This window comes from Xyrauchen texanus, chromosome 29 (genome assembly GCF_025860055.1).
Source record: "Xyrauchen texanus isolate HMW12.3.18 chromosome 29, RBS_HiC_50CHRs, whole genome shotgun sequence".
Lineage (NCBI taxonomy): Eukaryota > Metazoa > Chordata > Actinopteri > Cypriniformes > Catostomidae > Xyrauchen > Xyrauchen texanus.
The window spans coordinates 7,974,712-8,118,890 of NC_068304.1; the positions used below are offsets into that span (position 1 = coordinate 7,974,712).

At 40.4% G+C, this 144,179-nt stretch overlaps 2 protein-coding genes across 3 annotated transcripts; both read right to left on the minus strand.

Annotated features, from left to right (window-relative positions):
• Window positions 1–3,697: 3,697 nt before the first annotated feature.
• Window positions 3,698–73,025, minus strand: LOC127622854 (vasodilator-stimulated phosphoprotein-like). 2 transcript variants are annotated; one of them, XM_052096964.1, is made up of 14 exons: window positions 72,540–73,024; window positions 25,728–25,899; window positions 19,877–20,057; window positions 19,710–19,770; window positions 17,238–17,335; window positions 14,822–15,102; window positions 12,236–12,384; window positions 11,033–11,090; window positions 10,716–10,737; window positions 10,579–10,618; window positions 10,342–10,398; window positions 6,357–6,429; window positions 6,187–6,244; window positions 3,698–4,611 (listed from the first exon to the last, which is right to left on the minus strand). In XM_052096964.1, exons 1-14 carry the CDS (start codon window positions 72,542–72,544, stop codon window positions 4,574–4,576), a joined length of 1,293 nt encoding a protein of 430 aa, XP_051952924.1. In that variant the 5' UTR covers window positions 72,545–73,024; the 3' UTR covers window positions 3,698–4,573. The 2 variants fall into 2 exon arrangements, with proteins under 2 accessions (XP_051952924.1, XP_051952925.1); XM_052096965.1 differs by lacking the exon at window positions 10,342–10,398 and having other exon boundaries at window positions 72,540–73,025.
• A 57,789-nt stretch (window positions 73,026–130,814) lies between these two features.
• LOC127622865 (small nuclear ribonucleoprotein Sm D2-like) lies at window positions 130,815–140,255 on the minus strand. The gene is made up of 3 exons (XM_052096982.1): window positions 140,129–140,255; window positions 139,468–139,647; window positions 130,815–131,371 (listed from the first exon to the last, which is right to left on the minus strand). Coding segments are annotated over exons 1-3 (357 nt in total). The 5' UTR covers window positions 140,131–140,255; the 3' UTR covers window positions 130,815–131,196.
• Between the last annotated feature and the right edge of the window lie 3,924 nt (window positions 140,256–144,179).

Genomic DNA, 144,179 nt, shown 5'->3' on the forward strand with positions numbered 1-144,179 from the left:
ACCAGAAATTTGAAGCTCTAAAAAGCACATAATGGCAGCATTAAAATACTCCATATGACTCCAGTGGTTTAATCCATGTCTACAGAAGTTATATGATAGGTGAGGGCGAGAAACAGCTCAATAGGTAAGCGTTATTTTACTATAAATTCTTCTCCCTGCCCAGTGGATGGCAATATGCACGATGAATGCTAATAGCCAAAAACACAAGAAGAACGTGAAAGTGGGGGTTTATAGTACCTAAGCACTTAAATATTGATCTGTTTCTCACCTACTGCTATCATATCACTTCTGAAGACATGAACTAAACTTAAATTGTATGGATTCATTTTATGCTGACTTTGTGTATTTCTGGCCACCATTCACTTATATTGAAATGAACTACAGAGATGAAATATTCTTAATTAACATAATATAATGTAATTTGTGTTCTGCTGATGAAGGTAAGATAAGAGAATTTTCATTTTTGGGTGAACTTTCCCTTTAACAAATGTTAACAAATTCAATCTTATTATAATGCGTTACTATACTAATTTATGAAAACACAATTATTCACTGTTAGTTCATGCATTAAAGTACGCCAATTTTAATTTTAACAATTTATTAGTATATGTTGAAATTAAATGAACCAAGATTAATAAGTGCTGTAAAAGTACTGTTCATGTTAACGAAGACATACTTACTGTAAATGGTTTCTGAATAGTTATGGTTTGGATGTAAAATGGGTCTTGAGACAATAAAGTACAAAATTTGTGCATCCTCAAATGAGATTTGATCCAAAACGGCCTCTGTAATGATAATACTAGCTACATTACTGCTGTGCATTTATCACATTGTTATTGTGTTCTTGTTATTTGGCAAACTTCTCTATTACTATTGCATATTAGACATGTTAGTGTTATTTGTTTTTTAAACTACTTATTTCAGTATGAACAATTTATACAGAATAGTATTAAATGAATATCATATTCATGTACCATGCTTTTTCCTGTGCTCACAACCAGGGCCAGTGGAACTTGTTAAGAGGAACACAAGCATGACAAAAACAATCCTTCTAAAGAACAGATATCATCTACAGAATTTTAATTTATGTACTGTTATTGCGCTCAATTTGGCCTGTTGTTGAGGCTATTCAGATCCTCTATGATATAACCCAAATGTGTTTATCAGAAGAAGGGTTATAAAAGCAGAGTGAGTTAGCAGTTGTTGACAGCTCTGCTTGGGTCCATTCATAACAGGAAACAACAGCTCATTATCTTTCAGCCGTTTCTCTCTCAGCCGCGGCACAAAACATTTATATAGTCAAAGAAATTGTTTCCTGGATTTCAGAACAAGATTGTTTTATATTATGCCCAGTATATGTGGAGGACAAGAAATGTGCAGAAAACATGTTTTTCCTTAACTCAAGGGGCAGTTTTACTCATTGTGTCACTGTATATATATTGCATTGAAACTTAGGTGCTGATTTCAGGTTGCCTTTAGGGTAACCGTTCAGTGGGCATTACATAGCGAAATTATTTGTAAAACAGCAATCACAATATTTCTTACTGAATGAGCCCATGCTAAGTTTACCTGCATTGTAATATCTAATTTTGTTGCTCATATACCACAAAAAATAACTACCAAAAACCTCAAAATCAAGAAAGACTTATAAGCCAAAATGGCTATAAAATTGGTTATAATTGCTTTTTCTCATGGTGTGTGATTGTATGCTGGGAGCAGGGACAGATTACCGACCGTGCCAATGGGGCCAGTGCCCAGGGGCCCTTGACTGCCCGGGGGGTGCCCTGGGCTTTAAGGCTGCGCGATCTAGTTTGGTGATATTCCCCGCTTGAAACCAACCCCCCACTTTTGGGTGAAGAGGGGGGCCCTTGGAGATAATTGGCCCCAGGGCCTTTGCAAGTCATAATCCGTCCCTGGCTGGGAAAAATACAAGGCAGACACAAGTGCAGTAGATGAAGCAGCTGTATTTGACTATAAAGGCATGTAATCCAGTGTCTCTACGCATTTTCTTTATATTTCAGTGTAAAAAGCCTATATTCTATAGAAAAAAATAACAGAAAACCCAAAATAACAATCTCTGAAAAGAAAACATAATCACAAGTCCCCATTCACCAATCATTTCAATTAAAATGGAAACATTATCTCAAGTCTTCTATCATTTTCCCTCAAAACACATATACACACATATATATATATATATATACACACAGGAGAAACTCGAAAAATTAGAATATCGTACAAAAGTTCATTAATTTCAGTAATTCAACTTAAAAGGTGAAACTAATATATTATATAGACTCATTACAAGCAAAGTAAGATATTTCAAGCCTTTATTTGATATAATTTTGATGATTATGGCTTACAGCTTATGAAAACCCCAAATTCAGAATCTCAGAAAATTAGAATATTGTGAAAAGGTTCAGTATTGTAGGCTCAAAGTGTCACACTCTAATCAGCTAAACACCTGCAATGGGTTCCTGAGCCTTTAAATGGTCTCTCAGTCTGGTTCAATTGAATTCACAATCATGGGGAAGACTGCTGACCTGACAGTTGTGCAGAAAACCATCATTGACACCCTCCACAAGGAGGGAAAGCCTCAAAAGGTATTGCAAAAGAAGTTGGATGTTCTCAAAGTGCTGTATCAAAGCACATTAATAGAAAGTTAAGTGGAAGGGAAAAGTGTGGAAGAAAAAGGTGCACAAGCAGCAGGGATGACCGTAGCCTGGAGAGGATTGTCAGGAAAAGGCCATTCAAATGTGTGGGGGAGCTTCACAAGGAGTGGACTGAGGCTGGAGTTACTGCATCAAGAGCCACCACACACAGACGGGTCCTGGACATGGGCTCTTTTCTGATGAGAGCAAATTTTGCATCTCATTTGGAAACCAAGGTCCCAGAGTCTGGAGGAAGAATGGAGAGGCACACAATCCAAAATGCTTGAAGTCCAGTGTGAAGTTTCCACAGTCTGTGTTGGTTTGGGGAGCCATGTCATCGGCTGGTGTTGGTCCACTGTGCTTTATTAAGTCCAGAGTCAACGCAGCCGTCTACCGGGACATTTTAGAGCACTTCATGCTTCCTTCAGCAGACAAGCTTTATGGAGATGCTGACTTCATTTTCCAGCAGGACTTGGCACCTGCCCACACTGCCAAAAGTACCAAAACCTGGTTCAATGACCATGGTATTACTGTGCTTGATTGGCCAGCAAACTCGCCTGACCTGAACCCCATAGAGAATCTATGGGGCATTGCTAAGAGAAATATGAGAGACATGAGACCAAACAATGCAGAAGAGCTGAAGGCCGCTATTGAAGCATCTTGGTCTTCCATAACACCTCAGCAGTGCCACAGGCTGATAGCATCCATGCCACGCCGCATTGAGGCAGTAATTAATGCAAAAGGGGCCCAAACCAAGTACTGAGTACATATGCATGATTATACTTTTCAGAGGGCTGACATTTCTGTATTTAAAATCCTTTTTTTATTGATTTCATGTAATATTCTAATTTTCTGAGATTCTGAATTTGGGGTTTTCATAAGCTATAAGCCATAATCATCAAAATGATATCAAATAAAGGCTTGAAATATCTTACTTTGCTTGTAATGAGTCTATATAATATATTAGTTTCACCTTTTAAGTTGAATTACTGAAATTAATGAACTTTTGCACGATATTCTAATTTTTCGAGTTTCACCTGTATATATATATATATATATATATATATATATATATATATATATATATGTATATATACACATACACACACGCACACATACACACACACCTAATATATAATTATATTTATATGTATTTTCCAAGGCAGTTTGGCATGGCCAAAAGACAAAAATGATCATGGCCATTGTAGTATTTTATATCTCAACACAGTTTGCAAACATCTCTCAAACAATGGCTGAAGCTGTAAGAATGGCTGCTTTGAACCACCGGATAGCGGTGGGCATAAGCATACAAGATGGCACAGATAAAAGGAGGCAATTGCATTCACACAAACCCACAACCACACACACAAACAACTGGCTACAGAAGTTATCTATCTGAAGCATATGTCCCCCGCCCCCCCTGAACAGAGACAGTCGCTAAATCAGGCCTTGGTGTGAATATTTCCCAAATAAAAGATGTGTGTGTGGTGGACAGTGTGTGTACTGCAGGTCTTGTTTTTGCCTCCATCATAGCTTGTGGCCCTGTTGCTCATAAGGGGCTGTTTATGCCCATTACAGTCACTGGGATAACTGATATGCTCAAGTCCCTGAATAGAAATAACATTAGGCAAGTACTGAGTTTATGGAGAGGATGTCTGGCTTTATGTACTGTGGATTACAAGAATCAAGTGTGTACAAGATGAGAAAAGGGGGTTGGTATGGCATGTAAAATATTATGTGAACGTAAATGAGAAAGAAGAAAAGGGCTGAATATCAAAGACAAATGGGCAGAGATAAAGCTAGCTACAAGAAAACTCATGTTGGTTTGAATGGTAATGATTAGGGGTGAAGTCCCTGGATGCTTGTGTACATGTGTATATCCCTGGGCTACTCAGGAGGTGGTCCCATCGATTTCTGCAGGACTATGTAGATCCTCTTTTTTGTAACTCCTGAATGAAGGCTGTAAAAGAAAACAGAGGTATATTTTGAGGCCAGAAACCAATGCTACGCAAGATAACCGTCACGAATGCTTGGAAAACGCACCAAACGTGTGCTGTACAGTTGTATGCGGATGAAATCAAAATGGTACATTAGTGAGTTTTATTCCAGTTCTAAATAAGATTACGTTTCATCCCATTTATGAGGGTTATTAAGTCACAGATACTATGAAAAGTGAATTATTTTGCATTTACATAAAAGCATGTTAGATCAACAACATTCCCCCAAATGTTGTCCCAACTAGCGTAACAGAGTTGTCTGAACAAATTATTTCATATTGAACAGTGTTGCTGAATTGCGAGTTCCCAGCATGCATTGCAACATTAATAAATTATGTGATTAGTGTTATAGGCTTATTTCTTGCTGACTTTATGCTGTTATTGTGGGTTTTTTGTTGTTGCTACTGTTAGTAAATTGTCGACCGCTTGGATGCGGGGAACGGCCGCCGTCCGCGGGGCAAGTGGGGACTGGATACCCCGACCACCTGGAGCGAGGGAGCCGCTGCCGTGGGCGGAGGAGTGCCCTGCCATCCCCAGAGACACGGAGGGGTCGAGGGAGTCCGCCGTCCGCGAGGAGAGTATGGAAGAAACTCTCCGACCGCCCGGAGATGTAGAGCCGCTGCCAGGGGCGGAGGAGTGTCCCCATTTGCTGCCAGAAAAGCGGAGGTGCGTTCTGCCCGCTGGGGGTCGAAGGTTTGACTCCGGTTCGCCCGGGGTTGGAGCGGCTGTCGTCCGCCTGAGTGTGGAGGAGTGTTCGAGGACCACACGACGGTACATCAGATAACCGGTGAGTGAGCTTTTTCTCTCTCTCCTCTGTTAAAGGATGTCTAAAGGGCATCCTTTAACAGTGTTACAGTCACTATCGTTTAGGCTTAGGTCTAAGGTTCACGGTAGGGGAGTAGGTTTCGTTGATTTAAAACTTGAGCATAAACTTGGGCAACCCAGCATCCACATGCATGGATGTTGCATTATGGCTTCGCTATACACAACACATCATTTAAACCGACTGAATACTGTTCTGGTCGGATTGTTCTACAGTACTGTTCTACTGAAGACTCTACACTGTCATTTAAGGGTAACACTTCTGGCGCACTGAGTCACGAGACACAAAATCATGGCATCAATTTCCGTAAAGTACTTCTATGGGCACAGCGCCAACAAAAGTGCCTCTGGTAGGGATCACATGCAGCTACCTGTCCCTTGACTATATGTTCCATCGACTTTCACCTAAGCTCATGTTAGATCTTTCTGGCCATATAGATAGTCTAGTCTAGTGCATAACACTATAATTTTTAGCAGGGCAACCACTCAAAATTGGTATTTGTATTTGTGTTACCATATGTATAAAACAATGTGTACAAGTGTATACACTTTTTATGTGTGTGTGTGTGTGTGTGTGTGTACACACACTACCATTCAAAAGTTTGGGATCATTTGCCTGAAATGTTTCTCATGATCTTAAAAATCTTGCCCTCATTTTAGAGAAAGGAAGGCAAGGCATAAAAATAAGCCATACATTTTTTAATGTAAATTCTCACCTCCGATGATTTCATTCTTAACCTTCTGAAGCTCTTTTCTCACCTCCTCTAGCAGTTCCTATAGAGTCATATCAGATGCATAACAATACATTCAAAACCATATAATATATCAGAGTAATGATTAAAGTTATATCAAGATTCGATTTTTGATTGTCCACTTAATTTCTGACCTGTTTAATTCGTTCCATCTCGGACTCTCCTTCTCCACTATCAGCCTCTGTTGATTGGTTAACAGATTTCATCCTGAGAAGACAGGAAGACAAGAAATGAATGAATAAAAAGAGGGAAAAGGAGAATGAAAAAGAAAGTAGAGAAAGCAATGGCCTTCGCACCATCACAAATGGCAACAAAACTTCCCACGGCAATCTTTACCAAAGAGACCGAGACGGTCAGCAGAATCACACCACAAAAGTCCAAACGGTTACCTTTAAAATGATTCTGCGGAGGAACCAGCATCAAAGTCTATTTCACTACCATGGCTTCTTATGGAATCACATAACTGTCAAAAACACTCTGCACATACATGTGTGCAGTACATTTGTATGCACCTTCTGAAAGACAAAGCAGAGTCGCAATATGTGTACTTACACAATGCACAAAGGTGCACTCACTTTTGAATGTGTAGCAAGGCAGTTTGCCAGAATTAAGTTACAAAATACCTAAGACTAAGTGTTAGCATCGAGCTAACTTCATTATTATTTCACTTTTAGGTTCACAATAATAATAATAATAATAATAATAATAATAATTATTATTATTATTATTATTATTATTAAAGTCTTCGAAAATTTGCCAAATAACCATGCAAGGAAGCACATATCAAAAATTAACTGGAGAATATTACATTTGGGAACCTTTGACTTAATGTTAACATCATATGATTTGGGGTGCACTAGATGGTATACATATTGGGATGCATCAAAAGTGATGTTTGTGGTTTTAAAATAAAAGCCATGGCTGTTGAAAGATCTTTGATATGGAGTCCTCCACAGACATGGAAAGGATAGCAAAAGTCAGTAAAAGCAGCCCTCCTGTGGACAATAAGAGAACTGCAGTAATAAGCAGCAAGCAGACTTTAGGAAAGATGTCACACAAAGCTTCACAGATGACCAAACACTTTGTAAAGCAAACAAGTTTTTGACCGCTTCACCCAAGAGCATATACAAGATTAAAAAAAAACAGAACAGATGAAGCCAAACAATATAAGAAAGTCCAAATGTTAGTGTTGTGGGTGGTTGCAAGGGTGTTACTAGAGCGTTGTTAGGGTGTTCTCGGTGGTTGATTACTGGCCCGTCAGAAAAGCCCACCCCCAAGTCTCTGGTCTCCAGATATGGCTCAGGTTCCTCATTCAATGCAAGTCTATAGGATTTTTTTCAATCATCTTTATAGCATACATTTCCTCACAAAAACCTCCATGTGATTTTGGGTTTAATTCATGTGTGTAACACTAACAGGATGGGATACACACATAAGTTTAATATGTACAAGTTATCGTAATAGTGATGCTTGCCTTTGGTGTTGTCAAAATTACTGGTACTTCTGTACCAAGTCGATACTACAATAAAAAAAGATGTAATGATACCAGTGTTTCTACAGTACCGGTAGTACCCGGTAGTACTGACTTGATTCGGTCCCAGCGTGCCGTTTGAGCATGTGCTCCGTTACTCCTTTTACAATTAAATTAACAATTAATGAAATAAAAAAAACCATGAAATGTCCTAGTGTGATTACTAAACCACAAAAGTCTGCAATCTTAGTCTGCATGAGCTGAGTGCTTTAAATGAATGTGTGAAGCCGACCACTCATACACATTTGTGTTGTATGAGACGACAGAGCAGAGCACTAATCCACTGGGAAGCATCCTGGATATAGTCTACACATTAATATAATTAAATCACAATATTTGCACTTTAACGATCACACTAGCCATGTAGCGAATGGTTTATCAGAACTCAAAGTCAGAAGTGAAACTTCTGTCAAAACATCATGTGAAAATAAATGCTCATGTCAAAATAAAAGCATGATTCAAAATAAAAGCTAGATGTCTGAAATTGAAGAAACTGCAACAGAAATATATTACATCTGTATAGTAAAATGTAATATTCACTGTTGTAATATGAAAAATTATAATAAATAATGATTAATAAATAATAATAATAATTAAGGAATATATCACAAGCAAGAATGCAGTTTGTTAAACAGAAGTTTGTTAAACAAAATGCAATGGTCTGTTAAAAATGAATTGTTCTATTTTTAACTTGTTAAAAGTTTTGATAACTAATTTGATTAGACACCATTTTGTTGGCTAAAGCAATGTGTTCAATATATCCATATTGGGATATTTTTGCTGTGGTATCGAAATTAAATTAGAAAACGAAATTTCACTGGTATCAGTACCGAATACTGACATTTTGGTATCGTGACAACACTAAAAGCATTAAACACTACGTATGTTTTTTTTTTTTATTGTAATTCTAAAAATGCTAATTAGAAGTGTGTGGCAGGGTGGAGGGCGGGGCCAGGTCGTGATTCCCCTGCCCTCCGCCCACTCACAATTTTCAACCTCTTGACCTCTGAATAAAGAAAAAATTAAGTTTTTCTTTTGCGATGAACGTATGTACTGAGTAATGTACTTTTGCATTGTTTGCATTTTACTTTTTGGGCCTGCACATAGTGCGTTCACATACAATGCGAAGCGAGCATTTCGTGTGGCGCCATTACATACAAAGTTAATGCAAATATGTGAATGGGTGCAAATGAAGGGACTGGCAAGACTCGAACAAGCAAACTGTCGCAAAAGCCTATCAGCACTGAGATTGTCCAGATGTCTCTGACGTACTGACTTAGTAGCAGAAGAAATCTGGAAAGATTAATGAAAAGATTGTTGTAGCGGTGTGTGGGCACCCGTAATTGTATGACGACACATACATTTACAGAGACCGGACGAAAAAGACGTCACTTGGAGTAAAGTGAGCGAGGAAGTTGGACTACCTGGTAAGTTCTGAAAATATGCGCGACTACTTAATTCCAGCTATTGGTTGTACTTTACACTATGAACCAAGTCGTAGAAGCACCTCCTCCTGTCCTCTTCCGGAAGAGAAGGGGGAATACTCGCGGGTTTGCATTATTTGCGCGAACGCAAGTTTAAACACACATTTACAATCCAGCAATCAAACTGCCCGAGCAACATGAGGCGAAAATTTTCTTCACATTGTATGTGAATGCCCAATAAGAAATGTGTATATATTAGGCCTATAAATCGATTTTTATAAAAAAGATGAATTACATGATATGCAGATTAATCATATTAATCACAATTAATCACATATATAAATATTTGCAAACTTCCTTTTTTTTAAATAATTAAAAATATAATAATTCACACAATTAAAATGCATTACATTATTGTGGGAGACAAGTAAAACATTGATTAAATAATACAAAATGTCTGCAATCTATTATTTACTGTCATATTATTGAACTACAGTCCACAGTAATCCATTTTGTATTGAATTCGTCAATCTGTCAAAACAGAATTATTATAAGGGCTTTTCAAATGACATGCCAACGTACACGTGTCAGACGGACGGTTTTGAAATGTCTCACTTTGGTTGCGTCACTTCATAAACACGTTTTTATTTTTTAGGTCGCTGTGTCAATTTAATCATAGTTTGATACTTAGAAAAACACTACCGCTACTCGAGACCCCTGCATTCAGAATTGCGCTATGTCCAGCTCCGTTTAAACACGAGAAAACGTGTCAGTACAGCTGCACATTGCCTAAAGAGCTTAAGTTTAGCTTACTGCCCCCTGCTGAAAATAGGTAGTACTTCAAGCTTTAGTTGCTCTGACTGCATTGAACTGCACTGAATGAATGTGTTAAATGGTCAGTCCTAGTATTTAAATGTATTTCAGTGGATTTTTCAGCTGTTTTTAATTAAAAAAAATGCAAAAGGTTGTCTTGTAGGGTTAATGTTTGGGTTAGGGTTAGTAAGTGGGAATTACAATTAGCTTTATTTATAAAAACTAAATAATTGTATAGTATGCCCCTATTTTATAACAAGATGAACGTGTATGTGTGTTTGTGCTTGTGTAAAAAAAAAAGCAGGGGAATTTGAGGAGCTGAACCTCGAGAGGATGCTGGAGTAAAGATACCTGGTAATTGTGCCAGAGGGAGAAGGTGAGTCCAGACCTCTGAGCGCTGAATTAGTCCTGTTTGAGACATGTACTGTATATATACACACACTTCACTTTAAACTATAGAGCCCTACTCTCTAAAGCTGGGGTTCTTCAAATACCAGACTTAAAGGATATTCTGAAAAGGACAATTGTAGAAGTTTTACATGCAATGTCTCACACATAGGCACTTAGTACCAGTATGTAAGTGTTTACCTGGGCATAGTAGCTGATTTTTCCCATGGTCTCCTAAAGTCTGTTAATGAAAACATCACAGATAATGAAAAAAAAAATGGCAATACTCTTCTAGAAATCACAAATATCAATCAAGCAGAAATATATTGTGTTCTTACCACCGGGGGTTTCAGAATCATCCTGAAGATCGACAGACAAAGGAGAGAAAGATAAACAGGGAGAATGGTAAAGATCCTTTCTTCTGCATTCAGTAATAGGTGCTGGCATTTCAAGCCTAACTGCATTTTTGTACTTGCACTTACAGTAATGGCAACCATTTCTTGAGATAAGCTCTCGATAAATCTCTTAAGTCAGTTCACTTGTGCATGCATATCGAAAAGAGTCGATGGCATGACATGGAAAAGCTTTTTCCAAGTACTTCGTTTAACTGATGCAATCTTGAGTTATGCAATTTTACATCATGAGCTGGTCTTACATTATTGGGCTCTTCTACTTTGGGGGGTGGCTTCTCTCCTTTATCTGTAACTTTTCTCCTATACAAACAAGTAAAATGAAATAAGTCATTTTAAACTATCAGTGATTATAACACATTGTTACACTCAAGCCAATGAAATATTCTGGATTATTTACAAATTCTATGCACAGCATTTGTGTCAGTAAATTATTTCGAAATGCATTGGCAGTCATACACTTTTCGATAAAGGCCTGGTGGGCAAGCGAATAAACGTTTAAAATATAATTGCACGGTTTAACTGCTCATGTAAGTGCTTTAACCAAAATACAACTTTACATTTCTGCTTTTAAACCCAGTGCTTTCCCGTTTACTTCAATTGTAAGTCCTTTAGTGTAAACTGCTTTATTTAAAGTTAAAAAAGAAGTCCAGCGGTGATCAAAGATTGCTACAAATGCTGTCAAAAAAGCTTAAAGGGATAGTTCACCCAAAAATGTACATTCTCACATTTACTCACACTCATCCCTCCCAGATGTGTATGACTTTCTTTCTTCAGCACAACACAAATGAAGATTTTTGGAAAAATATGGCAGCTCTGTAGGTCCATACAATGCAAGTGAATGGTGACCAGAACTTTGAAGCACTAAAAAGCACATAATGGCATAATAAAAGTAATCCATAAAACTCCAGTGCTTTAATCCATATTTTCTGAATCAATATGACAGGTGTGGGTGAGAAACAGTTATGCTACCTTTATGTGCTTTTTGGAGCTTCGAAGTTCTGGTTACCATTAACTTGCATTGTATGGACCTTTATTCTATTAAAAATCATGCACATATTTTCATAATGATCTCTTGACCTTCAAGGGAGAATTAAATCACGCCGACTCTCTCCCAGCTTCAGGTTTTGGCTCGTTCATGTGCATGTCCTTAAGAGTTAATCATGAACTCAGGATCAAACTCTGAGTTTAGGGAGAACGTTTATAGCGTGTGGCTTGAGATCGCTCAACCCAATTTAAACCGGTATGTTTCTGGTATTGTCAACCTGAAACTTACTCTGAGTTTGTTCAACTAGGTTCTTGGAACAGGCCTCTGGAATATTCCTTCAAGCACATGTGAAATGTTCACATATATTTTAAAGGGGAATGGGCACTTTATGTCTATTTAAAGTTACTGTAACCATGATTTTGTATTTTTTTTTTTTTTTTAAGTTGTTTCTTTTACTCACCGTCGTGCCAGTATCGCGCTCATCTCACCCATCAGGCCTCCTCCTCCACTGGGCATAGACACACTGCTGCGACTGCTGTCTGCTTTAGGAGCTGCTGAAACACTGGCTGCAACGCTGCTGACAACAACAGCTCCACTACCAGAATCATCCTGTAGGGGGCAGCAACAACAGTAGAGTCAGTAACCGTAGAAGCAGGAAAATGTCATGGGTGTAAATTTATTTGCATTTGTGTCTAAATGTGTCTAATGTTTCTTGACTGAATAGTAAAAATTGACAATTTTGTAAATGCATAAACAGCAGAAGTGTGATTTACCAGCCTAACACATGGAACAAACACTAGGGGAAATATTGTTTATATTAGCCATTTTACCAAGTAGGGATGAAATGATTAGTCTACATTATTGATGATACAAATTTTCGACTAATATTTAAATTGCTAAATAGTCATTTGATCTCACTGGATGTAACCAGCAGACCACAAACAGAGAGGAAGACCCAGCTCAAAGTGTAGATGCACTTCACAGAGCCCCCAAAGGGAGAAGATAGCAAAGTATGGGGGAATATACTAAATACAAAAATATTTTTTGCATCTAAAAATCATGTAAAACAAGGAACGTTTACTTGTGGAGCTACACTGCATTAAATATTAATAAGACATGGGATTTTTTTTCAGAGAATGTGTTAGTGTAAAACGAGTGTTAATTAAAGGGCACCTATTATGGAATTTTGAAAATGACCTTTCATGTATTGTGTAACATAGATTTAAGTGAACAAAAACATCCTGCAAAGTTTTATATATGAAAGTTCACCGTAAAAAAAGTTATTGTCTCTCAAAAGTAGGAGTCGACTCTGAGTCAATGTAATGAATCGTTTTTCCAACGAGTCATTTTCCTTTTCGTTGTGACGTCAAGACGAAAAATTATCAAATTGTCCACGCCCAGTCATTGCGCACGCAGACACCAGGGAAAACTTGAAAACATCTTGTCGACAACAAGACGCTGTGTTCTGAAGTGCATATCAAAAGCGACCTTTTTTTCACTGCCCAGGGACGAGCATGTGAAGAATCAGTGGCTAGAGTTTATATTTACAACTATACCACACAAGTATAGCCCGACCCTTGTGCTGTGTTCGCGTCATTTTAATGACGATTGCTTTACGAACATGAATGCTTTCAAGTGTGGATTCGCGAGCCGGTTGATACTGAAGGAAGGTTCAGTACCAAGTTTATTTGGATCAGCTTCCTCCTCCGAATCACAACCTGTAAGTATTATTAATAATTGTTGCTTTTATGTGTTTTTTAGCATGCTTAATAAGTATTTGTGTGTGTTGTGTAAGTTACGCTCAGCGCAGCTTCTAGGTCTCCAATGTCAATTTTTTTGAAATATGTGAAATGTTTGTCGATGTTATTGGAGTTGTCATAAAGAATAGAGCAATAACTTGTAGTAATGCAGTGCTTTATCAATATGTTTATGCGTTGGGTTAACACAAACAATAACTGATTGGGTGTTTACCACCGAACTTTGGACTATGATCGCTAACATAAATCAACTCAAATTCCTTTTTTTAACTACAAAGCGGTGATGGGCGTTCCGTTTCCGACAATCTCTGCACAGAGTATACCAGTCACATCTGACCAATCACCGCAGAGTAGCGTCACGCAAAGGAGGGGTTTGGAAAAATGAGTCGTTGAACGAATCATTTGGGAGTCGGTGAGCAAATCAGGTAAACATAAATGCATATTATAAGACAACAAAAGTGTTTTTTGTCATTGCATGCATGTAAAACTGTTGTTGGGGACTCCCAAAACAATATTAGGAACATTTTAAATGCCATAATAGGTGCCCTTTAAAGACATATTATCTGAAAACAGGCCTAAATACATTTTTTTTTCCTGAAATATTTTTACTGGAAGACAAAAATAAAGACATATTTTTTTGTTGTTTTTGTTTTTCAGTGTATTTTTTTAATAAATTACATTTCATTAAAAAATAATAATAATAATAATATTTTGTTTTACATTTACATTTATGCATTTGGCAGACGCTTTTATCCAAAGCGACTTACAGTGCACTTATTACAGGGACAATCCCCCCGGAGCAACCTGGAGTTAAGTGCCTTGCTCAAGGACACAATGGTGGTGGCTGTGGGGTTAGAACCTGTGACCTTCTGATTAACAGCCCTGTGCTTTAGCCACTACGCCACCACCACTTTTTAACCTGTAATTCAAAGTAATACAACCCAAATAGTCGATTCATTGTTCTAATAATTGTTAAGATTAGTAGAATATTAAAATAATCGTCAGTTGCAGCCTAATAACCAAGTGACGTATGAATTTATGCCAAAAATCTGCAGTTTCGATAAAATAAACAAAAGCTGAGATGGAAATGTTGCTTTCACAATATGTTTTTTTGCAAGCTACTTCAGTGTGCGGGACTTGTCCTTTAAAAAGTAAATAAACTAAAACATCTAAATCATCCAAGCAAACAAAAGCATCAAAAATGCAAGATGCAAACCTAGGAAAAAAGACATCATATTTTGACTCGTGGACACCCTGTTATTCTGATTCTCCATCACTCATTTTCTCACCTTGGGCACTTTGCGGAGTTTGGCTCCTGCCAGGGCAGCGGCGAGACCTCCGCCCCCCAGTCCTCCACCTCCATCTCCTCCAGAAGAGGGCAGAGGGGGTGGTGGTGGAGCTCCGCCGCCTCCTGAGGGGGGAGGTCCAGGTGGTGGTGGAGCTCCTCCTCCTAGAGAGGGGGGAGGTCCAGGTGGTGGGGGCGGACCAGAGGGAGGAGGCCCCGGGGGAGGTGGTGGTCCAGGATGAGCCGGAGGGCCTCCAACGGCTAATGGAGGTGCTGGAGGAATGACTACAGTGGAAAACAGATGGTTAATTAAACAGAGAAAGGACTTTTTTCAATCTTTTTTAACAGTTCTCTCAACAAAGGATGACAACCTCACAATCCAAATAGAGTGTGGACCATTGAGGAGACAGGCAAGTCATTCCTAATATGCAGTACATATTCATCATATATGTCTTAAAGGAAGTCAAGTCATTGTGATTCTGCTTTAAAGCTTCAAAAAGCACGAAAAATGATGCAAACATAAACATGCAAGCAAGTGTGAGTGAGCTTCTCTCATGAATGTGCACCGGAAGTAAAGATTTTCAATGAAAAATTATTTAAATGTTGTGCAATTTATTTTCACCAAAACTAAAAAAAAAACAACAACTTATGCCTTCAAAACACTTGGAATATGACACACAAGTCTCATGGACTGCTTGGATGATAAATTTGCATCCATCTAGCTTGAAAGCGGAATCAGTATCCAACTGGGGATAGAGCAAAATCAAAATATCACGAACCAAAATACATGACTGTAACAGTTAATGATGGGCAAGGAGGTGGAGGGAACCGGCTGAACAGTAAACATAAACTTTAATGGGAAACTTAATGGCAACACAACAACCATGTAGCGTGGCCACGTGCATCTCTCTCGAACCGGCGTCTCCGGCCGCCCCTTTATCTCACTCTTCCAGTGATCAGCTGATTCAGTGCTCCATCACGGCCCGGCCAAGTCCTCCTCCTCATCACAATGACAAACCACATTGAAATGTTGTTTTCTGTCCATGTGATCATAAATAAAAAATTTAGTTTTTTGTTTTTTTTACAAAGCGCTTAAAATTCAAACAGAACATTTCTTCTGTGTAATGTGTGTCCATCAAAGTTGAGATCCATGCACTCCACTTCCACTGAATATTGTGTCTTTTAATATTGCTTCTGTTCTTTACAGTCAGTTGTTGATCAAAAAGCAAAAAGAAAACTTTATTTAAAAAAAAAAAAACACTCCTCTCATCAATGTTCGCTGAAATGGAACACTGAGATGCTCAATGAACTCTTAAAGAAACAGTACCATTTTAGCGCTTTTCTACAAACGAATGTAAACTCAATGTAAATACTTGTACATTGTACACATTATTTCAAACAGTGACAGATCATATATACAGTTTCATGATATGATAAAAAAATTTTGATAGTATGTCGAAGTAATTTACATTGGCTTAGAGTGACACCTAGTGGCCTGGATCCTGCATCATTCAAACATGTAGTTTTCAGTAACAGATGCCATTGTAGAAATTCGCTATGCACATTAAACCAGGACTCATTTAATCCATGAAAGAAAATGTCCAATAGCAGAGCAGTTACTGAGATAAGTGAGTAGTATTCAGCTGGTCATGTGAAGATAACATGGCTGCCCCCATGAGGGCGCCCCTGCCCCATGTAGAATAAAAGAGCATTTATAAGGTTACTGATATGACTGAACTCTTTCTCTCATGTGAGTGCTCATGATTTCATACATATGTTTCAATATTACCATTCATTTCTTTTGAATTCAAACTTTTTAAACGAGGAAGTAGATTATGAGTGCACCTTTAATGTTGGAAATCCCATAAGATGGTTGTTTTATCAAAATATCTTAATCAAGTTAACATAGGGGAGAGTTGTAATTCATTTTTCTACTTTTGTTGGAGTCTTTTGCTATTTTGCCATGTCCCAGGCTGCTGTGCACTTCTGAAGTAAAGCACCACTGCAAAAAAATTAACGTTAATTAAGAAGAAACAGTCCAGGACCAGTTGCGTATCGGCAAACATCGCACAAACTGACAGTCTGGAACGCCACAAAACACAGACAAATGGAATGACATAAACCGTGAAACATCCCAGAGCTGTTATACCAAATACTGTATCTCTTCTGTATATGTAGTCGCACTCTTGGAATGCCGCTTGTCGAATCACATTAGGATGTCAGAACTGACTGTTGTAATGATCTAAAGACATTCAAAATACCTTAAATAAAAACTCTTAGTCATTCACTAAGGAATGCTTTAGATCTTTCTTCATCCTGTCAGCCAAGTTGAATCGTTTTACAGTTACAGAATTAAAGTATTGCATAACAGGAATGATCCAGGTGATGTCATTGTTTAAGGGTGCAGACTTTCTACTGACCTGGAGCTGCTTGTCGTTCTCGCTCTAGTCTCTCTCGCTCTAGTCTCTCTCTTTCCTGTCGTTCTCTCTCTTGCTGCTCCAACCTCTGTTGTTCCAATCTAGACATGAAGATGACACAATTTACGATTACTTTGACAAATATTGCGATATATAAACATGTAACACCTGTAAAGCTGTTGTTAAGGCATACATATGGCTAAAACCAGCTTAAACTGGTCAGGCTGCTCTTAGAGGGGTTTTGGGCACTTTTATCGGATCAGGCTGGGAGACCATCGTAAATTATCTGAGACCAGCGAAAACCAGCTTAGGCTTTTTTCCAGCAGGGAAGTTAAAATGAATAAAAATCTGATTTAAAAAAGCAATTTCCATGTTAAGTACGACATCTAAACAAATTGCAATAAAATTGCAATGCCTTTTGCTTTTGCTTTAATGCCCCACAGTCAAGCTCCTGACGTTTGCAGACGACACCACTGTCATCGGCCCCATCCACAATGGTGACGAGTCTGCATACAGACGGGAGGTTGATCAGCTGGCTGTCTGGTGCGGTCACAACAACCTTGACCATATGTGTATGACTTTCTCTCTTCTGCTGATAACAAGCAAATATTTTTAAAAGAATATTTCAGCTCTGTATGTCTATAAAATGCAAGTGAATGGTGGCCAGAATTTAGAAGCTCTAAAAAGCACATAAACTCCAGTGGTTTAATGAAGACATTAATTAAAACACTGGAGTCATATGGATTACTTGTATGCTGCCTTTATATGCTTTTTGAAGATTCAAAGGTCTGGTCATCATTCACTTTCATTGTATGGACCTACAGATCTGAACTATTCTTGTAAAAATCTTTATTTGTGCTCAGCAGAAAAAAAGAAATTAATACACATCTGGGATGGCCTGAGTGTGAGTAAATAATGAGAGAATTTTCATTTTTTTTGGGTGAACGGTTCCTTTAAGCTTTTTATTTTTGCTTTTTTAATTTTTTTGCAATTTTATAAATCGAACAAGGCCATATCGTATTGTATGCACACATAAAAACGCATCCTCTCTCAAGTGGCACTTACAAGACTACCGTGTCAAGTTTCAAGTTAAGTCAAGCCTGTCGGAGTGCCATTCAAAACATTTCAGTCAAGTCAAGACATGAGTCAACAGGCTCCACTTGAAGACTTTTATCAAGGTTACCATAACAACAGACATAAACAGAGAGAGAGAGAGAGAGAGAGAGAGAGAGAGAGAGAGAGAGAGAGAGAGAGAGAGAGAGAGAGAGAGAGAGAGAGAGAACGAACATGCATTATATTCTTATAACAAAGATTTGGAAAATAATTCCAGTTTTTCCAGTGCTGGCAGGGATAATGTGTCTTAAAAGTACTAGTTCATTCATACACTATTATTATGTTTGCAAAAATAGCCTTATGACAACATACATCATGCAAATCACCAAGCAGTTCTGATGAGGCAACTATAAGTTCACAATGGAAGTGACTCTTCAAGAACCAATTGTCCAATTTTAAAGGAACAGTTCACCCTGAAATAAACAATATCATCATTTACTCATTTTGTTTCAACCCATAACTTTACTACATGGAACATGAAAGTAGATGATAGGTAAAATGTTGCATCAGTCACCATTCACATGCATTGCAGCTCTTTTACAATGAATGTGAATGGTGACTGAAACCAACATTCTGCCTAATATCTCCTTTTGTGTTCTGCAGAAGAAGAACAAATTGGGCATATGGGTTTGGAACAACATGAGGGCAAGTAAATGACAGGATTTCATTTTTGGGGTGAACTTTTCCTTTATGTATTCCTTTAGATGTGTGTTATTTCTGTGCCACCAAATCTTAAAAATACTGTTTCCAAACAGGTTCCCCAAAAAGTCTCTGCATATTAAACTGGGATTAGAGGGCGTATTTAACATTCAACAAGATATTATTGTAACTAGATACAATTATGTTATTATTAAAGACATACAAATATATTACACAAATAATATTGGAAATTTATGGAGGCCAAGTTAGATATATTAGCAATCTTTAATCATCTGTAAGGGAGGACTTTTGTCCGGGAGTAAAACTGTTGGAACTATAATTAATATAACGTTTCACTTTCTTTTTTCAAACAGGCAGATCTATTCAGTAATGCGAGTCTGTGATTTGGCAACAACAACAAAAACACTGCCAAGTGATTCATTTATTCTTCTGGAGCCCTGCTGAGAGAGAAGAGGAGTCTGAGGAAGAGAAAGGAGATTTAGGTGTCAGTAGTCCTGACCGTGACTTTCGCCCCAGCACTTGAGGGACTCTAAAGACTAAAGTGTTAATACCAGTAAATCCCATGAGTGTGTGACTATAAATGAGGGGAAAGTGTGACACAAGGAGACCATGTATTCAAGCAGTTCACACAATGCCAGAAGAAGTGAACAGAAAATTATAATTTATTTTTTTATAAAAAAAAATTATAATCTATGCTTATACCTTCTCTGCTGCTCAAGCTCTTCTGGAGACGGTCCATTTGACACAGGCCGCGTGGAGTACCCTACAGAAAATAACAGCTTTATAAAGGCAGTGTTGATTTTATTTATTTTAAAGTAACAGTTAGACTATAGGTTTGAGAATATGGCAGTGTGTGTGTTGTGTGTCACCTCCATCAGGCAAGGAGTTCAGGACCTCAAGTGCGTGCATCATGCCGTTGGCAAACAGTGCCGCGTCCTCCTTACTGCCAAAATTCAGACCCCATACCTGCCGGGCGTCCCGCCACTGGTGGAAGTTGGGAGTGGCCTGATTATATTTTAAAGTCTTTACAATTGGACAGTTTATCACGACCTGTAGAGGAAAAAAACACAAAAAAAAACCACAAGCATCCAAATTAATTGTGGAGGCTTCACGCTATTCCCACAGCATCCACGCACAACTCACCACACTTTCCACAGAGAGCAAGAACCACATTATAGTGACCACAAGGAGGCTCACCATGTGACTCTACCCACCCTAGCAACCGGGCCAATTTGGTTGCTTGGGAGACCTGACTGGAGTCACTCAGCACACCCTGGATTCAAACTCGCGACTCCAGGGATGGTTGTCAGCGTCTTTACTTGCTGAGCTAGCCAGGCTCCCCTATTTTTCTATCGTTAAGCAATTCAAGTTGTGTTTTTATGATCTGAATCAGCAGGGGGCAGTAAGCCTCAACCTGTAAGCAGCGATTCACAGATTGAGAGCCGGTCAAGCAGGACGTGTTCTTGAAAGCTTGACGGAGCACAACAGAATGCAAGGATTTTGAGACGTGATTTTCAAAGTTTCAACTACTTTTAGCTTGATGCAGAATCCTAAAAATGCAGCTGTCGCAAATGATGCCGGAAACCAGTGAGATGCTCCAAAACAGTCCGTCTGACAATTAAAAATAGCTCAGGCAGGATCGCAAGAAAGGCTTCTTTTCAAAGATCTTGGCACATGCCTTTTAGACTACATTTTGAAAAATTTTCACATTGAAAATCCTCATTTGTCACTGACTCACATACATTTGAATGCATCAAAAGATTTGCTCATACTCTCCCTCAGAGTAATTCAACCCTAAAGAGCCATGCTGATTTGGAACATTTAAATTGCCGCTGGCATGATTGTTTGTTTTACAGATTGTCCAGCAGGAGGCTCCACCTCTGTTGAGCATGTCAAAGTGTGTGTGACAGAGAGTGTTGAAGCTTTTGCCTTCAATGAATATGCTGACTGCTCCATTCTCTGTTTGTATTACAATCGAGCCATGAACAAGAGAGGGGGGAAGAGAGAGCAGATGTCCAAAGTTGAATGTGGCAGCCACACAGAAGTACACGCAGCCAAACAAGGTTGGCACAGATTTTTAAGAGGGAAATTCAACCACTTTTCCAGCACTGTTAAGGTATCAAGGCGGGCGTGTACCATGCAAAATTGTAGTTTTACATATTAATATATACATCCTTTGAATGTACCGCCCAAGTAAACACAGAATATGCAATTGCATCATTAAAAGTGTTGCCGGTAAAATCAGAATTCCAATGCGTTTTTGTTTTTCCGTGACACAATTAACACCTTTATATGTTTGTGAAGTAATTCTAAAGTAACTTTGAACACACGTGTTCTCAATGTAGCCATATTTAAAGGTGCAGTAAGTAATTTTTTTCCTCAAAAAAATATGTACTCCTTAAGAAATTAACTGTAATTTTTAAACTCATGTAGGAAATAATGAGCACTCACATTACAGTGAAGACACCAGTCATATCAGTAACCTAATAAAAGCTGTTTTATTCTACATGGAGTGGGTCCGCACATGGGGGCGGCCATGTTAGGTTCATATGACCAGCCAAATACTACTCGCTTCATCTCAGTAACCGTCCTGTTATTTGACACTTTCACTCATTGATTAATCATGGCGGACTGTGAATTGTGAATTTTTACATTAGTATCAGTAACTGTGCGTATTAATGCGTTTGAATGATGCTGCTTCCACACCACTAGGTGTCAGTGTAAGTCTAAGATGACAAGAACATGAAATAAAAACCACTTTACTGATGCCTTGTGGTGTTTGTTTTGACGTGAGACCACACTCTGAATGGAGCAGAACACTTCAGATGCAGATTTAAAACATCAACAACGAAAAGGTGTACACTACAGTACACGTTGTCATATCATTATAAAGTAATTAATTTGTTGGCTAGATGCTGCATTAGTAGAGGACAGCAGTATGTTTGCCGACTGAGAGGATGCTAACATTAAAGCTAACCTCAAGCGGTTAGAACAATGTGACAAAAAAAATACACTCAAGTCCTATCCATGATTTCTACAATCTATTTGCATTAGTTTATATCCAGCTGGTCCCATTTATGCATTCGTTAGCCAGCTAAATAGCATATTTAAAGCTAGTGATGCGAGAAAGCAAAGTAATATCTTTATCCAGCCGAGAGATACAAATCAGAAACGCATCCGATTTCAATGCAATTTGTTTATCCTGGCTGTAATACGATGGCTTCAGATCACATTCACATTCTTGCACTAAAAAGGGCTAGACACAGCACAACAAATACAGTTTAACAGAAAGCAGGTGTATCAATATTCTTTTAAAGTTCCTTTTAATTAGACAGATCTAAAAAGTAGCGCTCCTGCACGAGACGCCGAATAAACAAATGGAAACAAAGACGTTCGTCTAGGCCACATTTGCATAGAAAAACAAATGGATGTTTACAAAAGCGTTCGGTGTGAACAGCTCCTTACAGTTGGTGGAGGTCTTTGGCCATTGCATCTTGCTCTCTAATAAGCATTTCTCAGATTAAGCAGTGAGTTTTTTTAAACGCTTTGTCAGGAAAGATGTTCAACTTGGAAATGTGTGTCTCGAGATCCTTGAGTTCAGTTACATTCTGTAGTGTTCTGTCTGATTGAACAGCCCCTGGCCTGGGCTCATATTCTGAGCCGCTTCACCACAGAGTTCAACCGAATACCACTGCTATCTGTGAATATTTCTACTCTACAAACAACTGTACTGAATAAAAAACCATGTGGTATTTCGCTGTTATTATGAAGCTTGAGTCTGGAGTAGTAGGAATTATTGCAAGTGTAACACCATGTGAACTGTCTATTGAAGCGTTTCCCCCCCATCATTTTACTTTTAAATTAACATTTGAAAATATGAACCGACTAAAAATAAATTAATTATTTATTTCACGCACATTAGTTGAAAATTAAATGTCAATTTAAAAATCAGCAGACTTTAAAATGTGAATATTAGTTCACACACACACACACACACACACACATTAATATTTATATATTTATTTCATTTAAAAAGTTCAATACATTTTCACGGTTCAGTCAGTTCTGTTTATTTTGTAATAAAGTTCAGCACTATTTTACTTTTAATTTTAAAAACTATTGGTTGATTAATCAGTTATCAGCAGGTACTGCCCAACTTGGTTATCAGTATCGGTAAAATCCACTATCGGTCGACCTCACTGCATTTATGTGCTTTTGGAGCTTCAATGTTCTGGTCATCATTCACTTAAATAACATGGACCTACAGAACTGAAATATTCTTGGGGTTGAGCAGGACTGGTTACATATATAATAATTCTATAAAAATTATAGATATCTCTAATTATGTTTTGAATAGAAGTGAATGACAGAATAATCATTATGAAATTCTTCAAGTGTTAATGTAGTTACAGATATTCAGATTTGAATTTTTTTTACTATCTTTGATATCAAGAATATGTATTTCTGGAAGTAATGAAGCCATTTTGATATTATAAGAGACATTATGGACATTGTAATAGAAGTAAAAAGCATTTTCAAAATGTAAATTCAAGCACATTTTTAACCTTAAAATCATAAAAGTTAAAATCCTTTGTCCAAACTCTGTAGTGAGAAAGAGTGTTATTGAAGGAGACAAAAGTCAGTGAGTGATTCAAAGGAAGACAAATGTGTTTGTGGCAGCAGACAGATGGGCTGTGGAGAGGTGGAGTCATGGGAACGGGGGGAGGGCAGGGAGTCTAACTGGCACAGGAAATGATTTGGCTTTGCTACTATCTTACAGGAAACATCATCCAATTAAGATGTCATCTCTAGGGAGCATTTACATCCGTACATATAGAGGACGACAGCAGTGGTAAAGAGATAATCAGAACTTGAGATGGAGGGGTACATGTGATGGATTATAGAGAAACTATTCTATAATTCCCCCCAAAATTAACATTCTGTCAAAATATAGTCTCCTTTAAGTATGACTTTATTTCTTCTGTGGAACACAAATTATGATTTTTTATTTTTTTTAAATTTACTATTTATTCACTGAAAATATGATCCACACTTGCATGCTTCAAAACACATCGCTGCATGTTAGACGCCAATAATTCATCTTATGTCACATTAGTTATTGTGGTAACACTTTATAATAAGGTCTATTTGTTTACATTAGTTAACAACATTATATAAAACAAAACTAACAATGAACAATACTTTTACAGCATTTGTTAATCTTAGGGCCTATTTACACTTGGACACGTCATGCGTTTTTACTGATCGGATTGCTATCCGATTGAAAACACACATTTCATTTACACTTGTCCACATCAATGTGTCTCCGCCAAACAGATATGTATCCAATCTTCAATTCCTGCACTATATGCAATGCGTTTACACATGACCATTTTTGTCTGGAATGCGTCTCAAACCACCACCTCAAGTGGTTTGAGCGCTTGGATTGCAATTCCGTCCCGAAAGAGTTTCGGAGGGCATTTACACCTGCTTTTTTCACGATCGGATAGCTCTGTGAAAACGCATTAAGTTTAAATACCAAGTATTTAATAATTTAAATGTAATAAGTGTAAATACCCCCTTAGTTTATGTTTCATTTCAACATATAATAATAATACATTAGTTAATGCACTATGAACTAACATGAACAAACAATGAACAATTGTATTTTTATTAACTAACATGAAGAAAGATGAATAAAGGCTATAAAATATATATTGTTAATTGTTTATTGATGATACTTAATGCATTAAGTAAGGGATAATGCACAGTCAGCCAGTTGTTGTCGCAAAATAAACCCATCTGGGCAATCAGGACCCCGACTTGTATCACCCTAAAGGGGTTCATTTTGCAAAAACAACCAGCTGACTGTACATTATCCCCCTTATTACACTGCTAATAAGAACATATATAAATGCATGGACATAAAATACTGATTTGCATTGAAATTATGCAATTACGTGAAAATAAATAAATCACTGAACAGCTGAAATCCACGTCTGGTATGATTTGGAGTTCTGTTGGTGTTTATTTTGTAATTAATGAACGTTTGACTGCTCATTGTGCATCTTATTACAAGACTACTTGCCAAATAAATGGACATGAAACAATGATTTGAGTTGAAATGATTTTATTAGCTTACTTGTAGAGATGGCACAGTGAACCGAGAAGCAGGAGAGACGGCTCGCAGTACCCCATTTGTGGATGTGCAGTTGTTACTGAGCAATATCTGACAACTAGATGGCGCCACTGACCAATCAGAATAGAGTATTTCAGAGAGCCATGTAACAACTAATGTTAACGAATGGAACCTTGTTAAGTGGAACTGTTATTGTGCATTTTGTGACCGTTCACCCTGCACCGGATTTGAAAGTGCCAATGAGATTTTAGAACTATGGTGGAAAGTGAGATTTTCACTTAAATTGTTACTTTAAACAACTCAGTGTTTTGTCTGTTCCTCACACAAAGCTACTGTACGACTTCCAAAGACTTGCACAAGTCATGAAGACAAACTTTACAGTAATATTTGGGTGTGTTTTTGTCCCATGTTATTTTTAGCTTTACAGTCCCAGTAAAGCCAAGAGTACGAGAACATGGTTGGAATGATTTTATTTCGAGCTTATTTCCCCTGAATATGTCCCCTTCAGTATTACCTTTAATGAAAAACTGTTCGGTTGTCTGCAACCAGACTCTACATCTGTCTGATGTTGGCTAGGTTACCTGCTGGTCAGCCTGCATCTTGCGTCCCACCACTCTGAATGCATTATTGCTGGGATTGTGGTAGATCTGGACCCTGCTGAAAGCCTGGGTGCCCGTGCCTGCCGGGATCCACTTCTTATTGCCATCATCATAGATCATCACAGTGGCTCGCGCCTGACAGATACTCGACTCGCTGTGCAAATGAAGAAAAGGAAAACTCATTAGATTAGCAAACTACTGTCTTCTTTCACTTGAGAGGTAACGATCACTCTACTGTCTACAATGAACAAAACAACAGCTGGTATGCACTGAACTTATTCACTGATTCCTGTGGTTATGATTCCTGTATAAATGCACTGTAAAACACCCATTTTCACAATATACAGATTTGGTTTTTCATTCTGGGAAAAATGTTAAGGTTATAATAAATATAAACATTATTATATTTGATAATGATTTACGGACTGGGTTGGACCAGAAGTTATATTACAAATACTCAAAGAGTTGTTAAGTTTCCATCATGGTCTAGCCTATATTTATCAGATAAACATATAGTATAGATGTATGCCATGAGTAATTAAAAATGACAATTCAAAGCCAAGGACCATTTAACCTGGGAGGAGTAATGCAGCTAACACGTATGGTATTGACATTACTGGGCTGATTACTTGTGAGATGTAATCAGGTACTGATTACAAATTACATGACAAAAAAAATGCAATCAGTAACGAAATCTCATAATTACATTTTTGGGGTAAACTAACCTGATTACTTTTGGATTACTTTCTAACTAATTCTATTTCATTTTATGTCACATGCATTTGAGTAGGATAATCATTTTTACATAAAAGTACAAAGAAAATGTATTTATTTATTACTAAAAGAGCTTCTTATGACATTCATAAAAAGTGCATTATACATTAAATGAATCAAATCTAAACAGCAATGATGGTGCATGGACAAAGTTTATCATTTTAAAGTGCATAAAACACTAGCGACATTACAAACATTAATGACCATAAAATCCACATAAAACCACCATAAAATAAACAAAAAAAAGAGAATTATTAGGATGATCAATAAATTAACAATTTACTGCTGATGCCTTGTTAATATGTAATATGTATCTATAAAAAGTAACAGTAGTCCAATTACAAGTACATTAAAATGTAATTTAATCTAATTACATGTTTCATTTTGTAATCAGATTACATAATCCAGATTACATGTAATCCATTGCTAATCAGCACTGGTTATTGGTATAAACTTCATGGTCTAACAGCTTTATATATATAATTTTTAAAGTAGCAGTCTACGTTTAGGACTACAACAACCAAGTTAAAAGGAACTTCATGCCGTCTTGAACTGATAAAAATTTCTTTCTTCGGCGAAACACAAAGACATTATGAGGGAGATATTTTGCGAATATATATATATACAAGTGAATGGGGTACAAAATCTTTAAGCTCCAAAAAGGGCACAAAAGGGAGCATACACGGTAATTCATAAGACTTGAGTGGTTTAATCACTGTTTTCTGAAGCGAAACGATCAGTTTTGGGTGAGAAACAGACCAAAATGTAACTTTGACTACACTTCCTTGTGCATGACGCATGTGCACAGTGCTTACTTTTATGCTGCTTTTATGTCCGTTTTGAAGATTGAAAGTTTTAGACCCCATTGACTTTTACTGTATGGAAATAAACACATTACAAAATCATAAAAAAAAAATATGTGTCATATGTGCGCCGCAGAAGAAAGTCTTATGAGTATTGATGGCATAAACGGGCGGTCAAATTAGGTAAATAATACATCACAAATTAAAAACAATGTTATATTCAAAATATAGAAATGTACTTAATATATTATATCTTAAATCTATATTTATCTTATATCTTATATCTATAAAGAATATTCTGTTAGCCTATACTTGTCTTATTAAAAAAAGCTTTTTTAAAAGCCTTTTCAACTTTTTTTCTTTTTGTCAGCAAAAACTAGGTATAGTGATATTGCTGGGAAGAGGAAAATTCAGAAAAATGACAGAGAGAATGAATCAAGAGGACAGCGTGTGACATTTCCATCTTCTATAGGTCACGCATCTTCTCGTCATCTCGTTTTTGCATGTTAGAATTCGCCAAACAAACTTTCGGCCGCAGCTGATTTTTATTCACATGAGCTTGCATTTTAAGTATTACCTTACTGATAACAGTTACTTCTTATGTTACAGCATTTTTGTTTAACGCAACCTCAAAACCGCAAGAAACAATCTTGGGTCTGGACTGTGTTCCCCTTATTTTGTGACCTCTGAATTACAGTCTCATCTTTCCATGTCAATAATAGCAAAACTGTGGGATAAAGAACCAAGTGAGTTGGAGAGTAGGGAAAAGATGACAAACAGAGGGGGGAAGAAAGACTGAGGCATAATGAACAAAGAGAGAAGTGTGGTTAGAAATTTGTGAGGTAGGAGAAGTCTGTCTGATCCAAACAAGCCCGACAAGTCGCAACAATGGAGGTGGACAAAGACAGGAAGTGCTCAGCATTCCAGTGCTCATGAGATAAAGCAGGGTCTAGAAACTTCAAACTGCCCGCCAATGACATTCCAACATACGATACACAGGCACAAACAGAGCCTTCAAGAAATGAGTTCTTTCAAATAATGAAAATTCTGCCATTTTCTCAGCAGTGTGTCATTTTTTTTAAACCTGGATGACCTCCGTGGAACACTAAAGATATTTTGAAGCATCTCCAAGCTGCTGTGTTCTGTAGAATGAAAGCATGTTGTGACCAGGGGCTGATAACAGCAAAAAAACAGCACCAAGAAAGTAGTGCAAGTGACTTGTGTGCTTTATTCCAAGTCTTCTGAAGTTTATGCAAGGACTGGAATTTTAGTTGTTATTCACTTAAAATAAGGGCTGCAACTAATGATTATTTTGATTATAGATTTTTCTTTAATTATTTATTTGATTCATTGGATTAAAAAGGCAAATTTTCCTGCATTTTGTTAACATTTATTTATTAAAAATAAAACTGATAGTGAGCCTGGGTAGCTCAGTGAGTATTGACGCGGACTACCACCCCTGGAGTCGTGAGTTTGAATACAGGGTGTTTTCTAATCTATCAAATTGGCACAGTTGCTAGGGAGGGTAGAGTCACACGGGGTAACCTCCTAGTGGTCGCGATGAGTGGTTCTCGCTCTCAATGGGGTGTGTGGTAAGTTGTACGTGGATCGCGGAGAGTAGTATGAGCCTCTACATGCTGTGAGTGTCCGCGGTGTCATGCACAGCAAGCCACATGATAAGATGCGCGGATTGACGGTCTCAGAAGTGGCGGCCACTGAGACTTGTCCTCCACCACCCCGATTGAGGTGAGTAACATAAAGTAGTGGGAATTGGGCATTCCAAATTGGGGAGAAATAAAATTAAAAAAATAAAACTGATAATAAATAATAATTGTAATCATTATTAGCGATTTTAGCTTAAAGGCTTGTTGTTGCAGCACTACTTCAAATTTAGCCCTTCACTGTAGCCCTCAAATGTAATTTGAACTTCCGCATATTTCTACTTTTATGGATGTTTTTTTAGAACTTGACAGCCCTTTATAGACAGTCACTTTATGCTTAATTCAATTTGATGGAATTTTGTTTCGACACAAAAAGAAACTCATACAGGTTTGGAACCACATGGGGGGGAGAGTAAATGATGACAGAATTTGTATTGTTGCAGATGCACACTATATCCAAACAATCAGATTTTACCATCTTAAATAATAAGGACACAAATAATATCATAATACTGTGTTATTATGTCACACTGTTATGATCAGGCCATTGTTTTATTCTCTCAGTGTGATCATGTGGCTGAATGAACATTTGGGTACGGACTGTTTACAGTGTCTCTGGAGACATGGATCATGGATCGAACTCAAATCCTGTTGCTCTGGTGTCATGCTTACAGTCTTCCAAGCTTGTTAAATTAAATATATTTACCTACACAACCAAATACTCAGTGGCTGATTTGTAAAAAAAATTAAATAATAATAATTATTAAACTTTAAAAATGTCATGTGGTCTAACCATAAATTAAAATACTTTACAAGGAGTACAAACAACCTAATTATTAATATATATATATATAAACTTCATGTTTTCTTGAGGGTCTCAAGGTGACTGCTCTGTTTTATGGCTTTCATGGTCAACATAAACAACAAACATGTTGGTTACACCACACGACTTTGATTTTGAGAACAAAAGTGTTTTTAAATACGAATCATATGAATCATATAAACAATTGTTTCACTTTTTTAAAAAATAACAATAAAAGATTATTCTGCAGTAGTCATGCCGACATTTATTATTTCAAGAATTTCAGCTTTTAATTAGACTTGTATTTATTTATTAATTTACTGTTTCTGGCCAGCACATGAAGCCCCAGAAAGAATATCAATATGACTTGAAAATGAATTGAAACTATGCTCTTCATAGAAGAGGTGTATTCAACTAAATGTTTCGTGAGAATTGCATTTTTATATACTTTGTTTAATAAATCATATAAACCAAAAAAAAAAAGTGTGTCACATCATTGACCCTTACACATAATATGCACCCATTACCCTCAGTTATTGTACATTATGATTCATTTTGTGAACAGAATCCAAGTTATGAACATGAAAGAAACAGACCCACACACATTATATGAAGGATGCTTAAACAGTGGTTCAAAAAGGTATGTAAGGGGGGATAGTGTTTGGTATTTCTTGCAACAAGGGGGATGGCATCCCTCCTCAACTGGAGTCCTGCAAATACTCAACACTACACTACACAAACAGTGTATTCTGTACAGAGGAAAAAAAAGAGCATGAATAATAGATGTACTCTAGGGCTGGGAAAACATGTAGATTTCCTGATTAATCGTGTAAAATCAATTATTAATGTCAATAAATACTAAATAAATGATTCATACTTTAAAGTTCACTTCAGTTTTGCCTGTGTTGATTATTATACACTGAAAAAAATATATATTTTGGGGGGTGTAAATTACTATTTCCGCAATTTGGTTAAAAGGAAAGGAAAAAGGAAATATGATCTCCAGTTTACCTATTCATTTTTAGGTAGATTTACTTAATAATTAAGATAAATATACACACTACCACAAAAAATACTTTTAAATGCTTGACTGAAATGATCATAATCCTAAAAATGTTTGAAACTGGTTTTGTAGACAAAAATATAATTGTGACAGCATATTTATTTATTTTGTTATAAAACTAAAACTGTATTTAAAAAAAAAGTTTTTGAAATTGATGACTTGGACAAAATAATAAAGGAAAGCAGCCGATACGTGCCCAACATAGATGGGAACTCTTCAATACTGTTTATAAAGCATCCCAGCGTGACTCCTCAAGAAGTTGGTTGAGAAAATGTCAAGAGTACATGTCTGCAAATTCTAGGCAAAGGGTGAATACTTTAAGTTGATGACTTAACTATTATTCTAAAATGTGAAGAAAAAAATATAATAAAGAATGAGTGTTTCAAAACCTTTGACCAGAATATATCATTTTGTGTGTGTATGTTTGATATTATAATTGACATTTTATGCAAGTTTTATATCAGTTTTATCCAAATGCCAAGGCTTTACAAGGTCATACAAGGTCCAGCTGCCAGCTCATGAACATTTAACAAAGGGCTGAATGAAATCCTTTATCATGGGTTAAGATAATGTGGAAAAGTAACATTAAATTTGTTATACTGTAATTAAAGTGTGACCAAGCTTTACGTTGTCGTGCTGTGCACATTTGGAATCTGAGTATATCTGACGCTGCAGGTTTTGCTGCCTTTTGGAATTTAAATCAAGTGAAGCCAGAAATATTGACCGACAAGATGCTTTTGTGTAGCGGGTGAGTAGAAAAGAACATTTCTGTTTAGATGACATGAAAAAAAAAAATCACGGAAGGTTGCCAGCAGACGTCTATGGAGATGGAATTGTTTCAGATTAACAATTAAAAAATAAAAAACAGTTAGTTCAAAAATACATTTAATCAGATCCACAAATAAATGTAAGGAGTTTCATAAAAATTAAATTAAAAATCTTTACTATAAAAAAATCTTTACAAATATATTTTTTATCTTGCATACACAACTCTGTCCAGCAATCATTTGTGAATCATGCATATTTATTTGTTGATTTTTACTATCAGGACTTGACCAGAGTCACAGTGCTCTCATGAGCATGGAATCAAGCTCATACAGATAAGCTCCAAGGCAAACTTTTTAAGAAACGGACGTCAGCAGAGGAATACTGTGACTTAAGGTTTGTATCATTTTCTCTCGGTTATAAACATGTAGTGTCTTGTTAAATGTTGACAGCTGAAAATGTACCTGATCATTAGTTTTATAGCAAACCTGGCTAACTGTATGAGTCTGCCATTTTAATTTTAACCAAGTTTCTTGACTGAAATGTGTCATCAAAACCTTTACCCTTAATGTTATATGGCAGATCCAAACAGACACACTACTAGACACAACAACATATCAGGAGTACAGATTGTGTCTTTATAAAACATGAATCATATTACACAAACCATAAATTAATACCCAATATTACACAGTGTACAAAATATATATATATTTGCAGAAAAATTCCAGCAACATGATTTTCAACATCAAAAATTACCATCCGTCAGCCGGAACCCCTACACAGAGTTAAACCAATCTGTTCTGTGTAAGGTTACAAGGACCATCAGATTTGCACAACTCTAAGACATTTCATCTTAATCTAGCCTTGCTAGATGATGCTGAAAATCGCTTTGAACTGTGGTAACGTTTGTACCTGACAAATTAATGATTACAGACTGATGGACCTCTTTAAAATGTGTGTGCACATCGCTAATCACCTATAATTGATAAATGTCATCTTTAATTGTGTATGAATCATATCATTCTACTAAGAACAGTAACTATAAGGCAAAACTTGATAAAATCCATGTTTTATAACCCATGAATTAACCAGTATTAGTTTGTAACCAGGGATTTTCAAGTTTTGATACCTACACGTATAACATCCATGAAATAAAATGTCATGTTTAGTATGCAAGCGTTCGCTGGCATATGCAGAGAAAGCAGATGACAACGAATATCATGTCTCTTGTACCATTCTCAAGATATAAAAGTTCATGATTAAATATGCGCCATTTTTGAGCGGGACATTTTTAAGACTCTGGAACAAAGGACCATAAATTAACGGAAAAGACAGCCCAGTTGACCATGTGACTCTGAAAATTCACTTCTGATTGGCGCAGGACACCTTTGGGGATGTGGCCAATTTCAGTTCAAATATTTCCAAACAGGAAGAACACCCTCTCTTCATCATCTCTACACGCTCTCTTGTCTCTAGTCTCCTCTCTCTTCTGTCTGCTTTGACTAGTCGCTCTGCTGACTGCCAGGTCCATGCCATGAGAGGCCCAAGGAAGCTCATCACTCATCACTCTCTATGGTTCACACACCCATGAGAAGGCCTCGCTTCAAAGCTAAACTCATCATTCATACAGACAATAAATGTGATCATTCAGAGGTCAAAAACATTGACAGAACGAACTTTCGACCAGGTGAATTGAACCAAGCAACAAAGAACGTAAGGAAACACCACAAAGAATATATCTCCAACATTGTGCTCTAAGTATTAATTAAATAATTTGGGTAATCCGATAACAAATCGATGTAGACTTGAAGGATAAATGGTTCTTAAGGTTTGGTCAACAGACTCCATAAAGTTCATTTTCACTGTACTGATCATTTATTCCACATTGTCACTCTTTTCACCAACCTGTCTCATGTATATATGTGTTAGATTAGATTTATGTTAGAATAGTAATAAAGTTTGTCTGTGTTCGAAGACGACGTGACTGTGGTATATTTTGATAAATAATCTCATCCCTGTTTCTAAAAGATTTCGCTTAAAGCTGTACCTAAATACATGTGATATTATTTTCAATAAGCCATGAGAATAATATCACTCCAATATGTGAATTAATCATAATTCACTTATTAAAGCTAATTCCTCATTTATACTCATATTCATGTTGTTCCAAACCCAAACAACTGACTTTCTTCTGTGGGAAGAACTCAAAAGGAGAAGTTAGGAATTATGATAGGGACTGAAGGCCTCATTTCAGCCTCTACATTCTCAAAATGTTATGGATTGGTCTTAATGGCATTCCTGCACAGATCCGCAAACACAACTGCGTCATGATACTTCCAGGAGTGCCAACGCAAATATCTCGTATCATGGAGAACATATATATATATATAAAATTTCTGTGCACAAAGATGTTTAAAATTCAAAAGAAATACACAATACAAGAAGAAAAGCTTCAGTGTGCATTTTTGGAACACAAAAATATTGCCCAATTCTATAAAATTATTGTTTAGATTACTTTTGAAAAAATGTCGGCACAATTCCCTGTATTAAATTAAATAACATACCAAACAAATAAAACCTTAAATTAAAAATATTAATTAACAAACAAAAAATAATATTGTTAGGCATATATGTATGCCTTTTCTTTAAACAAACTTAAATTAGCCTAATCCTGTTCTGTAGACAAAAAAATATTTGGCTGAATGACAATGTTCTACACTTTTTTTCTAGACTATAAACTGTAAGAACTATATGTAAAATTCTGAGTTCACTTTCAGAAAACGAGCTTTTGAACATTTAAAAACTTTTAAATCTAACCCTCTTTACCTCGGATCACATTTGCGGAGCTTCTTCAGAAAATTTCTTAAATTGATTTTAGATTACAATCAATTTCAGTTGGTAATTAAAAGTTGCTGGAGAAATATGCGTGACAATGCAGTTGTGATGGCGATGCTTTAGACTAGATGATTGTTCAAAAAAGCCTATTGAATATCAGGAATGTATCATATGTAAACCCTGATATAACACCGCATCAGTTCATCTTTAAAAGCTGTGCACACCGCATATACACATTGATGCGTGGTCCTTAAACTGAGACAGAAAATTTCCACCACTACTTGGTGCAGGTTGTCAAGCTTGTACAGGGCCATGGCGATCTGCTTTCTGGTCGGAATAGGTGGCAAACTGCGATCGGCGCAACATCAGGACTGATATAACAGTCCTATCAGAAGGGCAACAGCTCCCTTTTGATTGGAATCTCTCCTCTTCTGATTGTTTTTGTTAATTAAAATTACAGTAAGCTGGCTAATTTCAAATGAATTGTCTCAATACTCCCCATTTTACCAAAACATTGGGGGATTAGGGACATCTGGGAGGCGAAAGGAACACAATTAGTGATATGCACACATTTCTGTATGGAAACGGCAGATTTCTTTAGCGTTAAACCAAAATTTATGACAAATACAAAAAAATTTAAGCATGAAGTCATAACGCACTCCATTTTTAGCGATAAAAGGCCATTCGAATGGGAAAAAGTCAGAAGACGGCAAATTTCACAAAAAACTTTTTTACGCATTTTCACTTTGTCGATAACAAAACAGCACGAAATGTGGATGGAAACTAGGTGAATGTTACGGTTTATTTAAATTTTGAATTGCACTTCTGATATCTGATATAACAAAAATAAACAATCTCATATTACACATTTTAAAACGTGTCCTGTGTTGGAGCTGGAACCACTGAGTTTTGGGGCAGTTGAGTGAAGTGCTCAAAGATGATGGGCAGTTCACAGGGGAAACATCGGAAAAAGATGGCAATAACTAATGAGTCAATTATCACTGCAGAACATGATTCTGTATTTTAGAAAGGGACCCCATAATAGTAACTCCTAAAATATTAACAAAAGTGCTAAAATGCTAAATTCTAATAAATATTACCTTACAAATGTTTTTATTAAATACATTAACATGTGAAATCAAATTACTGGCATAGCAGATCTTGTACACTGTGTAATATTGGGTATTAATTTATGGTTTGTGTAATATGATTCATGTTTTATAAAGACACAATCTGTACTACTGATATGTTGTTGTGTCTAGTAGTGTGTCTGTTTGGATCTGCCATATAACATTAAGGGTAAAGGTTTTGATGACACATTTCAGTCAAGAAACTTGGTTAAAATTAAAATGGCAGACTCATACAGTTAGCCAGGTTTGCTATAAAGCTAATGATCAGGTACATTTTCAGCTGTCAACATTTAACAAGACACTACACGTTTATAACCGAGAGAAAATGATACAAGCCTTAAGTCACAGTATTCCTCTGCTGACGTCCGTTTCTTAAAAAGTTTGCCTTGGAGCTTATCTGTATGAGCTTGATTCCATGCTCATGAGAGCACTGTGACTCTGGTCAAGTCCTGATAGTATAATGAAGCGTGATTCGTTGAAGATAGAATGTGCTACTATTAGTTGAGTAATGTGGTCGTTATCTGATTGGCTTGAGTAGACAATGGGTGGAGTCCAACTATTTTTAGATTTGTCTTGACGCTAGATTTGTTTCAAAATGGACTAATGCATGTAGAGATAAACAAATGCACAGGAAGCGGATCCATAAATAAATGTGCGCGTTTCACAAATGAATGCTGGATAGAGTTGTGTGTGTTAAAAAATATATTTGTAAATACATTTTATTTTTAAACCTCATTCTTTTTATTTGTGAATTAATTTAATTTTTATGAAACATTTATTTTAGGATCTGATTCAATTTATTTGTGAACCAACTTTTTATTTGTAAATCTCTTTCCATTTGTATGTTAATATAAAACTAAATATACTCGCTCAGCGAGTATTTACGCTGACTATCACCCCTGGAGTTGCGAGTTCGAATACAGGGTGTGCTGAGTGACTCCAGCCAGGTCTCCTAAGCAACCAAATTGGCTCGGTTGCTAGGGAGAGTAGAATCAAATGAAGTAAACTCCTCACGATCGCGATTAGGGGTTCTCTCTCAATGGGGTGCGTGGAACATCGTGCGTGGATAGTGGAGAGTAGCATGAGCCTCCACATACTGAGTTACTGTGGCGTCATGCACAGCGAGCCACGTGATAAGATGCGCGAATTGATGGTCTCAGAAGCAGAGGCAACTGAGACCTGGATTGAGATGAGTAACCGTGCCACCATGAGGACCTACTAAGTAGTGAGAATTGGGCATTCCAAATTGGGAAGAAAAGGGGATAAAAAAACGAACCCCATAGATATCTCACTGAGGCTTGGGTATGTGTTTCATATCAACAATGAAGGAATCATTGTTCTGCCACTTTGGACTGGGATACAAGTATGCATTAGCCATTGGGATTAAACAGTGCAGCGCATCCGCTGGCCACAGAGTAAGAGCAGAACGGAACAACCAAAGGTCTCTCAGCCAAGCAGCACAGTGCTGACGAACCTGCATACAGAGCATGAGTTGCGTAGCCCATTTATTTACACACCAGTGTGATATGGAAATTTTCTGAATTTCTTTTATCATTTTGAGGACAATGAAGTACTGACTAAATGCAGCAACAAGGCTTGAGGTGACATTTATATTTTAACAACGCTATCAAAGTGAGTATCAGGCACAACAGTGCCACTAACACAGGCCGCCATCTTGAATGTTTTGGTTGGATAGATCACATGACAAAAAACGAGTCATAGTTTTCCAAATCATCCGTTTTCACAGTCGACACTACAACACGAAAACGGCATTTTCAAATGTATCCACTCTGGAGTGCGTTTTCAAAAAGCTTGTTTTCGCGGACAAAAACAGCATCTCAGTGTGGACGGAAGGCCAAAACGGAGAGAAAAAGATGACGTATTAGTGTGGACTAGGCCTCAGTCGACCCATTTGTACACATGTTGGTCAATAAACATTATTAACAATGACTTTTGTGTTTCTTGTGAGTAATTTAAATAGATTTAGTTAAGAATAATCTACAAATCTACAATAATTATAATGGAGAGAAAAAAATATGAATTAAAAAAAAATACTTGTATTCAGGTTAATTTTATCCCAAATTTAAAAAGTGAATTTTGCCTGTTTTACAAAGGTAAATTGCACTATGTAAGTTATATTAGCAAACATTTAACTGATATTCTTAACATATATATTGCATGCTAAAATTGAGAACATTTACTCAAAGCTGATGCAAATTTCTGCATCATTTTTGGGGGGTAAATCTATAGGTTTTTTCAGTGTATCTGTTTAATAAATGGCAATTGAACAACATATTTTGGACCCTGTTGTTAACTTTTAAAATGAATATTTTCATATTGTACCAAGTTAGAAGCTTTGTTTAATTTGCATCCTAAGATGCTTTTTTTTTTTAAACTGAGTTGACACTTGTTGACTGCTTTTCCTGTATGGTGCAACTTCTACAAAACAAACAGTAAACAAAAAAGGCAAATTATTTTTTCTACAAAACATGTTAGATCAAAAAGTCTTTAAGATCACAAAAACTTAAATTCAGTAAAGTGTTCAATCTTTTGACTGCTAGTTTATTTGTCTCTTCCCTACTGATTATTTCCTGATTCTCTCCCTAATTTTCTTCCTCCAAATGCTGATACAATCTCCTTCCTGTGACATCACTGAGGCCACAACCCACTTCCTGTTTCAAGAAATGCCAAATAAGGACTGACTGTATACAGTCTGCCGAGCGCAAGTATGCGCACGCACACACAAGGTTGACCACACACATTGACACAATTTTCGAGCCCAGATGTTGGTTACTGTTGGATGGGGGAGCTCAAGTAAACCAGATGGAAGAAAGAAGGGATGAAAGAAATCAGAGAAAGAGATGACGAATAGAGGATCAGAGAAGGAGGGAGATCAGGATGAGCTCAGCTCATACTGTTCTAAGAAATGAATACATTGTTAATATGGGAATCTGGGTGAAACGAAAAAACTAAACCAAAAAATGCCAACAAATTGCAACAAATGCTCAAAGTGTTCACCAGTGTAACAAATGCATAAAAGGCTCTTTGTATTATAAATAAACCAAAATAAATGAAAAACAAAGTTGACAATTTCTCTCCCACTGTAGTTGTACACTATTCTGGTAGACTATTGAAATTCATTTTATATTGTGTTGTGGCACTCCAAATATCATTGGCTCCATTACAATAAATTCCCTGTTTCTTTCCTCACTTGGAAGTCGCTTTGGATAAAAGTGTCTCTAAATCAATAAATGTAAATGTAATGCAAATGAAGTAATGCAGATACACCTCAACTTTAGGTCTACAAGAAGAGATGTGCATTTTGTCATTTTGACTACTTCAGTATTCAACAGATCAACCTTGAAGTAATCTGGTGCGATGGAGCAAGTTCCGGCTGTGTTATTTTATTGTTTATCTGCATTGGATAGACATATTTGTCCTTTCAAAATAGATTAATGAGGCCCCATTCTGCCATGTTTGCAATCAATGTGAAAATCCCAGGAGATCAGCAGTTATAGAAATACTTATACCAGCCCATCTGGCACCAACAATCATCCATGCCATTATCTAATCAGCCAATCATGTGGCAGCAGTGCAGTGCAAAAAAATCATCAATCAGAATAAGAAAAGATGTGATCTGAATGAATTGGACCGTGGGATGATTGTTGGTGCCAGATGGGCTGGTTTGAGTATTTCTGTAACTGCTGATCTCCTGGGATTTTCACACACAACTGTCTCTAGAATTTACCCCGAATGGTGCCAAAAACAAAAAAAACATTCAGTGAGCAGCAGTTCTGCAGATGGAAATGCCTTGTTGATGAGAGAAGTCAACAGAGAATGGCCAGACTGGTTCGAACAGAAAAAGTCTACGGTAACTCAGATAACCACTCTGTACAATTGTGGTGAGAAAAATATAAATCTCTGAAAAATTTGGAAAGTACCCCATAAATATTTAATTAAAAAAAAAATCTACGAAATTATTATCCCCCTAATAATTTTCTTGTAGAGAGATTTAATTGTGATGTCGATATATTCTGTACATTTTGTGGTCTGCATTTTGGATTTGTCACTACTCGACTTGTTTTTGGTCTGATTTCTGCAAGATTGTTAGACATCATATTATTCCCAGCTTTCAACTTTGTTTTGAAAATGTTTTATTCGTTTTTTAGCTATGACATGTCTCTTCATAAGGAATATTTTTTTATTAATGTTCTGCTTTTGTTGGCAAAGTTTAGTATTCATAAATGTAAGTATGGTGGTTATAAACCATTAGTTTATATTTTTAATTCAGAGGTTCAGCAATACCCAAGAACAATTTCCAATTTGAGTAACAAGAAAGCTGTAAAGTGTATTGAAATATGTAAACAATTTGATATTTTTATTTAAACTGTTTATATTTATTTTCCTGATGTGGATGTGGAGGTGAGTGTGAGTGTATGTCTGTCTATGTGTGGCCCTGCGATGGACTGGCGACCCGTCCAGGGTGTCCCCTGCCTTTCGCCCAATGTTAGCTGGGATAGGCTCCAGCCCCCCGCGACCCTGTACACAGGATAAGCGGTTGACGATGGATGGATGGATATTTATTTTCCTTTTTTTGTTGTTGTTGTTTGTTTTAATATACCTCTTGGCTCTAGATGTAAAAGTTTTGTAAGCATTAATAAAAATAAAAAAAATGTCTGATGCAAGTGTAAATTGACCGGTCCTTAAACAAGCCCTCATAATAAATCTCCAACTGATTGACAAATTCACTTGTGAAATGGATTGCTGTGAACTGTGTGTCAATGATTGACTTATGATCAATAATATGGTAGTAAACAATACATTGTGTTCTAAAGCTGCTTTTTATATACATATTTATATACACACACACAAACACAAGTTTGGAATAATGTACAGATTTTGCTGTTTTGGAAGGAAATTGGTACTTTTATTCACTAAAGTGACATTCAGCTGATCAGAAAGTACAGTCAGGACATCACTATTTGAAAAAAGTCATTATCAAATCTACACAGGCCCCATTTCCAGCAGCCATCTCTGCAACACCTTATCTTTGAGTAATCATGCTAAATAGATAATTTGGTTCTATAAAATTACTTTCCATTTTATCAAACACAGTTTAAAGCTATTTGGTTCATTAAATGAAGTTTAACATTGTCTTTGTGTTTGTTTTTGAGTTGCCACAGTATGCAATAGACTGGCATCTCTTAAGGTCAATATTAGTTAAAAACAGCCAAAAAAAGAAACTGTTTTCTCTAGAATCTCATCAGTCAATCATTTTTTTGAGGAATGAAGGCTATGCAATGCATACAAAAGGTGTACACTAAAGTCTTCAAAGACAAAGGACAACTGTCTCTAACAAGAACAGAAAGAGATGTGGAAGGTCAGATGTACAACTAAACAAGAGGATAAGTACATCAGAGTCTCTAGTTTGAGAAATAGACACCTCACATGTTCTCCGCTGACAGCTTCATTGAATTCTACCCGCTCAACACCAGTTTCATGTTCAACAGTAAAGAGAAGACTCAGGAGGCATTATGGGAAGAATTGCAAAGAAAAAGCCACTTTTGAAACAGAAAACAAAAATAAAATGTTCGAGTGGGCGAAGAAAAACAGACATTGGAAAGCAGATAATTGGAAAAGAGTGTTATGGATCTTAACCCCATTGAGTTTTTGTAGGATCAGTTAGACTGTAAGGTGAGTGAGAAGTGCCCGACAAGACAGACACATCTATGGCAAGTGCTACAGGAAGTGTGGGGTGAAATATGAGTATCTGGACAAACTGACAACTAGAATGCCAAGAATCTGCAAAGCTGACATTGCTGCACGTGGAGGATTTTATAACTCTTTAAGTACTTAAGAAGTTCTGAACATTTTTTATTTTGTTTTCAAATTGTAATAGTAATTATTCACGTTATTAATGTCCTGACTAACATTGTGATCAGTTAAATGCCACTTTGGTGAATAAAAGTACCAATTTCTTTCCATAAGAGCAAAATCTGAACATTATTCAAAATGTTTGGCTGCCAGTGTATATTTATATACACATACACTCATATATGTATGTCCGCCAAACTTTCCTACATCTGTTCTGCGCAAACATTAAGATAGAAATGATCGCACAAAGTAAATTATCTCAGAAATTATTAAGTAAAACTTCTGTCAATTGTGCATTTATATCTAGAACATAGTAGTCAAAACAAAGGTGTGATGGAGGTGTTTGTTTCAGAATAAAACCAAATGTGTAGATATGTTAAACTAAAGAGATAAGCTACGCTTTTTGTTTGGAGTAGATGAAACAGATATAGTTTCATAGTTATTTATTGATAAAGTTATTTCAATGGACATGACAATTCTGCCACTTTGGACATTTAGTGTCCTTATGTTTTCATAAGCTTTTGATCTGCTGCAAATTTTTCCTTATATCACCAACCCCTAATGACATTATATTGGCAACAGTGCTTTTTTTAATATCGACCCAAATTGTTTGACCATTAATTCAAACACTCCACCAAAAATAACCAGTTTTGTGGTAATGGAGTTAACAGGAAACTGCAAGCCTGAATGAATGCTTTAAGAAATGTCTGTATATGGTGGTGCAGACAGCAGCACTTGTAAACTAACAAGTAAAGTCAAGCCCACTAATCCATCTCAAACTCTTTCTCCCTCCCTCATCGACAAAATCAAAAATCACAAATGGGTCTTTCAAATGGACAATGACCCCAAGCATACCTCCAAAGTTGTGACAAAATGGCTTAAGGACAACAATGTCAAGGTATTGGAGTGGCCATCACAAAGCCCTGACCTCAATCTGATAAATAAATCACTCAACTATTATTCTGACATTTCACATTCTTATAATAAAGTAGTGATCCTAACTGACCTCAGACAGGGAATGTTTTCTAAGATTAAATGTCAGGAATTGTGAAAAACTGAGTTTAAATGTATTTGTCTAAGGTGTATGTAAACTTCTGAATTTTATTCCTTTGTTTTTCATTCATCTGTATTGCACAGCGGCTCTTTTGTGGGCAGGTTATGTAGTAATGTTGGCATTTAACTCATCGTCCGGTTTTCAAATATTTGGAAAAGCTGGCCGATATTGAGAATACCTCTCAAGTTCCCCTGTAAGATTACTCTAGCTTGATTAGCATTATGGAAGGGGGTGTGTGTGTCAGTGTGTGGCTACAAATCAAAACCTATTGGCTAGTTTTAAAAAATGGGGTGTTTGAAATGTCCTGCCTCCACTTCCTGTTTCAGTAGGAAATATGTAAAAACAGTAACACCAACCACGCTCATCAAGGCATTTCAGGGCGACTTTAAAGGAATATTCTGGATTCAAGTTAAGCTCATTGACAACATTTGCGGAATAATATTGATTACCACAAAAATGTATGTTGAATTGCCCCTCTTAAAAAAAAAATAGAAAATAAGCAGTATTCAGGATTACAGTAAGGCACTTACAATGGAAGTGAATGGGGGCCAATATCTGAACTTTAAAATACTCACTTCTTCAGAAGTATATCCACAAGATATGTAAAACAATAGTAAAACCAGTTGAATATTATTTTAAATAAAAAAAAAAAAACTTCTCTAATTACTAAATCAACATTTTAACTTAACACCGGCACTATGCTGCTACATGCATTGACATAAAATGCTTTTCAAACTCTACTGAACATTTCTTAAATTTTCGGAAGCCGTAAATCACTATAGAACGTGCTTTTCTATTAAAATGGATCAGGGGATGTTGTGACGCAGCTCGAGTGTTTTAATCATATGCGGAAATCACACATCTACGTCAGCGGAGTAGGGAAACAAATCATTGGCACGGAGCACTCCAATCGCGTTAGTTATTGTTTTATATCTGTCCGAATCAGCACTGAGTGCCTGCTTATAAACAAAAGAAAGTGTGTGCAGTTTCCGCTCATCTGCGACTCAAACGGTGCCCGTTTTATAAAAGTTGACCATCGCTGTTGTAATTGACTGCAAGAAAATGTTTACAGACAGGAGACCTGAATAACGCAGGGTGCTTCTCAATCAGTGGCTCATTTTCAACTACACACAACCCTTGCAGAACAGTGATGTCATCAAGTTGACCCTTGTGCAACACAGGCAGAGTGTATCCATCTACAGATCCATTCCAGGTGGATTAGCGGCGGTTGTATAACTGTATAGCTAATGCGCCTGCACGTTCTTGAATTGATTGACAGGTGATGTCTGTATTTAAAAGGTGAAAGGCGGGACTTCCTTTCTACATCAGTTGACCGTTGGACGCTAGAGTTCCTTGGCTGGGCGTTCCAATTTCAACTCGTCATGTCGAGGGTGACCTCACACAGCGTAGCCTACCTATGTGACTTGTTTGGTTTTTTTACATAGCCGAATTTCAAACATTACAAATAAACACGCTACTAAGATGGAGAGAAAACATGGACAAGTTCTTGAAGAAAAAAATACTGAGGATGATTAGCCTATGTGGGATAGTGGTGTGCCGAAGAATTCTTTAGACGTAAAAAGTGTGCCGTGGCAGAAAAAAGTTTGGGAAACACTGATGTAATGTTCAAATGGAACACCAAAGGAATGCTCGTTAATTCAAACTCCAACTGTCAAAAATTCAAATTTACACAGAGAAACAGAGCCGGTTTTATTTGAGCTTTGTGTTTTCTGAATATGTTGCGCTTAAACATGTATCAACACACAGATATATCAGAGACACTCCTCACAAAATCCAAAGACAAGTGGTCACAGGAGACACATTTAAGCAACCAGGTGTAAACAGCGATGCATCTTGCCTGACCACATGTGATCGGGTCACCCAAGAGAAGAAATTCTTCTCTCTGCCAGTGATGGCGATATGCATGAAGAATATGATTCACCAAAAACACAAGAAGAAAGTGAAAGTGAAAGTGGAGATTGACTGAGCAGGGAGGAGAATTAATAGTAAAGAAATCTGTTCCTCACCACATCTATCATATCGCTTCTAAAGACATGGATTAAACCACTGGAGGCACATGGATTAGACTATTTTTATGCTGATTTATGGAGCTTCAATATTTTATCACTGATTCACTTTCATTGTATGGAACAAAAGTGCTGAGATATTCTTCTAAAGTCAAACACATCCAGGATGGCATGAGCAAATTGAGAGAATTTAAATTTTATGGGTGAATTATTCCTTTTTAATCGTGATGTAGCCCCTGTACCAAACAACTTTTCCCATGCCTGCTCTACCTCCTCTATTGTGCAGGACATGACGTGCCAAGTCATTCTGCTCATTTAGTATTTTTTCGCATTCCTTGCATTGATTGAACATGTTTTATGCACAACAATAACACTGTCAGCATTAAGGGAAATTTAGACCCTACACATTAACTTATTTTAATGTAATCGTTTCATACATTACGATCGATTTAAAATGGTGATCGGTGTATTGAATATAACTAATCTTTTAATTTCTTTTTTTGGTTTTTTTTTGGAATCAGATTCATGTCATTTATCAAAGATAATTTTGATGTATTTTAAAAGTTGGCATACAGTGTTCATTATATAGGTTTTGCAACTCAGTACTCAATACTCACTACTCATAAGTACTTTTAAATGAGCTACTCATTTATTCTTGAGTAGTTTTTAGGAAAGCTACTTTTAATCTACTCGCAATAACTTTTTTGGAATGTAACAGTACTTTTACTTTAGAAGGATTTTTCAATACTCTTTCTACCCCTGGTCAGGACCAATGTAAATTCATTTGAAACCAATTTAAGACAAGACAGAGTTTAATTGGTCAACCAAAGCTGAATATTAAAGAAAAATATGTGATGTCTGTAAAGAAGCAGGGAAAATCTGAAGAGCTTTGCTTTGCTCTAATAAAAGTAACTTTTCTCTTAGTTTTCTGTTCTCTCACAAGCCTTGGCTTGTTGTTAGAGCTGCAGGCTGCAGCTTTCAGAGTCTTTATCTGTCAGAAGTACTAAACTAGGCAGGCAAACGACTTCAGCTATTCATTATTTACTCTCTTTCATTTACTTCTCATTCCTCATTCTTAGAAAGCCCAAGCACCCCTGGAAGGAATAATTTAACCAAACATAAAAAAAATCTGCCATGATTTAGTCCTTTAGGCAAACAGATTGAAAATAAAACCGAAATTCACGAACAAATCTTGCCCTCCACAGTAGCTCTCAAATGAAACATGCCATTCTTGATCAAAATGACTTCAACACATTAATGCCATTGGTTCTTCATCTCACAATCAGATACAACACGCCTAATGATGCCATATTTGATTTTGAGAGCTACAACCCAGGTTAAAAATAACAAAATTCAGCCTGTTCGGTCATTTTAGATTTAGACCGGACTAGTCAACATTCACTTTCATTACTTGGAAAATAATGGGCAGGAAATTCTTCAAACACAGTAAATTATGACAGAACTTTCATTTCTGGTGAACTATTCCTTTAAGGCATTGCTTTGCATCATTTGGATTCAGTCTTCCTCTTTGAGGCAGAGACGAAACAAACACATTCCTCCTCCATCACTTCCCTTACTGGCACTCTGCAAGGCCTTGTTTGGCCAATCAAACATGACAAAGTGCTTTTTGCTCTTAATTCCTTTTACAGGTTGGTGCACATCCCCCCTTACAGATATTTTTCCTTCACAGGGGAGGGGAATCAAGATGAGGCAGCAAATCACTCAGCTCCCTGTTGTCCACAAAAGCTCATCTACAATACTCCAAGGATGCTTATCTCAAAGAGGACTGAGCTAAAGAACTAGAAAAGACCAATTTAATACAACATTCCTTGAGTTAATAATCCAGCGAATGTGTATTCATTACTGGAGATCTGTAGCGGATTAATAGTCTGTACTGGACAGCTAGAGCCACGGCTAGCGTTGAGGCCAGGCACCAAACAACTCAGGACAACAGACCGATTTATCTCCGACTGGTCATTTAACTGGATTTGACTGCCACACTTAAGTTGCCTCCCATCACACCAGCAATTTGTATTGTAGACTGAGCACTGGAATGAACCTTATTTGACTAAAAGACAAACTAGGGTTAAAGGGAAATAAACTCAGTTTAAATATCTCTGCATTTTAAGCCATAGATGTTTTTCCCACCCCATGCACCATTTTCAAGCGATCATGGCTCTTATACTGAGCATTGTTGGGCCTTGTGTATTCAGATAAAAGACAAAAGGCAGGCCTAACACAGTCGTAAAGCCTGACTGAGGCCCACAAAAACAAAGTCATAAATCATGCTGATAAAAAAAAAAAAAAAGAAAACGCAACAAAGAGAGTACAAAACCGACTACAAATCCCAAGAAGCCTTGCTCACTTTACAACTGTGTGAAATTCCAAAGGATCGAACTCTCAACTCCTATTGGATGAGGCACTCAACAGAACGCACCTCAACTATGATGTCATCAGGAGTAGAAATACCTCGAAAATCATTCTGTACCTTGCTTTCAGTGACTTCGCTCGTCGTGCATAGACGTAGCTCATCACTGCTATCAGGTGTTGCCTCGTTGCACAAGGAAGTAACGTACAACTTAATACTGCGACCATACAATCTCTATCTTGCTGGACGAGTTTAGATTACATTGTGTTCCGCCGAGCAATCCGCATCTTTATCCGTTTGCCTGTAGAAGTGAAGAATTCCCTTCCCTCTTCAATCAAGTTGACGTCGCTGATTTCTCCACCAAACCGCGGAGAATCAGCAGCCGTACCGCCCGCCGACAGAGCGAGGAAACGGATTAAACTATTGTTAAAATTATAATCGGGCATTCCCAAAATTCCCTGCATGACCCATTACATTTCATAATATTTTTTTGGGACTAGTTATGTATTTTGTGTTATTTTAAATATCGGTTATGGACATTGGGGTGCTCGGTGTTATATTTTATGTAGTTTAGTTGTAGTTATGTTTACTGCATCATTTTAGTGTCACAAGTGTTACCCGGTCAGTGTTTTGTCTCTACATGTGTATTAATTATTGCTCCAGGAAGGTTCACCCTTGATGCAATTTAAGTCATTTTGTGGCCTTTTGTAGTTATTACAGTGATTAACAATACATTTTAATAGCAGACTTTTATATAGTTCCAGAAGTGTAGTATATCAAGTTTATATCATTGTCAAGTCAAGTGGTTTTTATTGTCGTTAAACCATATACAGTTAGTACAGTACACAGTGAAACGAGACAATGTTCCTCCAGGACCATGGTGCTACATAAAACAACATAGGACACAGAACCACATGAGACTAAATAACATACCTATATAAAAGTGCACGTGCAAACGTGTGCAAAAAGTACAGGACAGTATAATAAATGACAAAAAATTAACAGGACAATAGGCACAGTGAGAGACAGTGCAGCGCCGACCAGTACACAGTAGTGCAAAAAGATGAGTTTCTAAAAATGCCAAATGTAAACATAACATTCAATGAAATTGTGTTCTATACACACAGCAGTTATTGAGGTAGCAGCCAGATATAAAGTGAGAAAATTAAAGTGCAACTCAGGACAAGTGTGTGTGTGTCAAACCAGTCTCTGAGTATTGAGGAGTCTGATGGCTTGGGGGAAGAAGCTGTTACACAGTCTGGCCGTGAGGGCCCGAATGCTTTGGTACCTCTTGCCAGCTGGCAGGAGGGTGAAGAGTTTGTGTGAGGGGTGTGTGGGGTCATCCACAATGCTGGTTGCTTTGTGGATGCAGTGTTTTTTGTAAATGTCTTTGATGGAGGGAAGAGAGACCCCGATGATCTTCTCCACTCCCATCCTCTGCAGGGCTTTGCAGTCCAAAACGGTGCAAGTCCCAAACAAGGCAGTGATGCAGCTGCTCAGGATGCTCTCAATAGTCCCTCTATAGAATGTAGTGAGGATGGGAGGTGGGAGATGTGCTTTCCTCAGCCTTCGAAGAAAGTAGAGACGCTGCTGGGCTTTCTTGGCAGTAGAGCTGATGTTGAGGGACCAGGTGAGGTTCTCCGCCAGGTGAACACCAAGGAATTTGGTGCTCTTGATGATCTCCACAGAGGAGCCGTCGATGTTCAGCGGAGAGCGGTCACTCTGTGCTCTCCTAAAGTCAACAACCATCTCTTTTGTTTTGTGCACATTCAGAGACAGGTTGTTGGCTCTACACCAGTCCGTTAGCCGCTGCACCTCCTCTCTGTATGCGGACTCGTCGTTCTTGCTGATGAGACCAACCACGGTCGTGTCATCGGTGAACTTAATGATGTGGTTCGAGCTGTGCATTGCTGCACAGTCGTGAGTCAGCAGAGTGAACAGCAGTGGACTGAGCACACAGCCCTGGGGGGCCCCAGTGCTCAGTGTGGTGGAGATGCTGTTCCCGATCCGCACTGACTGAGGTCTCCCAGTCAGGAAGTCCAGGATCCAGTTGCAGAGGGAGGTGTCCAGGCCCAGCAGGTTCAGCTTTCCAATCAGGTGCTGAGGAATTATTGTATTGAATGCTGAGCTGAAGTCTATGAACAGCATTCGAACGCATGAGTCCTTTTTATCTAGGTGGGTGAGGCCCAGATGGAGGGTGGTGGCGATGGTGTCGTCTGTTGAACAGTTTGGACGATACACGAACTGCAGTGGGTCTAGTGAGGGGGGCAGCTGGGTCTTAATGAGCCTCATGACGAGCCTCTCAAAGCACTTCATGATGATGGGTGTGAGTGCGACGGGACGGTAGTCATTGAGGCAGGACATTGAAGACTTCTTTGGCATGGGGACGATGGTGGTGGCCTTGAAGCATGTTGGAACGACGGCGCTGCTCAGAGAGATTTTGAAGATGTCGGTAAGAACATCTGCCAGCTGGTCTGCACATCCTCCGAGCACTCTGCCAGGAATGTTGTCTGGTCCAGCAGCCTTCCATGGGTTGACTCTACGTAGTTTTTTCCTCACATCAGTCGTGGTAAGGCAGAGCATCTGGTCGTTCTGTGCTTCAAACATAGCGTAGAAGTCGTTCTGGAAGGGAGGCATCTTTGTCACAGGCAATGGATGTTGTCCTGTAGTTGGTAATGGCCTGGATGCCCTGCCACATGCGCCACGTGTCGCCGCTGTCCTGGAAGTGACTGTGGATTCTCTGGCCATGTGCACACTTTGCCTCTCTGATGGCCCGGGACAGTTTGGCCCTCGCTGTTCTTAGGGTAGCCTTGTCGCCTGCTCTGAAGGCTGAGTCTCGGGTCCTCAGCAACGCACGCACCTCCCTAGTCATCCACGGCTTCTGGTTGGAGCATGTGGTGATGGTCTTGGAGAAGGTGACTTCATCAATGCACTTGCTGATGCAGCTGGTCACTGATGCTGTGTATTCCTCCAAGTTGGTAGAGTCGCCATATGTTGCAGCCTCCCTGAACATGTGCCAGTCAGTACACTCAACAGTCCTGAAGAGCAGAGATGGCTCCTGCTGGCCAGGTTTTCACCTGCTTCTGGAGCGGGTTTGTGCGTCTGATGAGCAGTCTGTATGCTGGACTTAGCATAACAGAGATGTGGTCTGAGTAGCCAAGGTGGGGGCGGGGCTCCACCCGGTATGCGCCTGGGATGTTTATGTAAACAAGATCAAGCGTGTTCGCCCCTCTCGTTGCAAAGTCCACATACTGATGGAATTTAGGGAGCACTGTTTTGAGATTTGCATGGTTGAAATCTCCGGAGACAATAAACAGTCTGTCAGGGTGAGCATTCTGCAGTTCGTTCATAGACCCATACAGTTCACAGAGCGCTTCCTTAGCGTTAGCGCTGGGGGGAATGTAAACTCCGGTTATAATAACAGTGGTGAATTCCCGTGGTAAATAAAAATGTCTGCATCTAACGGTCACAAGCTCCACCAGTGATGAGCAATAACTAGAGACTAGCATAGAGTTATTGCACCATTCCGTGTTGATGTAAACACACAAGCCACAATCGCGAGTCTTACCGCACAGCTGCATTTCTGTCAGCACGAAACAAGGTGAGCCCGTCTAGCTGAATGGCGGCATCCAGAACTCTGTCGCTGAGCCACGTCTCAAAGATGCAGACGTGAAAACAAAGACGCAGCAGTCTCTAAGCTCATGCTGCTGGAGTCGGATGTAGTCCAGTTTATTGTCCAGGGAGCAAACATCTGAGAGCAGGATAGACGGGAGAGCTGGCCGGCTAGGGTTTGTTTTTTGTAGCCTAGCACGGACCCGCGCCCTCTTGCCACGCTTTCGTCCTCTCCCCCGGGCACCGGCATCAGGCGACGCAGAGAACTGGAGGCCTGGTCTCCGCAGCAAGCAGAGTTTGCGTAGCAACTCCTGCAGATCATCATGCAGCTTGGTTGTTGCATGAATCTTATATTTTAACAGTGTCTGGCGATGGTAGACACGAACACCGGTTGCTCCGATGTCTGTGTGCCGTAAAAGAAGGGCTAAGTGACAAAAATAGCAAAAATAGCACCATTTTGGATTCGGAGTGGCCGCTGCGTGCTACCGCGCCACCATCTTGGATACAAATATAAATAGGGATCAAAATGACATCCTTTAAGTCTGAAACATGGTCAGCACATTTTTTATGGTACATTTCTGGAAACCACAGCTGCCGGTATTTTACTATTTGTCTTTTAGGTGCAACGTTGATTACCATAAAAAAAATATTTTGGCTTATGCTTCATTTTCTTTAAAAAGAAGAAAAAAAAAGCCAAAAACAAGGTTACAGTGAGACACAAGAAGAAATATTTTAGAGCTGAGCACAGGAAGATGTATGTTCACTAAAGAAATTCAATGACCTCCATAAGATTATTACCATCCATTATGATAGCCATTAAGAACTTTGTTCCAGGCCTCAATGATAATTCCAAGATTTTCATAGCCGTGGGAACCTTGTTCATGATAGTGATGCCACACAGATGTACGTTGCAATTGTATCTCTTAACATCTGTCCAGACACACTAATAGACATGAGATCTGTCCTAATAAGGACCAATAACACACTACTCCACCACAAGGTCCATTAAACCCCATTACAGCATATTTCTCTCTCTGAATATACAGAGTCTGCGTTTATAAACGACTGTTCACTACAGAACCACTGGTCCTTATGACATCACTGGCTGTGAATTCTGGATTATTTTGTCTTTAGAAATTAAACAAACAAGTGAAATAGCGAGATGTGTAAAAACAGAACATATGCACCACAGTGTTTACATTGTTTTGTGCCCAAGACTGCTCAGTAGGAAGTTCCAAACGTACAAATGAGGACTATTAAAGAACAAACTGACACAAGCCACACAACAGCCCACAGTGAATCCAATCTACTGTTTAAAATCTTTGTTGGCACTGTAACGCATCAGCTTTCATGTTCAGCTGTTCAATAGATTAACAGTTGGTTGATTTCCTGGATGTCTATGTAAATCTGCCTCTGACAATTTTTATTCTGTGGGTACATTTGCTCAATTCCAGAAGTGCTGTATCTGATACTGGCATTTGAACCTAGATGATATTAGAGAAATAATATATATTTTTTGAAAATATTTTTCAAATTATATATTTGTGATTATAAAAAGGTAATTCCATTGAATAAAACATTAATTTTAAAGAAATCAACGTTATCTATAATTAAACCTGAATAATTTCAAACGTAAGCTGCTGTTAAAATAGCAGCTTCTGCTCATATTTTCACATAATACACATAAAGGCAGCATAAAAGTAATCCATATGACTCAAGCAATGTCTTCAGAAGTGAAGTGTGTGTGTGAGAAACGGCTCAATATATATTAAAAAGTTGCCCAATGTGTGAAACTAGCACCCGCCCTATGCAACGAGGCTCAATCCAGTTCGCGAGCTCCTCGTCCAAATGTATTTCATGCGCAAGTAATTTTCATGCGCAAGTAATTTTGCTCATCTACCCCGCAACAGGCAGGCAACAAGTAAGACATGTTCACCTTGAACCTAAATTTGAGTTTTATTTTCTTTTCTTTAGGCAGCATTAACTATTACCAAAACGAAATACAAACACAAATTCATTAAGAACACACATTTGGCAGCACTATTTGGAACACAAGGGAATTAATTATGCTTTATAATTATGATTATGATTATTATTATCTTTGCATTTATGATTAGTTTAGTTCTTAATCTGTAGGCTATTAGTAATTTTTGGAGATGGTAACTGTTTGGATATGGGAAGGTGGTTAAATAAGATTAATCAATTCGTTATTTTAATAACTTTTTGTGCAATTTGAATTTAGAAATGCCTTTGTTTATGTTTTCGTGTTTCAATAAATGTATTTCATTTTTAATGCAAAACAATAAAGCAAAAATATTCACCGACCCTCGGCAGGTGGGTTGACAATATAATCGTATGTCGCAACATTTTTTAAAACGATTACCGATAAAATATGTTTTACATATCACCCATCCCTAGGGCATATTTCATGTTATATTGTCCATTTTGCATTCATAGGAAATTCTCACAGCAAATTCTGTTAACTTTACAGGAGATCATATAACTTTACAAACTACCAAAAATAAAAAATAATAAAATACATTTGACTTGACTAATTTTATTATTCGCTTTTGATCATTCTAGTAGTTATGTTTTTTTTTGTTGTTTTTTTTACAAATGTCATGTATTCCATAAGTAAATATGAAATGGCATTATATGTACTGTTTACCTGAATAATTTACCTTGTAATCTACTTGTAACAAGCATCTCAGTGCTGAACTTCTTTGCCACGATACTACTCGATCTGAAAATGTACCAGCCAGTGGGGGGGAAAAAAAAAAAAATAATAATATAAATAAATATAAATCGCAGACATTTAGTAATGTGAGTGATTTACTCGATCTTGGGATTTAAGAATCTATATTGGGACTGTTCAAATGAAGATTGCTATGCATCAGAAATGTTATATCTTTACAAAAATACCGATACACATTAAAACTTCAAAATACAATCTAGAAGTTCACAATTGATGTTTAAAAATCATGCAATGAGGGTGTAGATTTTTACTTTTAAAAAAAACATACTAATGCCTAACAAGATTTAACACCCACAAGCATTTAAGAAAGAATTTATTCAGAAAGCAAGAGATGGATTTTGCCAGCATTCAATGCTGAAGGATTCTGTAAGCAACTGGTGTCAACTCATGCAGCTAATCCTGTGCAAGGACTGTTTCACCAGCCATTCAAAAGCAATCAAGAAGGATAATGAACCAATCAGCTAGCTGCAAGTGTGTGACAGTGGCTTTGTAAGGAGGCCAGAGGCCCAGATAAGCAGTGTGACGCTGGCAGAGTGCCAGACTCCTAACAGAACAGAGGCCAACGGCAGCGAGCAAATATACACGCCACGGGGAATAGGGCGACCCCCACTACTGATCTTACAGCTACATATTAAATAGATTTCAAAGCACCTCAGAGACATCATATTACATTTTGAACAAAGAAAGTGAAGTGAGATTCTCGGCAGGGGACAATTTAATAGTTTTATTACGTCCATTCCATTGTGCAAATATGGAAGTCTTTCAGCGATTTCCATAATTGCATAAATCCAATACGTGTTCGTGTTCATGTTCAGTCACTGATATTAACTCTTAAATACACAAATTGCAAGATATTGTATGACATGGCTCATACGAAATTGTATGACTTATTCCCATACAAACTGCAGTGGGCCTACCATCTGTGTACCTCAGCCAGAAATCGAGACCAGGCTGTGTTTTTCCAGTCTTTAACCGTCCAGTTGTGTTGAGCCTGAGCCCACTGCAGCCTCAGCTTTCTGTTCATGGCTGACAGAAGTGGAACCCAATGTATTCTTTCACTGTTATAGCACATCCGCCTCAAGGTTTGACATGCTGTGCAATCCGAGATTTTATTCTGCTCACTGCAATTGTACAGAGTGGTTATCGGAGTTACTGTAGCTTTTCTGTCAGCTGAAACCAGTCTGGCTATTCTCCGTTGACCTCTCTCATAAACAAGGCATTTCAGTCAGTGTTTTCAGTTTTGAATTGAATCTTTATTGTCATTGTATTTGTACATCTCTCATTGCACCAGTACAACAAAATTACACTTGCAGCTTCTTTACTAAATGCTGTAGCGCAATAAAAATAAGAAATAGTAAGAGATATATATATATATATAAATACTTAAACGTGTTCAATCAATCCAATATGGAAATGGTAATGACAAAAGTAACAGCAATATATCCAGTATACACAATTGTACAATATATAACGATATCAAAAGTTAATTGTTCAGACAGTAGTCCAGTAAGTTTTGGCAATTCCACACCATTCCGGCCTGGATAACGGTCTCTGAATTCCATTGAGTATGCCAACAGTTTTAAAAGACTACAAACAGTTAAAAAGGCAGAGTCATTGGTGGCTTGGTCCAGAGCATTTATAGCTCTGATAATAAAGCTATTCCTCAGTCTTGAAGTACGGGCATAAAATGTCTTATAATGCCTGCCATACGGAAGTAGTTCAAACATGTGATGGCATGGGTGTGTGTGGTCCTTGTAGATTCCGATACCTTTCTTCAGACATTGTGTTCTGTAGATGTCTTCCAGTGATGGCAGTTCAACTTCGATTATCTTCTGTGCTCACAGTACAACCCTCTGGAGTGCTTTCCTAACATTGAGGCCGTGCAGCTGAAAAACCACGCAGACATGCAGTATGTTAGCTCTCTATGGTGCACCGATAGAAAGTCGTCAGTATCTGTTGAGGCAGACCAGCTTTCCTCAACGTCCTTACCACAGAAATTACGTTTTTCCTTTCTTAATCAGAGCAGTAGTGTTTGTCGACCATGTAAGGTCCTCTGAAACATATGTGCCAAGAAACTGGACACTCTCTCATCACTATTTCCATTTATAAGGACTGGCGCATGTTCAGACTTCGGTGATCTCCAAAAGTTGATAATTAGCTCCTTGGTCTTTCCTGTGTTGAGGGTCAGATTGTTCTCGGAGCACCAGCATATTAAGTGTTGTACCTCCGCTCTGTAGGCTGATTCATCATTGTTAGTAATCAGCCCCAATCACTGTTGTATCATTCGCAAACTTAACAATAATGTTATTGGAAAGTATAGGAACACAGCTGTATATAAAAAGGGAATAGAGACACCATTTGATGGCACCATTCTGAGTAAATCCTGGAGACTGTGGTGTGTGAAAAATCCCAGGAGATCAGCAGTTACAGAAATACTCAAACCAGCCTATCGGGCACCAACAAATCATGCCACGGTCCAATTCACTGGGATCACATTTTTCCCCATTCTGATGGTTGATGTAAACATTACCTGAAGCTCCTGACCCATATTTGCGTGATTTCATGCACTGCTGCCACATGATTGGCTGATTAGATAATCGCATGGATGATTGTTGGTTTGAGTATTTCTGTAACTGCTGATCTCTTGGGATTTTCACACAACAGTGAATGGAAATGCATTGTTGATGAGAGGTCAACAGAGAATGGCCAGACTGGTTCGAAATGGCAAAGTGTACAGTAACTCAGATAACTGCTCTGTACAATTGTGGTGAAAAGAATCACGTCAGAATGCTATTCTGAGATACAGGTTGGTGCCGTTTTGGCATCACGAGGGGGACGACACAATATTAGGGAGATGGATGGATGGATGGATGGATGGATGGATGGATGGATGGATGGATGGATGGATGGATGGATGGATGGATGGATGGATGGATGGATGGATGGATGGATGGATGGATGGATGGATGGATGGATGGATGGATGGATGGATGGATAGATGGATGGATGGATGGATGGATGGATGGATGGATGGATGGATGGATGGATGGATGGATGGATGGATGGATGGATGGATGGATGGATGGATGGATGGATGGATGGATGGATGGATGGATGGATGGAGACAGAACTATCAATTATCTGCAACAATCTATGGTGATCGTTGCCTTTATTTGTTTCTTCATGTTCTTCTGTGGCTAGTTTTAGCTGTTCATCTGGTGAATATATAATGTACAGTAGCTATAAAAACCTAAATTTGGTAAACGTATGAGCATTGTTACAGAGCCAAGTCACTGTCATTTCAAAATAAGAGCCTCTTGTGTGTTTTGGGATTGTTTACAGTTAAAAGTCTAACATTCTGTATAAAATGTTCTTTTTCTGGTTATTATCTTTGGGGTTTTGGTTGAACAATTAACTGCATATGGGATTTTATTCATTTTACTCATGTATGTGTCAGTCACAGTAAAGAAAGACTAAGAATTGTTTTGTTTTTTTTACATTCAATGAATAAAATGTAAAACATTGTCAGATTCATCGTTTAACTGCCTTTTCCATCACCTTAATTACCATAACGGCAAAATCTACTTTTAGTCTACCTCTAGTGAAAATATTCCCTAGACCAGAGCCATTTTAAGGGACCGGAATATTATAGAGATTTTGTCTTAGGCCAGTAAATAACAACCTAGCAAAAGCATGGCAAAGTGCAAAAACCACTATGAACACACTACCATTGTGGTAGTGAAGTTTGCATTTTTTTTTTCAGAAAATCTAGAATTTTACTTCTTTAAACCCACTGTGACTGACAATATGCAATAAGATGTGTATGTTAAAGTAAAGCATGGGTTGAGACTATGCAATGGCTGCATGCAAGATAAAGTCTTTGTTTTAAATATTCAAAACATTTCTTCATCTATTTTAAGCCATTTTAATTTGTAGGGCCTCAGAGTAAGATCAATAACCATTTGAGATTTCAATGCCTGTGGGTGATTCATGGTTAGCATTAGAGCTGCATTGTGTAAGATTTACGATGGGCCAGTGCCATTAAAAAATACCAACGAGAATTGGGACAAGTTAAGGCAAGAAAGTCGAGGTTGTAATTACACAATGGTGAAAAACAAGACTCAATGGAAAAGATACAGATATTCGGAATAACATACCGCCATACTACCCTTACTATTTCTTCAGTATGAAATATGAATGTGGTGCACAATCTAGTTTTTCACTGTTTTAAACATTCATTGTGGAATAATGCTACTCTTTTAAATACTTTTTTTTTATTTGTAGGCAATATGCAGTGTCCACTGCACAGTATTTAGTAACTAGTATTCTAAACTGAACTCTGGTGTTGCTCACAACACAAGTGTAAGATGGAACATCAGCTGGGTCTTTAACTATGCAGGTCCAGGCCTCTTTCCATGCTCTTTATCTTGGCAGTGACTTTCCTATAAACGTACTTCAAGGATTTACATTCAGTGACATCCACTTGGGGTTTATAGAGACTAAATTAAATCTATAAGTTGATCTAAACATGACAAACCATTTTAAGCTAAAGAGACGGACCATTTAAACCACAAATCAAGAATTCCCAAATAACTGGTGCAGGTTTTGAAGACCCAGAAATCAAAATGATTAACTATGACAATACATCTTATTGTCATATTGTGAATGATTCACCCATTTGCATTATTCCAAAGAAAAACAAATGTTTTGTCTTTGTAATCTTTAATCCAAATGTAAATCACTTGCTCCACCTCTGAAATGACATTCCAAATCCCTCATCTTCAACCCCTTCTTTTCATCCCCCTGGCTCCATTCTGGTATGTAACGCCCACCATCAACATCTAATCAATTCCTGATAAATAAAATGAAGTCTCACGCTACATTATTTTACATTGACTATCCGGTTTCAATTGGAAATATTTCATATTATGTAATTAAAACTACGTATACACAGCATTTAACAAGACATTTAAACCTTTTAAATAAACACATCACAGTCATACATGTATTCACACCAGCCTGTAAGCTATACAAGATGCAGCAGCCGTATTACGTCATGCAAATGAATGATTTTCCTATTTTGGTGAAGTCACCATACTGTGGTTTTAGCCAGTTTTTGTCTCATTGCTCATCCAGGATTTTTTGAGATTCACTAACTAGTAAAAAAAAAAAACATCCAATAGCATTGTATTTTATCGTTGTCTTCTAGGTTTTGCATTACAGATGCCTCAATACTTCATGTTTGATTGCCACTTTGCGTTTCTATCTCAGCCCTTGTCTTAATGGTCTGCTTTTATCTGGCACTATAATTTCACGATTAATGTACCCCCGTCTCATCAAATTGTACCTTTAGTAGCAGTAGTCATCTTTATACACAATGAATGAACCTTCTAAGTTTGTGATGGAGCAACCTGCTAAGAAAGTAGATGTCAATATAAAAGCCCACCCCATAATCTATGGGCATAACACCTGCTTAGTGTTTATCAATGCATTCAATATTGCTCAATCAATACAGTGAAAACTCAGGACACATGCCTTATCCATCCTCTTATCTGACCGTCATGACAACGGTCCATACAGTTGACAAATACAAAGAACATGATTTTGTTATATTTTCACCTCTCATCCATACTGGAACTCCCTTTTCCTAAACAACAATATGACTTTTGAAAAAAGCATTCCATAACCACAACGATGTTAAGGCACAGCCACATTTACCTACACACCGTGAAATTCCACAATTTGCCAATTTCGTGCAATTGACTCAAGATGGCGAAGGACATCTTGAGTGAATGTTAGTTATATAATTTTAGCAGCAAGTTTCTTTTTAAATTCACTCTTCCGGAGTATAAAGTGCAGCAATAAAAAAAAGAGGCTGCTTGATAGTTCACACAAGCTCAACATCCAGCCATGCCTTCTCCACCAGCAGAATTTCCCTGTGCGAAGGCAAGTGTGACAGCGCCTTTAGAAAACCAAAAACAGGTTTCAACTTAAACATGAGTGGGCGTGGCCTTAATATGCTTTTCTCTAGGCCAAACCGAGTTATCGGACAATATTTTAAGTCTATTAGCATTGGTCGTTAACATGCCTAATTGCCTGATTAAAAGACATGTTAAGACTGGGGCGCACTTAGTTTTTTCATGTGCCATTACATCTTGCGTAGTTGAGCGTTCTAGTCTTTCGAAGTATACTTCTTTGATTGCGGAAGTATACATATGCTTGCTGCATACTGACACGCAAGGCTAGAAAAACTGGGCTGCATACGGATGTGATGGAATTTACATCATGCGCACTTCATATTTTAAGTGTGTATACTTTAGCCTAGGACTGGGCAATATAGAAAAAAATAAATACATCTTGATTTTTATCAAACTTATAGATGATTCATAATAATTTTTTTTAAACATTTAAATGTACTCCAACATGATTCAAATAGCATGTTCTTTATTAGAAAGCAAGGCAACCTGGTTAGATAAATCAAAGTTCTTTTCATTATGGGGAAACATGAAAAATTTACAAAACGCACCAAATGCACCAAAGCAGGAAGTTGTCAACATAGTGTAAATGTAATATATATATATATATAGCCCATCCATATCATTTGAAATTAAGTGGCAATAACGGTCACATAACTATAAAAAATGTTATGGGTAAAAAGAAAGGAGACCGTTCATCATAATGCGCACACGAGGCCTGCATCATGGATGAAGTTGAGCTACAATCACACTGTACAATCATACTGGGAATATTACCGCAGTCTTTTATATCATTCTCCATGTTGATAAACTGTCACATTCATTACGAGCGCACCACACACGTGCAGCTGATCAGATCGGGAGTGGAATTAAGACAAGTGCTGCAAGTTTTTTTCTCTTCCTTATTCAGCCTTTGGTGGATTTACAACGCATCTAACTTTAGTGTTTGTAAAAAAAAAATTGCTAAATCACGATTTCTCCATTTTTAAAAAATGAAAAATTGTCAAAACACAAATTCAAATGAATTGGAAAAATCTGAAAACCACCCTGCCCTTCTTTAGCTTCACCTAGGGCTGGGCGGTATGAGGGTATGCAGCACAACAGTATCCTAATATACCATTTATGCCATATCCGTTGCCGATTTAGAAGAATCGGACACCAAGCTGAAAATTATTGCCTACTGCGTGAACTATGATGCATAAAATCCAAACATGCAACAAAAATGTGCACGTCACAGCTTGTCGCATTAAATAAGAAATGTAATCCAAATCATCATTATTGCCAGGTATGGCAGTACATGTTGCTCCAAAATCTTTACATATCTGTCTGCATTCATGGTGTTCTCAGAGATGTGCAAGATACCATGCCATGAGCACTGACACACCCCTGACCCTTACAGACACTGGATTTTGGACCTGATGCTGATAACAGCTTGGATGGCCCTTTTACTCTTTGGCCTGGATAACACAACAGCTTTTTTTTACAAAAGCTTTTTGAAATGTGGACTCTTCAGACCCCCAAACAAAGTTCGACTGTTCTATCAGAGATAGAACACACACACACAGAAATTTACGCACTGGGATTTGACCATATTCCTTAAATCGTTTAACTATATTATGCACTGTAGAGGGTGAAATGCCCCAAATCCTTCCAATTTGTCTCTGGGGAACATTGTTCTCAAAGTGCTGGATTATTTGCTGAAGCATCTATTGGCAAACTGACAAGTCTCGAATGATCCTTGTTCTTGAAGGACTAGGCTGTATTTGAGGCTCCTTATACAGTATAAAGTATTATGACATGATTGCATCACCTGTTTAACATCACCTTTTTAACTCGTCAAATTTGTAATAGTCTTAAATTGCCCGTCTCAACCGTTTGAGCGTGTTGCAATCGTCCGATTTGAAATTAATCTACATTTTCAAAAAACAATTAAATTAAAGAGGAAAAACTACAATGTGTAGTTGTAGAGCTATCAATATAGCAAAGGGTGAATATAATTTACAAATCACTCCTTTTTCATACGGTCCCAACTTTTTCGGAATTGGGGTTGACACACACACACACACACACACACACACACACAGTTGTGTTTCCATGTTTTATGGGGACTTTCCATAGACATAATGGTTTTTATACTGTACAAACTTTATATTCTATCCCCTAAACCTAACCCTACCCCTAAACCTAACCCTCACAGAAAACGTTCTGCATTTTTACATTTTCAAAAAACATAATTTAGTATGATTTATAAGCTGTTTTCCTCATGGGGACCGACAAAATGTCCCCACAAGGTCAAAAATTTCGGGTTTTACTATCCTTATGGGGACATTTGGTCCCCACAAAGTGATAAATACACGCTCACACACACACACACACACACACACACACACACACACACACACACACACACACACACACACACACACACACACACACACACACACACACACCAGAAGAGGTAGGATGTGTTGGATAAAAAAAAAAAAAAAAACACTAAACTGTGAATTGCACATAAGTATTGCTCAATGGGTTCATGAGATGGATAGCCTGATGGAAAAAACTGTTCCTGTGTCTGACGGTTCTGGTGCTCAGAGCTCTGAAGCGTCGGCCAGAAGGCAACGGTTCAAAAGTTAGTAAGAGTTAGTTTTCCAGCCTTATTCCTCAATTTGGAAGTGTATAGTTCTTGAAGGGAGGGCAGAGGGCAACTAATAATCCTCTCAGCAGTCTGAACTGTCCTTTGTAGTCTTCTGATATCCGATTTTGTAACTGAACCTAACCAGACAGTTATAGAAGTGCAGAGGACAGACTCAATGACTGCTGAGTAGAACTGTACCAGCAGAGCATGTGGTGGATTGAATTTCCTCAACTGGTGAAGGAATTACAACCTCTGCTGGGTTTCCCACTTCATGTCCTGTGAGATAGTAGTGCCCAGGAACCTGAATGACTCCACTGCTGCCTTGGTGCTTTTTAGAATGGTGAGGGGGTCAGTGTTGGGGTGTTCCTCCTAAAGTCCACAATCAATCCCCACCGTTGAGCGTGTTCAGCTCCATGTTGTTTTGACTGCACCAGACAGCCAGCTGTTCAAACTCCCTTCTGTATGCAGACTCATCATCATCTTAGATTAGGCTGATGCCATTTGTGTTGTCTGTAAACTTCAGGAGCTTGACAGAGGGGTCCTTGGCGATGCAGTCATTTATGTACAGGGAGAAGCATAGTGGGAAGAGCACACATCCCTGGGGCACACCAGTGCTGATTGTACAGGTGCTGGAAGTGAATTTCCCTTGTCTCACAAGCTGCTGCCTGTCCTTCAGAAAGCTGGTAATCCACTGACAGATAGATGTGGGAAAAGAGAGTTGGTGTAATTTTGTCTGGAGAATATCTGAGATGATGGTGTTGAAAGCCAAACGGAAGTCCAAAAAAGGATCCTTGCATATGTACCCGGTCTTTGTATATGTACCCAAGCATTTGAAGCAGCTTGAAGATCAGTGTGAAGATTGGGGCCAGCTGGTTAGGACAGGATCGAAGACAAGCAGATGAAATGCCATCTGGGTCCTGTGCATTCCTTGTCTTTTGTTTTGGGAAGACACGCCATGCCTCTTCTTCACAGATCATAAGTGCAGGTTGAGTAGCAGGAGGTGCTGGTGTTTGTGTGAAATGAAGGTCAGAGCAGGTGTGGGGTGTGAGATTGGGCCTTTTAAATCTACAGAAGAACACATTCAAGTTGTCAACCAGTTGTTTGTTCTCTACAGTGTTGAGGGAAGGTCTCTTGAAATTAGTAAGGTCTTTCAAGCCACACCACTCTGATGCAGGTTCATTAGTTTAAAACTTTTTTTTTTTTTACTTGTTTTTTTTTTAGCTTCTCAGATTATCTTTTAGCCACTCTGATTTCTAGGGCTGTCCCCGACCAAAGGTTTTCCTAGTCGACTAGTAGTCGTTAGTTTAAGCCATTAGTCAACTAGTCGCACGTATATGATAGAGATATATATATACACACACATACACACACACACACACACACACACACACACACACACACACACACACACACACACACACACACACACTCACCTAAAGGATTATTAGGAACACCATACTAACTGTGTTTGACCCCCTTTCGCCTTCAGAACTGCCTTAATTCTACGTGGCATTGATTCAACAAGGTGCTGAAAGCATTCTTTAGAAATGTTGGCCCATATTGATAGGATAGCATCTTGCAGTTGATGGAGATTTGTGGGATGCACATCCAGGGCACGAAGCTCCCGTTCCACCACATCCCAAAGATGCTCTATTGGGTTGAGATCTGGTGACTGTGGGGGCCATTTTAGTACAGTGAACTCATTGTCATGTTCAAGAAACCAATTTGAAATGATTCGAGCTTTGTGACATGGTGCATTATCCTGCTGGAAGTAGCCATCAGAGGATGGGTACATGGTGGCCATAAAGGGATGGACATGGTCAGAAACAATGCTCAGGTAGGCCGTGGCATTTAAACGATGCCCAGTTGGCACTAAGGGGCCTAAAGTGTGCCAAGAAAACATCCCCCACACCATTACACCACCACCACCAGCCTGCACAGTGGTAACAAGGCATGATGGATCCATGTTCTCATTCTGTTTACGCCAAATTCTGACTCTTCCATCTGAATATCTCAATAGAAATCGAGACTCATCAGACCAGGCAACATTTTTCCAGTCTTCAACTGTCCAATTTTGGTGAGCTCTTGCAAATTGTAGCCTCTTTTTCCTATTTGTAGTGCAGATGAGTGGTACCCGGTGGGGTCTTCTGCTGTTGTAGCCCATCCGCCTCAAGGTTGTGCGTGTTGTGGCTTCACAAATGCTTTGCTGCATACCTCGGTTGTAACGAGTGGTTATTTCAGGCAAAGTTGCTCTTCTATCAGCTTGAATCAGTCGGCCCATTCTCCTCTGACCTCTAGCATCAACAAGGCATTTTCAGCCCACAGGACTGCCGCATACTGGATGTTTTTCCCTTTTCACACCATTCTTTGTAAACCCTAGAAATGGTTGTGCGTGAAAATCCCAGTAACTGAGCAGATTGTGAAATACTCAGACCGGCCCGTCTGGCACCAACAACCATGCCACGCTCAAAATTGCTTAAATCACCTTTCTTTCCCATTCTGACATTCAGTTTGGAGTTCAGGAGATTGTCTTGACCAGGACCACACCCCTAAATGCATTGAAGCAACTGCCATGTGATTGGTTGATTAGATAATTGCATTAATGAGAAATTGAACAGGTGTTACTAATAATCCTTTAGGTGAGTGTGTGTGTATATATATATATATATATATATATATATAGGGGGGCATTAGAAAATGGTTTGAATTCCAGGGCTGAGAAATTTTTTTTATAAGTAACTAAATCGTAATAATGAGCCTTTACATTTACATACAAATATACATTTTACAAGCGAAGGCACTAAGGGAGTTGAAAGGCTTACAGATAATAAAGAGTGCTTCCAAATTAGCACAGCACATTTTCTTTAACGTTACATCTGTACACCAACCTTCATTGATATAGAAGCATATTCCACCACCTCTCGAATTCCCTGTTAAATCTGCGACGCGTATAATGCATATCATATCACCATTACAGTATCTTGATACTGTATATATTGTTACTGTGATCTAAAATAACTTGTACCGTGATATAAAGGCATCGATATACTCCCGCAGAAGTTATTCTTTGTTCAGGGGTAAAAAGAAGTTCCAAACAGCTGAGGAACGGTATACTGTTTGCGAACATTCAGACACTCGCCACACCACTGTGGGAAGGCGTTTAGAGGAACATTTAAAGGGTAACTAAACCCCTGCTCAGAGTCTGACTCCATCCACTAGCAATATTTGAAAAATGCTGGAAAAGTGGGCAGACACCAGCGGGGATAGAGGGGACGAAACGAGGGCTGGACTGAGCGGGGGGGGGGGACACCTGAGACCCGTAGTGACGGATTAATTGACAGCTGCTGTCAGACTCTAAATTGGAGAGTGACTGGAGTGGTAATTTTCTCCAGGAGTATTACTATTATGTTATTGTTATTCCTCACACGGTCGCAAGACGACATGTACATGAATCTGATGAGTTTTATCGAGTTGATGTCAATAGCGCACGCGCTCTGTAGGCATATTTTGCCGCTATGTGAAAAAATCCAGCAAATGCGCCGGCGCGTTTGTCTACCCCAGAGGATAAACTTTAGCCTAACCATAAATTGTGATTCAAATATATATGATCACTCACCTCAAGACGCCGCTGCGGTGGTGGAGTCCATGCAGGAGGAGCAGCGTTTGGCACTGCGTTGCTTTTCAGCGCGAGCTGTTTGGAGAAGCCCAATTCCACCTCCATTGCGTTGGAGAAGTAATCCCGCGTAAAATGCAGTTTGCACACTCCTACAGCTCTAGGCGGGAACTCGCGGTCTCCAGGCCAAGGACATGCAACCACTGGCGACTAATTTTCAAGTCTATATGGAAAGCTATACAGTCCAGCAGTGCTGTTGCAACCAGCAACACTACACCTACGTACCATCCTGACCACTGTACTAAATACAGATAATCTACGCTAACTTGAAGCTATCCTAACTGACGCAATACTATGCTACTAACTAACTATGCTTCTAACAATACTACACTAACAAATATGCTAATTAACTACCTAGACTACACTAAATAATCTAAATAACTATATAAATGCTATGCTAAATAGATGCTAAAATACTCTATCCTGATCGTTTTCAATACTCGCAATTCCAACTCCTGACTCGCTACAGTGGTTTTGACGAAACAAGATGGTTTTTATACTGCCATGGGCGTGGTAGCTCGTACCAAGGGCGTGGTGAGCTGGAACCTGCTTACGTCAGCTGTCACCGGTTACGTCACGAAGTACCGCAAACAGCCAATAGGAAAATTAAACTGCAGTAGCCACCGTTCAACCTGAAGTGGGCAGCACTCAGACGTTTTTACACCATATATTGTAGAATTAAAACACTTTATACACAGATGTCAAAAAAAATGACTTGAATCAATGACCAGTACTAATAAAGCCCCATTCTTACAGATCATTAACTAAAAAAAGTTGCTTTAGGGTTTAGTTACCCTTTAAATATGTGCCTCATTTTATGAGTAGAATTCACATGACAGCAGTAGTAGAACTGTTTTAACTACTCAACAATTATTAAAAGTAATGTATATGCAGTGTTTTTCCTATATTGAATGTTTTTCAGAGGCCGCCGAAGCAAATTTTATTAAAGTACCAAAAGCAAGATGAATATGCCCTAAATACAGTATGCTTCTCATGTGGTACATGGATGTGCGCAGGGTGATTCAAGTAGGGCAGCAACTAATGGTTATTTTGATAATCGATTAATCTAATGATTATTAGAACAATTATATGACTATTTGGCAATTATTGCAAAGATTAATCATTAGGTCTTAAATGATTATTCAGCTTGTGCTCCAACTTTTTGAATGGTGAGGGGGGTCAGTGTTGGGTTTATATATATATATATATATATATATAGTAACTGGATAGTGCAGAGCGGATCACATGCACGATTAAACTGGGCTTACCTCGCTATCATGCCGCATAACAAACCTCATGTGACCCATTTGAATTCTACATGAGCGTTTTCTATTTTAAAGCACTATGGAACAATTCAACCATTTCAAACAGCTACAGCACTGACATTCTGAATAGCACTGATGAAGGAAAGGGAAAACACCTGTACCAGCATCAATTACAAGACTTTTCACATCAACACCCTTAATAACAATTACCGCAGTAAACTTAAATATATTTATATTATTTTTTTCATTAAAACTGTGGCAGTTTATTTTTTAAGAAAGTCTACCTAACTAACAACTGAGGACCAATCCATTGTCTTAACTATGCTAAACACAAGGGCAAGTAGGCTACAATGTAAATATAAATTATGAAAAAGTGTAATATATTTCCTGTTCTAATGATGTTTGACATTAGAAAACAAACCTGGTTTGTATTCCTAAATTATTAAGAGTCTGATATAAGAAAAACAATCTGTAAACAAACATTTACTATAGAAGCAAAGTTCCAAATCAGTAAAGTGGTTTACTCATATTATAACGAGCTCTATAGAAATAAGGCGTTATGTTGGTTTGATTTCCCACCGCACCTTGTACAAAAGAACTTCTGTTGAGTTCAAAGTTTTTAGATGCCAAGATGATTAAATATAAAAAAATGGTTCATTACAAACATGAAATGTAACAACTTAAATAAATCGTGATGAACGTGTACGTCGGCCACCACCGAAGACCATTTCTGACCCAGGATAAACCCTGATATGCAATAGAAAATGTTTTATTTGTCATGATTACATTTTGAATTCATGACGCTATTGAGCAAACACCACGCTATGCGCGGCCATAATCTGCACTGATTACACTGTTATTGTAATTTATGATGATACTGCAGTAAAGTGGGTGTATAAAAGTGTGTTAATGGGGAAAAAAATAAATAAAGAATGATAAGAGGCATATCGTTGAGCAGATGTGTGAATGGTTTTCGCTGAAGATGATACATGAGTGAATGGGCAATTCAAAGTATTTGATTACATTTGATTCCCTTTTCTGACTAATTAAAAAAAAAAAAAAAAGTGTCATGGCATGTTCTTGTAAAATGTCTCTATACATGAATGATTTTATAGAAGACATAAATTTGCACCAGCTCACTAATAACTCTTCACGACAATGTGTTCACGTGGACTGAATTTGACTCAATGAACAACGTAAATGGAATTAGCTATCGGCCTCAAGGTAGGTGGAGCTCTAGGTCACACCTCAGATGACGTGAACCAATGACAGTAAGAGCGTGTTTAGCAGCTGGTCAGAAGTCTTCCTAAAATTTTGCATTGCCGAGCGGTTACGAACCACCGAAACAAACTCAAAAACACCTTTTTCGACAGATTTTGTTCTAAATGACGTCACAAACGTGACGTTCAATTTCATATGAAGTACAATATATCAGGGCCTTAAGACTTGTCATAGTGCCCCCCTGAGTCACCTTGTGTACCTTTTGCTTCATCAATCGAAAAAGCATTTATATATCATTTTGTGTATGCCTTATTTGTTGTAACTTAATGCTATATGGTTGTTTCTTCAACTTCTAGAAACTGACATGTGTTTTTTAAAAACCCTAATGGTTGACTCCTCCGCTCTACTATATCAATGACTGATAGTCTTTAACCACACATGATCACGATAAATTTAATACCAGCAGTACAAGGACAGCACTGTAGCATCTGGCATGAGGTGCAAAGCAACCAGTGCCACCCTAAAGCCCTTTAGCACCACTAGGGTGGAAGTCATTTAGATAAAGACATGCTGGGCAAGTCCCTGACAGTCATGATAACAGCAGTGAATCACAGTGCTGACATTAAACACACATGCATTTCTAAGGGACAGGCTGTGTCTCTGTGACAGAAAGACACACATGAACAAGCTGGACTGATTACACAGCAAGTAACAAGCACCAATTGTGGACCACCTGTGCACATGTTTTCATTTAAACATGAAGTGTGCAATTTCTGCTCCACTAGTGGCACTACACAAAATTGCAAAAAACGTAGTGTTTTCAAACAATAATCTCATCTGTCATTGGTGAAGTCAAAAAGGTAGCCCTACCCCCAAACTCACAGTATTGGTTGAGCCAATGATACCATGTCAGGCCCCTTCAACAAAAAGATTGTAATTTTGTTTGATGTCGCAAATGGCACTAAACAAAATTGAAAAAAAAAAAAGAGAAAAAAGACCAAATTCCAGGTTAATCGCATAAAAAATACTGGATGGAAACACCAATTTATGAATAAACTCTTCAAAAATGTGCATATGCGCTAGGGCTGGGCGAAATGGGAAAAAAAAAAAATATTACTTCTACTTTTTTTTTTTTCCATTTTGTTCGATATCAAGATATACATTTCATACCATTACTGGGGAAGGTAGGCATTCCACATGTTTGTTAGATCAAGACTGAACGTCAACAACTTGTTTGTGAACAAGTAAACTCCAAAGGGTAAGATATCTTTTAATTTGATGTTCAAGAAGTATACTCAAGTTTAGGATTGTGTGGCCTCTTTTCGCTCCAATTTCATCTTCTTTGGTGGACGCTCGACTCTCCTCGTGGTCATTAATTAAATTTACGAAAATGTTCTTCTGCCTGGTTTTGGCCTGAAGAGTGCCAGCTACATATCCCATACATGATGCAATTACTGTAGCCTAAAAGTCATTATCCACCCAAAGACTTTCTTGCCGGTCAAAAAAAGTTGACGACATGAGAGCTATGGATCGTGAAAACACATTTAACTTATTACATAAATAAACAGCTATGGTGTTGATGTCGGAGTTGTTGTTGTGTTCAGCCAATAACTGCATTGCCAGTGCGGTCTTATTCAGTACACAAAAATATAATATTAGCCGGATAGCTTGCTAGTGGCTACCAAGCGTCATTGTTGGTTTCCATGATAACAGGGCAAGGTAGCTACTAGCCAGCTAATACCTTACCGGCTGAGTTCTCCGCTATGAGTCAGTTATCCATCTGTGTGCATAACCTTGTCAAACTACTCGTGTTTTTAACGATATGCACCTGATTGTCGATAAAAATATGCTAAATTCTGAACATTTCTCAAAAGTTTACCATCGATATAGAGGATTTTTATCTAGATCGTTTTATTACCCAGCACCAATTTGCGCCAATTTTCACAGAAGTGACAATTTTGTTTTCTTAAACACGTGTGATGGAAAATCTGCATTAATCGCAATTTTTTTTTTGCGATATTCACATGCATTTAAAAGTCATAACTTAAATGGAAACCTGACATGCTCACAACTTTTGTGGAAATCAATGTAAGAATTGTTTACTTATGGTTGTTTATTCACATTAAGCTGGGACAGGCATGCAAAACATTACATACTTCACCTTTTAGAAGCAGAAGCATGGAGTACTTAAGTATCACTGGAACTTTCATTGTTCATATCTCTGTATTTTAACCCAATGACTTCGTCTTGGACCAAATTCAATGCTGGGCTTCCCAAATAACAAGGTCAGTATGGGAAGCTATTGTTGCAATTGATGGCCTGCTGAAATTCAAAACGAGGCACTCAGCACTCCACTGCATTCTGACGTCGATGTTCCACAACATGACAATAAACTTGTAAATGTGACAACATTCCATTCTTCAACTATTATGCAAGCAGATCCGAAACAGTGAACACATGGGATGCAGCTCTGACCCCGGTGCCTTTAGCACGAACCCAGCGTCTCATTTTCTGTGTGTCACAATAGGGCGACATGACTTGAAGCCCATGTTGCCTGATAGTATCGTTGAACTGAAATTTGCATGGAAGTGAAAGACTATGACTGAGGTTTTAGAGCATCTGCTCATTTGAACACATTTTATTTTAGTGCGAGATAGATCTAAAAGATGCGCAGACCAATAACTGGTCACACAGGTTACTGTTGTTGTTGACATAGCAAAATGACGATTTTAAATTCTCAAAATCACACTATATGGTGTTGGCATTTCCCTCTATTCACAACAACTTGGATGGTTGCACTAAACAACATAAAGAGTCCATGTCAGTTTTAGAAGATATATTCACAAAGGCATTTTTTACTTGCACTATCACGTGAATCCGTTGTATTTAATTGTTGTTTCTTGTTGTTACGGTGTACTGTCTGCAATTCACACACTGCAGACCAATGCAACTTTTCACTCCATTGTAGAAGCCTACTTGTCTGGGAACACATTTAAAATCTGTGAAAGTAAACTAAGATAGTAAAAATCTAAAACAACAAAAAGTAATCGTAAAAAGAATATGAAAATAGTCTGCACTATTTCAAAGTCACAAACCAAATATATGCAAACACAGACACTGACCATGTTAATTCTTTCAACAAATGTTCAGACTTTCTTGCATCCATTTAAGCACAAAGGATGCAGTAGGTTTTTACTCAAACTGTTATGCTTGCAATTGGAAAAAAAAAAAATAAATAAGCAAAATAGAAGCATTTTCAAGAGTGGTCTCAGTTTTGAACTCTAATGTATACAGTAAGAATTACTATTTACCCATTACGTTCGCTTGAGTTTGCTTTAAAAGTAGCCTTGAACACTAACGGCAAAACTGCACAGGCCGCAGCAGGATATGGAACTATCAGGCTCAATATTGCAAATGTAGGTTTGTTCCGGGTACATCCTTGACCACGAATATACAAATCCTACTATGCCCACGCTTGAGTAATGAATATTAATTAGACTACTTCACATTCACTACTGGGTGAACGCCGCGTCGCCTAATTAATATTCATGACCTCAGCCTTCGCCATAGTATAATTCGTCAATTCGCTCCGCGGCCAACTCCCAAAAAGAAAAATAGCAGGGAGGGTTCACAAAAGAGGACTGGCTACGTGTTCCAAAGAGCCAGGTATTCAATTTATAGTTCCGCTGCATTTTCATCATGCACAATAAACAATTAAGAGCACATCGCCTGAGGATATACAAACGGACACTACTTTCTATGTACAATAAACAATATATATTACCACTTGCACATACGCCATTCTATGCTATATGTCCTATTTTTGTATGCCTATTTATACACTTGCCTTGCTTTATATTCGGTGTCTCACTGAAATGTTCTGTGTGCACTTGTTTGTCCCATCACCTAAAAAATGCATCGTGTACGTGAGCACACTTGGCAATAAAGCTCTGATTCTGATAAAGTTCAGAGTTTCATGCAAACGCATTTGAAGTCCACAATGCAGGTGCATCTTATTTAAAATTTAAACGAAACTTTTATAACCAGTTCCAAGTGATCAACGTTCACCAAAAATTACAATCGTTTTAAATAACTTGCTAAATCACCTTTTCGAAATGTCTTAAGTTATTTCTGATGAGAAACCAGAGCAACATTTTAAATGAACGTTATTTACAAATCCATTCAGCTGCTACTACAGCAATAACAACAGGAGAATATAAAATCAAACTAAAATAATAATGAACTAACTGTCACTAAACCAGACGAAACGAATGGACATTCTTAATGAGTTTGTGTGTAAACACTGAGAAAGCTCACTTGCACCTTCCAATGATAATCCACTTACAGAAGTAACACAAACAAAACTCTGACACACACACACACACACACACACACACACACACACACACACACAGTTGGCCTCAATCACTATTATTGAAGCGGGCAAAACAAACTGCACACAAAAGCGTGGGCAACAAATCTGATTTGACACGCTTCACCTCATTGTTCGACGACAGTGCAGATCCTCTTCAGACGTAAAGCCGAACTCCCAAAGGCAAAAGAGAAAACGACTATATCGACGAGATCCTCATCGATAACCCAACTGAAGGGCTCTGGTGTGTTTCTTTAATCTGCGGGAAGAAGGATAAGCAGCACTGCAAGTCGATTTCCTGGTTTCGGAGTAAAGGAGGGGGTTGGAGGTGAAGTATGGAGAGAGTTGCTACTGGAGCAGGGCTGGTGTCAACTCTAATCAGTATCCTGAATTCATGCCGCGACGCTTTCTAAATATCCCGGCAAAGTGTCCACATATTCCTCGTCATGTCCTAGTGTCGGAGCGGCGCAGTTTTCCACACACTCGTGTTCGCCGGTTCATTCGTGACCAGAGCCGTACCTCCTCCTCAACTCCGAGGAAAAGCTTTCATTCCTGTCTGTCTGTCTCCCGTGCTGAGAATGAAGGCGAGAAATGTACTGCTCCTCCACTCCCTAGCGGCCGAGCTCCATAACTCAAACTGTGCTGCACAAATAAAGCTTTGCTTACGGGAATGGATAATTTGGGACAGTACAAAATTGGGGGACAATTTAGGCCAGTGGCGTAGCCAGGGGTGGGACGAGGTGGGCATGGAACTAAATTAGACCCAGGCCCACCCAGAATGTTTAAGATTATTCTTTGACTTAAAATATTTAGAAAAAATTGCCGCTTTATTGTTTGGTAAATAATAATAATAATAAATTGGGCGAAAACGTGGCCAATCCATTTTTACTGAGGTCCACCCAAATTTAGTTTCCTTGCTACGCCCTTGATTTAGGCATCAATATTCTTAAATTTACTTCTGTTCACATATTTTAAGAAAAGAGGCAATAGCACCTGGGTAGCTCAGATAGTACTGACACTGACTATCACCCCTGGGGTCGTGAGTTGGAACCCAGGGTGTGCTGAGTGACTCCAGCCAGGTCTCATAAGCAACCAAATTGGCCCAGTTGCTAGGGAGGGTAGAGTCACATGGGGTAACATCTTCGTGGTCATGATTAGGGTTTCTCACTCTCAGTGGGGTGTGTGGAAGATGTGCATGGATAGCGGAGAGTAGCAAGAGTATCCATGTGCTGCGAGTCTCCGCGGTGTCACGCGCAGCAAGAGCAAGCCACGTGATAAGATGTGCGGATTGACGGTCGCAGAAGCGACGGCCACTGAGACTTGTCCTCCACCACCCCGATTGAGGGGAGTAACTGTGCCACCACGAGGACCTAAGTAGTGGGAATTTGGCATAACAAAAATAGGTAATAAAACCGGTACCATGGTTGCAGACTCATGCTAATATTAGCAATTTCTCAAGGAAAGATGCTAATTTGTGAATGAAATGTCAAGATCTTTATGGTCATATTTATGAAATAAACAAAGAAAAATTAGAAATAAGTACTCTTATACTGAGAATGTTACATTTAATGTTTAGGTTAATGTTATGTTACATTTTCTCCCCATCTAGGGGTCAGGAAGAAAACAAGAGATAAAAGAACTTAAAGGGTAACTAAACCCCTGCTCAGAGTCTGACTCCATCCACTAGCAATATTTGAAAAATGCTGGAAAAGTGGGCAGACCCCAGCGGGGATAGAGGGGACAAACCGAGGGCGGGGCTGAGCAGGGGGGGGCGTGCACCTGAGACCCGTAGTGACGGATTAATTGACAGCTGCTGTCAGACTCTAAAATGGACAGTGACTGGAGTGACGCAAGTAGCTTTGCCACGGAGCGGTCTTTTGAAGTCCAGGACTTTTCTCCCCCACCTTCACCTGAAGTGGAGGAGGGTGAATTGTCTGTGGACACAGGGCCGGAGCCATATCAATTCGAGCCACTGGCTCAAACTGCGGTTTTAACTCCCGCAACGCGATCGGCATCCGACGATGCTAGCGAAGCAGCCATGCAAGGGAGAATGGGGCCAGTGTCTAGCTCGTACCAAGGGCGTGGCGAGTTGGAACCTGCTTACGTCAGCTGTCACCACTTACGTCACGAAGTACCGCAACAGCCAATAGGAAAATTCAACTGCAGTAGCCACCGTTCAACCTGAAGAGGGCAGCACTCAGACGTTTTTACACCATATATTGTAGAATTAAAACACTTAATACACAAATGTCAAAAAAATTACTTGAATCAATGACCAGTACTAATAAAGCCCTATTCTTACAGATCATTAACTAAAAAAAGTTGGTTTAGGGTTTAGTTACCCTTTAAAAAAAAAAAAATAAAAAGACATGTTTGGAGGGCTTCACTCCTGTCCCAGCCAACAACTACCACAACAGGTTATTAAGACAGTTAACATGTTTATTTTCCTCTTAAACACAAAACAAAAGGGAAGCATAAAGTTTTCAAGAGGGGACCAGGCCAAAATAACTAACTCAAAGGGAGGCACAAACTACTTACCACAAAGAAATAGAAAATTAACAACATAAATCTCCATCTGGCCATAAACGGGAGAAAACAGGTTAAATAGCAAAGAAAATGGCGCCCACTCTCTACCGCTTCCGTAGACCAATGGGTGGAAATGGTTGCACACCCAACAAAGGAACTTGTAATGTTTAACGTGGGATAACAGTTTAACATAAAACCACAACTGGTGGTTTACAATTAACAACAGCACTAAGTCACAAAGACTACCAACGTTGGGGCAGGAGGAAAGTGTCTCTCCTTTTCCACCTCAGCTTTATTCATCAGTTCTTCTGGTAGTGCAACAATCAGAGCTGCTCAGCACTTGATCTTAATTACTTGCAGCTGATGTAAATTAACCTGGATGGGATGACAGAGAACACAAGGGAGACAGCAGAAAACATACACACAATGTATATGCAATTTACATTCAACTTCTACATCCACAGATGTAACAAGGAAATAAAAGAAAGATACGCCCTAGTACGTAACACAGGGTTGAGCACAAGATGTGAGACACAACTTAAATGTGATATTTCTAATATTTAAAATATATTAAAATGTTTTTTACACCATTAAAAGACACTTTTATGATACATACCATACAAAAACAAAGTAACACTCATTTTAACTATTCTATATGACATGCAATTTGGTCATTAACAATATGGCACGAGGAAAAATAGCTATTTTAGGGGGTATGCTTGAATTGAATATTTTTGACATATATATATTTTTTTTTATTTTTTTTTATTTATATTACTAATTTGTTTTAAGATGGCTTCATTGTAGACAGCAAGTATATTTTTTCAGTATTCTGAGCATCTATTCTTTAAACATGTATGGCTGGGACAGAAAATGTCCTGCAGTCCAGGAATGTCCCATGTAGTATATTATACGCAACTTAAATTAGTATTTTTTTTACATGTGTCTTCAGCATCAGACACTTTTAAGCCCTGTGAAAGTAAAATGTTACATGTTAATACTTTTTTACTTTCTCAATATTTTAATAAATTTGTCAGCTGACAGTGTCTATCAGTGTATGTACATGCATCCATCACTGGAGATTTATGTCAATTTTCTTTTTCTAAAGACGTGAAAATTCCCACCTCAGAGTCATTTCCAGCACATCTCAAATTCTGTTTTGTGTTCAATAGAATTTTATGATGGAAATGACATCTTTATTACATTTTTGGAATAAAATGGCACTGACTTCATTTCATAGCTAACACTTTATTCATCCTAAATATACAGTTACATCATATTTTCACACTTTTTGCGTAATATGGCAAAATTACAGCTTGCTTGGAAATGACACCCAATAAAAATGTTCTGCTGACAAGTGATGTTTACCTTAAAGGGTTAGTTCACCCAAAAAGGAAAAGTCTCTCATCATTTACTCACCCTCATGGCATCCCAGATGTATGACATTCTTTTTTCTGCTGAACACAAATTATGATTTTTAGGAGAATATCTCAGCTCTGTAGTTCATTCAAATGCAGATGAATGGTGACCAGAACTTTAGGCATTATAAAGGTAATCCATTTGACTCCAGTGGTTTAATCAATATCTTTTGTGATCCAGTTGGTTTTGGATAAGAACAACCCTTTTTTCATTGTCCATCTTGCCATCGTAATCTCTAGGCACAATCATGATATCAAGCTCAATTCCACTTCATAGTGCTAGACACATATGCAGTGCGCTTGATGGCGCTATAGGAAGTGTAATTAAGCTTGAAATCATGATCATGCCTTGAGACTACGATGGCAAGATGGACAGTGAAAAAGGAGTTATATTTTGGTCTGTTTCTCTTCCAAAACCAATGGGATCCTTCAGAAGACATGGATTAAACCACTGGAGTTTGATGGATTACTTTTATGCTGCCTTTAACTGCTTTTTTGGAGCTTCAAAGTTCTGACCACCATTCACTTGCATTGTATGGACCTACAGAGCTGAGATATTCTTTTAAAAATCATCATTTGTGTTCTGCAGAAGAAAAACTGGGATGGCATAAGGGGGAGTAAATTATGAGACCATTTTTATTTTTGGGTGAACTATTCCTTTAAATTTACTTGGTTTTCTTCAAACATTACTTACAGTTACATTTTTCTTCTCAAGCATGCTCTAACAAGTACCCTAACTTTTGAAAATGGGAATGACACCACAACTTGGGACAGTCATAATTTTGGGGAAATGTATTTTAATCATTTTTCACACAATACATATTACAACAGGTCTGGTAAAAGTTTCCAAGTCAGTTTAATGTGACCTTCACATAGAAAAGTGAAAATATGTGAAAATATGTTTCAGTAATAATACTATAAAAATAGTCATTAATGTGCATCACTTTTTCATTCCCAGTATGTATAGACAGTACCTTGCAGTACTCTGTCTGTCTGTCTGTCTATCTGAACAAGCAATTCAAATCAGAAAAGGAAAATGGAGTTAACAGCATGCCGATGTGACCATCAAATATCTCCACTTTCCCTGGTATTCCCTTGGAAGCATGGGAAATATCCAACCATGTGTGTCACATCTGCCACTGTTCTGTCTGTTTGGGTGTCTGTCTTTCTGACGCATAAACACAAATGTCTCGTTTTGTCTGAAAGCCTATTTCAAAAGAGCAAATCTCTACATCAGATGCCAAAGTGGATACAAACACACCTGATAAAACCAATGTCAGATCATTATCTTGGATCAGCCATCAATGATTCGAATGCATACAGTTTAGGGACCTTACAGACATGATTTCTAAAGAAGTAAACATTTTCAAGCAAGTATGTAAGCCTTTTTGATAATTACATAATCAGATTTGGAGGCAGTGAAGCATTTTGTTTTGATTCAGAGGAGAGCACATTAACAATTCAATTACATTTTGTACATATGTAGTGTGTGAGTGTTTGTGCATTTAACATGTATTATGTACTAGCGACTGCTTTGATAGTTGTCTTGTCTAAAAGGAAACCGGTGAGCTGTAATTTTAGGTTCATACCCCCTCCATTGAGACACTTTTAGAAGCTCCCATTCTGCCAGTATGGCATAGTTTTCTCAGACATTGTTCAGAATACTGAAGCTGACTCTGCTGTGGCCAGTAACATTATTTGCACTCTTCCATTCTCTTGTGGTGTCTTTTAGGACAAATGCGAGACAAACAGAGCAATGCTTTGACGAATATAAATAACATCAGGAAAACACTGTGCATGTGTGTATTGTGTGTGTTCATCAGACAACTACCAGAAAATTCTAAAGAACTTCTGCACACGTTCTGGGGAGGGGTCAAAAACACCAATTTTCTAACAATAAACCAATCTGTATGCAATCTCTGTTGACATGTAAAACATGAAGAAAAAAGCTTAGAAGCATAGTGTGATATTCTCATATTCGTTACAAATGATCTTCAACTTCGTGGAAAAAGTCAAACGATTCAGTGGTGAATGTACGCCACCTAGTGGACAATCCCTGGATGTGCATTCACAGAAAGTTATTTTCATGGTTACAGTAGATGGCGGTGTAAGGACATGGTAAAATACAGTCATGCAGCTCACTCGAGATTGAACACGGTAAAATTACGTCTAATACCAATGGAGAAGTGGCAAAAATATTTGGACACTTAAGTGACACTGTATAAAATGTATGAACTTTACTGTATTACATACAAAGTTCATACAGTTAGCAGAGTAACTATATGTAGATACTATAGTATGTGTTCATCACATTGAATATGTGGACATACCAGGCCCTGATTGGCTAATCGGGAGCACCGGGAGTATTCCCGATGGGCAGGTCTATTCTTTTGGCCACAAGGGCTGGTGTTGTCATGGCACTGGGTTGAAATATGGATATTGTCCCTAGGCTGCCTGCACTCACAGCAGCCCCACACTTTTTATTTATAATTTTTTCGCAGCCCACGAGTTCAGCCTGCAGGTTAATGACGTAATTATCTTTTGACTCCCCCGACAGCGGCACCTTGCTTAAAAAAAAAAAAAAAACGTCACTTGTAAACTTCAGTCAGCGGTGGTTGTGGTTGATGGAGGATGTAGGCTAAAATGGACAATAAAAGCGCAAATGCGGTGCTGAAAAGCAAGATTAAAAAAGAAAGCTCTTCAAACTGACACGGCCAAATGTACAAAACTGAGCAGCTTTTTCAGCAGCGCACCAAATGAAGACGATGTTGTCTGCAAACCACCATTCATGTTTATGATTCAGACTTTTTCTTGTAGTTCTTCAGCAGCAGCAGCAGCTTCTATTGCTTCTTGAGTGAATATAAGATTAAGAAGAATTAATGTTAATGAAGAGTATGGTGTAGAACTGAAAAGATCAGTCGATGTTATCGGCAAAAAAAAATTGGCGACAAACATTTACGTTGTCGGATATTCGTTTGATCTCATTTAACGTAACATGAGATCACATTAAACTGTAATGATGGCACGTGAGAGCAGCACTTCAGTTTGTGCAAGACTGAAGAGAGGAAGAATTACACAGCTGACATTCCAGATAACCTCTAAACTTTCCAAACAGCTTCAATTGATGTAGATCCCAAAGATTGAGGGAATTATTCAAAAATATCCAATAAGTAAATACAGACTGTAATTAACAACAAACTCTGAAACTGGTATTTCTCTGTGTGGTCAGTGCCTGTTCTATGAGTTGTGCGAATGTCCCGATCTGAGGGAGAGAGATTGAAACTGCACCCGGCTGAGAGACACAACGCCACTGGGACGCTCGTCCCTCAAGCCCGCACTTACGCTAGATTAAAACGCGATGGCTCACTACTTATTGAATCATAATATATGTGTCATTGTGCAATTCTTATCATGAAGAAAATTGGCAATACGCAGCTTTATTAATATGAGAGAATTCGTTTTTTGTGAGTTAAAGATGGATTGAAGTGAACAGAAAGGTGAGACAGGAAGTCTTCACCCATTATACACTGCAACAATATATGTTTTTGTTTTGTTTTGGCCTGTTTTCCAATAAAAATATCTAAAACTCTTTTAAAACAATGTATATTTACTTTAGGGACTATAATGCAGAAGAAATTTTTTTTTTTTATCTGAGAATGTTGAGTGTAATATTAAAAATATTAAATTTTTACATATTTAAAAATATGTAAAAATCCTTTTAAAAAAGATCCATTCACCTAAGAAGCAGCATAAAATATATTTAGACATGTTTTAGAGAATAGACCTTGAATATAAGTATATTTTGCCTTTACTGCACTTGCAGAAGTAAAACCATGTGACACGGGGTATGCCCCGCGTGTGTAGGCAAGTGTATGCCCCGTGTGTGTAGGCAAGTGTATGCCCCGTGTGTGTATACAAGTGTATGCCCGTGTGTATACAAGTGTATGTCCCGTGTGTGTATACAAGTGTATGTCGTGTGTATACAAGTGTATGCCCGTGTGTGTATACAAGTGTATGTCCCGTGTGTGTATACAAGTGTATGTCCCGTGTGTGTATACAAGTGTATGCCCGTGTGTGTATACAAGTGTATGCCCGTGTGTGTATACAAGTGTATGCCCGTGTGTGTATACAAGTGTATGTCCCGTGTGTGTATACAAGTGTATGCCCCGTGTGTGTATACAAGTGTATGCCCGTGTGTGTATACAAGTGTATGCCCCGTGTGTATACAAGTGTATGCCGTGTGTGTATACAAGTGTATGCCCGTGTGTGTATACAAGTGTATGCCCCGTGTGTGTATACAAGTGTATGCCCCGTGTGTGTATACAAGTGTATGTCGTGTGTGTATACAAGTGTATGACCCGTGTGTGTATACAAGTGTATGTCGTGTGTATACAAGTGTATGCCCCGTGTGTGTATACAAGTGTATGTCGTGTGTATACAAGTGTATGCCCCGTGTGTGTATACAAGTGTATGTCGTGTGTATACAAGTGTATGCCCCGTGTGTGTATACAAGTGTATGTCCGTGTGTGTATACAAGTGTATGCCCCGTGTGTATACAAGTGTATGCCCGTGTGTGTATACAAGTGTATGCCCGTGTGTGTATACAAGTGTATGCCCCGTGTGTGTATACAAGTGTATGCCCTGTGTGTATACAAGTGTATGCCCGTGTGTGTATACAAGTGTATGTCGTGTGTATACAAGTGTATGCCCGTGTGTGTATACAAGTGTATGTCCCGTGTGTGTATACAAGTGTATGCCCGTGTGTGTATACAAGTGTATGCCCGTGTGTGTATACAAGTGTATGCCCCGTGTGTGTATACAAGTGTATGTCCGTGTGTATACAAGTGTATGCCCGTGTGTGTATACAAGTGTATGCCCGTGTGTGTATACAAGTGTATGCCCGTGTGTGTATACAAGTGTATGCCCGTGTGTGTATACAAGTGTATGCCCGTGTGTGTATACAAGTGTATGCCCGTGTGTGTATACAAGTGTATGCCCGTGTGTGTATACAAGTGTATGCCCGTGTGTGTATACAAGTGTATGCCCGTGTGTGTATACAAGTGTATGCCCGTGTGTGTATACAAGTGTATGCCCGTGTGTGTATACAAGTGTATGTCCGTGTGTGTATACAAGTGTATGCCCGTGTGTGTATACAAGTGTATGCCCGTGTGTGTATACAAGTGTATGCCCGTGTGTGTATACAAGTGTATGCCCGTGTGTGTATACAAGTGTATGCCCGTGTGTGTATACAAGTGTATGCCCGTGTGTGTATACAAGTGTATGCCCGTGTGTGTATACAAGTGTATGCCCGTGTGTGTATACAAGTGTATGCCCGTGTGTGTATACAAGTGTATGCCCGTGTGTGTATACAAGTGTATGCCCCGTGTGTGTATACAAGTGTATGCCCGTGTGTGTATACAAGTGTATGCCCGTGTGTGTATACAAGTGTATGCCCCGTGTGTATACAAGTGTATGCCCCGTGTGTGTATACAAGTGTATGTCCCGTGTGTGTATACAAGTGTATGCCCGTGTGTGTATACAAGTGTATGCCCGTGTGTGTATACAAGTGTATGCCCCGTGTGTGTATACAAGTGTATGCCCGTGTGTGTATACAAGTGTATGCCCGTGTGTGTATACAAGTGTATGCCCGTGTGTGTATACAAGTGTATGCCCGTGTGTGTATACAAGTGTATGCCCGTGTGTGTATACAAGTGTATGTCGTGTGTGTATACAAGTGTATGCCCGTGTGTGTATACAAGTGTATGCCCGTGTGTGTATACAAGTGTATGCCCGTGTGTGTATACAAGTGTATGCCCGTGTGTGTATACAAGTGTATGCCCGTGTGTGTATACAAGTGTATGCCCGTGTGTATACAAGTGTATGCCCGTGTGTGTATACAAGTGTATGCCCGTGTGTGTATACAAGTGTATGCCCGTGTGTGTATACAAGTGTATGCCCGTGTGTGTATACAAGTGTATGCCCGTGTGTGTATACAAGTGTATGCCCGTGTGTGTATACAAGTGTATGCCCGTGTGTGTATACAAGTGTATGTCCGTGTGTGTATACAAGTGTATGCCCGTGTGTATACAAGTGTATGTCCTGTGTGTATACAAGTGTATGCCCGTGTGTGTATACAAGTGTATGCCCGTGTGTGTATACAAGTGTATGCCCGTGTGTGTATACAAGTGTATGCCCGTGTGTGTATACAAGTGTATGCCCGTGTGTGTATACAAGTGTATGCCCGTGTGTGTATACAAGTGTATGCCCGTGTGTGTATACAAGTGTATGCCCGTGTGTGTATACAAGTGTATGTCCGTGTGTGTATACAAGTGTATGCCCGTGTGTGTATACAAGTGTATGTCCGTGTGTATACAAGTGTATGCCCGTGTGTGTATACAAGTGTATGCCCGTGTGTGTATACAAGTGTATGCCCGTGTGTGTATACAAGTGTATGTCCGTGTGTGTATACAAGTGTATGCCCGTGTGTGTATACAAGTGTATGCCCGTGTGTGTATACAAGTGTATGCCCGTGTGTGTATACAAGTGTATGTCCGTGTGTATACAAGTGTATGCCCGTGTGTGTATACAAGTGTATGCCCGTGTGTGTATACAAGTGTATGCCCGTGTGTGTATACAAGTGTATGTCCGTGTGTGTATACAAGTGTATGCCCGTGTGTGTATACAAGTGTATGCCCGTGTGTGTATACAAGTGTATGCCCGTGTGTGTATACAAGTGTATGCCCGTGTGTGTATACAAGTGTATGCCCGTGTGTGTATACAAGTGTATGTCCGTGTGTGTATACAAGTGTATGCCCGTGTGTGTATACAAGTGTATGTCCGTGTGTATACAAGTGTATGCCCGTGTGTGTATACAAGTGTATGCCCGTGTGTGTATACAAGTGTATGCCCGTGTGTATACAAGTGTATGCCCGTGTGTGTATACAAGTGTATGCCCGTGTGTGTATACAAGTGTATGCCCGTGTGTGTATACAAGTGTATGCCCGTGTGTGTATACAAGTGTATGTCCGTGTGTGTATACAAGTGTATGCCCGTGTGTGTATACAAGTGTATGCCCGTGTGTGTATACAAGTGTATGCCCGTGTGTGTATACAAGTGTATGCCCGTGTGTGTATACAAGTGTATGCCCGTGTGTGTATACAAGTGTATGCCCGTGTGTGTATACAAGTGTATGCCCGTGTGTGTATACAAGTGTATGTCGTGTGTGTATACAAGTGTATGCCCGTGTGTGTATACAAGTGTATGTCGTGTGTGTATACAAGTGTATGCCCGTGTGTGTATACAAGTGTATGCCCGTGTGTGTATACAAGTGTATGCCCGTGTGTGTATACAAGTGTATGCCCGTGTGTATACAAGTGTATGCCCGTGTGTGTATACAAGTGTATGCCCGTGTGTGTATACAAGTGTATGCCCGTGTGTATACAAGTGTATGCCCGTGTGTGTATACAAGTGTATGCCCGTGTGTGTATACAAGTGTATGCCCGTGTGTGTATACAAGTGTATGTCCGTGTGTATACAAGTGTATGCCCGTGTGTGTATACAAGTGTATGCCCGTGTGTGTATACAAGTGTATGCCCGTGTGTGTATACAAGTGTATGCCCGTGTGTGTATACAAGTGTATGCCCGTGTGTGTATACAAGTGTATGCCCGTGTGTATACAAGTGTATGCCCGTGTGTGTATACAAGTGTATGCCCGTGTGTGTATACAAGTGTATGCCCGTGTGTGTATACAAGTGTATGCCCGTGTGTGTATACAAGTGTATGTCGTGTGTATACAAGTGTATGCCCGTGTGTGTATACAAGTGTATGCCCGTGTGTGTATACAAGTGTATGCCCGTGTGTGTATACAAGTGTATGCCCGTGTGTGTATACAAGTGTATGCCCGTGTGTGTATACAAGTGTATGCCCGTGTGTGTATACAAGTGTATGTCCGTGTGTGTATACAAGTGTATGCCCGTGTGTGTATACAAGTGTATGCCCGTGTGTGTATACAAGTGTATGCCCGTGTGTGTATACAAGTGTATGCCCGTGTGTGTATACAAGTGTATGTCGGTGTGTATACAAGTGTATGCCCGTGTGTGTATACAAGTGTATGTCCGTGTGTATACAAGTGTATGCCCGTGTGTGTATACAAGTGTATGCCCGTGTGTGTATACAAGTGTATGCCCGTGTGTGTATACAAGTGTATGCCCGTGTGTGTATACAAGTGTATGCCCGTGTGTGTATACAAGTGTATGCCCGTGTGTGTATACAAGTGTATGCCCGTGTGTATACAAGTGTATGCCCGTGTGTGTATACAAGTGTATGCCCGTGTGTGTATACAAGTGTATGCCCGTGTGTGTATACAAGTGTATGCCCGTGTGTGTATACAAGTGTATGCCCGTGTGTGTATACAAGTGTATGCCCGTGTGTGTATACAAGTGTATGCCCGTGTGTGTATACAAGTGTATGCCCGTGTGTGTATACAAGTGTATGCCCGTGTGTGTATACAAGTGTATGCCCGTGTGTGTATACAAGTGTATGCTCGTGTGTGTATACAAGTGTATGCCCGTGTGTGTATACAAGTGTATGCCCGTGTGTGTATACAAGTGTATGCCCGTGTGTGTATACAAGTGTATGCCCGTGTGTGTATACAAGTGTATGCCCGTGTGTGTATACAAGTGTATGTCCGTGTGTGTATACAAGTGTATGCCCGTGTGTGTATACAAGTGTATGCCCGTGTGTGTATACAAGTGTATGCCCGTGTGTGTATACAAGTGTATGCCCCGTGTGTGTATACAAGTGTATGCCCGTGTGTGTATACAAGTGTATGCCCCGTGTGTGTATACAAGTGTATGCCCCGTGTGTGTATACAAGTGTATGTCGTGTGTATACAAGTGTATGCCCCGTGTGTGTATACAAGTGTATGTCCCGTGTGTATACAAGTGTATGCCCGTGTGTGTATACAAGTGTATGCCCCGTGTGTATACAAGTGTATGCCCGTGTGTGTATACAAGTGTATGCCCGTGTGTGTATACAAGTGTATGTCGTGTGTATACAAGTGTATGCCCCGTGTGTATACAAGTGTATGTCCCGTGTGTGTATACAAGTGTATGCCCGTGTGTGTATACAAGTGTATGTCCGTGTGTGTATACAAGTGTATGCCCGTGTGTGTATACAAGTGTATGCCCGTGTGTGTATACAAGTGTATGTCCGTGTGTATACAAGTGTATGCCCGTGTGTGTATACAAGTGTATGTCGTGTGTGTATACAAGTGTATGCCCGTGTGTGTATACAAGTGTATGCTCGTGTGTATACAAGTGTATGCCCGTGTGTGTATACAAGTGTATGCCCGTGTGTGTATACAAGTGTATGCCCGTGTGTGTATACAAGTGTATGTCCCGTGTGTGTATACAAGTGTATGCCCGTGTGTATACAAGTGTATGCCCGTGTGTGTATACAAGTGTATGCCCGTGTGTGTATACAAGTGTATGCCCGTGTGTATACAAGTGTATGCCCGTGTGTGTATACAAGTGTATGCCCGTGTGTGTATACAAGTGTATGCCCGTGTGTGTATACAAGTGTATGCCCGTGTGTGTATACAAGTGTATGCCCGTGTGTGTATACAAGTGTATGCCCGTGTGTGTATACAAGTGTATGCCCGTGTGTGTATACAAGTGTATGCCCGTGTGTGTATACAAGTGTATGCCCGTGTGTGTATACAAGTGTATGTCCGTGTGTGTATACAAGTGTATGCCCGTGTGTGTATACAAGTGTATGCCCGTGTGTGTATACAAGTGTATGCCCTGTGTGTGTATACAAGTGTATGCCCTGTGTGTATACAAGTGTATGCCCCGTGTGTGTATACAAGTGTATGTCCCGTGTGTTTATACAAGTGTAAGCCCCGTGTGTATACAAGTGTATGCCCCGTGTGTGTATACAAGTGTATGTCGTGTGTATACAAGTGTATGACCCGTGTGTGTATACAAGTGTATGCCCGTGTGTGTATACAAGTGTATGCCCGTGTGTGTATACAAGTGTATGCCCGTGTGTGTATACAAGTGTATGCCCGTGTGTGTATACAAGTGTATGCCCGTGTGTGTATACAAGTGTATGCCCGTGTGTGTATACAAGTGTATGCCCGTGTGTGTATACAAGTGTATGCCCGTGTGTGTATACAAGTGTATGTCCGTGTGTATACAAGTGTATGTCCGTGTGTGTATACAAGTGTATGCCCGTGTGTATACAAGTGTATGCCGGTGTGTATACAAGTGTATGCCCGTGTGTGTATACAAGTGTATGTCGTGTGTGTATACAAGTGTATGCCCGTGTGTGTATACAAGTGTATGTCCGTGTGTGTATACAAGTGTATGCCCGTGTGTGTATACAAGTGTATGCCCGTGTGTGTATACAAGTGTATGCCCGTGTGTGTATACAAGTGTATGCCCGTGTGTGTATACAAGTGTATGCCCGTGTGTGTATACAAGTGTATGCCCGTGTGTATACAAGTGTATGCCCGTGTGTGTATACAAGTGTATGCCCGTGTGTGTATACAAGTGTATGCCCGTGTGTGTATACAAGTGTATGCCCGTGTGTGTATACAAGTGTATGCCCGTGTGTGTATACAAGTGTATGCCCGTGTGTGTATACAAGTGTATGCCCGTGTGTGTATACAAGTGTATGCCCGTGTGTGTATACAAGTGTATGTCCGTGTGTATACAAGTGTATGCCCGTGTGTGTATACAAGTGTATGCCCGTGTGTGTATACAAGTGTATGCCCGTGTGTGTATACAAGTGTATGCCCGTGTGTATACAAGTGTATGCCGTGTGTATACAAGTGTATGCCCGTGTGTGTATACAAGTGTATGCCCGTGTGTGTATACAAGTGTATGCCCGTGTGTGTATACAAGTGTATGCCCGTGTGTGTATACAAGTGTATGCCCGTGTGTATACAAGTGTATGCCCGTGTGTGTATACAAGTGTATGCCCGTGTGTGTATACAAGTGTATGCCCGTGTGTGTATACAAGTGTATGCCCGTGTGTGTATACAAGTGTATGCCCGTGTGTGTATACAAGTGTATGCCCGTGTGTGTATACAAGTGTATGTCCCGTGTGTGTATACAAGTGTATGCCCCGTGTGTGTATACAAGTGTATGCCCCGTGTGTGTATACAAGTGTATGACCCGTGTGTGTATACAAGTGTATGCCCCGTGTGTATACAAGTGTATGCCCCGTGTGTGTATACAAGTGTATGCCCCGTGTGTGTATACAAGTGTATGCCCGTGTGTGTATACAAGTGTATGTCGTGTGTATACAAGTGTATGCCCGTGTGTGTATACAAGTGTATGCCCCGTGTGTGTATACAAGTGTATGTCGTGTGTATACAAGTGTATGCCCCGTGTGTGTATACAAGTGTATGTCGTGTGTGTATACAAGTGTATGCCCCGTGTGTGTATACAAGTGTATGCCCCGTGTGTATACAAGTGTATGACCCGTGTGTGTATACAAGTGTATGCCCGTGTGTGTATACAAGTGTATGCCCGTGTGTGTATACAAGTGTATGCCCCGTGTGTATACAAGTGTATGCCCCGTGTGTGTATACAAGTGTATGCCCCGTGTGTATACAAGTGTATGCCCTGTGTGTGTATACAAGTGTATGCCCGTGTGTGTATACAAGTGTATGTCCCGTGTGTGTATACAAGTGTATGTCGTGTGTATACAAGTGTATGCCCGTGTGTGTATACAAGTGTATGCCCGTGTGTGTATACAAGTGTATGCCCGTGTGTATACAAGTGTATGCCCGTGTGTGTATACAAGTGTATGCCCGTGTGTATACAAGTGTATGTCCGTGTGTATACAAGTGTATGCCCGTGTGTGTATACAAGTGTATGCCCGTGTGTGTATACAAGTGTATGCCCGTGTGTGTATACAAGTGTATGCCCGTGTGTGTATACAAGTGTATGTCCGTGTGTATACAAGTGTATGCCCGTGTGTGTATACAAGTGTATGTCCGTGTGTATACAAGTGTATGCCCGTGTGTGTATACAAGTGTATGCCGTGTGTGTATACAAGTGTATGCCCGTGTGTGTATACAAGTGTATGCCCGTGTGTGTATACAAGTGTATGCCCCGTGTGTGTATACAAGTGTATGCCCCGTGTGTATACAAGTGTATGCCCCGTGTGTGTATACAAGTGTATGCCCCGTGTGTGTATACAAGTGTATGACCCGTGTGTGTATACAAGTGTATGTCGTGTGTATACAAGTGTATGCCCGTGTGTGTATACAAGTGTATGTCCCGTGTGTGTATACAAGTGTATGCCCCGTGTGTATACAAGTGTATGTCCCGTGTGTGTATACAAGTGTATGCCCCGTGTGTGTATACAAGTGTATGCCCCGTGTGTGTATACAAGTGTATGCCCGTGTGTGTATACAAGTGTATGCCCGTGTGTGTATACAAGTGTATGCCCCGTGTGTATACAAGTGTATGCCCGTGTGTGTATACAAGTGTATGCCCGTGTGTGTATACAAGTGTATGCCCGTGTGTGTATACAAGTGTATGCCCGTGTGTGTATACAAGTGTATGCCCGTGTGTGTATACAAGTGTATGCCCGTGTGTGTATACAAGTGTATGCCCGTGTGTGTATACAAGTGTATGTCCGTGTGTGTATACAAGTGTATGCCCGTGTGTGTATACAAGTGTATGTCCGTGTGTGTATACAAGTGTATGCCCGTGTGTGTATACAAGTGTATGCCCGTGTGTGTATACAAGTGTATGCCCGTGTGTGTATACAAGTGTATGCCCGTGTGTGTATACAAGTGTATGCCCGTGTGTGTATACAAGTGTATGCCCGTGTGTGTATACAAGTGTATGCCCGTGTGTGTATACAAGTGTATGCCCGTGTGTGTATACAAGTGTATGCCCGTGTGTGTATACAAGTGTATGCCCCGTGTGTGTATACAAGTGTATGCCCGTGTGTGTATACAAGTGTATGCCCCGTGTGTGTATACAAGTGTATGCCCCGTGTGTATACAAGTGTATGTCGTGTGTATACAAGTGTATGCCCCGTGTGTGTATACAAGTGTATGCCCCGTGTGTGTATACAAGTGTATGACCCGTGTGTGTATACAAGTGTATGCCCGTGTGTGTATACAAGTGTATGCCCGTGTGTGTATACAAGTGTATGCCCCGTGTGTGTATACAAGTGTATGCCCGTGTGTATACAAGTGTATGCCCGTGTGTGTATACAAGTGTATGCCCGTGTGTGTATACAAGTGTATGTCGTGTGTGTATACAAGTGTATGCCCGTGTGTGTATACAAGTGTATGTCCGTGTGTATACAAGTGTATGCCCGTGTGTGTATACAAGTGTATGTCGTGTGTATACAAGTGTATGCCCGTGTGTGTATACAAGTGTATGCCCGTGTGTGTATACAAGTGTATGCCCGTGTGTGTATACAAGTGTATGCCCGTGTGTGTATACAAGTGTATGCCCGTGTGTGTATACAAGTGTATGCCCGTGTGTGTATACAAGTGTATGCCCGTGTGTGTATACAAGTGTATGTCGGTGTGTATACAAGTGTATGCCCGTGTGTGTATACAAGTGTATGCCCGTGTGTGTATACAAGTGTATGCCCGTGTGTGTATACAAGTGTATGCCCGTGTGTGTATACAAGTGTATGCCCGTGTGTGTATACAAGTGTATGCCCGTGTGTGTATACAAGTGTATGCCCGTGTGTGTATACAAGTGTATGCCCGTGTGTGTATACAAGTGTATGCCCGTGTGTGTATACAAGTGTATGCCCGTGTGTGTATACAAGTGTATGCCCGTGTGTGTATACAAGTGTATGCCCGTGTGTGTATACAAGTGTATGCCCGTGTGTGTATACAAGTGTATGCCCGTGTGTGTATACAAGTGTATGCCCGTGTGTGTATACAAGTGTATGCGTGTGTGTATACAAGTGTATGCCCGTGTGTGTATACAAGTGTATGCCCGTGTGTGTATACAAGTGTATGCCCGTGTGTGTATACAAGTGTATGCCCGTGTGTGTATACAAGTGTATGTCGTGTGTATACAAGTGTATGCCCGTGTGTGTATACAAGTGTATGCCCGTGTGTGTATACAAGTGTATGCCCGTGTGTGTATACAAGTGTATGCCCGTGTGTGTATACAAGTGTATGCCCGTGTGTGTATACAAGTGTATGCCCGTGTGTATACAAGTGTATGCCCGTGTGTGTATACAAGTGTATGCCCGTGTGTGTATACAAGTGTATGCCCGTGTGTATACAAGTGTATGTCCGTGTGTATACAAGTGTATGCCCGTGTGTGTATACAAGTGTATGTCCGTGTGTGTATACAAGTGTATGCCCGTGTGTGTATACAAGTGTATGCCCGTGTGTGTATACAAGTGTATGCCCGTGTGTGTATACAAGTGTATGCCCGTGTGTGTATACAAGTGTATGCCCGTGTGTGTATACAAGTGTATGCCCGTGTGTGTATACAAGTGTATGCCCGTGTGTGTATACAAGTGTATGCCCGTGTGTGTATACAAGTGTATGCCCGTGTGTGTATACAAGTGTATGCCCGTGTGTGTATACAAGTGTATGCCCGTGTGTGTATACAAGTGTATGCCCGTGTGTGTATACAAGTGTATGTCGGTGTGTATACAAGTGTATGCCCGTGTGTGTATACAAGTGTATGCCCGTGTGTGTATACAAGTGTATGCCCGTGTGTGTATACAAGTGTATGCCCGTGTGTGTATACAAGTGTATGCCCGTGTGTATACAAGTGTATGCCCGTGTGTGTATACAAGTGTATGCCCGTGTGTGTATACAAGTGTATGCCCGTGTGTGTATACAAGTGTATGCCCGTGTGTGTATACAAGTGTATGTCGTGTGTGTATACAAGTGTATGTCCCGTGTGTGTATACAAGTGTATGTCGTGTGTATACAAGTGTATGCCCCGTGTGTGTATACAAGTGTATGCCCCGTGTGTGTATACAAGTGTATGCCCCGTGTGTGTATACAAGTGTATGTCGTGTGTGTATACAAGTGTATGCCCGTGTGTGTATACAAGTGTATGCCCGTGTGTGTATACAAGTGTATGCCCGTGTGTGTATACAAGTGTATGCCCGTGTGTGTATACAAGTGTATGTCCGGTGTGTATACAAGTGTATGCCCGTGTGTGTATACAAGTGTATGCCCGTGTGTGTATACAAGTGTATGCCCGTGTGTGTATACAAGTGTATGCCCGTGTGTGTATACAAGTGTATGCCCGTGTGTGTATACAAGTGTATGCCCGTGTGTGTATACAAGTGTATGCCCGTGTGTGTATACAAGTGTATGCCCGTGTGTGTATACAAGTGTATGCCCGTGTGTGTATACAAGTGTATGCCCGTGTGTGTATACAAGTGTATGCCCGTGTGTGTATACAAGTGTATGCCCGTGTGTGTATACAAGTGTATGTCAGTGTGTATACAAGTGTATGCCCGTGTGTGTATACAAGTGTATGTCCGTGTGTGTATACAAGTGTATGCCCGTGTGTGTATACAAGTGTATGTCCGTGTGTATACAAGTGTATGCCCGTGTGTGTATACAAGTGTATGCCCGTGTGTGTATACAAGTGTATGCCCGTGTGTGTATACAAGTGTATGCCCGTGTGTGTATACAAGTGTATGCCCGTGTGTGTATACAAGTGTATGCCCGTGTGTGTATACAAGTGTATGCCCGTGTGTGTATACAAGTGTATGCCCGTGTGTGTATACAAGTGTATGCCCGTGTGTGTATACAAGTGTATGTCGTGTGTATACAAGTGTATGCCCGTGTGTGTATACAAGTGTATGCCCGTGTGTGTATACAAGTGTATGCCCGTGTGTGTATACAAGTGTATGCCCGTGTGTGTATACAAGTGTATGCCCGTGTGTGTATACAAGTGTATGCCCGTGTGTGTATACAAGTGTATGCCCGTGTGTGTATACAAGTGTATGCCCGTGTGTGTATACAAGTGTATGTCCGTGTGTGTATACAAGTGTATGCCCGTGTGTGTATACAAGTGTATGCCCGTGTGTATACAAGTGTATGCCCGTGTGTGTATACAAGTGTATGCCCGTGTGTGTATACAAGTGTATGCCCGTGTGTGTATACAAGTGTATGCCCGTGTGTGTATACAAGTGTATGCCCGTGTGTGTATACAAGTGTATGCCCGTGTGTGTATACAAGTGTATGCCCGTGTGTGTATACAAGTGTATGCCCGTGTGTGTATACAAGTGTATGCCCGTGTGTGTATACAAGTGTATGCCGTGTGTGTATACAAGTGTATGCCCGTGTGTGTATACAAGTGTATGCCCGTGTGTGTATACAAGTGTATGCCCGTGTGTGTATACAAGTGTATGCCCGTGTGTGTATACAAGTGTATGCCCGTGTGTGTATACAAGTGTATGTCCGTGTGTGTATACAAGTGTATGCCCGTGTGTGTATACAAGTGTATGTCCGGTGTGTATACAAGTGTATGCCCGTGTGTGTATACAAGTGTATGCCCGTGTGTGTATACAAGTGTATGCCCGTGTGTGTATACAAGTGTATGTCGTGTGTGTATACAAGTGTATGCCCGTGTGTGTATACAAGTGTATGTCCGTGTGTGTATACAAGTGTATGCCCGTGTGTATACAAGTGTATGCCCGTGTGTGTATACAAGTGTATGCCCGTGTGTGTATACAAGTGTATGCCCGTGTGTGTATACAAGTGTATGCCCGTGTGTGTATACAAGTGTATGCCCGTGTGTGTATACAAGTGTATGCCCGTGTGTGTATACAAGTGTATGCCCGTGTGTGTATACAAGTGTATGCCCGTGTGTGTATACAAGTGTATGCCCGTGTGTGTATACAAGTGTATGCCCGTGTGTGTATACAAGTGTATGCCCGTGTGTGTATACAAGTGTATGCCCGTGTGTGTATACAAGTGTATGCCCGTGTGTGTATACAAGTGTATGCCCGTGTGTGTATACAAGTGTATGCCCGTGTGTGTATACAAGTGTATGCCCGTGTGTGTATACAAGTGTATGCCCGTGTGTGTATACAAGTGTATGCCGTGTGTGTATACAAGTGTATGCCCGTGTGTGTATACAAGTGTATGTCCGTGTGTATACAAGTGTATGCCCGTGTGTGTATACAAGTGTATGTCCGTGTGTATACAAGTGTATGCCCGTGTGTGTATACAAGTGTATGCCCGTGTGTGTATACAAGTGTATGCCCGTGTGTGTATACAAGTGTATGTCGTGTGTATACAAGTGTATGCCCCGTGTGTGTATACAAGTGTATGTCATGTGTGTATACAAGTGTATGCCCGTGTGTGTATACAAGTGTATGCCCGTGTGTGTATACAAGTGTATGCCCGTGTGTGTATACAAGTGTATGCCCGTGTGTGTATACAAGTGTATGCCCGTGTGTGTATACAAGTGTATGCCCGTGTGTGTATACAAGTGTATGCCCGTGTGTGTATACAAGTGTATGCCCGTGTGTGTATACAAGTGTATGCCCGTGTGTGTATACAAGTGTATGCCCGTGTGTGTATACAAGTGTATGTCGGTGTGTATACAAGTGTATGCCCGTGTGTGTATACAAGTGTATGCCCGTGTGTGTATACAAGTGTATGCCCGTGTGTGTATACAAGTGTATGCCCGTGTGTGTATACAAGTGTATGCCCGTGTGTGTATACAAGTGTATGCCCGTGTGTGTATACAAGTGTATGCCCGTGTGTGTATACAAGTGTATGCCCGTGTGTGTATACAAGTGTATGCCCGTGTGTGTATACAAGTGTATGCCCGTGTGTGTATACAAGTGTATGCCCGTGTGTGTATACAAGTGTATGTCGTGTGTGTATACAAGTGTATGCCCGTGTGTGTATACAAGTGTATGCCCCGTGTGTGTATACAAGTGTATGTCGTGTGTGTATACAAGTGTATGCCCCGTGTGTGTATACAAGTGTATGTCGTTTGTGTGTATACAAGTGTATGCCCCGTGTGTATACAAGTGTATGTCCCGTGTGTGTATACAAGTGTATGTCCGTGTGTATACAAGTGTATGCCCGTGTGTGTATACAAGTGTATGTCCGTGTGTATACAAGTGTATGCCCGTGTGTGTATACAAGTGTATGCCCGTGTGTGTATACAAGTGTATGCCCGTGTGTGTATACAAGTGTATGCCTGTGTGTATACAAGTGTATGCCCGTGTGTGTATACAAGTGTATGCCCGTGTGTGTATACAAGTGTATGCCCGTGTGTGTATACAAGTGTATGTCCGTGTGTGTATACAAGTGTATGCCCGTGTGTGTATACAAGTGTATGCCCGTGTGTGTATACAAGTGTATGCCTGTGTGTATACAAGTGTATGCCCGTGTGTGTATACAAGTGTATGCCCGTGTGTGTATACAAGTGTATGCCCGTGTGTGTATACAAGTGTATGCCCGTGTGTATACAAGTGTATGCCCGTGTGTGTATACAAGTGTATGCCCGTGTGTGTATACAAGTGTATGCCCGTGTGTGTATACAAGTGTATGTCGTGTGTATACAAGTGTATGCCCGTGTGTGTATACAAGTGTATGCCCGTGTGTGTATACAAGTGTATGCCCGTGTGTGTATACAAGTGTATGCCCGTGTGTGTATACAAGTGTATGTCCGTGTGTATACAAGTGTATGCCCGTGTGTGTATACAAGTGTATGCCCGTGTGTGTATACAAGTGTATGCCCGTGTGTATACAAGTGTATGCCCGTGTGTGTATACAAGTGTATGCCCGTGTGTGTATACAAGTGTATGTCCGTGTGTGTATACAAGTGTATGCCCGTGTGTGTATACAAGTGTATGCCCGTGTGTGTATACAAGTGTATGCCCGTGTGTGTATACAAGTGTATGCCCGTGTGTGTATACAAGTGTATGCCCGTGTGTGTATACAAGTGTATGCCCGTGTGTGTATACAAGTGTATGCCCGTGTGTGTATACAAGTGTATGCCCGTGTGTGTATACAAGTGTATGTCCGTGTGTGTATACAAGTGTATGCCCGTGTGTGTATACAAGTGTATGTCCGGTGTGTATACAAGTGTATGCCCGTGTGTGTATACAAGTGTATGTCCGTGTGTGTATACAAGTGTATGCCCGTGTGTGTATACAAGTGTATGCCCGTGTGTGTATACAAGTGTATGCCCGTGTGTGTATACAAGTGTATGCCCGTGTGTGTATACAAGTGTATGCCCGTGTGTGTATACAAGTGTATGCCCGTGTGTGTATACAAGTGTATGCCCGTGTGTGTATACAAGTGTATGCCCGTGTGTGTATACAAGTGTATGTCCGTGTGTATACAAGTGTATGCCCGTGTGTGTATACAAGTGTATGCCCGTGTGTGTATACAAGTGTATGCCCGTGTGTGTATACAAGTGTATGTCGTGTGTGTATACAAGTGTATGCCCGTGTGTGTATACAAGTGTATGCCCGTGTGTGTATACAAGTGTATGCCCGTGTGTGTATACAAGTGTATGCCCGTGTGTGTATACAAGTGTATGCCCGTGTGTGTATACAAGTGTATGCCCGTGTGTGTATACAAGTGTATGTCCGGTGTGTATACAAGTGTATGCCCGTGTGTGTATACAAGTGTATGCCCGTGTGTGTATACAAGTGTATGCCCGTGTGTGTATACAAGTGTATGCCCGTGTGTGTATACAAGTGTATGCCCGTGTGTGTATACAAGTGTATGCCCGTGTGTGTATACAAGTGTATGCCCGTGTGTGTATACAAGTGTATGCCCGTGTGTGTATACAAGTGTATGCCCGTGTGTGTATACAAGTGTATGCCCGTGTGTGTATACAAGTGTATGCCCGTGTGTGTATACAAGTGTATGCCCGTGTGTGTATACAAGTGTATGCCCGTGTGTATACAAGTGTATGCCCGTGTGTGTATACAAGTGTATGCCCGTGTGTGTATACAAGTGTATGCCCGTGTGTGTATACAAGTGTATGCCCGTGTGTGTATACAAGTGTATGCCCGTGTGTGTATACAAGTGTATGCCCGTGTGTGTATACAAGTGTATGCCCGTGTGTGTATACAAGTGTATGCCCGTGTGTGTATACAAGTGTATGCCCGTGTGTGTATACAAGTGTATGTCGTGTGTATACAAGTGTATGCCCGTGTGTGTATACAAGTGTATGCCCGTGTGTGTATACAAGTGTATGCCCGTGTGTGTATACAAGTGTATGCCCGTGTGTGTATACAAGTGTATGCCCGTGTGTGTATACAAGTGTATGCCCGTGTGTGTATACAAGTGTATGCCCGTGTGTGTATACAAGTGTATGCCCGTGTGTGTATACAAGTGTATGCCCGTGTGTGTATACAAGTGTATGCCCGTGTGTGTATACAAGTGTATGCCCGTGTGTGTATACAAGTGTATGCCCGTGTGTGTATACAAGTGTATGTCCGTGTGTATACAAGTGTATGCCCGTGTGTGTATACAAGTGTATGTCGTGTGTATACAAGTGTATGCCCGTGTGTGTATACAAGTGTATGCCCGTGTGTGTATACAAGTGTATGCCCGTGTGTGTATACAAGTGTATGCCCGTGTGTGTATACAAGTGTATGCCCGTGTGTGTATACAAGTGTATGCCCGTGTGTGTATACAAGTGTATGTCCGTGTGTATACAAGTGTATGCCCGTGTGTGTATACAAGTGTATGTCGTGTGTGTATACAAGTGTATGCCCGTGTGTGTATACAAGTGTATGCCCGTGTGTGTATACAAGTGTATGCCCGTGTGTGTATACAAGTGTATGCCTGTGTGTATACAAGTGTATGCCCGTGTGTGTATACAAGTGTATGCCCGTGTGTGTATACAAGTGTATGTCGTGTGTGTATACAAGTGTATGCCCGTGTGTGTATACAAGTGTATGCCCGTGTGTGTATACAAGTGTATGCCCGTGTGTGTATACAAGTGTATGCCCGTGTGTGTATACAAGTGTATGCCCGTGTGTGTATACAAGTGTATGCCCGTGTGTGTATACAAGTGTATGTCCGTGTGTATACAAGTGTATGCCCGTGTGTGTATACAAGTGTATGTCCGTGTGTGTATACAAGTGTATGCCCGTGTGTGTATACAAGTGTATGTCCGTGTGTATACAAGTGTATGCCCGTGTGTGTATACAAGTGTATGCCCGTGTGTGTATACAAGTGTATGCCCGTGTGTGTATACAAGTGTATGCCCGTGTGTGTATACAAGTGTATGCCCGTGTGTGTATACAAGTGTATGCCCGTGTGTGTATACAAGTGTATGCCCGTGTGTGTATACAAGTGTATGCCCGTGTGTGTATACAAGTGTATGCCCGTGTGTGTATACAAGTGTATGCCCGTGTGTGTATACAAGTGTATGCCCGTGTGTGTATACAAGTGTATGCCCGTGTGTGTATACAAGTGTATGCCCGTGTGTGTATACAAGTGTATGTCGTGTGTGTATACAAGTGTATGCCCGTGTGTGTATACAAGTGTATGTCCGTGTGTATACAAGTGTATGCCCGTGTGTGTATACAAGTGTATGCCCGTGTGTGTATACAAGTGTATGCCCGTGTGTGTATACAAGTGTATGCCCGTGTGTGTATACAAGTGTATGCCCGTGTGTGTATACAAGTGTATGCCCGTGTGTGTATACAAGTGTATGCCCGTGTGTGTATACAAGTGTATGCCCGTGTGTGTATACAAGTGTATGCCCGTGTGTGTATACAAGTGTATGCCCGTGTGTGTATACAAGTGTATGCCCGTGTGTGTATACAAGTGTATGCCCGTGTGTGTATACAAGTGTATGCCCGTGTGTGTATACAAGTGTATGCCCGTGTGTGTATACAAGTGTATGCCCGTGTGTGTATACAAGTGTATGCCCGTGTGTGTATACAAGTGTATGCCCGTGTGTGTATACAAGTGTATGCCCGTGTGTGTATACAAGTGTATGCCCGTGTGTGTATACAAGTGTATGCCCGTGTGTGTATACAAGTGTATGTCCCGTGTGTGTATACAAGTGTATGCCCGTGTGTGTATACAAGTGTATGCCCGTGTGTGTATACAAGTGTATGCCCGTGTGTGTATACAAGTGTATGCCCGTGTGTGTATACAAGTGTATGCCCTGTGTGTGTATACAAGTGTATGTCCGTGTGTGTATACAAGTGTATGCCCGTGTGTGTATACAAGTGTATGTCCGTGTGTGTATACAAGTGTATGCCCGTGTGTGTATACAAGTGTATGCCCGTGTGTGTATACAAGTGTATGTCGTGTGTGTATACAAGTGTATGCCCGTGTGTGTATACAAGTGTATGCCCGTGTGTGTATACAAGTGTATGCCCGTGTGTGTATACAAGTGTATGCCCGTGTGTGTATACAAGTGTATGCCCGTGTGTGTATACAAGTGTATGCCCGTGTGTGTATACAAGTGTATGCCCGTGTGTGTATACAAGTGTATGCCCGTGTGTGTATACAAGTGTATGCCCGTGTGTGTATACAAGTGTATGCCCGTGTGTGTATACAAGTGTATGCCCGTGTGTGTATACAAGTGTATGCCCGTGTGTGTATACAAGTGTATGCCCGTGTGTGTATACAAGTGTATGTCGGTGTGTATACAAGTGTATGCCCGTGTGTGTATACAAGTGTATGTCCGTGTGTGTATACAAGTGTATGCCCGTGTGTGTATACAAGTGTATGCCCGTGTGTGTATACAAGTGTATGTCGGTGTGTATACAAGTGTATGCCCGTGTGTGTATACAAGTGTATGCCCGTGTGTGTATACAAGTGTATGCCCCGTGTGTGTATACAAGTGTATGTCGTGTGTATACAAGTGTATGCCCCGTGTGTGTATACAAGTGTATGCCCCGTGTGTGTATACAAGTGTATGTCCCGTGTGTGTATACAAGTGTATGCCCGTGTGTGTATACAAGTGTATGCCCCGTGTGTGTATACAAGTGTATGTCCCGTGTGTGTATACAAGTGTATGCCGTGTGTATACAAGTGTATGCCCCGTGTGTGTATACAAGTGTATGTCGTGTGTATACAAGTGTATGCCCCGTGTGTGTATACAAGTGTATGTCGTGTGTATACAAGTGTATGTCGTGTGTATACAAGTGTATGTCGTGTGTATACAAGTGTATGCCCGTGTGTGTATACAAGTGTATGCCCCGTGTGTGTATACAAGTGTATGCCCGTGTGTGTATACAAGTGTATGCCCCGTGTGTGTATACAAGTGTATGCCCGTGTGTGTATACAAGTGTATGCCCTGTGTGTGTATACAAGTGTATGCCCGTGTGTGTATACAAGTGTATGCCCCGTGTGTGTATACAAGTGTATGTCGTGTGTATACAAGTGTATGCCCGTGTGTGTATACAAGTGTATGCCCCGTGTGTGTATACAAGTGTATGTCGTGTGTATACAAGTGTATGTCGTGTGTATACAAGTGTATGTCCCGTGTGTGTATACAAGTGTATGTCGTGTGTATACAAGTGTATGCCCGTGTGTGTATACAAGTGTATGTCGTGTGTATACAAGTGTATGCCCGTGTGTGTATACAAGTGTATGCCCCGTGTGTGTATACAAGTGTATGCCCCGTGTGTGTATACAAGTGTATGCCCGTGTGTGTATACAAGTGTATGCCCGTGTGTGTATACAAGTGTATGCCCGTGTGTGTATACAAGTGTATGCCCGTGTGTGTATACAAGTGTATGCCCGTGTGTGTATACAAGTGTATGCCCGTGTGTGTATACAAGTGTATGCCCGTGTGTATACAAGTGTATGCCCGTGTGTGTATACAAGTGTATGCCCGTGTGTGTATACAAGTGTATGCCCGTGTGTGTATACAAGTGTATGCCCGTGTGTGTATACAAGTGTATGCCCGTGTGTGTATACAAGTGTATGCCCGTGTGTGTATACAAGTGTATGTCGTGTGTGTATACAAGTGTATGCCCGTGTGTGTATACAAGTGTATGCCCGTGTGTGTATACAAGTGTATGCCCGTGTGTGTATACAAGTGTATGTCGGTGTGTATACAAGTGTATGCCCGTGTGTGTATACAAGTGTATGTCCGTGTGTGTATACAAGTGTATGCCCGTGTGTGTATACAAGTGTATGTCGTGTGTATACAAGTGTATGCCCGTGTGTGTATACAAGTGTATGCCCGTGTGTGTATACAAGTGTATGCCCGTGTGTGTATACAAGTGTATGCCCGTGTGTGTATACAAGTGTATGCCCGTGTGTGTATACAAGTGTATGTCCGTGTGTGTATACAAGTGTATGCCCGTGTGTGTATACAAGTGTATGCCCGTGTGTGTATACAAGTGTATGCCCGTGTGTGTATACAAGTGTATGCCCGTGTGTGTATACAAGTGTATGCCCGTGTGTGTATACAAGTGTATGCCCGTGTGTGTATACAAGTGTATGCCCGTGTGTGTATACAAGTGTATGCCCGTGTGTGTATACAAGTGTATGCCCGTGTGTGTATACAAGTGTATGCCCGTGTGTGTATACAAGTGTATGCCCGTGTGTGTATACAAGTGTATGCCCGTGTGTGTATACAAGTGTATGCCCGTGTGTATACAAGTGTATGCCCGTGTGTGTATACAAGTGTATGCCCGTGTGTGTATACAAGTGTATGCCCGTGTGTGTATACAAGTGTATGCCCGTGTGTGTATACAAGTGTATGCCCGTGTGTGTATACAAGTGTATGCCCGTGTGTGTATACAAGTGTATGCCCGTGTGTGTATACAAGTGTATGCCCGTGTGTGTATACAAGTGTATGTCGTGTGTGTATACAAGTGTATGCCCGTGTGTGTATACAAGTGTATGCCCGTGTGTGTATACAAGTGTATGCCCGTGTGTGTATACAAGTGTATGCCCGTGTGTGTATACAAGTGTATGCCCGTGTGTGTATACAAGTGTATGCCCGTGTGTGTATACAAGTGTATGCCCGTGTGTGTATACAAGTGTATGCCCGTGTGTGTATACAAGTGTATGCCTGTGTGTATACAAGTGTATGCCCGTGTGTGTATACAAGTGTATGCCCGTGTGTGTATACAAGTGTATGCCCGTGTGTGTATACAAGTGTATGCCCGTGTGTGTATACAAGTGTATGCCCGTGTGTGTATACAAGTGTATGTCGGTGTGTATACAAGTGTATGCCCGTGTGTGTATACAAGTGTATGCCCGTGTGTGTATACAAGTGTATGCCCGTGTGTGTATACAAGTGTATGCCCCGTGTGTATACAAGTGTATGTCGTGTGTGTATACAAGTGTATGCCCCGTGTGTGTATACAAGTGTATGTCGTGTGTATACAAGTGTATGTCCCGTGTGTGTATACAAGTGTATGTCGTGTGTATACAAGTGTATGCCCCGTGTGTGTATACAAGTGTATGTCGTGTGTGTATACAAGTGTATGCCCCGTGTGTGTATACAAGTGTATGCCCCGTGTGTGTATACAAGTGTATGCCCCGTGTTTGTATACAAGTGAATGCCCCGTGTGTGTATACAAGTGTATGTCGGGTGTATACAAGTGTATGCCCCGTGTGTGTATACAAGTGTATGCCCCGTGTGTGTATACAAGTGTATGCCCCGTGTGTGTATACAAGTGTATGCCGTGTGTATGCAAGTGTATGCCCCGTGTGTGTATACAAGTGTATGCCCCGTGTCTGTATACAAGTGTATGCCCCGTGTGTGTATACAAGTGTATGCCCCGTGTGTGTATACAAGTGTATGTCGTGTGTATACAAGTGTATGCCCCGTGTGTGTATACAAGTGTATGCCGTGTGTATGCAAGTGTATGCCCCGTGTGTGTATACAAGTGTATGCCCCGTGTGTGTATACAAGTGTATGCCGTGTGTGTGTATGCAAGTGTATGCCCCGTGTGTGTATACAAGTGTATGTCGTGTGTATACAAGTGTATGCCCCGTGTGTGTATAGAAGTGTATGCCGTGTGTGTGTATGAAAGTGTATGCCGTGTGTATGCAAGTTTATGTCGTGTGTATAAAAGTGTATGCCCCGTGTGTGTATACAAGTGTATGTCGTGTGTATGCAAGTGTATGCCGTGTGTATGCAAGTGTATGTCGTGTGTATGCAAGTGTATGCCCCGTGTGTGTATACAAGTGTATGTCGTGTGTATACAAGTGTATGCCCCGTGTGTGTATACAAGTGTATGCCCGTGTGTGTATACAAGTGTATGTCGTGTGTATACAAGTGTATGCCCCGTGTGTGTATACAAGTGTATGTCGTGTGTATACAAGTGTATGCCCCGTGTGTGTATACAAGTGTATGCCCCGTGTGTGTATACAAGTGTATGTTGTGTGTATACAAGTGTATGCCCCGTGTGTGTATACAAGTGTATGCCCTGTGTGTGTATACAAGTGTATGCCCCGTGTGTGTATACAAGTGTATGCCCGTGTGTGTATACAAGTGTATGCCCTGTGTGTGTATACAAGTGTATGTCCCGTGTGTGTATACAAGTGTATGTCGTGTGTATACAAGTGTATGCCCCGTGTGTGTATACAAGTGTATGTTGTGTGTATACAAGTGTATGCCCCGTGTGTGTATAAAAGTGTATGCCCTGTGTGTGTATACAAGTGTATGCCCCGTGTGTGTATACAAGTGTATGCCCGTGTGTGTATACAAGTGTATGCCCCGTGTGTGTATACAAGTGTATGTCGTGTGTATACAAGTGTATGCCCCGTGTCTGTATACAAGTGTATGCCCCATGTGTGTATACAAGTGTATGCCCCATGTGTGTATACAAGTGTATGCCGTGTGTATGCAAGTGTATGCCCCGTGTGTGTATACAAGTGTATGCCCCGTGTGTGTATACAAGTGTATGCCCCGTGTGTGTATACAAGTGTATGCCCCGTGTGTGTATACAAGTGTATGCCCCGTGTGTGTATACAAGTGTATGTCGTGTGTATACAAGTGTATGTCGTGTGTATACAAGTGTATGCCCGTGTGTGTATACAAGTGTATGCCCCGTGTGTGTATACAAGTGTATGCCCCGTGTGTGTATACAAGTGTATGCCCGTGTGTGTATACAAGTGTATGCCCGTGTGTGTATACAAGTGTATGCCCGTGTGTGTATACAAGTGTATGCCCGTGTGTGTATACAAGTGTATGCCCGTGTGTGTATACAAGTGTATGCCCCGTGTGTGTATACAAGTGTATGCCCATGTGTGTATACAAGTGTATGCCCCGTGTGTATACAAGTGTATGCCCCGTGTGTGTATACAAGTGTATGCCCCGTGTGTGTATACAAGTGTATGCCCCGTGTGTGTATACAAGTGTATGCCGTGTGTGTGTATGCAAGTGTATGCCCCGTGTGTGTATACAAGTGTATGTCGGTGTGTATACAAGTGTATGCCCCGTGTGTGTATACAAGTGTATGCCCCGTGTGTGTATACAAGTGTATGCCCCGTGTGTGTATACAAGTGTATGTCGTGTGTATACAAGTGTATGTCGTGTGTATACAAGTGTATGCCCCGTGTGTGTATACAAGTGTATGTCGTGTGTATACAAGTGTATGCCCCGTGTGTGTATACAAGTGTATGTCGTGTTTATACAAGTGTATGCCCCGTGTGTGTATACAAGTGTATGTTGTGTGTATACAAGTGTATGCCCCGTGTGTGTATAAAAGTGTATGCCCCGTGTGTGTATACAAGTGTATGCCCCGTGTGTGTATACAAGTGTATGCCCCGTGTGTGTATACAAGTGTATGCTCTGTGTGTATACAAGTGTATGCCCCGTGTGTGTATACAAGTGTATGCCCGTGTGTGTATACAAGTGTATGCCCGTGTGTGTATACAAGTGTATGCCCGTGTGTATACAAGTGTATGCCCGTGTGTGTATACAAGTGTATGCCCGTGTGTGTATACAAGTGTATGCCCGTGTGTGTATACAAGTGTATGCCCGTGTGTGTATACAAGTGTATGCCCGTGTGTGTATACAAGTGTATGCCCGTGTGTGTATACAAGTGTATGCCCGTGTGTGTATACAAGTGTATGCCCGTGTGTGTATACAAGTGTATGCCCGTGTGTGTATACAAGTGTATGCCCGTGTGTGTATACAAGTGTATGCCCGTGTGTGTATACAAGTGTATGCCCGTGTGTGTATACAAGTGTATGCCCGTGTGTGTATACAAGTGTATGTCCGTGTGTGTATACAAGTGTATGCCCGTGTGTGTATACAAGTGTATGTCCGTGTGTATACAAGTGTATGTCCCGTGTGTATACAAGTGTATGTCCGTGTGTGTATACAAGTGTATGCCCGTGTGTGTATACAAGTGTATGTCGTGTGTATACAAGTGTATGCCCCGTGTGTGTATACAAGTGTATGCCCCGTGTGTGTATACAAGTGTATGCCCGTGTGTGTATACAAGTGTATGCCCCGTGTGTGTATACAAGTGTATGTCGTGTGTATACAAGTGTATGCCCCGTGTGTGTATACAAGTGTATGCCCCGTGTGTGTATACAAGTGTATGTCGTGTGTATACAAGTGTATGCCCGTGTGTGTATACAAGTGTATGCCCCGTGTGTGTATACAAGTGTATGCCCGTGTGTGTATACAAGTGTATGCCCTGTGTGTGTATACAAGTGTATGCCCGTGTGTGTATACAAGTGTATGCCCTGTGTGTGTATACAAGTGTATGCCCCGTGTGTGTATACAAGTGTATGTCCGTGTGTGTATACAAGTGTATGCCCGTGTGTGTATACAAGTGTATGTCGTGTGTGTATACAAGTGTATGTCCCGTGTGTGTATACAAGTGTATGCCCGTGTGTGTATACAAGTGTATGCCCCGTGTGTGTATACAAGTGTATGCCCCGTGTGTGTATACAAGTGTATGTCGTGTGTATACAAGTGTATGCCCCGTGTGTGTATACAAGTGTATGTCGTGTGTATACAAGTGTATGCCCCGTGTGTGTATACAAGTGTATGTCGTGTGTATACAAGTGTATGCCCCGTGTGTGTATACAAGTGTATGCCCCGTGTGTGTATACAAGTGTATGTCGTGTGTGTATACAAGTGTATGCCCGTGTGTGTATACAAGTGTATGCCCTGTGTGTGTATACAAGTGTATGCCCGTGTGTGTATACAAGTGTATGCCCGTGTGTGTATACAAGTGTATGCCCGTGTGTGTATACAAGTGTATGCCCTGTGTGTGTATACAAGTGTATGCCCGTGTGTGTATACAAGTGTATGCCCCGTGTGTGTATACAAGTGTATGCCCCGTGTGTGTATACAAGTGTATGCCCCGTGTGTGTATACAAGTGTATGCCCGTGTGTGTATACAAGTGTATGCCCGTGTGTGTATACAAGTGTATGTCCGTGTGTGTATACAAGTGTATGCCCGTGTGTGTATACAAGTGTATGCCCGTGTGTGTATACAAGTGTATGCCCGTGTGTGTATACAAGTGTATGCCCGTGTGTGTATACAAGTGTATGCCCGTGTGTGTATACAAGTGTATGCCCGTGTGTGTATACAAGTGTATGCCTGTGTGTATACAAGTGTATGCCCGTGTGTGTATACAAGTGTATGCCCGTGTGTGTATACAAGTGTATGCCCTGTGTGTGTATACAAGTGTATGCCCGTGTGTGTATACAAGTGTATGCCCCGTGTGTGTATACAAGTGTATGCCGTGTGTATACAAGTGTATGCCCCGTGTGTGTATACAAGTGTATGCCCCGTGTGTGTATACAAGTGTATGCCCGTGTGTGTATACAAGTGTATGCCCCGTGTGTGTATACAAGTGTATGCCCGTGTGTGTATACAAGTGTATGCCCCGTGTGTGTATACAAGTGTATGCCCCGTGTGTGTATACAAGTGTATGTCGTGTGTATACAAGTGTATGCCCCGTGTGTGTATACAAGTGTATGCCCGTGTGTGTATACAAGTGTATGCCCGTGTGTGTATACAAGTGTATGTCCCGTGTGTGTATACAAGTGTATGTCCCGTGTGTGTATACAAGTGTATGTCGTGTGTATACAAGTGTATGCCCCGTGTGTGTATACAAGTGTATGTCGTGTGTATACAAGTGTATGTCCCGTGTGTGTATACAAGTGTATGCCCGTGTGTGTATACAAGTGTATGCCCGTGTGTGTATACAAGTGTATGCCCGTGTGTGTATACAAGTGTATGCCCCGTGTGTGTATACAAGTGTATGTCGTGTGTATACAAGTGTATGCCCCGTGTGTGTATACAAGTGTATGCCCCGTGTGTGTATACAAGTGTATGCCCCGTGTGTGTATACAAGTGTATGTCGTGTGTATACAAGTGTATGTTGTGTATACAAGTGTATGCCCCGTGTCTGTATACAAGTGTATGCCCCGTGTGTGTATAAAAGTGTATGCCCTGTGTGTGTATACAAGTGTATGCCCCGTGTGTGTATACAAGTGTATGCCCCGTGTGTGTATACAAGTGTATGCCCCGTGTGTGTATACAAGTGTATGCCCGTGTGTGTATACAAGTGTATGCCCCGTGTGTGTATACAAGTGTATGCCCCGTGTGTGTATACAAGTGTATGCCCCATGTGTGTATACAAGTGTATGCCGTGTGTATACAAGTGTATGCCCGTGTGTGTATACAAGTGTATGCCCCGTGTGTGTATACAAGTGTATGCCCCGTGTGTGTATACAAGTGTATGCCCCGTGTGTGTATACAAGTGTATGTCGTGTGTATACAAGTGTATGCCCCGTGTTTGTATACAAGTGTATGTCGTGTGTATACAAGTGTATGCCCCGTGTGTGTATACAAGTGTATGTCGTGTTTATACAAGTGTATGCCCCGTGTGTGTATACAAGTGTATGTCGTGTGTGTATACAAGTGTATGCCCCGTGTGTGTATACAAGTGTATGTCGTGTGTATACAAGTGTATGCCCCGTGTGTGTATACAAGTGTATGCCCGTGTGTGTATACAAGTGTATGCCCGTGTGTGTATACAAGTGTATGTCCCGTGTGTGTATACAAGTGTATGCCCCGTGTGTGTATACAAGTGTATGCCCCGTGTGTGTATACAAGTGTATGCCCGTGTGTGTATACAAGTGTATGCCCCGTGTGTGTATACAAGTGTATGCCCCGTGTGTGTATACAAGTGTATGCCCCGTGTGTGTATACAATTGTATGTCGTGTGTATACAAGTGTATGCCCCGTGTGTGTATACAAGTGTATGCCGTGTGTATGCAAGTGTATGCCCCGTGTGTGTATGCAAGTGTATGCCCCGTGTGTGTATACAAGTGTATGTCGTGTGTATACAAGTGTATGCCCCGTGTGTGTATACAAGTGTATGCCCCGTGTGTGTATACAAGTGTATGCCCAGTGTTTGTATACAAGTGTATGTCGTGTGTATACAAGTGTATGTCGTGTGTATACAAGTGTATGCCCCGTGTTTGTATACAAGTGTATGTCGTGTGTATACAAGTGTATGCCCCGTGTGTGTATACAAGTGTATGTCGTGTTTATACAAGTGTATGCCCCGTGTGTGTATACAAGTGTATGTTGTGTGTGTACAAGTGTATGCCCCGTGTGTGTATAAAAGTGTATGCCCCATGTGTGTATACAAGTGTATGCCCCGTGTGTGTATACAAGTGTATGCCCCGTTTGTGTATACAAGTGTATGCCCCGTGTGTGTATACAAGTGTATGCCGTGTGTGTGTATACAAGTGTATGTCGTGTGTATACAAGTGTATGTCCCGTGTGTGTATACAAGTGTATGTCGTGTGTATACAAGTGTATGCCCCGTGTGTGTATACAAGTGTATGTTGTGTGTATACAAGTGTATGCCCCGTGTGTGTATACAAGTGTATGCCCTGTGTGTGTATACAAGTGTATGCCCGTGTGTGTATACAAGTGTATGCCCCGTGTGTGTATACAAGTGTATGTCGTGTGTATACAAGTGTATGCCCGTGTGTGTATACAAGTGTATGCCCCGTGTGTGTATACAAGAGTATGCCCTGTGTGTGTATACAAGTGTATGTCGTGTGTATACAAGTGTATGCCCTGTGTGTATACAAGTGTATGCCCCGTGTGTGTATACAAGTGTATGTCGTGTGTATGCAAGTGTATGCCCCGTGTGTGTATGCAAGTGTATGTCGTGTGTATGCAAGTGTATGCCCCGTGTGTGTATACAAGTGTTTGCCCTGTGTGTGTATACAAGTGTATGCCCCGTGTGTGTATACAAGAGTATGCCCCGTGTGCGTATACAAGTGTATGTTGTGTGTATGCAAGTGTATGCCCCGTGTGTGTATACAAGTGTATGCCGTGTGTATGCAAGTCTATGTCGTGTGTACACCTTTTTGTAGCCATTAAAAACATCTGGAGTAACACTAGCCATACACTTATATATAAAATACACTTATATACAAAATACACGTATATATATATATAAAATACAGTTATATACAAAATACACTAAAATACACTTATATACAAAATACACTTATATATATATAAAATACACTTATATACAAAATACACTAAAATACGTATATACAAAATACACTAAATACTCTTATATACAAATACACTTATATATATAAAATACACTTATATAAAAATACTTATATATATATAAATACAGTTATATACAAAATACACTAAAATACACTTATATACAAAATACACTAAAATACACTTATATACAAAATACACTTATATATATAAAATACAGTTATATACAAAATACACTAAAATACACTTATATACAAAATACACTTATATATAATATACAAAATACACTTATATATAAAATGCTTATATACAAAATACCTATATATATATATAAAATACGTATATACAAAATACACTAAAATACACTATATACAAAATACTTATATATATATAAAATACCTTATATACAAAATACACTAAAATACGTATATACAAAATACACTAAAATACCTATATACAAAATACACTATATATATATATAAAATGCATATATACAAAATACTATATATATATAAAATACTTATATACAAGATGCACTAAAATACGCGTGTATACAAAATGCACTAAAATACCTTATATACAAGATGCTTATATGTATATAAGATGCATGTATACAAAATACTTATATGTATATAAGATGCTTATATACAAAATGCACTAAGATACGTGTATACAAAATACGCTAAAATACCTGTATACAAATACATATATATAACATGCATATATATAAATACATATATATAAATACCTAAGATACAGTTATACAAATACATATATATATAAAATACATTATACAAAATACCTAAAATACACGTATATACAAAATACACTAAAATACTATATAAAATACATATATATACATGCATATATAAAATACACTATATACAAAATACACTAAGATACACTTATATACAAAATACACTTATATATAAATACACTTATATACAAAATACACTAAAATACACGTATATACAAAATACTTATATATATAAAATACCTTATATACAAATACACTAAAATACACGTTATACAAAATACCTAAAATACTATATACAAAATACCTATATATATATAAATACACTTATATACAAAATACACTTATATATATATAAAATACACTTATATACAAAATACACTAAAATACACGTATATACAAAATACACTAAAATACACTTATATACAAAATACACTTATATATAACATACACTTATATATAAAATACACTTATATATAAAATACACTAAAATACACGTATATACAAAATACACTTATATATATATAAAATACACTTATATACAAAATACACTAAAATACACGTATATACAAAATACACTAAAATACACTTATATACAAAATACACTTATATATAACATACACTTATATATAAAATACACTTATATACAAAATACACTAAAATACACTTATATACAAAATACACTTATATATAACATACACTTATATATAAAATACACTTATATACAAAATACACTAAAATACACGTATATACAAAATACACTTATATATATATAAAATACACTTTATATATATATATATATATATATATATATATATATATATATATATATATATATATATATATAAAATACACTTATATACAAAATACACGTATATATAAAGTACACTTATATACAAAATACACTTATATACAAAATACACTTATATATATATAAAATACACTTATATATAAAGTACACTTATATACAAATGTAGCACTGTTCAAGGACGGGACAGACACAAACGTCAACTTAAGGGGTAAGTTTATTTTTCTCTCTTTTGTTTGACAACGTGCAAGGGTTCGCTTTCTGGGTCGGGTTCTCCCTCTCGTGCTCTGTCACTCCTGCCCTTTTTATGCCGCTCTCCTCATGTTACTGAAATTAGAGACAGGTGTTAGTCATCATTTAGCTCAGGTGTGGCGCCTTACCGCTTTCTCTCCCGGACGGGCGCTTGACCACGCCCCACTGCCACATACCCCCACCGCCCGACTCAGGCGGGCGTCATCCGACCTGCCTACCACTCCCCCATTTCTGGAGAGGAAGTCAGCGGCAGCCATCTGCACCCCGGCCTGTGGACCACCTTAAATTTAAAGGGCTGGAGAGCCAGATACCAACGGGTGATCCGGGCGTTAGTATCCTTCATGCGGTGGAGCCACTGGAGTGGGGCGTGATCCGAGCAGAGGGTGAAGGCCCGCCCCAGCAGGTAGTATCGGAGGGTGAGGACCGCCCACTTGATGGCCAGACACTCCTTCTCTACTGGTGCTGTACTTAGTCTCCCTCAAGGAGAGTTTCCGGCTAATGTACAGCACCGGGCTCCTCTCCCTCCACCACCTGCGAGAGTACGGCCCCCAGCCCTCTGTCTGAAGCGTCCGTCTGTAAAACAAAAGGAGAGAGAAGTCAGGTGCATGCAAAAGCGGCCCCCACAAAGTGCAGCTTTAATCTGTATAAACGCCTGTTGGCACTGCTCCGACCATTGGACCGGATCTGGAGCCCCCTTTTTAGTAAGGTCAGTCAGCGGGCTGGTGACATCCGAATAATTAGGCACAAATCTTCTGTAATAGCCAGCCAGCCCCAGGAACTGCCTCACCCCTTTTTGGTCTTGGGTCTAGGGCAAGTCGCTAATCGCCCGTGGTCTTGTCAATTTGGGGTCGCACCTGGCCATGACCCAAGTGGAACCCCAGATACCGTACCTCCACACGCCCAACCGCAGCACTTTTTGGGTTTGCCGTGAGCCCGCCTGCCATAGCGATCTCAGGGCGGCCCTCAGATGTTGCATGTGCGCTGCCAATCATTGCTATAAATGATGATATCATCTAGATAAGCAGCGGCGTAAGCAGTCTGCGGTCTGAGGATCCTATCCATGAGAGCTGAAGCGTGGCTGGTGCCCGAACAAACCGAAAGGAAGCGTCCGCGAATTGGTGTAATCCGAGCGGCGTGGTGAAGGCCGTTTTTCACGGGATATTGGTGTCAAGGGGATCTGCCAATAACCCTTCGTTAGATCAAGGTCGAATAAAACCGAGCAGAACCTAACCGATCGAGCAGTTCATCAACACGGGGCATTGGGTGCAGCGTCAAATTTAGACACCGCATTGACTTTTCTATAATCCACACAGAAGCGGACAGACCCGTCGCTCTTGGGAACAAGGGCGACCGGACTGGACCAATCGCTGTGAGATTCTTCTATTACTCCCATGTCCAGCATCGGCGTCCAATTCTTCGAACTATTTTTTTTTATGTTCGGGCAAGCGATAAGAGCGACAGCGTACCACTACGCCCGGCTCGGTCTCGATGTGGTGTTGTATGATGTCTATGCGGCCCGGTAGAGGAGAGAACACGTCCGCAAACTCCTTTTGCAGTTCGGAAACCTCTGCGAGTTGGCGTGGTGAGAGGTGGTCTCCACACGGAACCGGGGTGTTAGGATTGCAGGCTTTGTTTACCTCCGGTCCGAGCTCCGCCCTCTCGGAACTACCGTTGCCAGCGTCACAGAGGCCGCCTCTTCCCTCCACAATTTTAGGAGGTTGAGGTGATATATTTGGCGCGCCCCTCTATCGGTGCAGCTTAACTTCATAATCGAGGTCCCCTACTCGTCGTGTGACCTCAAAGGGTCCTTGCCACTTGGCGAGTAATTTTGAGCTTCGATGTTGGGAGTAATACAAGCACTTTATCTCCGGTGCAAATTCCGTAGCTGAGCACCCCTGTCATACAGCCGGCGTTGGCGTTCTTGAGCCTGGAGCAAATTCTCCTGTGTTAATTGCCCCAGTGTATGGAGTTTTGCTCTAAGATCAAGAACGTATTGAATTTCATTTTTGGCATTGGAAGGTCCCTCCTCCCAAGTTTCACGGATGGCGTCGAGGACCCAGCGTGGGCGTCGTCCGTATAGCAGCTCAAATGGGGAAAATCCCGTGGAGGCTTGCGGAACCTCTCGTACTGCAAATAACAGGGGTCCAGCCACTTATCCCAATTCCTAAGCGTCTTACGTGCGCAATTTACTGAATCATATTTTTTAGCGTTTTATTAAATCGTTCCACCAGCCCATCCGTCTGAGGATGGTACACGCTAGTGCTGAATCGACTTAATGCCCAACAATTCGTAAAGTTAGTGAAGTGTTCAGTGACATAAATGTAGTGCCTTGATCGGTGAGGATTTCTTTCGGAACCCCCACCCGGAGATTATCTTGAAGAGTGCCCCTGCAACACTGCGTGCTGAGATGTTGCTCAGAGGCACTGCTTCCGGATACCGCGTTGCGTAATCCACCAGGACTAACACAAAGCGATGTCCGCGTGGCGTCCGTTCTAATGGCCCGGCGAGGTCCATTCCAATTCTCTCGAAGGAACCTCGATCAATGGAAGAGCGCAAAGGCGCTTTTGGGGTGGCCGGTGGGTTTACCAGCTGACATTCGCGGCACGCCGCACACCACCTGCGGACGTCGCCGCCAATGCCCGGCCAATAGAAGCGGGCTATTAGGCGGAAAAGTGTTTTCCGTTCCCCAGGTGACCGGCCATAGGATTATAGTGAGCCGCCTGGAAAACCATTTCCGGCGGCTCCGTGGAATCAACAATTGTGTCACCTCCTCCTTTGTTTGAGCGTCCTGCGTCACTCTATACAACCGATCTTTAATAATTGAAAAATACGGATATGAAATGGCGACACCCGGCGGAGTTGTTGACCATCGATTACTCTCACTTGGTCAAAGGCGTGTTTAAGGGTTTCATCGCGCGACTGCTCCAGGGGAAGTCCCCTCAGGGAACTCCCTGAGGGAGGGGTGACCCTCGCCCCTTCCCTCGTCACTTGGAGCAGCCGAGGGCGGCCCGGCTCCGCCTCCCCGCCAAAGCATCGCACATCACACATCCCTTTACTTTCATGCAGGACCCATCCGCACAGACTCCCTCTAATACATTTCTAAAATTTGGCCAATCAGTACCCAAGATTAGCGGATGGGTGAGGCGGGAACTAACCGCTGCCTCCACACTATGCTTTTCTCCCGAATTTAATCGCCAGAGTCACCAAGGGATACTTGTGAACATCCCCATGCACACACCTCACCCTCACTCGTTTAGCTGTGCCCAAAGCCCCGGGTTGAACCAAGCGTTGGTGGATGGTGGTCTGATTACAGCCGGTATCCATCAAAGCTTGGTATGTACCCCCTGGATCCTTACGGGATCCGATGCGCTCCAGCCCGACCGGGGGCAGCCTGCGGGACATCGGAGACCCGCACCACCGTCCCCACCTCCATCAGCGGACACTGATCCCGGAAGTGGTCCGGGTCCCCGCACCTCCAGCAGACCGGCCCAGGCGCCACGGCCGCACCCGTGCTGGCGGGCGCCACCACCTGAGGAGGAGAGCGACTGAAAGACGGGGAAGGGTTGCTCGGGTTCTCCCACGACCGGGAAGCAGGTCGACTGTATCCTCCACGCCTGCGGGGGCAGGAGCGGGACCTGGGGAGAGAGCAGAGCGAGAGGGAACAGGGGGAAAACAGGGGAAGACACAGGGGAAGGGGAGAGAGGGGGAGGGCTCATCTGTCCTTGGTATCGCCGCCAGGTGGTCCTCCATGAGCTGAACAGCTGCCTCCAGCGGCGCCGGGTGGTGGCACTGGACCCATTCCGCCGTTCTCCTGGGCAGGTTTTGCGTGAATTGCTCCAGTACCACCTGATCGATGACTCCCTCGGCGTCGCGGTCCCCAGCGAGCAGCCACCGCCGACAGGCGTCCCGGAGCCGTTGAACAAGCGCAAGCGGGCGGTCGGACTTCTCCATCTTCATGCTCGGAAGAGCTGGCGATTCTCTTCCGGGCTCCGACCAACCCGCTGCAGGATGGCCCTCTTTAGGTTGGAGTAAGCCAGGAGGCTCGTCGTTGGCAGTTGTTGCGCCGCGAGCTGTGCTTCCCGGACAGGAGAGGAATTAGGCGGGCTGCCCACTGTTCGGGCGGCCAGCCCCAGATGTCAGCCGTCCTCTCGAACAAGTCGAGGAAGGCCTCCGGATCATCTGCCACCCCCATCTTCTGCAACATGGGCGGGGGCAGCGTAGCTGGGTGTCGGGGTCGCGGCTGATGCTGGCGCAGCCTCCTGGCTGAGGAGGCTCCGGATAGCGAGTCGGTCCTCTGCCTGAGCCCGCATGACCTCAAAGAACCGCCGATCTTGATCCTGCCGGAGCTCAAGCAGGGTTTGTTGGTGGCCCTGATGGAGATTAGCGAGGGACTGGAGGATTTCCGCCAGCTGGGAGGACTCTACGGGCTGACTTGGTTCCATCACAAAAAAAAAAATAGTCCGGGTTTCTGCACCACTGTAGCACTGTTCAAGGACGGGACAGACACAAGCGTCAACTTAAGGGGTAAGTTTATTTTCTCTCTTTTGTTTGACAACGTGCAAGGGTTAAGCTTTCTGGGTCGGGTTCTCCCTCTCGTGCTCTGTCACTCCTGCCCTTTTTATGCCGCTCTCCTCATGTTACTGAAATTAGAGACAGGTGTTAGTCATCATTTAGCTCAGGTGTGGCGCCTTACCGCTTTTCTCTCCGGACGGTGCTTGACCACGCCCCGCTGCCACAACAAAATACACTTATATTATATATATATATATATATATATATATATATATATATAATACACTTATATACAAAATACACTTATATACAAAATACACTTATATATATAAAATACACTTATATACAAAATACACTTATATATAAATAAAATACACTTATATACAAAATACACTTATATATATATATAAAATACACTTATATACAAAATACACTAAAATACACTAAAATACACTTATATACAAAATACACTTATATATATATAAAATACACTTATATACAAAATACACTTATATATATATAAAATACACTTATATACAAAATACACTAAAATACACGTATATACAAAATACACTAAAATACACTTATATACAAAATACACTTATATATATATAAAATACACTTATATACAAAATACACTAAAATACACGTATATACAAAATACACTAAAATACACTTATATACAAAATACACTTATATATATACAAAATACACTTATATACAAAATACACTTATATATATATAAAATACACTTATATACAAAATACACTTATATATATATAAAATACACTTATATACAAAATACACTAAAATACACTTATATACAAAATACACTTATATATATATAAAATACACTTATATACAAAATACACTAAAATACACTTATATACAAAATACACTTATATATATATATAAAATACACTTATATACAAAATACACTTATATACAAAATACACTAAAATACACTTATATACAAAATACACTTATATATATATAAAATACACTTATATACAAAATACACTAAAATACACTTATATACAAAGATACACTAAAATACACTTATATACAAAGATACACTTATATATATATAAAGATACACTTATATACAAAATACACTAAAATACACTTATATATAAAATACACTTATATACAAAATACACTTATATATATATAAAATACACTTATATACAAAATACACTAAAATACACGTATATACAAAATACACTAAAATACACTTATATACAAAATACACTTATATATATATAAAATACACTTATATACAAAATACACTAAAATACACTTATATATAAAATACACTTATATACAAAATACACTTATATATATATATAAAATACACTTATATACAAAATACACTTATATATATATAAAATACACTTATATACAAAATACACTAAAATACACGTATATACAAAATACACTAAAATACACTTATATACAAAATACACTTATATATATATAAAATACACTTATATACAAAATACACTAAAATACACTTATATATAAAATACACTTATATACAAAATACACTTATATATATATAAAATACACTTATATACAAAATACACTAAAATACACTTATATACAAAATACACTTATATACAAAATACACTTATATTTAAGACACATTCTCTTAAAGCAAGTCTAACTTATATGTTGCTTCTCAAGTAAATGTATCTTATTTTAAGGATTTTTAGAATATTTTAAATGGAAAACAAGACAAAAACACTTAATGGAAATAGTTTTGTTGCAGTGAATTTCTTTACTGAATTAAACTTAATAAAAAGCATTTTTTCCCTTAAATTCAGTGAATGTCATTTAGAGATATTTTTAAAAGATGATTTTGTCCTCTTTGTTGTTTGTAAGCACATTTAATACAACCATTTAAGTTAGGACAGAAGCTGAATAATCAGTTAAGAGCTAACGATTAATCGTTGCAAAATAGTCGAAAATGCCCTGAGATAATTAATGACACCAGATGATTCAGCACTACATTAATGAAACTGACTTGACTTGATCAGAAAGCTTTATAAAAAGGGGAGTTCCCCTTCTGTCGCTCTCTCCACGTTGTGTCGGAGAAGCGACACTAGGGGTCTCTCTTGAGCGCCGATATCCACCTCTGATCTATGAAAAAAGGCCAATGAGAGTTGGCAGCCAGTATTTGCATGTCCCGGCCCCGGACATACGGGTATTTAAGCGGTGCAAATACGGGAGTTCATTCAGAAAATTTCTTCGGAGCCGATGGTCTGTCTGCAGTTTGCTGCGAGTTTACACACCACTATAAACGTTCCTGTTTCCTCTGACGATCTGCATGCTGTTGGATCTTGACGGCGCACAACAGCGGCTTTCTCCTTCACATTGCACGGCGTGCATTGTTGCCCCTGAGCTTCGACAGCGCAGACACACACACATTGTGTATTTAAAAGAGTAAATTCCTATTAAAAGAGTAATTTCTCTAAAAGAGCAAAACACAGCGGCGTTGAACGTCCTTCTCAGGATGCGTCTTTTTCAAGATGCCCTTCCGCCCCTGTGTTGTTCCTGGATCGCGGTAGAGTGCTCTCCGCTTCAGGCGGCCACAGGCGCTGTCTCGTGTGTTTGGGCGCGATCACACCGAGGCGGCGTTTGTGGATGGTTCATGTTCTCACTGCGAGAACATGACCATGACCACGTTAGCGATCGCGGCTTCCTTTCAACAGAAAGCAAGCCACCCCAGCTGCACCCGCATTGCTCCTTCTTCCCACGGGATTGAGGGCGATCGCGGTTGGCGCTGGAGGCGATTGAAGGCGGCAGCGGGTGCAGTTTCGCCGGGTAGCCCCCGCGAACCTCCTGTTCCCGACACGCTCGCTGGTCCCGTCCACGCTCGCGGCGATAGCGGCTTCGCCTCACGGCCTGGCTGTCTATCCTCCGAGCCCGAAGCAGATGAGCTCGCCGCTGCATCGGAGAGTGTGATGTCTGATGCCGAGGACTCCCCTGGACTGCTGCCTTCGGGCCAGCAGGCCCAGGCTGAGGCCGACGCTCAGATGTCTGACATGCTTTCCCGGGCCGCCGTGAGCGTGGGGTTGGATTGGAACCTTCCATCCTCCCCACAGCCTTCACGGTTGGATGACTGGTTCCTGGGGGCAGCGCGCCGTTCGTGGCCTCGCATCCCCCCGGTCCCATTTTTCCCGGAGGTGCATGACGAGCTGACGTCTATGTGGAGAGCCCCGCTCTCCGCCCATCTAGGTGCCACCCGCTCCACTCTCACCACCCTCGACGGCGAGGCGCCCGCGGATACGGGGCGATTCCCCAGGTCGATAGGGCAGTTGCGCACCATCTATGCCTCGGTAGCCCTACCTCCTGGCGTGGCCGCCCCGTACTCCCATCCAAGCCCTGTAGGACAACATCCTCGCTCAACGCGAAGGCCTACAGTGCGGCTGGACGCGCTGCCTCCGCCCTGCATGCGATGGCCCTCCTGCAAGTCCACCAGGCCAAAGCACTCATGCACGGGGTGCACCTGAGAGCGACGAAGGCCACAGCGCAGGCACTCGCACAGGCGATGGCTACCCTAGTGGTCCAGGAACGCCATCTTTGGCTCAATCTGGTCGAGATGCGTGAGGCCGACAAGAACCGCCTCCTGGACGCACCTGTCGAGGACTTCGCCCAACAGTTCTCCGCGGTGAAGAAGCAGACGGAGGCCATCTCTCAAGCATCATGCCCCGCCGCAGACCTGCCGCTACGGGCCCTGCCCCGTCTGCCCACCGAGGGCGTCCCCTGCGAAAAAACAGCTCCTGCTCCGCCTCAACCCGGGCCCAGCTCTCAGCCCCAGCGTCGAGCACCCCGCAGGCGGTGCACGCCCCCTGTCTCACGAACCCCCTCTAGGACCAGGAAGGCTCCCAAGCCGACCCAGAGCCGAAGACGTTAGCTCCGGAGGTGGTAAGACCGCTCCGTCCCCCGGTGGAGGGCCGGGAGGAGAATCCTTAGTTTTTTCATTTGCCACACCCCTTGAAGGGGGCTGTGGTGCCCACATTCTCAATAAGAGGTATTTCCTTTGCCTCTGGGTCACCTGGCCCGCAAATGCCGTTCTCACGGCAATCTGCTTTCAGATTACGACAGTCCCGGTACACCGGACGCGGCGATCCTGCCTTCTGCCTGCCCACGACTGTCCCCCGGCCGGCCGGTTCAGACAAGTCCAGAGGACACCGACATCAGACCTCCTCCTCAGTCACGAACCCGCCCCCTACTGGGTGCGCGGAGCAAGGTAAGTGCTTTGAGTCTATTCTCAGCACCTCAGCCTCAGGCCGCAACGAAGCCGCCCAACGCTGCATTACCTGTTCCGCCCCGCTGCGAGGCTCCGCCGGGTACGTCCAAAATACTCGTCCCTTTGGTGCCCCTAGCGCAGAGCCGGGAAGCGTGGTTTTCGCTTCCCAATGCATCACGCTGGCTGCACCAGACCATTCGACTCGGTTACGCAATTCAGTTTGCCCGGCTCCGCCCCCTTCAGGGCGTCCGCTTCCGCAGTACACGGCGAGCATGCCAGTTCCCTGCGCGCGAAATCGCGACCCTCTTGGCCAAGGGCGCGGTAGAGCCCGTCCCTCCAACCGAAATGAGGAAGGGTTTCTACAGCCCTTACTTCATTGTACCCAAGAAAGGCGCCGGCTTACGACCAATCCTGGACCTGCAAGTTTTCAATCGTTTCAAACTTGTTAAAACTCCCGTTCAAAATGCTCACGCAGAGAAATATTCTGGCTGGCGTTCAGCATCTAGATTGGTTCGCAGCGGTAGACCTGAAGGACGCGTACTTCCACGTCTCAAGTCTGCCACGACACCGACCCTTCTTACGGTTCGCGTTCGACGGCCAGGCGTTTCAGTACAAAGTCCTCCCCTTCGGCCTGTCTCTGTCCCCTCGCGTCTTCACGAAGGTCGCAGAGGCGGCCCTTGCCCCGCTACAAGTAGCCGGCATCCGCATTCTCAACTACCTCGACGACTGGCTCATCCTAGCACACTCTCGAGAGTTACTATGCACACACAGAGACCAGGTGCTCTGGCACCTCAGCCGCTTGGGGCTTCAGGTCAACTGGGAAAAGACAAGCTCACTCCGGTTCAGAGCATCTCTTTTCTCGGGTTGGAGTTAGAATCAGTCTCAATGACAGCACGTCTCACGAGCGAGTGTGCTCAGTCGGTGCTGGACTGCCTCGCTTCCTTCAAGCCAGGCACAGTGGTCCCTCTAAAACTTTTCCAGAGGCTCCTGGGGCATATGGCGTCCTCCATGCGGTCGCGCCGCTGGGGTTTATGCATATGAGACCACTCCAGCACTGGCTCCAGACTCGAGTCCCGAGACAAGCATGGCACCACGGCACGCATCGGGTAAGGATCACCCCCGCCTGCCTCAAAACACTCCGACCCTGGACAGACCTCTGCTTTTTACGGGCAGGAGTGCCCCTGCAGCAGGTGTCCCAACGCGTCCTGGTCACAACCGACGCCTCCCGGTCCGGGTGGGGTGCCGTGTGCAGCGGGCACGCAGCAAGCAGCGGGCCGTTGGAAAGGGGCCCCGCTGCGTTGGCACATCAATTGCCTGGAGTTGCTGACCGTCCTTCTTGCTCTCAGGAAGTTCCTCCCATTAGTTTGGGACAAACACGTCCTCGTGAGATCGGACAGCACCACGGTGGTGGCGTACATAAATCGCCAAGGCGGCGTACGCTCCCGCCACATGTCACAACTTCGCCCGCCATCTCCTCCTATGGAGCCAGCAGCGACTCAAGTAAGCTGCGTGCCACTCACATCCCGGCAAGCTCAGCGTCGTAGCGGACGCGCTATCGCGACAACGCCTGCCCGGCGGAGTGGAGGCTTCACCCCAGTCGGTCCAGCTGATTTGGGAACAGTTTGGCAAGGCCCAGGTAGACCTGTTTGCCTCCCAGGAAACCTCCCACTGCCCGCTCTGGTACGCCCTAACAGAGACTCCCCTCGGGACAGACGTGCTGGCACACAGCTGGCCCTCGGGGCTGCGCAAGTACGCATTTCCCCCAGTGAGCCTTCTTGCACCGGTGCTGTGCAAGGTCAGGGTGGACGAGGAGCAAGTCACGTTAGTGGCCCCCTACTGGCCCACTCGGACTTGGTTCTCGGATCTCAGGCTTCTCGCGACAGCTCCTCCCTGGCGAATTCCCCTGAGAAAGGACCTCCTCTCTCAGGGGCGGGGCACGCTCTGGCACCCGCGCCCAGACCTCTGGAACCTCCACGTCTGGTCCCTGGGCGGGATCGCGGAAGAGCTAGCCGGCTTACCGGCGACCGTTGTGAATACAATCAACCAAGCCAGAGCCCCTCTACCAGGCACCTTTACGCCCTAAAGTTAGCGCTTGTTCGCAGATTGGTGTTCTTCCGAACTGAAGACCCGCAGAGATGCTGCGATCAAGTCAGTGCTCCTGTTCCTACAGGAGAGGCTGGACAGGAGGCTGTCCCCGTCCACCCTCAAGGTGTATGTTGCCGCCATTGCCGCCCACCACGATCCTGTAGACGGCAAGTCTTTGGGTAAGCACGACTTGATCCTCAGGTTCCTGAGAGGCGCCCGGAGGTTGAATCCCTCCCGGCCAGGCCTAGTTCCCTCCTGGGGAACTAGGCCTGCAGCAGGTGTCCCGACGCGTCCTGGTCACAACCGACACCTCCCGGTCCGGGTGGGGTGCCGTGTGCAGCGGGCACGCAGCAGCGGGCCGTTGGAAAGGGGCCCCGCTGCGTTGGCACATCAATTGCCTGGAGTTGCTGACCGTCCTTCTTGCTCTCAGGAAGTTCCTCCTGTTAGTTTGGGACAAACACGTCCTCGTGAGATCGGACAGCACCACGGTGGTGGCGTACATAAATCGCCAAGGCGGCGTACGCTCCCGCCACATGTCACAACTCGCCCGCCATCTCCTCCTATGGAGCCAGCAGCGACTCAAGTCAGCTGCGTGCCACTCACATCCCGGCAAGCTCAGCGTCGTAGCGGACGTGCTATCACGACAACGCCTGCCCGGCGGGAGTGGAGGCTTCACCCCAGTCGGTCCAGCTGATTTGGGAACGGTTTGGCAAGGCCCAGGTAGACCTGTTTGCCTCCCAGGAAACCTCCCACTGCCCGCTCTGGTGCGCCCTAACAGAGGCTCCCCTCGGGACAGACGGCTGGCACACAGCTGGCCCTCGGGGCTGCGCAAGCACGCATTTCCCCAGTGAGCCTTCTTGCACCGGTGCTGTGCAAGGTCAGGGTGGACGAGGAGCAAGTCACGTTAGTGGCCCCCTACTGGCCCACTCGGACTTGGTTCTCGGATCTCAGGCTTCTCGCGACAGCTCCTCCCTGGCGAATTCCCCTGAGAAAGGACCTCCTCTCTCAGGGACGGGGCACGCTCTGGCACCCGCGCCCAGACCTCTGGAACCTCCACGTCTGGTCCCTGGACGGGATGCGGAAGAGCTAGCCGGCTTACCGGCGACCGTTGTGAATACAATCAACCAAGCCAGAGCCCCCTCTACCAGGCACCTTTACGCCCTAAAGTTGCGCTTGTTCAGCAGATTGGTGTTCTTCCGAACTGAAGACCCGCAGAGATGCGCGATCAAGTCAGTGCTCCTGTTCCTACAGGAGAGGCTGGACAGGAGGCTGTCCCCGTCCACCCTCAAGGTGTATGTTGCCGCCATTGCCGCCCACCATGATCCTGTAGACGGCAAGTCTTTGGGTAAGCACGACTTGATCCTCAGGTTCCTGAGAGGCGCCCGGAGGTTGAATCCCTCCCGGCCAGGCCTAGTTCCCTCCTGGGATCTCTCAGTAGTCTTGGCAGAACTCCAGAGACCTCCCTTCGAGCCGCTTGAATCAATTGGACTCAGGACCCTCTCTCTTAAGACGGCCCTGCTGATCGCGCTCGCCTCTATCAAGAGGGTCGGGGACCTGCAAGCATTCTCTGTCAGCGACACTTGCCTGGAGTTCGGTCCGGCAGATACGTCTGTGATCCTAAGACCGCGACCGGGCTATGTGCCCAAGGTTCCTACCACACCCTTCCGAGATCAGGTAGTGAACCTGCAAGCGCTGCCCTGGGAGGAGGCAGACCCAGCCCTTTCGTTGCTGTGTCCAGTGCGCGCCCTGCGCATTTACCTGGACCGCACACAGAGCACCAGACGCTCTGAGCAGCTCTTTGTCTGCTTTGGGGGACAGCAGAAAGGGAATGCCGTCTCCAAACAGAGGCTTGCCCACTGGGTTGTCGATGCCATCACACTGGCTTATCACACCCAGGCCGTGCCCCTACCCTTGCGGGTCCGAGCTCACTCAACAAGGGGTGTTGCGTCCTTGTGGGCACTGGCCAAGGGCACCTCCCTAGCAGACATCTGTAGAGCCGCGGGTTGGGCAACACCCAACACCTTCGCGAGGTTTTACAACCTCCGCGTTGAGTCGGTTGCGTCTCGTGTTTTCTCAGGTCCGAGCCCGTAGAACTCGGTAACACGTAGACCGACCGGCCGGCTGGATTGCTTGCGCCCAGCGCCCTTTTCCTGACGTCAAGGTAAAGTAGTGCGCCTTCTTCCCAGGGCGCCCCACCCCAAGTCGGGACCCTGGTCGATTCCTCCCCAGCCCTCCGGGTCCGCGGTTCAGCGGAGGAACCCACCGACCCAAGCCACTGCGGGTACCCTGATGGCTACCCTGTACTGGTATAGGTGCTCCACAGGTAAGGCCTCCTGCTCGGACTCCCCCTGTGTGTAATTCCACGGTTCTGTCCCCTTACGAGCGGACCCCCGTGTCTCCCTTAGGCAGTTAAAGCTGCCCGGTCGCCGTGCTGTAGCAACTCCCCCTTCGAGGCTGGATCTACCACCGCACCATACTTTCCACACGAGCCCTAAGACGGCCGTGTGACGTGTCTACCACTTTTCCTCCCCAAGAAAAAGGGCAGGTGTGATCTCCGCGAGGGTCTGGGTAAGACCCCTTCCCTATATGCGTGTAAGGGCCCGGCCGTGATTGCTCTATGCGAGAAACATAGAGAGAAAGAGGCCCAGCCAGGCTGACCCGTTCCCATGTTGGCAAACATCGCCTTGTTCCCCTCCTAGGGTAACTAGAAGGATTCCGATGTTCTTATGGGGCATTGGGGAAGGGTACGTGCAGCCAGGTACAGACGATGCGCGGCACTGGATGAAATCCCTGCCCGCCTCTGTATCGGCGGTTCACGTACAGGGTTCAGCGCATGGCAAGATTGGAATGGGTCCCCTAGTGTCGCTTCTCCGACACAACGTGGAGAGAGCGACAGAAGGGGAACGTTTGGTTACATATGTAACCTCCGTTCCCCGAGGGAGGGAACGACACGTTGTGTCTTTCCTCCGCCATGTCGCTGAACCGAGCCACTGTTGTGGCCGGACCATTTCCGGCTCCTCAGAAAAATCCTGAATGAACTCCCGTATTTGCGCCGCTTAAATACCCGTATGTCCGGGGGCGGGACATGCAAATACTGGCTGCCAACTCTCATTGGCCTTTTTTCATAGATCAGAGGTGGATATCGGCGCTCAAGAGAGACCCCTAGTGTCGCTTCTCCGACACAACGTGTCGTTCCCTCCCTCGGGGAACGGAGGTTACATACGTAACCAAACGATTTGTGGTGAGAAATATGACAATTTGTAAACTTTGATTTAGTGTCAGAAGCAAAGGCAGGACCCAGTTGTAGTGCTATGCAAGAGATTGATGCTCTCACTGTGGAAAACACAGGTAAGCTGTGTGAATAAGCAAAAACATGATCACTTTAGTTACACTAGGCCTATAACAACTTTCTATGCCCAAGTGTTACTAGTTACCCATTATGGATATTTTTTATCAAAAGATAGACCTTGTAAATATAAAAAGCCCATGATTGATAGAGTCATATTTTAATAGTTTTAATCAAAACGTGCTGATAACGATAATAATTTAGGAAAATACAATGAATTACAAGGCTGTAGAGAACTGTGCACCATCGCAGACTTATATACTGAGGTTTTAATTACATTATTTTAATAGTCAGTTGTGAACTAAAGTGGGCCGGTCTAAGGCATGAAACTCCAGGGCTGAAATTGAGTCCCACTCCAGCCCTGGGACATACTTCACAAAGTCTAACAACCAGAAAGTGTCCAAATAGTTTTGTCTCATTTTAAACCACATTTGTCGGCTTAGAGGAGCAGAGCCGAAGCACGACCAAAATAATGTCTTTCCGCAAGATGCATTCACTTTTATTTTTTAACCGCAACAAGGCCAAAAGTTAGATAGTGTACCTGTATATGTTTACAATTTTATGATAGATTTATTTTTTTATTACATCTTTTTTTTAACGTCTAAAGTTTAAAAGCATGCCATTTCAGTTCTGTATCCACAAAAGACAGCAGATAATTGTAAAAGAGTGTTATGATCATAACCCCATTGAGCTTTGTAGGATCAGTTAGACTGTAAGTTGCAAACTTTCCAAATATATTAAAATCAGTTCTGAAAAAACTGAATGTGAAGACAACCCCATCAACAACTCCAAAACATCAAACAGTGATTATATTAAAATCTAGTCTTTGACAGTAAACAGTAGAGAGCTGTATATATTGGGAGCTAATTATATGAAATGTATTATAGCAGACTGTGTATTGTGTTGTGATATAATCTTTATAGCTTTTAATTACATTTTTATAGGTAGCAGCCATAACCGTTTAGATACAGAATTTAATTTAATGAATTGTACGTAAATGGATTGAGGACATTTGAGGAAAAGTCAATATTTAATGGGGGAAAGTTTGTAAAAAATTCCAAAGCTGCACTAGTTCCAGCAAAATGCTGTAATGTGTAGAATTTCATATTGACCCTCTGGTAAATTTCTACAACAATTGATCCTGTTGAAGTGTGCAAAGTGTATGTTTATGTTTTGTAACAAAATGAATAACAGGAACAAAGACAAGAGCTTGTCTTCACCCGAGACCTAACGCATAATCCAAATAACATCTTCCAGCATCTAAATCATTGCAATGATTTAATGTATAGTATTAATGTATTGCATATGATGCCATTTTTGTAGTTTCTTATGCACTGATGCATAAGGTGATGTATTTGTTCCTATATATATATATATATATATATATATATATATATATATATATATATATATATATATATATATATGTGTGTGTGCACCATTAATACCAGAGGTGGGTCATTCCTGCCATTCATATCTTCATATTTTATTTAAAATATCAAACTCATAAATATATTTACAAACTAATTTCTAAAATGAAAAACTTATTACAGATGTTTCTTCATTGTTTCACCTTTTCTATTTTTTTATTTATTTTTATAAACCATGTGGGAATATTGTTTTAACTGTAATCAATTTAAATGAAACAGAAACATTAAAAACAAATAGCAATGGATTTTATGAATTCTAGGATGTTTTGTGGTATTTGTAGGCTGGTCTCACTCTTAAACATTCCACGATGTTTGCTAAAATTACTGAAATTGGTATAATTATATAAAATGATGCTTAAAAGTACTTAAAAATGTCACCCTCATTTGCGCAATACTTCGTCTTTTAATTTTCATGAGGTGCCATCCTGTTCATTTTCTTGTAGCTATTCTGTACAAAAGATTTTAACAAACATTTTTAAAAAATATCCTGATTTTAACAAATACGAGTTTTTATGAACTTCTTTAAATTACAACAACACAAACGCATTTTTATTTTTACAGTTAGCTACAGAGCTTGAAAGGTAGCGACTACACAACAGGAATGAACTGAAATGAATAAACAGTGAGTGCGCGAGATCAAGTGCACATAAAGTGGCATCGGGCAGCCAAAGGGTGACAGCACAGATCAAGCGCAGTTCGTGCATCTGAACTGTCACTCTTTGGCTGTCCGGTGCGCACCTGATCTCGCGGCAGTGGAGCTGCTTGGAAACAAACTGCGGCGTCTCGTGTTACCGCGCGCGCGATCAATAGCTGGTGTGAGCCCCGCGCGCCGGGCGACAGTATCGCGTTGCGCGCGCAGGGGGAGACAGAGTATCGACGCGTGACTGATCGCGATCATAATCACACTTCTCCTCTTATCACCTCCGTGTGCTGAATAAAACATACCGCTTTCCTGCCAAGAGCAGTCACCCCGAACAAACTTATTCAAGTTCATTTCAAACACTGAAAGAAAAGCTGAAATGGGCTCAGTGGCTGTGTCTTCCCTGTTATGCGTTGCCTTTTAAACCCTCTAACGTTCAAAAAATAAATAGGTTATGCTTGTTATAATTCTAGTTACAATTTCAACACTGAAAAACAATAGTGGTAAGATTAGCTTAATTTTTATTTAGCAAGTTTTTGCACACAGTTTTTCTAAGTAAATCTTAAGGGTATAAAGTTGAGTAAAATCTACTAAACTTGATGATATAATATTGACTAAAGTGATTGAGTACATTTAACTTAAATATTTTAGTAAATTCAGTAACTTTCACGGACAAAAATGGCATACAGTACTTATAAAGGTATCATGCATTTACAGTAGTTTGCCTGTTTTACTATGTAGTGTATGAGACAGCATCACTCACCTTACATTTCAGACATCAGTATGAAAATACAGAGCTGTGCACGCACAACACTTGACAAGAGAAAATGAACTTCAGACTGCATAATAAAAAAAAATACCAAACGTAACAACAAAATTAACAATACAAACTGTGTAAATCAACCTGCAAACAGTGAAACCATGCAAGCTCATTATTCAAGCCCAGTGCATGCTGGAAAACACATGCTTCGAAGGTTAAATAAAGTTGACTTATTCTATTTATTTGTAAATTTTACTCAAATTAGCAAATAAGAATGACACGGTTTGCTACTATATTGATACATGATGACATATTGTAAAGGTTAATCATAAATAATATTTACTTATAAGTTATAGCATTCATTTTTACATGTTTGAATGTAGAAATTAATTAACATATTTAAGGTTACGCTTAAGCTAACTTATTCAATGTAGAAAGTACTTAATCATTTTTTTAATATATTTATTTCACCACAAAATCATTCTTTTCAGTGAAGGATTATATTGGCAACACAATGGCAAGAAATGTACAGGATGCCTAATAGGATTGCTCAGTTTGATACTGTTACTGAAGGAAACTAAGCTAACATAAACTTTTAATTTTCATATTTTTTTATCTTCTTTTACATTCTTGATACTATGCTACTTATTTATGTAATATATATATATATATATATAAATAAAGGTGTAATGTTTTAAAGACAAACCAACTAATACCACAAACATCACAGACTTAATAAAAGTAAATACTGATTAATGTTTGGATAAAAGTGCTTTGCAGAAATGAAAAGTTCCATTCTAAAATGTGAAGTACTACTAATAACACAACAAGGAAAAAGGTCTTTCTACCATGCAAGAATTCCATGTAAAGTGCTGAATATGAATGGTTTAGCCTTCGAATGCAAATATCATATTGTGAGAACAAACCATGATCTAATAGACACTCAAAATGACCTTTAGTGGGAAAAGGGGCAACCCAAACATTACCAAAACATTGCAGAGCTTTAAATCACCGGCTTGTGATAAGATCAGGCAGTAGCGTCACCTGTAAGTCATAACAGGTATTCAAAGCCTTAGGCTTGCCACACACAGTATCCAGGTGCAGACGCCCAGGGGACAGAAGACCTCTGAATACTGCAGGATATGCTTCCTGCTGTTGGACAGGGAGAACTAGAGAAATGCCCCAATGTTCAAGCTTCAACTCAGGAGCATGGGAAAATGTCCTCAGTCAAGTATGGTATTTAAAGGAATATACCAGGTCCAATACAAGTAAAGCTTGATTGACAACATTTGATTACCGCAAAAATAACTTCGCCTTGCCCCTTGTTTATTTAAAACATTGCTGCTACATTAGGGGAATTACAATGGAAGCGAATAGGGCCAGTCGATAAACGCTAAAATGCACATGGTTTCAAAAGTATAGACACAAGACGTAAACATTCTACATGTTAACATGATTTTACTGGGATAAAAATTGCTTACTAACCTTATCTGTGTAAAGTTATATCCAATACCAGGACTCTTAAGGGTAAGTTGTCATGAAAATGAATGTGTAAAATTGGATATATCTTTACACAGACAAGGTTAGTAAGCAATTTTATCACAGTAACATCATGTTAACATGTTCACATCTTGTGGCTATACTTTTGAAATGTGTATTTTAGCATTTATGGACTAGTCCCATTGACTTCCATAGTAAATACCTTGTTGTAAATGTGCATGATGTTTTCCTGTGTAAAACGTGTCGTCACAATATACTTAACAAAATTCCATCAAATTGCATTGAGTAATCTTTAATAAAAAATAAAATTAACCTAAATATTTTAAGTTTTATAATTTAATTTAGTTAAATATTGCAGTTAGTTTTCATAGAAGTTTGTCAAGAAATTCTAATGCATCAATCTTAAAAAATAGGATAAAATAAATTGACCCAACTGAATTCTCTGTTATTTGAGTTGAATTGTTTAGGCAAGATTTAGACAAAATAATTTGTAGCAGAGACTGTACAATAATGGTGCAGTGGATATGGTGAGCTCTGTTGAAGCGAGGGTATTATAATTATTTGTATGGCATAAAATAATAATAAAAAAATGGGCTAAAATATTTTTTGAGTGTACTTGCCAGGATGACCAAACCCAAAATCTATGATATTATTGCCTCTAGAAATGGCTTGGGTCCCTCTTTAAATAGAAGCAGATTTTTTTTAACCCGTTTAGTCGGTCATGGTTCTGAATGCTTTGAAAAGTAATGGCACACCCCTCCTCAACAAGCCAACCAATTTTAAGGTTTGATTCCTATATTTGGAACAATGGTGCAGAACGAGTTATCCACCTGCGTTTAATACTTCACTTTTGTATTCAAACAAACGCATAACACCAGTATGAGCAACAGTAATAGTGATGGTTGCATTAGCAAACAGCACCAATAAAAGCTTTAATACAATCCTGTTTAACAATTTACCCAATTATATATCTTTTGGTCATACGGTTTTGTATTAAAACAAATGAAAAATAAATGCATAAACAAATATAATACGATATCAGTGGAACACAATAATACAAACTGATACATAGTGTTGGATTTTCACTATCCCACTGAATATTAGAGCAGCCTGACTGAGTGATTTTCTGAGACTCTCCTTTCAGGTCAAGTCCTGAGATAACCCGCTTGTCGATATACTGTATATACTGCATATAAGTCACTTTATTACCATCATAAACCCCTTTTAAAAAGGGTTCCTTCTCATTTTACAAGAGCATTAAATGCATACATAGCAATTTTCACAAAAACTAAACAAATCTGAAATGACTAATTACCATTCAAAAGGCTCTGAATGCGAAGGGTCAGAGGAGCCCACGGTGGAAGGCAGGGGTGTGAAGTGAAAGTCAGCACATCTGGTTACATTAATAATGCAGAGACCTTTAAATGGCAGTTTGTTACTTATTGAGTGCTGCCTGCTGAAATCTACACTGACACCCAAGCTGCTGCCAGGGGACTCTACCAAATGGGAGTCGGATGAAGCGAGGGGATGAGAGGGGGCACCAGACAGTGAGAGGGAAGCGAAGAGGACAAACAGCAACATGAAACGTTGGACAGATGATCACTCTTTTTGCTTTCTTTAGTCTGGAAATGGTTAATATCCGAAATAATCAAAAGGGTTACAGATGGAGGTTTGAATATCCAAAAGTTTATTAAGAAAAGAATTCAACTCATGTGTGTCTAAAGAAGAGTACATTTTTATGATTTTGAAACAAAACAGAAAAACAAGCAAACACAAAAAAAAGGCTAGATATTAACTTCTTTTCAGCTTTTCTTTGACCAGGAAATATAAACATTCTCCTGCAAACTTGCAATGCCACCAGAAAAAATGACAAGTGTTCTGCCATGTAAATGTTAAAGATTTACTTTGCTGCATGGCTTAATAAACACTTTAACATGTGCTGACAGTCCATGTGAGTTGAGCTCCCATTCAAGCTGGCTGAGGAGCATCACAGGAGATTGCCTGTACTTGAACGGTGCGTTACGTGACAAGACTATTTCCCTGTAATGAGCGGGTTCCTCAACACCACGATGACTGAATCGCCTCTCAGGAACATCTTTGATATGTAGCGATCCTTGTTGACTGGCTTTGACTTCTTCTTGCCTTTGCCACTTTTGGGAACCTCGGTCCACATTTCTTTCACATTCTCCAGCACCATGTTACAGTGCCTGCAAATCCAGAGCACAAAAACAGTGAGGGTCCAAATCATGAAAAAGTTGTAGAATAGATGCTGTATAAAGTTTATTCACCTTGCCCTCTTGTGTTTAAATATTCAGTGCAAGTTACAGTGTAGGGGAGATTACAAATAATGAACATGGTTTCACAAAGGGAATTCAATATTTAGATTTATACATCTACATATACACAAACACACTGTTGAAGTCTGAAGTTTACATACACCTTGGCCAAATACATTTAAACTCACTTTTTCACAATTCCTGACATTTAATTGTAGAAAACATTCCCTGTCTTAACCCTTGTGCATCCTTGTGGACATTTTTGGCTTTTTCAGTTTTGGTTTTTTGATAACTTTGTGTTAATGCTAACTGCATAAAATTTTCCACAGGTGTGAATTTTTATTGGAATTTTAATATTTCACCCTATTTCCTTTAAAAAAATATTTTTTGCACTAGTTACACAAAATACTCCCTCTTAGCCCCATTGAAACCCATTAAAACCCATTAAAATTTTTAATCCCAGTGCCATTTAACTATAAAATTATGCAATCTTGTTTAACATGCTTTCATTATGTTGGCAAGGCTTCAAAATTTACATTTTAAATATTTTTTACCAGATCGTGCCATTTTTTCAGGTTTGGCATATCATCGCTTTTGTTGTTGTTTTCTGCTGTTTTTGGCTTATGCATATTATAGAGCCAATTAGATACATTATGAATATATAATTGTGTGAGTGTGTTGGTATGGATTTCAGAGTGTGGTTTGTATGTGTCTGAGGCTCTAATAATAAAAATAAAAAAATTCTGTTTAGCATTTATTAAATTGAAAATAATTATAATTATTATATTTTTTATAAAAAACAACAGTGGCATTACGTAAACAAACCGGCGTTTAAAGTGTTAAAATTCTGAAAATAAATGAATGTTTGGTAATTATGATTAGAACTGATGCTGGTTAAAATATAAGTCAGTGAAAGTAGAAAAAATATTATTCTATAATATTTTTATGACACTTTTTTGACATGGCCATTTTTGTCCATTATGGACCTGAGTGGTAGCTTTTTTTTAAATCTGATACTGCATAAAAAATATGAAAGCATCAAAATGAATGTTGTTGTTAATCATTGACATATCCGAGGCTCTGATAATCAAAGCAAAAAAATTCTGCTTAGCATCTATTAAATTGAAAATAATTACTATTTTTCATTTTTTCCTAAAAAACCAACAGTGGCATTATGTAAACAATCCAGTGTTTAAAGGGTTAAAATTCTAAAAATGAATGAATGTTTGGTTATTATTATTAGAGCTGATGCTGGTTAAAAAAAATTATGTCAGTGAAAGTGGAAAAAAATATAAATCTATAATATTTTTATGACAGTTTTTGGACATGGACATTTTTGTCCATAATGAACCTATGTGGAACTTTTTTTAATTGATGCACAAGGGTTAAGTCAGTTAGGATCACTACTTTATTAGAAGAATGTGAAGTGTCAGAATAATAGTAGAGAGAATGATTTATTTCAGCTTTTATTTCTTTCATCACATTCCCAGTGGGTCAGAAATTTACATACACTTTGTTAGTATTTGGTAGCATTGCCTTTAAATTGTTTAACTTGAGTCAAACATTTTGGGTAACCTTCCACAATATGTTGCTGGAATTTTGGCCCATTCCTCCAGACAGAACTGGTGTAACTGAGTCAGGTTTGTAGGTGTCCTTGCTCGCACACACTTTTTCAGGATTGAGGTCAGGGCTCTAATACCTTGACTTTGTTGTCCTTAAGCTAATTTGCCATAACTTTGGAGGTATACTTGGGGTCATATATATATATACACACACACACACACACACACACACACACACACTGCATCCGTAAATTATTCACAGCGCTTCACTTTTTCCACAATTTGTTATGCTACAGCCTTATTCCAAAATTGATTGAATTCATTATTTTCCTCAATTCTACAAACAATACCCCATAATGACTATGTGAAAGAAGTTTGTTTGACATATTTGCAAATTTATAATAATAATAATCACATGTACATAAGTATTCACAGCCTTTGCCATGACACTCAAAATTGAGCTCAGGTCCATCCAGTTTCCACTGATCATCCTTGAGGTGTTTCTACAACTTGATTTGAGTCCAGCTGTGATAAATTCAGTTGATTGGACATGATTTGGAAAAGCAAACACCTGTCTATATAAGGTCCCACAGTTAACAGTGCATGTCAGAGCACAAACCAAGCCATGACGTCCAAGGAATTGTCTGTAGACCTCCGAGACAGGATTGTATCAAGTCACAGATCTGGGGAAGGGTCCAGAAAATTTCTGCAACATTAAAGGTCCCAATGAGCACAGTGGTCTCAATCATCCGTAAATGGAAGTTTGGAACCACTAGGACTCTTCCTAGAGCTGGCCGCCTGGCTAAACTGAGCGATCGGGGGAGAAGGGCCTTAGTCAGGGAGGTGACCAAGAACCCGATGGTCACACTGACAAAGCACCAATCAGGCCAGTATTGTAGAGTGGCCAGACGGAAGCCACTCCTCAGTAAAAGGCACATGACAGCCCATCTGTAGTTTGCCAAAAGGCACCTGAGGACTCTCAGACCATGAGAAACAAAATTCTCTGGTCTGATGAAACAAAGATTGAACTCTTTGGCCTGAATGGCAAGCGTCATGTCTGGAGGAAACCAGACATTGCTCATCACCTGACCAATATCATCCCTACAGTGTTGCATGGTGGTGGCAGCATCATGCTGTGGGGATGTTTTTCAACGGCAGGAACTGGGAGACAAATCAGGATAGAGAGAAAGATGAATGCAGCAATGTACAGAGACATCCTTGATGAAAACCTGCTCCAGAGCGCTCTGGACCTCAGACTGGTGCGAAGGTTCATCTTCAACAGGACAACAACCCTAAGCACACAGCCAAGATAACAAAGGAATGGCTATGGGACAACTCTGTGAATGTCCTTGAGTGGCCCAGCCAGAGACCAGACTTGAACATCTCTGAAGAGATCTAAAAATGGCTGTGCACCGACGCTCCCCATCCAACCAGATGGAGCTTGAGAGGTCCTGCAAAGAAGAATGGGAGAAACTGCCCCAAAAAAAAAGGTGTGCCAAGCTTGTAGCATCATACACAATAAGACTTGAGGCTGTAATTGGTGCCATAGGTGCTTCAACAAAGTATTGAGCAAAGGCTGTGAATACTTATGTACATGTGATTTTTTCATTTTTATTTTTTTTTAAATTTGCAAAGATTATGGGGTATTGTTTGTAGAATTTTTAGGAAAATAATGAATTTAATCAATTTTGGAATAAGGCTGTAACATAAAATGTGAAAAAGTGAAGCACTGTGAATACTTTCTGGATGCACTGTGTGTATGTGTACACATTTTTTAAATATCCATGTATTTTTTTCTATAAACAATTTTTTAGCATACAAATATTTACATATGGATGTCCCTGGCATAATAAATGGGAGCGGATTTGCTATACAGACAATTAATACTTTCATCGAGAGACAAGGGCAAGCTGCTGTTTTTCTTCGCTCATTTTCATCCGAACACGTTTCAAAAGCAAAACTGGCAGAGAGAGACCCAGCATGTGCGTGACAGAGACTTCAGGACCAGACCGGTCCTTTCAGCAAGCTTCAGCCAGGAATAATTGTAGAGGCTGAACGGCAGCCAGAAAGAATTATAGTTTAGAGCAAATTAAAATTCCGCATTCAATGTTTTATATCTGTGTGTATAGTGTCTGATAAGTTTCTCTTTCCAATAAAGTTTGATATGAATTGAATCTGCCCAACTGATTTTTTTTTTTTTTTTTTTTAATACAAAGTCCATTGGAAAAAGCTTAACCCTTAACGTAATCCTAACCTTACTTTACAAAAATGAACCATGGTTTTCCTACAGTGACCATAGAACCACCATTGCCTTTTGTAGTGCAATCATTGTAACATAGCCACATAATTAAACATGGTTACTACATTAACACTTATTACTGTAGTAACACCATGGTTAACTGCATAAAACAATGGTTACTACAATATTACTATAGTAAAAACTAGGGATGCACCGAAATTTCGGCCACTGAAAACGACATTTCGTTGAGAAAAAAGGCCTCCCTGCCCCTCAGTGCTCAGGTTTCACTCTCGATCTAGCTAGCCATTATTACGGCGCTACAAAGCAAAGGCCGATATAAGTGGTGTGGAAATACTTCAGAACAGTACCGCCGCTCCCTACAAGCATACTACGCAGTCTGCGTATGGCACCAACTCCATAGGGGGGGGGGTCACATTATACGTTATTCATATTTAAACTTTTTGTATTTGCAAGATGCTAGCCTAGAGCTGCTAAGTTAATTACTTAACTGCTGTTTTGCATATCATTATAGTTTTCTAGAACATTACATTATTTGGATAATTGGTAAAAAAAATAAAAAATTCTGACTGTTCAAGAACTGAATAAATAATAATACATTTAATATTGTTTTAATATATTTTCTGTCCAATTTTGGTGCGTTACTTTCAATAAAAGTGTGATCATTTTATTGGTTTGTAGTTTTTGAATTCAGACTTATTAAATTCATGATATTAATTAAAAAGTATAATATTAGTACAATTATTTAAAAAAGAAAAAAAGCCAATTGCATCCTGAATTTTTGGTTTCGGCCCAGAATTTTAATTTATTATTTTCATTCATCACTAGTAAAAACCATGGTTAATTTTACCAGGATCAAAGCTTTCTCTCACCTCCCGACCATCACCAAACCACTGTGAGGAAATCAACTTTTATATTATTATTTTTATATATTATGATTAGTACTGAAGTAAAAAAAATTGAGAGGAGACAGGAAACAGGATGGCGAAAAAAAAGGGTCAAAAGGTGGAATAGAACCCGGGTCATCCGCATGAGAAAAATACATCCACACTGTTACCCCGCACCACAGCAACAACAATAAATTGGTGTGACCATAAATGTGTTTCTTAAAGTTTTCTGCTTCAGTTGTTGTGGTGTTGATTCAGATTATTGTGCAGTGATCAGATGCATTTTAAATAATTGTAAAAAGCTTCATTGGCCACAAAATTAACTTTATCACAAAAACCCAAATTCACAGTTTTTTGGCCCTGGCACTAAATGGCCAGCTAACATCATTTCACTAATCATATCAGCAGCACCTGGGAAAGTGTGAACGAGTACTAGTCAAGTGAAATAAATGAGGGAAGAATTGCTTCCAATCATTGTGTTCTTGTTCGCAATGGTTCCCTCTAAAGAAAGACATGCAGCCATCATCACTTTGCATCAAAATGGCCTCACATGCAAGGAAATTATTGCAAATAATATTGCACCTGAAAGAACCATTTACTGGATCATCAAGAACTTCAAAGAGAGAAGTTCAACTACAGTGAAGGCTTCAGGACGTCCCAGTGTCCAGCAAGCGCCAGGACCGTCTCTTCCTGAGGAGACAGCTACGGAATCGTGTCACCACCAGTGCAGAGCTCGCTCAATATTGGCAGCAGGTTGGTGTGAGTGCATCTGCACGCACAGTGAGGCGAAGACCCTGGTGTCAAGAAGAGCATCAAAGAAGTCACTTCTCTCAAAGAAAGACATCAAGGACAGAAATTCTGCAGAAAGTACAAGGATTGGACAGCAGAAGACTGGTGCAAAGATATTTTCTCTGATGAAGCCCCCTTCCAACAGTTTGGGACATCGGGAAAATCGATAGTCCGGAGAAGGTGAACGCTACCATGAGTCCTGCAAACAGTGAAGCATCCTGTGACCATCCATGTGTGGGGCTGCTTTTCATCCAAGGGAGTGGGCTCTCTCACAATTCTGGCCAAAAACACTGCCATGAATAAAGAATGGTATCAAATCGTCCTGCAAGTGCAACTTCTCCCAATGATCCAGGAGCAATTTGGTGATGATCCATGCATTTCTAGCATGATGGAGCAACATGTCACAAGGCAAGAGTAATAACGAAGTGGCTCGGAGATCAATACATTGAAATTTTGGATCCGTGGCTAGGTAAATCCCTGGACCTTAAACCCATAGAGAACCTGCGGTCAATCCTCAAAAGGCGAGTGGACAAACAGAAGACAACAAATTGTGATCAACTCTGAGCACTAATAAGTCAAGAATGGATCGCCATCTGTCAGGATTTGGCCCAGAAGCTGATATCCAACATGCCAGACCGAATTGCAGAAGTTATGAAGAACAAGGGTCAACACTTTAAATATTGACTATTTGCACATATTGAATATTTTTGCCAATAAAGGCCTTTAAAACTCATGAAATGCTTATTGTTTTCCATGTGAAAAAAAGAATCTACAAATACTGAAGCAGCAAACTTTGCAAAACACTAAATTTATGTCACTGCCAATACTTTTGGCCACAGCTGTAGACTCATTTTTTAACCACTCCACAGATTTAATATTAGCAAACTATAGTTTGGCAAGTTGTTTAGTACACCTACTTTGTCCATGACACAAGTAATTGTTCCAACAATTGTTTACAGACAGAATTTTTTTATTTTAATTGACTATCACAATTCCAGTGGGTCAGAAGTTTACATACAACAAGTTAACTGTGCATTTAAGCAGCTTGGAAAATTCCAGAAAATTATGTCAAGCCTTTAGAAATTTTGACATTAGCTTCTGATAGGAAGTGTACCTGTGGATGTATTTTAAGGCCTACCTTCAAACTCAATGCCTCTTAGCTTGACATCATGGGAAAATTTTAAGAAATCAGAAAAAAAATAGCAGAACTCCACAAATCTGGTTCATCTTTAGGAGAAATTTCCATATGCCTGAATGTACTATGTTCATCTGTATAAACAACAGAACGCAAGTATAATCACCATAGCAACACGCAGCCATCATACCACTGAGGACGGAGAACCTGTCTCCTAGAGATGAATGAGGTTTGTGTGAAAAGTACAAATCAATCCCAGAACAACAGCAAAGGACCTTGTGAAGATGCTGGAGGAAACAGGTAGACAAGTATCTATCCACAGTAAAACAAGTCCTATATCGATATAACCTGAAAGGCTGCTCAGCAAGGAAGTTGCCATTACAGTTTGCAAGTGCATATGGGGACAAATATCTTACTTTTTGGAGAAATGTCCTCTGGTCTGATGAAAAAAATTGTAGTTTGGTAATAATAACTGAGTGAAATACAAAATAATGAATGAGTTATATTTGGAGGAAAAAGTGTGAGGCTCGCACGCTGAAGAACACCATCCGAACCGTGAAGCATGGGGTGGCAGCATCATGTTATGTTGCTGCAGGAGGGACTGGTGCACTTCACAAAATAGATGGCATCATGAGGAAGGAAAATGTGGATTTATTTTCAACATCTCAAGAACATCTCAAGACATCAGCTTGGTCGCAAATGGGTCTTCCAAATGGAAAATGAGCCCAAGCACACCTCCAAAGTTCTGGCAAAATGGCTCAAGGATAAAAAAGTCAAGGTATTGGAGAGGCCATCACAAAAAGCCCTGACCTCAAACCGATAGTAAATCTGTGGGCAGAACTGAAAAAGCATGCAAAAGAATGGAGGTCTACAAACCTGACTCCGTTACAACAGTTCTGTCTGGAGGAACTGGCCAAAATTCCAGCAACTTATTGTGAGAAGCCTGTGGTAGGCTTCCCAAAACATTTGACCCAAGTTAAACAATATAAAGGCAATGCTACCAAATACTTAAAGTGTATCTGAACCACTGGGAATGTGATGAAAGAAATAAAAGCTGAAATAAATCATTCTCTCTACTATTATTCGGACATTTCACATTCTTATAATAAAGTAGTGATCCTAACTGACCCACGACAGGAAATGTTTTCTACGATTAAATGTCAGGAATGGTGAAAAACTGAATTTAAATGTATTTGGCCAAAGTCTATGTAAACGTCTGACTTAACATATATATTTTGCATAAATGTTGTATTACTTTTCTCCAGTGCATCTCTCAATAACAGGAAGTTTTAGTTGAATTTGCCCTTTCTACATATTATATAACTGGACAAAATTTTGCAGTTTCCTTGATCATCACCCCTTATAAATTGACCCGTAGTTTCTAATCAGGGGAATACCTGTCAAAAGCCTTAACTCGGCCCAGTAGCTTCTTGTTGTTGCGGCAGTTGACCAGAACTTGTGTGTTATTTTTCACAGACTGGGTGAGCACTGAAAGAGGGCCAGTGTTGAACTCTTCCTCCTCTCGCTTCTGCAGCTCCTCGGGAGTCATCTCAGATTTGGGCTTGGTTAACAGACTCCTAACAAAACAAGTGCTCACGTTAGATGTAGAGAAGACAACGTACACTTCATACAATACATAGGTGTTGTTGAGCGAAAACATGTCACAAATCGAATACATTTAGCTCTTACGTGTTCTTCAGGAATAATACATAGTGATAAATATTTACTTGTGCAGAAACGGAGTCCACTGCAACCACAAAAGAACAACAAAATAGGTATAATAACTGCCAATAATAAGTGACAACGATAATTTGAACACAAAGAGGAAATTAACGTTTGCTAAATAAACAAAACTCGTTAAGTAATACGCTTTGTATCGACGTCGGTAGGAGAATAAGCAGTTTAACACAAAGTTCATTGTGTCAGCTAACATGAGCACGATTCTCGCCGAATTACTCTCTTCTGCAGCCTTTTCACTAAAAACATGCCATTTCAATTCCGGCATAGTACTACTTAAGCACCAATCATAGTGTAATGTGTAAAGAAGGGTAAACTCACATGTTTTAATAACTTTCGGCTCCTGGATATCTTCAATGAACTGAAAGCAGCAGCAACTCGCAGGTGCCTCGCGTTTCCAAAATGTACTTACTACTTCCGGGTCTGTACCGCCTTACTGAGAAACAAGTTCCGGATCAGAGAGTTGTATTTACGTTTATTTTCCAAATGGCATTTTTGCGCCCTTGAAGTGCACTTCAGGATGGGGGACGCCACTCGAAGAGTCGTTCCAAATAAAAGTAAGAAAGTACATTTTTCACAAAGGGCACAAATTCCCAAGTGAAGGGTACATTCAAACTGTGACGTCATGTTCCCTTCAGAGTGCCCAAATCAAGAGCTCTGTCCTTCGTAGCGAGTAGTTTTTTTTAAATTTTTTTTATAATAAAATAATAATTGCATTTAGAATAAAATGTATTTATATACAATAATAATAATAATAATAATAATTATTATTATTATTATTAACAATGTATTGACATTTTTGGATGATTTGAAGTGTTTCTGTAGCTCTGCTGATAGAGCCCAAACTGTGGGGGTCCTGGGTTTAATCAGGTAAAAATAAAATATAACTAAAACTCTCTCTCTCTCTCTCTCTCTCTCTCTCTCTCTCTCTCTCTCTCTCTCTCTCTCTCTCTCTCTCTCTCTGTATATATACACATAAAATGTGGCTCAAAAAAATGGGGACATTATGTTTGATTGCTCATAACTTAAAGAAACATAAAGGCTTAATTTTGTTGTTTTTATTGTTTTTATAAACGACAAAATTAATCGTGATTTTTCGTAGTAAATCGCGATTAATCTCAGATTTTAAAAGTGCTGATATTTGACTCATATATACTTTCCCTGTCAGAATACATTTATTTAATTCTTTTGAAAGAACAACACAACAGAACAAAACTATATGTAACAATAATGCTTCATTATCATTTTCCGAACTTCACAGTATCAAGATATTTACTAAAATAGCACCAATTCAAGTAATATTAAACATTTTCCAAAGTCTAAGTGGGATGTTGACTGTTTGATAGAACCACTTTTCATAGCAATGCACGTGAAATCTCTTATAGCCTACCCTCATCCTCCACAATATTTATCGTCATCAGGCTCTTTTCACTTTGGATACGCACATGATTTGTTTCAGGGCAGCAAGCGCCGCGTTGCACTCCATATGAAAAGCGCATCTTGTTCTGCTTTTTGCGCTGGCACTGCCGATGGAAATATAATTCATCCAAATTTTCTGGTAAGCATTAGATGACGCTTCAGAAGCTCTGCAGCAATGGATATTTTTTCAAGAATGATGCTTGAAGTCAGATGTTTTCTTTTCCAATGCTTTATTGTATGAGCAAAATATGTCCGGGAGAGTTTACAACAGGAGTCTCAACAAAGCAAACGGTACATGACATTTTATATCTTTCTAACACCAGAAATATTCTTGTGGCAGAATATAATTGGCCAGTGCAAACTCACTGTCTTATTGGAAGTGATGGTGGTGTAGTGTGCTAAAGCACATAACTGTTAATCAGAAGGTTGCTGGTTCGATCCCCACAGCCTCCACCATTGTGTCCTTGAGCAAGGCACTAAACTTGACTTGAATAAATGATCACTTTTATGCTTACCCCATCCCATCTCTCTTGCTGTCCTGTGCTCATTCCACCTGATATTTTCTCAACACATTATTTATAGGTACACTCTACTCTATACACAGAATTTCTTCCACAACAGCAGTAATAAATATAACTCGAATGACAGTGAATTTAGAAAAAATAATCTAAACATGGACTATATAGAAATGTATGTGTTATGCTTAGAAGCATACTGGACAGCAATCCAAAGGTACATTATTTATTATTTCATAATGTAAAGGTCAACATTTCAAAGTAAAATGGGCCAAAAGAGAGATGGGTGTTGTCTTCAGCACCTGCTGTAGTCCTACCCTGTCAGTGGCAATGCAGATATGCATTAATCTACTTTAAATACAGAAAATTCTGGAAATTCAGAAAATACAGGAAAATACATTTATTGATCATGGGTTTTGGTTATATTCCATGTCTAATATTAATATTTAGATGTTAGAACTCAAAGTGAGTGCTCTAAGGCACCAGGTTGTTTAAACAGCATAAAGCAGACACAGTGTCACTATCACATACATTACACATATATCAGAAGTTTATGGTCAACGTGTACTATTTCCATGCCAGGCGTGTTGTTTGTTGAAAATATATAAACTATCTTCTCTAGGGAAATGAAAAAATAACTTCTCTTGAGTTTTCTTTATTAGGACCATTTCAACAACATAGGATACATTGTCTGTGGTCATTTCAGTTTAGGATTACATAGCATCAGGTTTATCAGGTTTTGGAGTGGTGGTGGCGTTGTGGGCTAAACACATAACTGTTAATCAGAAGGTCGCTGGTTCGAGCCCCACAGCCACCACCATTGTGTCCTTGAGCAAGACACTTAACTCCAGGTTGCTCCGGGGGATTGTCCCTGTAATAAGTGCACTGTAAGTTGCTTTGGATAAAAGCGTCAGCCAAATGCATAAATGTAAATGTAAAAGAGCTTTTCCTGTTGAATGGTTCTGCCTTATAATTGTGATTGTTTTATCTATGTGTTAATGTTGATATATCTGCTTTTGAAAGCTTCATGACTATGTGGTGGTCAAGCCATTTGGTGATGCTGTTATGTTATTTGAATTAGTCTCAAAGGATATCATCCTTCCCTTTGATGCTTTGTTAAGAGTGTCATATCTTGAGCTTTGTGTAAGTTAAACACATGTACCTACAGCATACCAAAAACACACAATGTATCCTTAGTTGGTTAGACCCAATGACTGCAGCATGAATAGCAAAATCATATGAGTCGACTGATGTTCCTGATCATCTGCAATAAAGAATACATTTGCATGTCTCCTGTTCTTATAGAATACTTGAAACCTTTTCTCTTGTTAATTCATTTTAAGTTTACCCCTGGCTTTATTTGGTTTATTATTATTATTATTATACTCTATGATGCTACTATGATTGTAACAGTGAGTACATTGTGAACCGCTGTAAAGCTGTGGCCAAAAATATTGGCACCCTTGGTAAATATGAGCAAAGAAGGCTGTGAATAAAAATCTGCATCGTTTATCCTTTTGATCTTTCATTAAAAAAACTCACAAAAATCTAAACTTTGATTGAAGAAAAACAATTGAAAGAGGGGAATATCTCATTATTAAATAAATAATTTTCTCCAAAACACGTTGGCCATAATTATTGGTACCCTTTTATCTGGAAAAATAAGTAGTTAAAAATACTTATGACTTTTTCCAACATTATCTGGACTTCCAACAATTAAGTTAAGCAAAATTAATGCTTTATCAATAAATATTTAAAAACACATATGTGATATTGCTATTTATTCTATTCAGCGAATATTGTACATCTGTAAACAGAATAATGATGTGCCTTGGTGGTCGTCCAACAACTGACTAGTTAATTAGCAGGGTCGTCTACTAAAATGCATATTTTTAGTGGTGGTGGTTTTAAAGGGGGATGCATTTCTCAAATTAATTGAGTGACACAACTTATGACACTTTTCCACTGCACGTCACGGTTCGACTCTACTCTACTCGCTTTACTTTTCTGATCTTGCTTTTCCACTGCAGTTAAGTGTTGCCTCAACGTGGGTGTGATTATAGGCTGATCGTCAAAGTTGCACCGCCGTGCAACTTTTACTGCCGTGACATCATCTTAAACGCAACACAAAACAATAAACAATAACACGACCGCTAGCGGTTAGCTACTAGCTCATTGTGCTGCATAAAGCAGATGCTGCATGGTAATTTTACACAAGTGTAATAGTTCCAGTAGTTTCCAGTAGCTGCTCAACTAAATAAAGTGAAGCTTTCAAGCAGAGTATTAATGTAACAAAACGTACCATCCTCCATCGTGGCTGAGTTTTATATATTATATTTAATAATTTTATATATATTTTAACTCTTCTCATCAAACCAAGTCTGCCTTGTATCCAGGGCTGGACTGTAATCTGGCATACAGGGCATTTTCCCAGTGGG

Coding starts and splice junctions, on each gene's coding strand:
- LOC127622865 (XM_052096982.1), bottom strand. Junction 131,372..139,467: donor CGAGTTAAGGCTTTTGACAG/GTATTCCCCTGA, acceptor CTGGATTTGCAG/GCACTGTAACATGGTGCTGG.
- LOC127622854 (XM_052096964.1), bottom strand. Junction 10,619..10,715: donor TGATTCTGAAACCCCCGGTG/GTAAGAACACAA, acceptor TTTCATTAACAG/ACTTTAGGAGACCATGGGAA. Junction 4,612..6,186: donor TAAGAATGAAATCATCGGAG/GTGAGAATTTAC, acceptor TTTCTTTTACAG/CCTTCATTCAGGAGTTACAA.